The sequence below is a fragment of the Crotalus tigris genome, unplaced genomic scaffold (genome assembly GCF_016545835.1).
Source record: "Crotalus tigris isolate CLP2741 ecotype Arizona unplaced genomic scaffold, ASM1654583v1 scf7180000020347.5012614909:4044961, whole genome shotgun sequence".
Taxonomy (NCBI): Eukaryota; Metazoa; Chordata; class Lepidosauria; order Squamata; family Viperidae; genus Crotalus; species Crotalus tigris.
Genome location: NW_024097978.1, coordinates 2,447,251 through 2,569,146, shown reverse-complemented (window position 1 = coordinate 2,569,146; position 121,896 = coordinate 2,447,251). Strand labels below are relative to the sequence as shown.

At 42.3% G+C, this 121,896-nt stretch overlaps 1 protein-coding gene across 5 annotated transcripts; it reads right to left on the bottom strand.

The window, feature by feature from the left end:
- Window positions 1-21,302: 21,302 nt before the first annotated feature.
- Window positions 21,303-70,108, bottom strand: SLC22A15 (solute carrier family 22 member 15). Of its 5 annotated transcripts, none has more exons than XM_039366520.1 (13): window positions 69,680-70,108; window positions 64,210-64,422; window positions 62,827-63,150; window positions 61,541-61,673; window positions 59,321-59,485; window positions 52,759-52,888; window positions 49,792-50,007; window positions 44,845-44,985; window positions 42,985-43,070; window positions 39,669-39,789; window positions 35,493-35,565; window positions 24,695-24,883; window positions 21,303-22,170 (listed from the first exon to the last, which is right to left on the bottom strand). In XM_039366520.1, exons 1-13 carry the CDS (start codon window positions 69,941-69,943, stop codon window positions 22,090-22,092), a joined length of 2,136 nt encoding a protein of 711 aa, XP_039222454.1. In that variant the 5' UTR covers window positions 69,944-70,108; the 3' UTR covers window positions 21,303-22,089. The 5 variants fall into 5 exon arrangements, 4 of the variants coding, with proteins under 4 accessions (XP_039222454.1, XP_039222457.1, XP_039222458.1 ...); XM_039366523.1 differs by having other exon boundaries at window positions 63,586-64,422; window positions 69,680-70,092; XR_005559555.1 differs by lacking the exon at window positions 35,493-35,565 and having other exon boundaries at window positions 69,680-70,093.
- Window positions 70,109-121,896: the final 51,788 nt, after the last annotated feature.

The window sequence follows — 121,896 nt, the reverse complement described above, 5'->3', positions numbered from 1 at the left end:
GTCACTTGCAACCTTCCCTGCCAGCTTCCCAAGAAAATCAATGGGGAAGCTTGCAGGGAAGATATGGGGTAAGACTCTTGTACTCACACAATATCAACTTTAGAATGAGCATGGCTGCAGCCATTTTTTCCTTCTCATTCCTAATTGCCACATAGCACAGAGGGAGGGAGGGTTTGCCAGGTGTTGCACTAGACTTTCTCTCTGTTGCTTCTCTTATGGGAACCAAGGTCATCGGCTGCTCCCGAGACTGCAGGCTGGGCATTTCATGAAAAGCTCACCAACAAGCTGAATGGGGAAATGTACTTGCTTGCATAGTTTTAGGGGTGGGATTTCTTAACTTTGTATTGGGGAATTGCTATGCATCTCTTCAGACTTGGTTTCACTTTTGAAGTACCGATACGCTGTATCAATAAACATGTTCTTTGAGGAATTTGCAAGCCTCGGAGTTCTGCTTTATTTGTCTCTGTCGATCAGAACCATGACACACAGACTACACTAGCCCCTCTGTGCACATGTTGCACTGGCCATTAGTACATCGCCATGCACCCTTGCACATCCTTCCTTAGTTGTACCTTCCTTTCACCCTTGGATATTCTCCTCAACCCTCTCCATGCATGCCTTGTACCCTTGCCCATGCACCCTCTACCACCTGGCAGCAGCCACTTATCTTCCTGCGGCCTGTTTGTAAGCCATCTGGGGCTTGCAACTTCCTGCTGGCTTCCTCACTGACTTGGTTGTGGGAAACTGTCAGGAAGTGCCTTCATCTAATGGGATTCAGTTAACCTTGACATGGACACTGGGATTGCAGGGATTACCATCGCTAAGCGATGCAGTCATACTTTATGACCACATTGCTTAGTGATGGAAATTTTGGTCCCAATTGTTTTCATAAGTAGAGGACTGCCTGTAATGGCTACAAAGCTGAAAGAAGAGCTGAGTAGAAAATTGTATGTGGTGGGGTTCCTTCTTATAAGGGTGTAATGAAGGCACATCTTCCTTCTCCCTCCTGTGAAAAGAGATACACTAGGACTTTTGGAATGAGAATCCACACATCTGGGCTCTGGAATAACCCATAGCCGTAGTCTTTTCTTCTGGAGGCTCCTGAAACTTTGCTCCACTCTGCAGTGTATGACCAAGCAATACAGAAGAGGAAAGTAGAGTCTTAGCTTTCTTTCCTTTTTTTGGCAATATGAGAAAAGATGGCAAGCTGCAGGACCCTAATTCTGCAGGACCCTAATTCTGAACAGAGCAAGTGTATGTGTGTGTTTGTGTGCGTGCAATAGATATGGTTCTTGTCTTCCTGTGATGTGACTTAGAGAGGCCCTTAGTTAGCCAAGGATGGCCACAATTCTCATTATCATAGGTATTTGAAGACAATTATTTGGGTATCCTGGTGCCCTCATTAGGCCTATCCTAAATCATTGGGAGGGTCTGTACTTCAAAATCTAGCTGATTGCCTAACTTTGCTGGGCCTTTGGCAGTTTGGGGCCTGCTTCCTATTTGTGTAGACTCCCCCAAAGCTAAAACCCAGTTTTCAGGACGCTCTCCTGGCCATCTGACAGCAGCATCAGGAGCTGCAGAAAGCTCAAACAAGCTGCAGCTCAAGAAAGAGTTTCCACATAGGTGCTGTCTGCACCTGGACAAGTCAGGACCTGAAGTCAATGAGGCAGTGGCAGAGTAGGAAGGAGCTGGAGGAACATCAGGCAGTCGTATTCACTGGGCTGTGGGTGCCATACCAAGACGTCAAGTTTAATTCTGCGGATAGTTTTTGCTTAGTCTATATAATTTTGGGTCTTTTTGCTTTTCTGGGTTGTCTTATTTTCTTTTTGATTTATGTATTAATTGCTTAGTTCTTTTTCATAAACTATTCTAAAATATGATTGGAAGGTGTGATAATAATACTTGAGCTAAATAAGTCAGCTCATTCCCAACTGGAACCCAGAGAACTTCTCTCTTACTGGTGCAGCAGGAGGAAGCTCAAGAGACTAACCTGCACTGAGAATTGTGCCTGGATGCCTAGCAATGGCCAGTGAAAGATGCACAAAATATACACAAGGATTCATTAACATTTGAAAAGGAAGCCTGAACACTGATTAAGTAGATGTGATATGGAAACAGATTGTGGACACCTCAAGAACAATATATACGATAAGGCCCAAGACAAAGATTGTTGGGAGAAAATACAAACCTTCCTGACAGGTAGCTGCCACCTCAGAAGAAAGGCAAGGATCATGCTCACAAGGGAAGGATTATATCTAACGATTTAGGTTCTATGATTGAAAACTGCTCAACAAACTGGATAGGAGACATAGGAAAGAAACAAGCATTCTTAAAAACAGCTACTACTATGGTATCCAAATATTAGCAGATGTGACATTTAATTGTAACTTAGTAGCTGGTGCATTGGGTTAACAAGTTCAAATGTACTGCTAAAGAGAACAGATTCTGGGGACAGCAGGAAGAAACAAAAAGGGGATACATTACTGTATTGTTATTTTTAGTTTATTTGGGGTCATCCATAGAACATTATTTGTATCAAAAATGACAGTGAATTATTTGTTTGCTATGTTTTTGTCTAAGACTAATCTTCCCCAGTGATTCGAGTTCCCTATGCAGCTGCAAATGACCACTTGGGGCTTTGCCTGTATTATTTGCTGCACAAGTGGAATAAAGAAGCTATTACACATGATTGAAACCAGAAATATTTCCAATAATGGAAAGCCTGCCACCTTCTGGTAGAACCGAGAAACAATACTTTGTGAATCCACAGAGTTTTAAGTGATTTGGAGAATAGGTCAACCCCGTTCTCTGTGACAGACTCTAAAATTGTGGAAAATGGCTATCCTGTCACCCCAGTCCTTCTCTTTGTTAGACTAGACATACTTATTTCCCTCAATTGTTTGTCATATGGTTTAGCCTCCAGGCATTATCATCTTTGTGGTTTTTCTCTGCTATCTTTCTAGGGTCTCATCATCTTTTTTGTATTGCAAGATAATAGCTCTCTGGAGGGTGTAGTTATTTACGTGAGAAAAGATCTATCGGCTAAATTAATTGATGCTGATTTACAAGGAAGATATGTTATTATTGATTTAGTACTACATGGCAAGAAATTTCTTATTATTGGACTATATGCCCCTAATCAACAACAAAAACAGTTTTACAAGTTGTTACACCAGAAATTAACTCAATTGGATTATAAATCTGTTATTATGATGGATAATTGGAATGGAGTTTTAGATTCAAGCAAGGACAGGAAAGGATATTCTAAATCCTCCAATCATGCTAAATTACCTAAAGTTTTTTTTCGATTTGAAGGATGATTTGGAACTTAGAGACATTTGGTGAGAACGGAATACGGAGGACAGAGACTTTACTTTTTTTTCAGACAGACATCAATCGTTTTCTAGAATTGACTTTTTTCTAATTACTACTGATCTTTTTTCTAGGGTTAAGAATGTTAAGATTTTTCCTAGGATATTGTCGGATCATAGTCCTGTATGGTTGGAGTTATCTGCTGAAGAAGGGAATAGAAGATCTTGGAGGCTGAATGAGAATTTATTTAGATATGAGGGGATCTCACAGAAATGTAGAGAATATTTGAAGGAATTTTTTGTTTTGAACATGCATAAGGGTACTTCGACGGCAATGGTTTGGGATGCTAGTAAAGCCTATATGAGAGGAGTTCTGATTCATATGAATAATGCGCATAGGTGTAAACAGGTGCAAAAACGTAAAGAATTGGAAGAAGAGATTAAATTGAAAGAGAAGGCTTTTATTTTGAACCCATTGGATAATAGGTTAAAGGTTTCTATAAATATGCTTAAGGAGCAATTCAATATGTTATTGGCTGATCAGATTGCAACTAACTTACATTATATGAAGCATAATACATTTTGTAATGTAAATAAGCCTGGTAGGTGGTTGGCTTATCAATTACAGAAGAAACAGAAGTCAAGGATTATAGAGAAAATAGATTATAAAGGTAAAGAGGTTTATCAACAAAATTTGATTAAAAGGAGTTTTTTAGATTTTTATACAAAGTTATATGCTAGTGAAAATATACAAGCTTTAGATATAGATACGTACCTACAAGCAGCACATTTTCCTAGACCAGTGGTTCTCAACCTGTGGGTCGGGACCCCATTTGGGGTCGAACGACCATTTCATGGGGGTCGCCAAACAACGCAGTCCACCATTTTTTCCCCCTTTTCCTTAGCTGTGCTACTCCCTTTTATTCTACTGGCTTTTGAAAGCCAATAGAATAGACTCTCTTGAATAGAGTCTAATTCTATTGGCTTTCAAAAGCCAATAGGAATTGTCCAGGCTGTCTCTGCCCTGTTGAGCCCGCCAAAATCCCATTCTGCAAACGGTGCTGCACCAGTTGAGTAGTCCTCAACTTACGACTGGTTGAGTAGTCCTCGACTTATGACCGGTTGGGGGTCATGGCATTAAAAAGGTTGAGAACCACTGTCCTAGACTTTCAAATGAACAATGAAATGAGATGAATTGTTTAATTACTTCTGAGGAAATTATTTGGGCAATTAAACAGTTAAAAGTGGGTAAGGCTCCTGGTACAGATGGATTAACAGCAATTTATTATAAAATGCTATCTGAAGAAATAATAGAACCATTAAAGGAACTTTTTAATAGTATTTTGTCGGGAGCAGAGGTACCTCCATCTTGGAGAAAGGCTTTTATATCGTTGATCCCAAAGAAGGATCAAGATCTTACTAAGCCTAAGAATTATAGACCTATATCTCTTTTGAACACAGATTATAAGATTTTCTCGAAAATACTGGCAAATAGATTAATGTATGTTTCGAAACAAGTGATTCACAGTGATCAATCTGGATTTATAACTGGAAGATATATGAAATATAATGTAAGACAAATTGTTAATTTAATTGAGTATTTGGATAAGAATAATCAGATTCCTGCAGCTTTAATATTTTTAGATGCTGAAAAAGCTTTCGATCAGTTAAATTGGCAATTTTTATTGAGAGTTGTAGAGAAAATGAATTTTGGGGATAATTTTTTATATGCTCTCAAGGCTATATATCAACAACAATCGGCCCAAATTATAATTAATGGGGGTTTAAGAGAGGCATTTCAAATTGAAAAGGGTACAAGCCCATTATCCCCATTATTTGTTTTAACAATGGAAATTTTATTAATTAAAATTTGTGAATCAACTATAATAAAGGGAATAAAAATAAATAAGAATGATTATAGGTTGAGAGCTTTTGCTGATGATCTGGTGGTGACATTATCTCAACCGACTCAGTCGGTTATGGATTTAGTAGAAATTATAACCCAGTAAGGGAAAGTTTCTGGTTTTAAGGTAAATAATAATAAGACTAAAGTATTATCGAAAAATATGACTATGAAAGAAAAGGAAGTATTAGCTAAGTTGACAGGTTTTGAAATAGTGAAAAAGGTTAAATATTTCAGAATATATATTACAGCTTCTAACGTAAAATTGTATAAAAATAATTATGAGACATTATGGGTAAAAGTGCAAAAGGACTTAAATGATTGGAAAAAACTACAATTATCTTTGTTGGGGAGAATTTCAGCGATTAAAATGAACGTTCTACCAAAGTTTCTTTTTCTGTTTCAAATGATACCTATTTTGAGAAAAAAGATGCCAACTTAGATGAATGGCAGAAGGGTATTAACAAATTTATTTTGGGGGGGGGGGAACCAAGAGTTAAGTTTAAGATTATACAAGATGTACGGGAAAGAGGAGGATTTAAGGCGCCTAATCTGAAATTATATTATGATGTGGTGGCTTTAACATTGATTAGTGATTGGCTTAACTTAACAAATAAAGATATACTTTCTCTTGAGGGATGGGATTTATTATATGGATGGCACGCATACTTAATTTATAATAAAAAAGTGGATCAGGTTTTTAAATCCTGTATCTTAAGAATTGCCTTATTGCGTGTCTGGAAGAAGTATTATCATAGGTTAAACTATAAAATACCAATTTGGGGGATTCCTGGACACGCGACAGAGGGCGTATCTAAGGGCGTGAACTTGGATAGGATTTCTTATAAGGAATTACTTAGATTGGTAGGGAAGGATTGGCAATTAAAATCTTTAGATGAGTTAACACAAGAAAATATTGTATACTCTTGGTTTCAGTACAATCAATTGTTGGTCACGTGGAGTTTAGATCAAAAGGTTGGTATTACTTTAGGGGATGAGAATTTGATAAAACAGATTAAAGATCAAAATCGAGCCCATATAAAGAGAATTTATAATGTTTTAATAGAATTGGATTATGAAATGGACTTAGTTAAAGATTGTATGGTAAAATGGGCTCAAAATATTCAAGAACCGATTTTATTGGATACATGGGAGGTAATTTGGGTTAGAAATGTAAAATTTACTCAGGCTCAAAACTTAAGAGAAAATGTTTATAAAATGTTTTATAGGTGGCATTTGGACCCCCAAAAGCTGTCCTGTATGTATCCTAATTTACAGCCTAAGTGCTGGAGATGTGGTTGTTTGGATGCAACCTATTTTCATATTTGGTGGACTTGTAGAAATATGAAAGCTTTTTGAATTAAGATTTGGTGGAACATTCAAAATATTTTTAAAAGAAGGATAAAGTTTACACCACAATTATTTTTGTTAGGTGTTATTGTAGATTATGATGCTAAAGAAACTAATTTGATGTTGAATCTTATAACAGCTGCAAGGTTATTGGTTGGGCAATATTGAAAGAAAGATTCTTTGCCTACTATAGAAGAATGGATGCTTTAGGTATCAAATTTAGCAGAAATGGCAAAAATTTCTGCTTATTTAAAGGATTATTCACAAGAAAGATATATTTCGGTTTGGAGAAGATGGATAGATTATATTCAGAATAAATATGGGACTAAAAAGTATTATCTAGTTTTTGAGTAAATTTTGATTTTTATTAATAGTGGTTTATACTGTTATCTTTGTTTCTAATTTGTTTGTATTTACTTCGAAAGGGAGTTAAAGTATGTTATGGATTTGGTTATTTGTATAGTTGGGTAATTTTATTTAGAATTTGATTGTTTATTTGTAACCCTGTAATCAGATCTGGGAAGTGAGGGAGGGGGGAGGGTTTTTGGGATATATATTGTATAAAACTTGTATAAAACTTTTTAATAAAAAAATAGCTCTCTAGTTCTATGTAATAAATGATAATTGGGAAAATTAAAATTAAAATATCCATTTTCATATAAAAAATTTAGCAGAATATAGTTCTAATAAAGAGATGCAAGATCAAAATCTTGCAAACATGTTTCCCATTGAAATGACAAGATCTAAAATAAAAAGGCAATTATATGTACTGATCTTTATTTACCTACCTTTGAACTGAAGTGCCGGCCAATTGTTAAGTCAGATCAATAATTAAATAGTAGAACTATGCTAAGGTGACCAACTTTTTTACAACAAAAAGGAGGACACGAATAAATTTAAGAAAAAAATATCGTAAATAAAAGAAACGTATTTATTGCAACAATAATACAGAATACACTACAATATGATAAATGCATAATAAAAAACATTTGTAACAATAACATTTTATATTGTAATTATGCTTACATGCCTATTAATTATTTAAATGAGTACTTTTCCATTGAATGAATATTTTTTGTCAATGTATCATCTTCTAACAATATATTGGAAATATCTGAACAAGAAATATCCTTCATATTGAATTTTACGGCAAGTGCTGCAGCTAGAGTATCAATATTCAATCTTGATTTCTCACTTGTCCAAAAATCTACACGGCTGGACTGCGCGGGGGTGGGCGGCGGAGGTAGGTGTTGTGAGCCAGGCGCTCCAGGATGGCCATGTAGATGCGCAGGATGAGGTGGTGGCAGCGCAGGTCAGCACTGCGTAGACCACCAGCTGGCGCAGCCCATGGAAGGTCAACTGCTGCCCTGCCGTGGAGAGCCGGCCTTACGGCTCGCAAAGCACCAACCGCGCCAGCTCCGGCCCTGCAGCCGCTCCCCAGCACTACCGCCCCCCCTGCCCATCCCCATAGAGCTGGCCCCGCAGCTTGCAAAGCACCAGCCGTGCCGGCTCTGGCCCTGCAGCCGCCCCCCAGCTGCTGGGGGGCGGCGGCTGCAGGGCAGGAGCCGGCGCGGCTGATGCTTTGCAAGCCGCGGGGCCGGCTCTACGGGGATGCGCAGGGTGGATGGTGGTGCTGGGGCAGCACCACCGTCCACCCTGCGCATCCCGGTAGAGCCGCCCCCGCGGCTTGCAAAGCACCAACTGCGCCGGCTCTGGCCCTGCAGCCGCCCCCAGCTGCTGGGGGGGGGGCGGCTGCAGGGCAGGAGCCGGCGTGGCTGGTGCTTTGCAAGCCGCAGGGCCGGCTCTATGGGGATGTGCAGGGTGGATGGTGGTGCTGGGGCAGCACCACATCCACCCTGCGCATCCCGGTAGAGCCGGCCCCGCGGCTTGCAAAGCACCAGCCGCGCCGGCTCCGGCCCTGCAGCCACCCCCCCAGCACCACCGCCCCCCCCCAGTCGCCCCCAGCACCACCGCCCCCCCTGCCCATCTGCATAGAGCCGGCCCCGCGGCTTGCAAAGCACCAGCCGTGCCTGCTCTGGTCCTGCAGCCACCCCCCCCCAGCCGCCCCCCAGCACCACCGCCTACCCTGTGTATCCCTGCGTAGAACCGAACAGGGAAGATCAAGTGAAACTTACCGCTCCAGTCTCCTCCAGCTATCTTTGGAACTAAGAAGTAGGAGATCGTGTAGTTGGGTAGCAGTGAGGGGTGCAAGTTCCTGCAACTTGCACATGCAAAGTTTGCCGCCCGGGTGTTTTGGCATGCTCAGCAGCAATTCCTATTGGCTTTCGAAAGCCAATAGGGGGCGTAGATGCAAAAGTTGAAAAAAAAAAAAAAAGGTCCCGGAACGCCTTCTGAGCGTTCTATGAGGAAACAAAAGCCCTGCAGATTAGTCGTCAAAAAGAGGACATTTAGGAGGACATTTTCGAGAGAGGACAGAACTCCCAAAAGGAGGACTGTCCTCCCAAAAGGAGGACGGTATATGGAAAAGGAGGACATTTAGGAGGACACTTTTCAAGGGAGGACAGAACTCAAAAAAGGAGGACTGTCCTTCCAAAAGGAGGACGGTTGGTCACCTTAACTATGCAGCTCTACAGCATTATGCAATCATATCTCCAGCCATTCTTTTTGGCTAACATCAGTTAAGAGGCACTGCTTGCCCCAAGGGCTTTTTGGAAAAACGTGTTTCTAGCAGCCTTCTGAAATCAGGACAGAGAAGGGAACCGCCTACCTTGATGCAGGATAGGTGGGGGATCATTCCTGAGTTGAGAAGTTGCAACTGAGAAGGCCTGTCCCTTTTAACATGAAGGTGAGGGGAAGAGAGCTGGCAGCTACAGCAGGCAGGTATCAGGGGACAGATTCTTCTCAGGACAAATGGCTCCAAAGTAGCACCGTCCTTAACTAGTAAGGAAGAAAGCTTCAAAAATAGATTTCCAAGGACAGAACAGCTCAAATAAGAAGGCTTATTGTAGAAAAACTACGGGCTGCAACTAAGGAATCTAGCTATGAATCAAATGTAGGCCTTATATACAATGAACTCAACATTTAAAAACTATTTTAGCTCCTTCTCCTTCCTGACCATTCAACTATGAGTTTTAGTCCTGCCTTAGGCATGAAAGCCAGTTGAGTGACTTTGGGCCAATCACTCTTTCAGACCACCCCACCTCACAGAGCTGTTGTTGTGAAAAACTAGAAGGAGTGAGGAGTAAGGAGTTTTATGTATGTATGCCACCTTGAGTTATTTATAAAAATGATAAACGTAGGATAAAAACAAACATACTATTTGTCAGTGGTGCGGCTGAATAACCCATAACTGTAGATTGAATCTAGCCCCTAATGGCCTCATGCAGGGACTTCCCTTCACTTGCCAGGAACTCTCTCCCTGCCTACCACTGCCCACCAAAAGAGCTGAACTCCACTATTCACAGTGCAGCACCGAACTTATCTCCTCCTCAGAATAACAGAATTGGAAGTGACCTTGGAGGTCTTCTAGTCCAACCCCCTGCTCAGACAGGAAACCCTATACCGGGGTCTTCAAACTTGGCCCTTTTATGACTTGTGGACTTCAATTCCCAGAATTCCTCAGCCAGCTTTGCTTTGAGGAATTCTGGGAGTTGAAGTCTACAAGTCATAAAAGGACCAAGTTTGAAGACCCCTGCCCTGTACCATTTCAGACAAATGGCTGTCCAATCTCTTCTTAAGAACTTCCAGTGTTGAAGCATTCACTCTTATTTGTGGAAACCCCTGAGATACTGGAACACTGTTATCATGTCAACCCCAGTTCTTTTTTTCATTAAGCTAGACATACCTAATTCTAGCACTGTTCTTTATAGGTTTTAGCCTTCAGTCCCCTAATCATTTTTGTTGCTCTTCTCTGCCCTCTTTCTAGAGTCTCAACATATTTTTTACATCGTGGAGATCAAAACTGGATGCAGTATTCTGTGGGGAAAAAAGCATGCGCAGCAAACTGCCATGCTTTCCCCCCCACAAACCTCATAACCTTTTGATACCCTTTTTCCTAATGAAGCAGCCAGAAGGTCACCCCTTTTTGACTTAATACCTTACCTACCTAAATAAATAATATGCTTAAGTTCCCTCTTAACTCTTCCTGCCTCTGTTAGTTCTTTCTCCTTCTGATCTATCTGTATTTGTCTTTACCTGGTCTCTGAACAGGTAATATGTTACTAGAAAATAGTTGCTTATATGAAGGAATTTTCCAATAAAGAAACTTTATGTCAGCATCTAAAGGTTAAACTTATGAATGTAAAATGTCAGCATTTAATGTAAAAGCCTATGTATGTAAAAAGTATATAAGAAGCAATAAACTCAGAGTTTGTCAAGCTGTGTCCTGCAGCTTCAAACCTCTGCTCAAGAAATGCCTGAGTCTTTTTCTTAGCATCATTACAGTATTCCAAGTGTGGTTTTACCAAGGCATTGTAAAGTGGTATTAACACTTCACGTGATCTTGATTCTATCCCTTTGTTAATGCACCCTAGAACTGTATTGGCTTTTTTGGCAATTGCAGCACACTGCTGGCTCATATTTAAGTGATTGTCTACTAAGACTCCCTCTCACAGTTACTACTACTGAGTCAGGTACCACTATACCTGTGGTGGCGAACCTATGGCATGCGTGCCACAGATGGCACACAGAGCCATCCCTATGGGCATGTGCACAATCGCCCTGGAGGGAGGCGGGGCCAGACTGCTCCCTTCCGCCTCTCCATATGTGCCTGCGCTCTCAGCTCTTTTTCTCTCTGCACTGAGAGCCAGGGAGCAACTGCAAGAGCTGGGCAGATCCGGGCTGGATGGTGGAGGCAGCTGCCAGCACAAGTCCAGGTAAGCCTCTGGAGCAATTTTTGCGGCGCCCCAGTGGCCCGATCCGGGCTCCAGAGGCCTGGGAAAGGCCTCTGCTGCCTGGACTGGCCATGGGGAGGGCATGAAATCCCCCACCCGCTGTGCGGATCGCCCTGCCACTGCCACCTTTCCCCAATAGCCACATAGATCATGCTGCCACTGCTGTTTTCCCCGCCACATGGATCGTATGCTGCCGCCCCCACCCACTGTGCGAATTGCACTGCCACTGCTGCCATTCTTCCCACCTGCTGTGCAGATCGCGCTGCCACCATTCCCCCCCACCCGCCACATTTTCCAGGCCTCTGGCGCCTGGATTGGGCTGCTGGTGCACTGTAAAATTGCCCCGGGGCCATGGATGCGAGCTCCAGAGGCTTCAAAAATGCTTCTGCCGCCCGGATCGGCCATGGGGGGGGGGAGCAAAATCACTCTGCAGCCCTAGATCCAGGCAGCAGAAGCATTTTACAGGCCTCCAGCACCCGGATCGGGCCGCTGGAGCACTGTAAAATTGCCCTGCAGCCATGGATGCTAACTCCAGAGGCTTTGAAAATGCTTCTGCCGCCCGGATCGGCAGAGAGAAAGAGAGATTGAGCCAGCAGGGAAGCAGAAGTTGGGGAAAGGAAAACGTTGCAGAGTAAGCAAACTTACAAAAAGGCTATCTCTCACTCTGTTCACACACGCACACTTCCCCCACCCCCTTCAATATCATCTCTTCCCCCATCCCCTTCAATATAGTCTCTTCTCTCCCCTTCAGCAGGACCCAGGCAATGCCTATCGCAGCTCTAGTTGAATCTCTGCGTGAAGACTGCACGAGGCTGCCTGCTCCCCTCAATCAGCTGGAGCTGCTCGTGCTGATCCTGGGCTCTCAGCAGGATCCAGGGAACATGCAGTTCCAGCTGACTTTCCCACAAGCCTGTGCAGCGCTGCTGCCGCTTCACCTCATCCACTTTTCCACTTTTTTAAAACATTTTTTTACAGTGCTGTTCAACCCATCGTATGCGTACCACCGGTTGAAAAGTGGGCCATCCTGTCCGGCACCTGATGATAAATAAGTGGGATTTGGGTTGCAGTTTGGGCACTCGGTCTCTAAAAGGTTCGTCATCACTGACATATATGTTTAGTGCTTGACATAGCCAATTTTTTTGACTAGTGCTTTTAATAGGATTTCTTGGCCACTCAAAATAACAATATTGAGTCATGGTACCTTTACTCTTATTCAAGGTGTATTTTCCAGATGATTCCATCCCATCCTGCTAGCATTTAAAACAATACTTTATCATATTTTTACCTTGAGTATATAGTTTATCTTGCCAACCTTTGCCCTAAGGGACTTTTCAGGGGATGCCTTATCCCCTTACTGGTCTTATTGACCATGACTGATTTTTCCCTGCCTATGAGACCCCCGACACACATAGTCAATCTATTTCTTTCTTCGTATGTACAGGATCCCAGATTGAGCCCAATACTTTTATATTCTATGCTCCTGCCTTCCCAGGTCTCACAAACATATCACTCCTACATGCCCAGGTGGGTCCACCCACACAGTACGAATTACCCACACTCAGGGTCCTTGACCGCCCAGGTAAGTTCTGCCCACACAGTACGGTTGCTTACCTGGGCCTGTGCACAGAGTTCTTCCAGTCAAAATATCTCCTCGCTTAATCCAGTTGGCAGTTCCTTTAAAGTTGTTTTGCTCCAACGGGTTAATTTGGGTAGACCTCAGGTGCTCCCATGTGGCTCAGATCTCCAGGCTGCTGAAATCAGCAGGGCATGCCTCCTGAATTCTGACCAGAGCCAGCCAAGGAATTCCTGAGATTTACAGCTTTCCCTATATGGGCCACAAAATTGTGAGGAATAAAAATTTCGACTCCAAGGGTGTTAGAAAACAAAATAAGTTTTATTAAAGCTTTTGCAGAAGCTGGTGTACTGTTCTATATGCAAATAAAGGGCCACACTGAATGAATTTCAGCATTGACTTTTATACCCTATCCTGCGCATATGCCATATCCTTCCAATTGAAACCCAGTTGAAAGATTTGAATTGGACACATGCTTTTCGACCACCTAGCAACCATTACAATTACCAAACCTCCAATTATTAGATCAAAAGCCCCTTTTGTTCCTGTCTTATCTCCCCTCCCTTTTCTGTGGCATGATTTGTAACATCCTGCTAACGAAGAGTGTAGTTTATCTATAAGGTGAACTGTTACCCAAACTGGATAATTGCAATTATAAAGGATTTATGTTTTTGGTTCATAGTTATACTTTAAAATACTAACTCTAGACAGTTTTTATAAAAAATAAACCTTATATAAATTGAATAATATGTTATGCATAAGCTATATGCCAGGGGTAGGCAACCTCGGCTCTTTTATGACTCACGGCTGAGTTATTATTGTTATGACTAACTGGACTCTCGTCCACCTTCCCCCTCCCAGCATCAACTAACTCTAAAAGCAAAAGAGTAAAATGGCTGCATTTCCATCTGTTGTCAAAGCAAGAACATCCGATGTTAGCAGCATTGACACAACTATTTTAACATGGCTTAAAGAATGGATAATGCCTAGAGATAAAAGACTACTGTACCTAGAGGGGCATGACCTGCAAATCGGTTGGCATGCCTTTCTGTGGTATGGAAAGAATAAAATACATAGATACTTTGAAAACCATCTTATAAGAAATGCACTTCTTTCAGAATGGGAAAGAACAAAAGAAAAAATTACATCGATACCCGAATGGCTTTCAACAGTGGAAGCTTTTGCTTACCTAAATTTAATTAACTACGATAAAGTTGTGACTTATAAAGATATTTTGGACAATGAAGGAAAATTGAAAGACAGACAAGAGTTACAAGAACAAGGTACTGATTTAGCATGGTGGCCATATCTGCGATTTTATAAAGAACAGAAGACTTTGATCAGATACTGTTAAAATAGATGAAAAGTTGATTAAGAAACTCTACAGATTTCTGTTAAACTTAAAGATGGCGGAAGAACAAGTAAAAGAAACAATGATAAAATGGGCAAAGAATTTTGGATATGATATAGAATTAGAAGATTGGCAAAAGTTATGGGAAAGAAATATTAAATTAACTAAAGCAGTGCCATATAAAGAAAACTTATATAAAATGTTTTACAGATGGCACATGACACCAGTGAGATTAGCAAAAATGTTTAAAAATACTTCAAACAACTGTTGGAAATGTAAACAGAGACCAGGTACTTATTATCATCTCTGGTGGACATGCCCGAAAGCAAAAAGATTTTGGGTTAAAATACATTTATGCTTGGAGAAAATGACTAAAAAACAAATAGACTCTAAACCAGAATTATCTGTTAGGAATAGTAGGAGCTAATTATGAGAAATATTGTAGATATCTAACACTACACATATTAACGGCAGCAAGAATAGTATTTGTCCAACACTGGAAAAATGAACTGATGAAGTATTAATTAAGAAAATTCTAGAGTGTGCAGAAATGGATAGATTGACTTTGAAGACAAAGGAGAAAGAAGACTCAGTGTACTTTAGAACATGGGAATTTTTTTTTTATTAAATTTTAAAAATTTTACAAAAACAAAACAACCCATCCCCAAACCTCCCCAACCCTCCCATTCCCTCCCTCGACCTTCCCAGAGCTGAACATAGGCTTAATTGAAATTTCTTCAAAAAATCTTAAAGAAAAATATAAACCAGGAATAAATCTAAATACTAAATACATTAATTAAACAAACTATAAGATAATTAACCATAATATATATATAAAAAAACATAAATACCAAGAGAGTAATACTTGAAAGAAAAAAGAATAAAGAAAAAGAAAAAGGAAAAAGATAATAGAAAGTATAATAAAAATAAAAGATAAAAATAAAAAAGGAAATAAAATCTATAAGATGTTTTAAATTTTAAATATAAGTTATTGAAAAACCAAATAATATTTTTTAATATCCAACTTATGTTGTATAAAATCTATCCATTTTTCCATACCGCAAAATACTTCTCCAGCGATTGATCCTTCAAGAAAGCCGAAATCTTTGCCATTTCCGCCAAATAAGAAACTTTAAAAAACCACTCTTGCAAAGTAGGCAAAGATTCCTTCTTCCAATATTGCCCTACTAACAACCTTGCGGCTGTAATTAAATTTAACATCAATGTGGTCTCTTTAGTATCACAATCAGTAACAATACCTAACAAAAACAATTGTGGGGTAAATTTTACCCTCCTTCTAAAAATTCTTTGAATATTCCACCATATCTTAATCCAAAAGGCTTTTATATTTTTACACGACCACCAAATATGATAGTAAGTAGCATCCAAGCAACCACATCTCCAACATTTGGGCTGTAAGTCAGGATACATACGAGACATTTTTTGTGGATCAAGGTGCCATCTATAAAACATTTTATAAAAATTCTCCCTTAAGTTCTGGGCTTGTGTAAATTTGACATTCCTCACCCAAATAATTTCCCAGGTATCTAGTAGAACTGGTTCACCAAAATTTTGTGCCCATTTAATCATACATTCTTTAATTAATTCTGCCTCTGAATCCAATTCTACTAGCACCCCATAAATTCTCTTGATATGAGTTCGTCTTTGGTCTTTTACTTGTTTAAGAAAATTTTTAATCTTCTCTAAGTAAACCCACATTATGATCTAACTTCCATCTATCCACTATTTGTCTATACTGAAACCATGAATATATAATATTTTCTTGTGCTAGATCTTCCAAAGATTTTAACTGCCAATTTTTACCATCCCATCTAAGTAGTTGTGCGTAAGAAACACCATCCATCTTGACTCCTCTCCTTATCCCCTCTATCGCATGCCAAGGTATAGCCCATAATGGGATTTTAAAATCACTTCTATAATATTTCCTCCAAACCCGAAATAAAGCAATCCTTATGAGATTTAAAAACCCTGTCAACTTTTTTATTAAAAATTAAATAGGCATGCCATCCAAAAAGTAAAACATGGGAAATTTTTTATCAATGGCTAGAAAAAATGAGTCAGAGAGAAATTATGTAATTTTGAATTTATATTAATAAGAAGGCTATTGAGTGATGAATTAACATATTGTTTATAATTAACTACCGTATATGCCGGCGTACAAGGCGACCCGGCGTATAAGACAACCCCCGTCTTTATCGCCAAGCCGCATTCCTAGAACGTCGTCTTATACACCGGAAACTACCAGTATTTCCGGCGTATAAGACGACTCGGCGTATAAGACGACCCCCGTCTTTGGCGCCGATTTCAGCCTTATACCCCGGCATTTATGGTATATCAATTATTGTTAGTTAAATACATGTACCCAGACATCATGCTGTTTGCTAAATATTGAAAATGTTATTTGGAAAAACCCCAACCCCAACCCCGGAACACAGGGGAACTACCAGAGGACTGGAAAAGAGCTGATGTAGTTCCCATCCTCAAAAAAGGAAAAAAAATGGATCAAGGAAATTACAGACCTATCAGCCTGACCTCAATACCTGGGAAGATCCTGGAAAAGATAATCAAACAACGAATCAACGAACACCTAGAGGCCAACAAAGTCATTACTAAAAGCCAACATGGGTTTGTCAAAAATAGATCATGCCAGACAAATCTTATTGCATTCTTTGACCAAGTGACAAAATTAGTGGATCAGAGGAATGCTGTGGACATAATTTACTTGGACTTCAGTAAGGCATTTGATAAAGTAGATCACAACCTACTACTTGATAAGATAGAAAAATGTGGCGTAGACAGAATCACCATCAGATGGATCCGTAGCTGGCTGACCGGCCGTACTCAGCGAGTGGTCCTCAATGGAACTGCATCTATATGGAGGGAAGTGTGTAGTGGGGTGCCCCAGGGCTCTGTTCTAGGCCCAGTACTCTTCAACAACTTCATCAACGATTTGAATGAAGGGATAGATGAGGAACTCATCAAATTTGCAGACAACATCAAGCTGGCAGGAATAGCCAACACTCCAGAAGACAGGCTTAAGATACAGAAGGATCTGGACAGACTTGAACACTGGGCACTAACTAACAAAATGAAATTCAATGGTGAAAAAAAGCAAGGTTCTACATTTAGGAAAGAAAAACCAAATGCACAAGTACAGCATAGGTGGCACCATGCTCAATAGTAGTAACTGTGAGAGGGACCTTGGAGTCCTAGTAGACAATCACCTAAATATGAGCCAGCAGTGTGCTGCAGCTGCCAAAAGGCCAACACAGTGCTAGGCTGCATTAACAGAGGGATAGAATCAAGATCACGTGAAGTATTAATACCACTCTTCAATGCCTTGGTAAGGCCACACTTGGAATACTGCATCCAGTTTTGGTCACCACGATGTAAAAAAGATGTTGAGACTCTAGAAAGAGTACAGAGAAGAGCAACAAAGATGATTAGGGGACTGGAGGCTAAAACATATAAGGAACGGTTGCGAGAAGTGGGTATGTCTAGTTTAACGAAGAGAAGGACAAGGGGGGACATGATAGCAGTATTCCAATATCTCAGGGGCTGCCATAAAGAAGAGGAATTAAGCTATTTTCCAAAGCACCTGAAGGCAGGACAAGAAGCAATGGGTGGAAACTAATCAAGGAGAGAAGCAACCTAGAACTAAGGAGAAACTTCCTGACAGTGAAAACAATTAATCAGTGGAACAGCCTGCCTCCAGAAGCAGTAAATGCTCCAACACTGGAAGTTTTTAAGAAGAGACTGGACAGCCATTTGTCCGAAATGGTGTAGGGTTTCCTGCTTGAGCAGGGGGTTGGACTAGATGACCTCCAAGATCCCTTCCAACTTTACTACTATTACTATTACTTAATCCCGATCCTACCTTACCCCTAACCCTATAAAAACTAATAAAATCTATACAAAAAGAGATAATTTTCTTAGATACTGTTTCTGATTGCCAGGCATTCCCTTGTTCCATCCAATCTTCCCCATATCATTGTAAAATATTCTGTTTCTATTCAGCCCTTTGCCTCTGTACCTGTGTGCCTATTTTTACCTACTTTCAAATTAGTCCATGGCCTTTGTTTCTTGTCTCTCATTTCTGTCTCTTGTTATATTGACAGTAAATGCCACGACATTTCAGCCTTGTCTGTCACTTTTCTTTCTCAACAGTAAATATAAAACTGAATTGTCTCTTGTTAATTGCCAATTGCTGCCCTAAAGAAGCATACAAACATGCACATTATACAGAAAAGGAAGGCAATTGATTGGCCCCTTTATCAGTTGAGAAAGAGGGTGATTTGCAAAATGTTGCATCGTGATGACAGGAACATAGGAGACACTACATCTTTGCAAGACCAAAATTATTATACACTATTAGCAGGATTCTGACTGCTATTGATGCGATAAGAAACTGTCTGGGCATAACAGGCATAGCAGAGGGCATAGTATCTGTACTTTGGTTCAAGTCTATTAGCTTGATATGCCATCTTTCTCCCAAATGCTGTACATGATACCTCTCAGATTATAACCTGAAAGGAGTACTTTTCCCCATATGTACTTACCTGCACCTTAAGATCTTCTAATGACGCTTTCCACCAAAGGAGGCCACTACAAGACAGAGTGTTTTTTCTCTGTGGGCATCCCATTTATGCAATGCTCGTCCCAACTGGTGCTCACAGTAGCACAATTTTGTATTTTATTTGATTTTGTTGTGTATGTTTCCAGGCATATTTTTAAGCATGTCTTATTGTAAACCATCCATAAAACTTCATTTTTTAAAATAATTTAAAACTTTTAAAAATTATATGATTACAAATCAATTTGAATAAGGGTGAGGGTTCAAACTCAGATTGGCTTGGAAATTAGGAGCATCCTCTCTTTGTTTTTTTATACAACATGGGATACATTGGATTTATTTATTTTTAAGCAAAACAAATACAAATCAGCAGTAACTTGCCCATCACTAGTGATTAAATATTTTTGAACATGGAATCCTATACTTTTAAGGCCAGATTTCTGTAACCAGAAATCTAATAACATTTAGATTTGAGCAAATCAGCCCAATTCAATTACAACAACTTTAGGTTTGATTTAAAAAAATGTTCACTCTTAGCATATAAGGGGGAAACATCAAAATGCCTGCAGCTGCTTCAATTTTAGCAGTTTCCCATACCTTTTTAGCAACAAGGAGAATAGACTCTTGGAAAATTCTAAGCCTGCAATTTCAATTGAATTCAGTGGTTTCCATACTACATTTCTGAAGTATTCCTTTCTGTATCCTTTTTAAAGCAAAAATAGTGGGATGACGACAACATAGGGCAGGATTATCTTTGCCAAATAGTCCAGCAAAGAGACTAAATTACATTGAACGAATGGATGACAACTGATAAAAATAATGATACAATATTCTGCCTTTGATCACTGGATTTCTGGAGCCCTAAGAGAGTTGGTAGAGCTGATTAGTTGGTATAGCAAACTTAGGGAGGAGCCCTCAGTAATGGCAGGACTTGATTGGGCCAATATTATACCTTGATGACAAAGAGAGATTATAGAGTAAGTGGTCACAGAGAAGGAAGCTGGTATTATATATAGACTTCTCATTTTCTATTCATAAATACAGCCATTTAGGCTGTTACCTCTTTGTATCAACTTGTCACCATTTCACTTACTGATGAAACTTAAACTTTGTTCATACAGAATTTTAAAAGGAGATTTGACTCAAGAGTCAATTCCTGACTGATTTGCCTTGCTTGCACTGGACACCCAGTGGTGTTTCCAGAACCAGCACAGAAATGTAATAATGCATTAGCATATCAGAGTATAAAATTAAGCTTATAACTAGGTGCTCAGAAAACTGGGAGGTGACGAAATGAATGAAGTCCAAACAATGTTAATATTTCCATCTCAGAGCAGGTCTAAGGGGGAGAAAGTTTAAGAAAATGACCTATGAAGTGGGCCAGTTAATATAACAGCACTCTGTTATTACACCATTACACCATTCAGCCTCTCATTGGGCAACTTTGCAAATTGTTTTAACAACCCTAGAAGCAGCAGAAAATATATCAAATCTGCAAAATGAATGCAGATGTGAATTGGGTTAAATGAATGCTTTTAATTAAAGCTTTGGCCAATCAGAACAAGGGGTAAAAACAGAAGTAACTGCACAGAGTTTCAAGTGGTATGTCCATTTGTGTAGAAAGACAGCTCTGAATAGATGGGGTAGCTAAAAACAGGATTTAAGGGGAGGAAAGTTCAGTAAAAGTGAGATAGCGGAAGTTATAGTTTTATTCCTCTGAACCTGAATTCACATAGTGTTCTGTACTGATGAGGCTGGCTCTACCAGACATATCCACAGCAAGCCAAGAATTTGTCAAAATAGTGATATGTGTGCCTTGATGTCATGATGCAAACTTCACCCATTATTTACTTGCAAAGAGAGTTTGTGTTGTAATATCATACCACACATTTTGTCATTTGTTCCTCATAGGCCCATGGTGGTGAACCTATGGCACGTGTGCTACAGATGGCACGCAGAACCCTCTCTGTGGGCATGTGCGCCATTGCCCCAGTCCTAGGCCTTCAGCTGGGTTTTATAAAACCTTTTCACTTTAGGCCTCTGTCGCTGTGTGCAAAAAAAAAAAGGTTCAATCAATCAATCAATTTCAATTTCTCTCGCAAAGTTGGAATTGATTGATTAACTTTTTAGTCCCACCCAGTCTACCATTACCACCGCAGCCCCGCCCACCCAATTGGCCACACCCACCCAATGAGCTATGCCCACTTGGCACCCGACGATACATAAGTGGGTTTTGGGTTGCAGTTTGGGCACTCGGTCCCTAAAAGGTTCGCTGTTACTGTCATAGGCCCTACTCAAGTGTGGTTCTTATTTCACCTTCATCCTTATTCAGCCTCTCCAAAGGAATACACTATATTACTCAGCCCATTTACGAAGTTAATGGTACCATCAAGTATATTTCATAAAGTATGTAAACTGAGGTAAAGTTTCTACATAAATCATTGATTTCAAGGATATATTCCACTATATTCTCATAAAGATTTCTATAGTCCTCTGATATTACACAAATACAAAAGTGCCAGATGTGGAAATACAATAGGTTGAAAAAAATCAAGGAGGATCTTTGGCAATAATTAAAAGTATATCTGAAAAATGTCATAGATCATGTTTGGTTCCCTTTTAACATCAATCATTTCAATTTACAAACTTCTCTTCTTTGCAACATTACCACACACTATAAAACCTGAACATTTATTACCAATTCTATATTATATACAGCATTAGATTTCACTGTAACATCTTGAATATCTGAAACCATTTTTTTCTATTCAATAGCTAATAATAGCTTTCCATGGTCAAATTTTCAGTACAGTAAAATAAAACCAAAGGGCAACAAACATGAAATTCACTTAACAAAAACAAAGTGCAAAGAAAATTCAAATATATACTGAAGATTTGGCTACATAACAGATGGATTGTCATTCAAAACTAAGAGTTCACTTGCATATTTCTTACTGTCCTAAATCAGTCAGCTCCATGTGTCAAGGGAGCCTCCTGGTGGCCGTAGTCTTCTATCACAATATGATAACTGAATTATATATTTTTTAAAAAAGCACAGTATCACATTGCTACTGTCACAATTGCATCTGCCATTTAAGTAAGATTTACCCAGCTTTTTCTCCATAAAGAGAGCATAATATTAGACAGGGATCCCTCACTTGATCATCTGAGTCTCTTCACTGGCATCATAGAATTCTTCATTGTCACTTTCAGTCCTGGATGAATCTTGATCAGACTAAAACAAAAGTAAGAGTTTGATCACAGGAATATTTCTTCAGCATGCTTTGGGTAAAATATTTAATAGGATCAATCTTGAGACTGCAATAACATTTTACCAATGTATGGATGGAAGACAGAAGTCTTTAGCAGGTTTACCTTCTCTTATTGTTTTTAGCATTCCAAATGCAATGGACATATTAAGAATAATTTACAAAGATTTTAAGGATTTAAAAAGTATTGAAATAGCATATATGAAAATACAGTAACTACTAGTGGAAATTATACGTGTATTCCAATAAATGTGTATTTTTTAATTTTATTATTCATAAAGAAAGCCGAGAGCCGAAGAATTAATGCTTCGAAATTGTGTTGGAGAAGACTGTTGAGAGTCCCTTGGACTGCAAGAAGATCAAATCAGCCAATCCTAAAGGAAAACAATCTTGATTGTTCCTTGGAAAGACAGATATTGAAGCGGAAGCTCAAATGCTTTGGCCACCAATTGAGAAGAGAGGAGTCACAGGAAAAGACCCTGATGTTAGGAAAGATTGAAGGCAAAAGGAGAAGAGTACGGCAGAGAATGAGATGAGTAGATAGTCTCATTGACCCAGTGGGCATGAGTTTGGGCAGACTCAGGGACACAGTGGAGGATGGGGGGGGGGTCTGGCATGCTGTGGTCAATTGGGTTGTGAAGAGTCAGACGTGACTTAGCGAATGAACAACAAAATACAATTTGTGCCCCAGTGAGTCATAGTTTCAGAGATACCGTATTTCCTTACCTAGACAGAAAAACAAAATCACTGTGAGCAGGCAAAAAAGTAATGGGAGAGGCATGACTTTCAACTTCCTGCAGACTTCCCCATTCAGTTTCCTTGTGGGAAGCTGGCAGGGAGCATCAGAAATCTTCCTTCCTTCCTTCCTTCCTTCCTTCCTTCCTTCCTTCCTTCCTTCCTTCCTTCCTTCCTTCCTTCCTTCCTCCCTCCCTCCTTCCCTCCCCTCCCCCTCAAATGCCTGCCAGCTTCCCCATTTCCAGCATGAAAATGAGTGGGCAGCCAGCAGGAATTGCAAGACCAAGGCTAATAGAACAGATTCTGTTGTGATGCCTCTTCTTCCATCTTCACAATTCTCATCATAGACACTAATTATGCCTGTTTGACTGTGATTTAAAATACCGTATGAAGCAACCTCTATAGAGTATAAATCACATTTTATACTTTATGCCAGAAGATGGAAACTATGGCTTTGAGATATAGAAGAACAATAATTCCCTAGCTAACATAACCAAAAATACTGGATATTGGGAGATGTAATTCAACAATATTTCAACTTCAACCCGATTAGTATGCTATATGAAACCTACCAACTATGGCTTATTCAGAAGCCACTCAAAACATGGTTTAGCACAATGAATGAATTTGGGGATTGATTGAAAATCAACTAGAAATTTCCATGCTAAGTAATAGAACTTGAATCATTCAGTTTTCAACACTGTACAAGACAATAGTTCTATTTTTGTTATTCTGTTTCATGTATTTTCAATGGTCAGTCAGAAGATAGGGTAAGGGTAGTAACTACTAACTAAGATATTATTTCTTTGACCAAAGAACTATGTATCGTAAAATGATTTAAATAATAACACTGTTGGGGATCTTCTTATGTATTTCTTTATGTGAATTTAGTTTGGGGGGTGGGGTGGGGGAGTTAAAGAAGAATGTTCACAACATTTCTAAGAGGAAAAAAAGCAATTATGTAAAACAGTGATTGGAAAATGCCATCAGTTGACACAATTATAAATAGATTTAGAAAATGATTATGTCCAACTCTTGAAATGTAATCAAAGAGACTCATCTTTCTGATGAATGGGAAGCTTTTCTGAATATTAAGAAAGTTTTCCTATATTTGCCTGTGGAAATGTAAATACATACAATAAAACCTCAATTTAATGAATCAACATTTAACAGATTTTAAATGCAAGAGACTAAACTGAAATAACACACAAGTCAGTTCCATGTAAAAATAGTTTGGTGGAGGCAGTTAAAATTTGCAATTAAATTCTATGTTAATCATTTGTGTTATATATTTTATATGTATAATTATATTAATAATTACTACTGCCTTGAATGGCATTATCTGAAATTTAATAGGTACTTGGGAATAGCAGATACTATTCCCCCAACTGGTTCATTAAATTGTTACTTTCTAATTAAGATTTTCCTAAAGAAGAAAGGGTTGAAAACAGATTAGATTGATTTACCAATTTGGTTCCTAGGGATAATCAAGTTAAGGCCCAAACCTTACTTATCCAAAGCTCTTTCCAGGCCATTTTAGTGAATTTGGTGATCTGGTTCACCTACCTTATCCACCTTCCTCCCCTCTTCTCCTTTTCCTTCAGTCTTGCCCTATCATATGTCAATGAACATTTTTTAGAAGTAGAGAAGTCTATAACTCCTTGTTTTTATTTCTTGAAACCCATCATGACAAGCTAACATGACATTAATTTAGAAAAGTTTTCCTAACCAACTTGATAATTGTGAATAAAATACCTGTGAATCTTCTAAGATCTTCAGTGACATGGCTTCACCCTCAAGCCTTCGATATGAGCAAACCGGTATATCAGATAATGTCTCCAACAGTGGGCTGTTTAGGGTTTCTGGCAGTAAGAGACTCAGAAGACCAGATAATACACTTGCCACTCCAAACACAATGTATGGCAGACACCAATATATAACTTTCTGTTTAAAAAAAAAAAAAGGATTATTTGGGGTGGCAATTATACTTTGGCATAATTAAATAATTTTAAAATGCTGCAAATTGCGTAAATTCAGTACCCCTTAACTGATCCCAAAGTATGTATTTTCAATATGTATGTTTATTCAATATATATTATATTCAATAATTTTAGTATGTAAGGAACTAAAAGAAAATTAAGTGTCAGAATCCAATTATATTTCATCTCTAGTTATCAACTATAGAAAACCCCATTTCTGCCTTCTCTGGATTCTGTCATACAATGAAGGGAAGGGGGAGAACAAAGGGGCTTTATGGCACTCACTTCCTTCAGTACACTTCAAAGGGACTGGATGTGGATATCACCAAAAGGACTAACCATAACAATGGGGCTATTACCTTTCATGTACTTCTTTCTGAAGTCTCCCTCCAGCCAGCAGTAAGGAAAAGGGGGTGGGAGTGTAATGCCTGAGACTGTCGCTGGAAGAAGGGGGTGGTTGGGTGGGGCTACTGGGGAACCCTTAAAATCTTGAATGGGAGAGCTTGAACCCCAAGTCCTATCTAGAACGCCTGCAACCATTTTCTCTTAATAAAGGATGCCTGTTGGAAGAACTATTCCAAGAGTTCTGTCTTCTTAAGATGCAAAGTGGGGTGGGTCCTTACATTAGACAGGATTTGCAAAAAAAAATTTTGCAAAAAAAATTACCATGTCAGACAATGGAGAAAGAAAGGGGGAAAACTCCCCGGAAAGAGAGCCGATGCCCCGACTGGAATGTCGGGATCCGAGAGGTCAGATTCCTCAGGGGAAGAAGTGGTGGAGGCACGAGACCACAAGCCTCGTTGGTCAATGGGCGTTGGAAAAAAAGGCGAGTGGGAAAAGAAATCAAGAAAGGTAACTCTGAGATGGGGGCCCAAGCAACCAGAATGGAAGCAGGAAATGGAGAAATCCCTGCACGCAAGTGAAGCCTTCAATGGAGAAAGCTGGGCACCATACTAGGACTGGATCCTAGAGAAAGCTATTGACCTGATGAAGAGAACTCTCAGCTCCCTAGGAGAGGAGAATCCTGAGCCCTATGGCCGCCCCAGCTCCTGGAGCCGCAAAGGGAGAGACACCGAGGGGGAAGTGGAACCTGCAACCCCGGGGACATCTGCTGATCCAGTAGTCCCCACCCCCTACCAAACCACAGATGGTGATCTGGACGGAAGACACTACTACTAACAACGGAGGCACCGATCCATTCCAAGATGTCCGCCATTGGAGGTGAAATTCAAAGGGGAGCCAACACGCTTGGGGTTTTTCCTAACCCAAGTCCTCAGCTACATGGAGGAATACAGGCGGAACATCCCCAGCGACAAAGCCCGCATCCGGATCATGCAATCTGCCCTGGATGGACCGGCTGCAGATTGGGTGGTGAACTTGCACGACTCCAATGCCCCAGAGCTCAACGACTTCAACTGTTTCATGTCCTCTCTGAGAAGGCGATTTGAAGACCCTCTGGCTGATCGCCAAGCCCGCGAAAGGATAAAAATGATGAGGCAAGGCAAACGCCCGGTGGCTGAATATACGCAAGAATTCCGGGCCATTGCCAGCAAATTGAACTGGCCAGAAGACAGCCATTTCAAAGACGGACTAAATTATGACCTATATGACGCTTGCCTGCCCCGAGGGGACCCACACCAACTTGAGGAATGGTACGTCTTGACAGAGGAAGCAGAGATCGACATATTAAAGAGACACTGCCGAGGAAAACAATGGAGCCTGAGTTGACACACGAACCAGTGAAACCATTGGCTACAGCCAAGAAGCAAATGGGGTGTTTCCAGTGCAGAACAGAAGGGCATCGAGCTGTAGAATGCTGCTCCAAAGCCCCCCAGCACAACCCAGACAGATCCCTGATCAGCAAATCCGGAAAGTCTTCAGCTAAGCCAAAAGAAAATGCCATGATAGAAATTGTGGAACCCCCCCCCCCACCTCTGCTCATCAGAGGGAAAAAACTCCAGCCTATACCGCAGGGCCGGTGGATGCCTCAGATGACAGCTCGGAAGGCGAACCCCTGGTAAGTGGACACATCGCACCCATCCTCAAGACAGTGACTATATTAATTCCCCCGATGCCCGAAGCCATGAAGGTGAAAGCCTTAATAGACTTTGGCTGCACCTGCTGCCTCATTAGCCCGACACTAGTGGGGAATCTGGGCATTCTGTTGAGGAGACTGGAACAACCAATCTCATTTGGCCAGTTAGATGGATCCATAGCAGGGGGGATGCCAGCTACCCTAGCCACTTTACCAATACACCTCTCCCTGGGCAAACATGAGGAGGACCTAATGTTTGTGATGACCCCAGGCATGGAATGCCCAATGATCCTAGGGATGGAATGGTTAAAAAAATGGAACACCTGGGTGATTTGGAGGATGACAGTAATCAAATTCCAGAAGGGGGACCCTATGGACTTAAAATCCCAAGGGGCGCTACCAGAATCAAGAATAGAAAAAGCATCCATGGGAGAGGAAAAGGGACCACCAGAAATACCAGAGGAATACAGAGACCTTTATCTATCTATCTATCTATCTATCTATCTATCTATCTATCTATCTATCTATCTTTCTATCTATCTATCTATCTATCTATCTATCTATCTATCTATCTATCTATCTATCTATCTATCTCTCTATCTATTTTTAAAATTTATATGCCGCCCAATCCCTAGGGACTCAGGGCGGCGTACAAAATTAAAATAATAAATATAACAATAAAACAGTAAAATAAGTGCATTCATACAGCATGCCCCAATCATATCCCGCCCCCCCCCCCGGGGACATCAACCCCAGGCCTGCCGGAACAGGAGAGTTTTAATAGCTTTCTTAAAGGCCGGCAAGGTGGGAACAGTTTGAATCTCGGGGGGAAGTTGATTCCACCAGGTCGCAGCCACCACAGAAAAGGCCCTTCCCCGAGGGCCCACCAGCCGACATTGTCTGGCCGACGGGACCTGATGGAGGCCCAGTCTGTGGGACCTCACCGGTCTCTGGGAACTATGCGGCGGTATGCAGTCCTGTAAGTAACCTGGTCCTAAGCCATGAAGGGCTTTAAAGGTGATAACCAACACCTTGAATTGCGTCCGGAGACCCACAGGAAGCCAGTGCAGCTCGCGGAGGATAGGTGACACGTGGGTGTACCTTGGTGCACCCACAATCGCTCTCGCGGCTGCATTCTGAACCAACTGCAGCCTCCGAACGTTCTTCAAGGGTAGCCCCATGTAGAGCGCATTACAGTAATCCAGTCTTGAGGTGACAAGGGCATGAGTGACCGTGAGTAGAGCCTCCTGGTCCAAATAAGGCTGCAACTGGTGCACCAGGCGAACCTGGGCAAAGGTCCCCCTGGCCACAGCCGATAGATGTTGTTCCAAATTTAGCTGTGAGTCCAGGAGGACACCCAAGTTGCGTGCCTGCACTGAGGGAGGTAAATTTACCCCCCCCCAGGACTAATGATGGACCATCAGGATGACCCTTGGGGAGCAAGACCCAGAGCCACTCGGTCTTGTCAGGGTTGAGTCTAAGCCTGTTCACCCCCATCCAGACCCTCACATCTTCCAGGCAACTGCACATCACATCGACTGCTTCACTGAAAGGACACGGGGTGGAGATATACAATTGGGTATCATCCGTATATTGATGATACCTCACCCCGTGTCCCCGAATGATCTCACCCAGCAGTTTCATGTAGATGTTAAAAAGGAGGGGGGACAGGACCGAGCCCTGAGGCACCCCATGATCGAGGTGCCTAGGGGTCGATCTCTGTCCGCCCGCCAGCACCGACTGCGACCTGTCAGAGAGGTAGGAGAACCACCGCAATACGGTGCCGCCCACCCCCACCTCTCCGAGACGATGCAGAAGGATACCATGGTCGATGGTATCGAAAGCCGCTGAGAGGTCAAGAAGCACCAAGATAGAGGAATGACCCCTATCCCGGGCTCGCCAGAGGTCATCGGTCAGTGCGACCAAAACAGTCTCAGTGCTGTAGCCGGGCTTGAAACCAGATTGAAAAGGGTCCAAGTTTTCAGTGAGGAGAGGGCGGATGAGCTCCCCCCCACCGACTCACAGACTGTGCCATTGAATTCAAGCCTGGGGCAAAACTCCCGAAGCCCAGATTATACTCCATGAGCCCAAAGGAGAAGGAGGAAATGGAAAGATTCATAAAAAAGAAACCTAGAGAGGGGTTTCATTGAGCCAGCCAAGCCTAAAGTGGCTGCCCCAGTCCTCTTTAGAGAGAAGAAGGATGGCTCTTTACGCTTATGCGTGGATTATAGAGCTCTGAATACAATCAGTGAAAGCAACCTATACCCTTTGCCCCTCATGAAAGACATGCTGTCACACCTCTTGAAAGGGAATTTTTTTTTTCTAAACTAGACCTAAGGGAAGCTTACTATCGCGTGAGAATTAAGGAAGGGGACGAATGGAAGACCGCATTTAACTGCCCCATGGGGTGCTATCAATTCAAAGTCTTGCCATTTGGATTACAAGGGGGCCCTGCAGTCTTTAAGCAATTAATCAATGACGTTCTAAGGGAGTACCTGTTTAAGGGGGTCCTTGTTTACTTGGATGACATTCTTATCTTCACCGAAACAAAAGAGGAACATGTCGACCTTGTCAGAGCGGTTTTAAAGAAGCTGCGAGCCGCCCACCTATATGCCAAACTCTCAAAATGCGAATTCCACCAGGAAAGGATAGACTACCTAGGTTATCGCATATCCCCCCAGGGCATTGAAATGGACCCAGAGAAGGTCAGAGCAGTATTAGATTGGGCACCACCCCGCACAAGAAAGCAACTGCAAAGTTTCCTGGGCTTCGCAAACTTTTACCGCCAATTCATCCCCTCATTTGCCCAGATAGCCTTGCCCCTCACTAACTTACTAAAAACGAAGGGAGCATCCTCAGTAAAACCTAGCCAGCCACTAACATGGACAATGGAGTGCCAAGCAGCGTTTGAGAGACTAAAGAGACTTTTTTCTGCCAAACCAGTACTAAGGCACCCAGACATGGATAAGCCCTTCGTAATACAGGCGGATGCAAGTGATGTGGCAATGGGGGCTGTTCTATTACAAGAAAACGATGATGGGGTATTGCAACCCTGTGCACATACATCCAAGGAACTCACAGAAGCAGAACAGCGCTGGTCCGTATGGGAGAAAGAGGTATATGGGATACGTTGGGCATTACTCATGTGGCGACAGTTCCTGGAAGGCAACAAAATCCCCTTCCAGGTGTGGACTGATCACAAAAATTTGGAAGTCCTGAAAGTGCCCAGGAAGCTCAATCCCAAACAAGCCCGCTGGTCCCAGCATCTTCACCAGTTCCAATTTAAGCTCAAACATTTACCAGGGAGAAAGAACTTCTTGCATGCCTCAATATAACAGCATGCGAGCCACAGACTCTAAACCAATGATGGCAGAGTCACAACTGGCAGCACCAGTAAACCACAAGAACCCAAGCTAAATTAAAACCACAACTGGACAGCCAAACTGGAATTGAATTCTGGAAAAGTTTGGAAACAGATGAATGGTTCCAGAAAAACAAAAATGTGTGCACAATGAGAGACGGGTTGCCTTGGGTAGGGGAAAAGTTATATATACCAAGAACCCAAAGAGTCACATTCGTGCAACTTTGCCATGACACAAAATCAGCAGGGCATTTTGGATTTGTAAAAACTTTACACTTAATTAAACGGCAATTTTGGTGGCCATCCATAAAAAAGGACATAGAAAGCTACGTAGCCAGCTGCCCAAAATGTGCTACTGCAAAGAGGTTGCAAGGGAAATCTCCAGGAATATTACAAACAGTGGCAAATCCCTCAGCCCCCTGGAGGGAAATAGCCATGGATTTTATAGTGGAATTGCCAGAAAGCAATAATACTGTTGTCTGGACAGTCACGGACTTGTTTTCCAAACAGGTGCATTTTATCCCTTGCCAAAAGATTCCCACCGCAAAAGCCTTAGCGAAACTTTTCATCCAGCACATTTACAGATTGCACGGGGCACCCCAACGCATCATCTCTGATAGGGGAGTGCAATTTATGTCTGCATTTTGGAAGGAATTTTTATCTCTTTAGGAACCACTCAGGGACTGACATCTAGCCACCACCCACAGGGGAATGGGAGGGCTGAAAAAATGAACTCAGTACTTGAGCAATATCTAAGATATTTTCTTAATTTCCAACAGACCGGGTGGGCGGTCTTACTCCCTTTTGCAGATGTTGCCTACAATAATGCAGTCCACTCCAGCACAGATTACACTCCTTTTCAAATAGCCACCGGTCAAAGTTTCAACCTCATGCCAGAATTAACCCCAAACGAACCAACGATCCCATCACTGAAAGAATGGATGGAAAAACTACAAAACACCTGGCCAATAGTTAGAAAAGCACTAGATGAAGCTAGGCAGGCATACAAAGCACAAGCCGATTAAAAAAAGGGTTGAGCCTATACCATTCATTATAGAAGAAATGGTGTACTTATCTACAAAATATCTAAAGTCCTTACAGCCCTGTAAAAAACTTGGACCAAAATATATAGGGCCTTTTCCAATTAAAAGAATCATAAACCCAGTAACAGTAGAATTAGAATTACCCAAAAATCTCAGGCAAATACACCCAATTTTTCATTGCAGCTTGCTGAAAAGAGAGCGTCAGTCACCTTTACAGCCAAAAATCCCCCCCCCACCTCCAATCATGGTGGAGGGCGAACAACACTTCAAAACAAAGGAAATCCTTGACTCTAGGAGATATCATGGAGCGACTCAGTACCTAGTTGCCTGGAAACACCTCCCTGCCTCACAAAACGAGTGGGTCCATAAACGTCATGTCAGAGCCCCGAAGCTATTAAAGAAGTTTCACACAGAATATCCTAACAAGCCTGACTAACTTTTATACCTATTTTATTTTCTTTCAGGTGGATGAAATTATTTTAAGGGGCAGGATGTCAGAATCCAATTATATTTCATCTCTAGTTATCAATTATAAAAAACCCCATTTCTGCCTTCTATGGATTCTGCCATACGATGAAGGGAAGGGGGTGAACAAAGGGGCTTTATGGCACTCACTTCCTTCGGTACACTTCAAAGGAACTGATTGTGTGTATTGCCAAAAGAGCTAACCATAAGAATGGAGCTGTTACCTTTCATGTACTCCTTTCTGAAGTCTCCCTCCAGCCGGCAGTAAGGAAAAGGGGGTGGGAGTGTAATGCCTGAGACTGTCGCTGGAAGAAGGGGTGATTGGGTGGGGCTACTGGGGAACCCTTTAAAACCTTGAATAGGAGAGCTTGAACTCCAAGTCCTGTCTAGAACGCCTGCAACCATTTTTTCTTAATAAAGGATGCCTGTTGGAAGAACTATTCCAAGAGTTCTGTCGTCTTAAGATGCAAAGTGGGGTGGGTCCTTACATTAAGAAATTATCAGTCCACTAATGGGAGAAGATGGCAAAAAGGTAATGGGCAGCAAGGAAAAAGCACAACTGCTTAATTCCTTCTTTACTTTTATGGAAAAACAGCCCAATCTATCAACAACAACAGAGTCAGAGACAGAACAGGAATGCAGGTCAAAATAGGTAAGAAATTGGAAGAGAACACCTATCTACTCTAAAAAAGTCCAAATCACCAGGACCAGATGGTTTATATCCCAGAGTTCTGAAGGAGCTGGTAGATGGGATCTTGGAACCACTGAACCAAATCTTTCAAAGATCCCAGAGCACTGTGGAAGTAACAAGCCTGGAAAAGAGCTGAAACTGATTCCAATCTTCAAGAATGGGAAAAAAAGTGAATCTAGGAAATGATCAATACCTGGAAAAATCCTGAAAGAGATAAGCAATAGATTTGTGAGCACCTACAAAATGAACAAGACGATCACTAGAAGCATGGGTTTGTTAAAAAGATATCATGCCAAACAAACTTTACTGCCTTTTTTTGATAAAGTGACTCTTCTTAAAAACCTCGAGTGATGAAGCACCCACAACGTCTGAAGGCAAGCTGTCTGAAGGCAACTATAACTACATGGAGGAAGCATGCAGTGAGGTGCCTCAAAGTTCTGTCTTAGGCCCAGTGTTCTTCAACATTTTCATAAATGATCTAGATAAGGGCATAGAAGGGGCACCTATCAAATTTGCAGATGACACCAAGGTGGGGGGAACTGCCAACACTTTAGAAGATGCAACAAGATGCAGTTCAATGGTGAGAAAAGTAAGGTCTTGCACTTAGGCAAGAAAACCAGATACACAGATACAGAATAGGGAGTACTTGGCTCAATAATAGTACCTGTGAGAGGGATCTAGGTAATCCTTAAACAATGCTGAGACCCTAAGAAAGAATGAAGAAAAGAGGAACAGATACAGTATTATAAGGGGTCTGGAGGCTAGACCATATGATGAATGATTAAGGGAACTAGGTATCTCTAATGAAAAGAAGGGTGACATGATAGACATGATAGTACAGATCTTCCTGTACTAGAGGGGCGGTCACAGAAAAGAAGGGGTCAACTTATTCTCCAAAATACCTGAAGGCAGGACAAGAAGTAATGCATGGAAGCTCATTAAAGAGAGATCTAAACTAGAACTAAGGAGAATCTTCCTGATAGTGAGAACAATTAACCAGTGGAACAGCTTGCCTCCTGGAGTTGTGGGTATTCCATCACTGGAGTTTTTCAACAAAAGATTGGACAACTATTTGCCAGGATGATAAGGTCAACTGCCTTGGGCAAGGGGTTGGACTAAAAGATTTCTAAGGTTCCGTCTGGCCTGTGATTCTGTGAAAATTATGCAAGCACAGATAAATATACAAAGCTATACTAGACAGAGAAGAAGTGGAAACATATAGTGGCTGATGAAAACTAGATTGAAATTAGCATTTTGACTCTAGGAAATGATCTAAGTCCTTTGGTAACCTTCCCATCCTTATTTTATTCTATCGTGGTTGTCTCTCTCTCTGTGTGTGTATTTCTGACTGGAAAAGCATCAGCTGGATAAACTGTAGAAGTCACAGCTGTCTTCTTTTTCAGATCCCATCTGTTTCGGTAATGGTGATAAACATAATAAAAAGCTTGACTTTTTAATAAAATCAGTGCTTTCATTCTGACAGAGAATTTGCCTCTATCATTTACCCAGGTATGTGTTTAGACCACAAAGAAGATAGGAAGTTTACTACTTTCTATTTGAGTAAATACTCTAGAGAGTATTTTCGCTGGAATAAAGTAGATGGTGCAGCATAATGAATAGCTTTTCCTATTCATTAGCAGGAGGATACAAGGGGAATTGTGGTGAAGGGCTAAGTGCCGACCCAATGTGCAAGAGTGTCCCAGTTACAACCTGTGTTTATAATCAGATCCTCTATGTCCAAATTGATGCAGCAATCACACCAAGAATGGTTAAGAATGTTTTTCACCTCCATCATTCAAGCAATCTGAGCTTAGAGCATCTTAATATGTCAGACAAGTTACCCTGAAAAATGAATGCAATGTAAGGACCCACCCCACTTTGCATCTTAAGAAGACAGAACTCTTGGAATAATTCTTCCAACAGGAATCCTTTAAGAGAAAATGGTTGCAGGTGTTCTAGACAGGACTTGGGGTTCAAGCTCTCCCATTCGAGGTTTTAAGGGGTTCCCCAGTAGTCCCACCCAATCACCCCCCTCTTCCAGTGACAGTTCAGGCATCACAATCCCACCCCCTTTTCTCCTTTCTTCCATCTGGATGGAGACTTCCGATAAACTACATGAAAGGTAAATAGCCTCCTTTGTTATGATGAGGCCTTTTGGTGCTAACCACATTCAAACTCTTTGAAGTTGCAATACACACATTCAGCTCCTTAGAAGTAAACTGAAGGAAGTGAGGGCCATAAAGCCCCTTTGTTCTCCCCCTTCTCTCCCTCTTATGGCAGAATCCAGAGAAGGCAGAATTGGGGTTTTCTATATTTGATAACTAAAGATGAAATATAATTGGATTCTGACATGCACTGGAAATAACCATGCTGATCCCTCTGTGAGAAAAGGCAAGAACTTTGTCCTAAAGGATAATACTGCAACCTACTGCTTCATTAGATGTTGCTTTCATATTCTAGTTACTGGCTCCCTCCTGGGTCAGAAGAATAAAGAAAGAAACGCTATTTCCAAACTCTGTGGAAGGGAGTTTCTTTCTGAAACTCCGCAGTACTATTGCAATGAAAACAGAGGCCAGCAATCAAATGATAGGAGGCAGACTTGCAATGGGCAAATTGTAGTCCAAAAGTTCCAGTAGACCGAAGCCTCTAATAGACAATGTAGCTTGTCTTCCATTTTCCCATGGAAAACACCACTTTCTTGCAATATCACCTTGAATTGTCTTTAAATGTCTCAGCAGTGGGCTGGCAATGAGAGTCCATTTAGAGGGCATGTTCTAAGCAAGTGGGGTTACCTCTCTGAGGCAGGACAAGCTGATTGTGTGGATGCAGCCCTTATCACAAAATTTGCCTCTAAAATACAATACCATAACAGCACCGTTTCTATTGCAAAGAAACAATTTAAATAAATCTACACATTTTTGCTAATCCCATTTGGAGGTATAATGAGCATGAAGGGAATAGAAAATAGTTCAATCATACCAGAGATGGGACAAAAGGAGCAATAATTCCACCAACTCGAGAAAACATAGAACAGGTTCCCATTCCAACATTCCTTTAGGGAAGTAAAACACAATGATATTCATGTGAAAGTCTTTTCCAAATTAGGATTGGAGTTATACTTCTAAATTCCAAGAGATCTAAGAATTGTTAGAAGTTTAAAATAATTGTAATATAATTTTTTATATTTTAAAATTATATATTTTAATTATAATTATTTTAAACATTTATGATAATTGTACCATTGGAAATCCCAGAGCTAAACAAAGCTTTGAAAGCCATTGAGAGAAAGGGAAAAAAATATTCAACCAACAATAATGTCAACAACATTTCAATTCAATTCAGAATAGAACTGGAAGGGACCTTGGAGGTCTTCTAGTCCAACCCCCTGCTCAAGGAGGAAACCCTACACCAGGGGTCCCCAACCTGTGGGCCGTGGCCCGGTAGTGGGTTGTGGCCTGCTGGCTACTGGGCCACGGGACAGGCTGGCCAGTGCACGGGCGTGTGCATGCACATACACATACACACACACACCACTTCTGGTAGCGCCACGGCCGTGGGGCTGAAAACAGGAAGCCACACCATGGGATGCGAAAATGAGACACCGCCACACTGTGGGGTGCGAAAATGTGATGTTGCCACGCCTTGGGGCACAAAAATGGGATGCCGCTGCGCTGCGGGGCGCAGAAATGGGGTGCTGTGCCACGCAAGAACAGGGCAGGGCTAGCGTGTATCACACAAGCACTCGCCCCGCCCCATTTGTGTCATGTGTGTCCTCGTGGCCCTGCTTGTGCACACGCGTGTAAAATGCCTCCCCCTCCCTCTGCCCTACATCATTTCAGACAAGTGGCTGTCCAGTCTTTTCTTAAAAACCTCCAGTACTGAAGCACCCATGACTTCTGAAGGCAAGCTGTTCCACTGGTTAATTGTCCTCACTGTTAGGAAGTTTCTCCTTAGTTCCAGGTTGCTTCTCTCCTTGATTTGTTTACGTCCATTGTTTCTTGTCCTGCCCTCTGGTGCTTTGGAGAATAAGTTGACCCCCTCTTCTTTCTGGTAGCCCCTCAAATACTGGATTGCTGCTATCATATCACCCCTAGTCCTTCTTTTCTATAGACTAGCCAAACCCAAATCCTGCAACTGTTCTCAATATGTTTTAGTATCCTGGCCTTTAATCATCTTAGTTGCTCTTTTTCCAAAGTCTCAACATCTTTTTTGTAATGTGGTGACCACAACTGGATGCAGTATTCTAGGTGTGGTCTTACTAAGGTTTTATAAAGTGATACTAATACATCATATGATTTTGATTTTATAACTCTGTTTATACAAACAAGGATTGTATTAGCTTTTTTTGGCTGCCCGCTGCACACTGCTAACTCATATTTAAGTGATCTTCTACTAGGACTGTTTTTGAGCAAGGTTTCACCTAATCTGTACTTGTACCTTTGGTTTTTCTTGCCTAAGTGTAAAATCTTGCTTTTTCCCATATTAAATTTCATGTTGTTGGGTAAGGCCCATTGTTCAACTTTGTCAAGATCTTTTTGGATCCTGAGCTTGTCTTCTGGGTGGCTATTCCTGCCAGTTTAGTGTCACCTGCAAATTGGATGAGTTACCCTTCTATTCCTTCATATAAGTAATTTATGAAGTTATTGAAGAGTACTGGGCCTATTTAATTTTATTTACATTTAATTCTAAGCAAGATTGTTTTGGCCTTGTATAAATTCAGATAAAAAAATAAGCAACCAAGCTTGAAAACTTGAAACATTTTTTCTAGTCTGAAAATTTATTTTATTCCTTGACCCAACGTTACTTCAATTTAGCCTTCAAACACTCTGATTGTTAATACCTACTAAATATTTTAAACAGATTATTAGATACTAAAATTTTTTTCATGAAATGGTCAGATTTTCAGTTTTCTACATAAAGATAGAGGTTTCAAATTTCCTCATTGCCAGCTGGTTCACAGAGCTTGTATTTTGACCTCTATTTCTTCATGAACGTGAACTGTTAGCACAATAAATTATTACTTAACTACTTGGCGGGGACTTAGTTCCCTTTTTAGTTAGAAGTCAGTTTTTTTCTTGCAGGTTTTTTCCAGGCTTTAAGATCTGGAAAATGATAAGGAAACTTAAATTTGATCCTAATTTTCATGAAAAAATGACATTTTGGAATAGTGCCAGGCTGAAAATTGCTGATAGATCCTGCCTCTGGTATTCTTGGATAAAGAATGGAATTAACACACTATCTACGATTACTCTTTTTGTACCAAAAACTATTTCAATTGTCCAAACCTAGTGAATAGTAACATATTCCATTTAAAACATATTCTGACTTCTCAGTTTGTGCCTGATACGTCAACAATTAGTTAGAATATCGAACAAAATCTTGGAGATCCCCAAGTTTACGGTTAATTTTTGGGTACAACTGAAAAGCAGTACATATTAAAGATAGTTATGGAAAACCTGCAAGAAACTTGAAGCAAAAAGCAAAAATATCTTGTTTTAATAAACTAAATAGCTAGAATTTTGATTAATGTTAAATTAATATCTTATCATTGTGCAATGCAATTAATTCAACAATAGATTTATTGGAGACTTTATGGAGGGAACATGAAGTCCCATGTTTTGGGCTACAATTGTACTGTTTTGGTTTATTCAGCAAATTGTTAATATGGTGTTGGGAAGAAAAATAGTGCTTTAAACTGTGCATATGCTGGCAAATTATGTATCAAAAAATGGGTGTCTCAGAAAGATGAAGATCTATAGCTAAAGGTACTGTCTTAGCTTGGTGAGAGACAGTTACACCTGATTTAAAGTCTTGGTTTGAAGATGTATTTATTCTGTAGAAATGAATTAGTTTTTTATTAATGCAAGAAAGGTCTCATCAGTATCACTGCATATGATAAAGATTTTATTTGCTGTTTAAGAACATAAAGTATTTTGTTTTATATATACCTATTTCACTGTCTTTTTTGTTTTCTTTTCACTATTTTTATAGTTGATTAATAACTTTTATTTCCACATTAATTTTTTTAAAGAGATATTCAATCCAACTCTAAATTCAAATCCCTCCAAAACCAACACATTCCTTTTTATTTGATTTATAGAGCTGCCCAATTCTCAAGATGGCTAAAAATGGTTATATTAAAAAAAGAACCCCCAAAAATTGAAGCACAATAAATGTTCAAAATAAAATAAATGAGCCTGACCATACAGTAGCATATTTCATTCAAAGCCTTTTAATTCTAGATGGGCTCATCCCACAAACTGGCCAACTGGAAATGCTCTAATATTAATATTTTTACTAGCTGAAATATTTATTATACTATGAATATTTTAAAAATAGACCATGTTCAAAAGAAATGCTTCTGAACTCCCATTATATAACAATATTCCGCCATTAATTTTAGCATATATTGGTAACCTTATTAAAACAGGCACATATTTTCTTTTAGGCTTGCATAGAAGTGGTTGCTTTAATTTGCAGCCAAGAAGAACTTGCACTCAAGCAAGTTCCAAAACATTTGTTCCAAATCATTTCTGAAACATGCAAAGCCCTAATCTCTTATTTTGTCTGCTAAATGTATAACAGAATAACAGTGACATTCTTAATTATGTTGACTATGTTTTGTTTCAATATTTTCATTGTCTGCATTTGGACCAAGTGTTAAACAGCTACTGAAGTGTTTTTATATCAACTCTGAAAACCCTGCATTAATACAAAAGCTATACATCCAGTTTTTAAAGATAACATTTTCTATATGATCTACATGCTTTGTCTAAACAAGGCTTTTTAGTTTAGGTTTGCATATTTTATTCAGGAGCTCAAGGCAGCATGCATTCCACTTCCTCCTATTTTTCTCCACAACAAGAATTCTGCTAGATAGGTAGGCTTAAGAGAGAATGACTGACAAAATGCCAATGAGCTTTTCTGACTAAGGTCAGATTCGAACCTGGCTCTCCTTGCCTCTAGTCCAACCGGTTAAACATTATATTTTAGATAGAGCTCAAATTCTAATGAGCAAGAACTCTGATCTTGCTGATTTGCTGCCCCTCTGCTGAATGAGAGAATCTAAGAATGGTGTTCTACCGCCACAAAAACAGAATGGATAAGTGATGACATAGAGTTGCATTAAGTCACTACAAACTGAACTTGTCTTACCTGATAACGGTAGGATAGAGTTCTGATGTGTAGATATATACAATGTTAAAGGCTGAACTGATAGTCAGTTTTCCAAGTAAAGACAAAGAACGGCTGTTCACAATCACAAACACTCCTGCAGCTGTTGGAGCAAAGAAGGATAACTTTTAGAATTCTCTTTATCCCAAAATTGGTTTATTTATCTATCGAACATAGGTACTGCCCTTCATCTCTCCAGGCAGTTTCTACGCAAAGTACTCCCACTGCAGGTCCCCAATCTCTGCTGAGAAAGTATTTATGTGGTAGGCTACCACTGAAAGACAGAACTAAATAAAATCATATGACCTTATTAAAAAAATTGTTTATCAAGAAAAATGTTTTATAATATTTAAACTTTGTAATAATCCACTTTTTTTATAACAGCATGTTTTTAAAATATACGCTGCAAGGGAACAATGAAGATCCCATATAGCAAGATCAAATTTCAGTAATCAGAAGGGGAAATGGTCTTTTTCTATTATAGCAGTGGTTCTCAACCTGTGGGTCGGGACCCCATTTGGGGTCGACCGACCATTTCACGGGGGTCGCCAAACAACGCAGTCCACTATTTTTTCCCCCTTTTCCTTAGCTGTGCTACTCCCTTTTATTCTATTGGCTTTTGAAAGCCAATAGAATAGACTCTCTTGAATAGAGTCTAATTCTATTGGCTTTCAAAAGCCAATAGGAATTGTCCAGGCTGTCTCTGCCCTGCTGAGCCCGCCAAAAGTCCCATTCTGCAAACGGTGCTGCACCAGTTGAGTAGTCCTCGACTTACGACCGGTTGAGTAGTCCTCGACTTACGACCAGTTGGGGGTCGCGGCATTAAAAAGGTTGAGAACCACTGTATTATAGGAATAGCAAATGTTTTTCACTCTGAGAAACAAACTCAGATTTGGATATCATTAGAGCATGTTTTCATTTACAAGCTTAACTTATTGTAGTAATAATACTATCACTCCCATTTGCCTCCCCCTTTGTTATTTCTACATGAAAATGACAGCCATTTTAATTACAGCCTTATATCCATTCAAAAGCAAAAGACAAAATAAAAGTTTTGGCTATGCACTAAATTATTCAAAGTAAATGAAACCTAAGAAAACTGGTTCACTATATTCTGCCAAGCTTACAGAAAGCAGAGAAGCACTCCTGAAACAGAAGTCTGTAAGATTCAAACAGTGAACCATACAAAGCTCCCAGAAACCACATAAGAGTCACCATCATGAGCATCAGCCCCTTAAATCTGAATTCTTGAGTTTAGTACTGAATTCAGTAGGGTAAATCAGATGTTATATAGACGTATTAGCTGGTTCTCAGGGTGGGAGAGGAGGCAGGAGAACTGGGGGTTCTTTCAAATCCTCAACTCTCTCATCTTCATAAGACCATGTTGTCAACATTGCAAACAAATTTGGCTGAAGCCATTTCCACTTGTTTTTGGTTGCCACAGAGTTGGGAGGGGGGATGAGTATTTTTCAGCTTAGTCAAACAATAAATTGTTCTGTGGGAACCACAAAATGCTGCTTGCATTTTGGTGGGCTAAAGCTTCCGTTAGACAGCCTGCTAAAGTAGTTAATTGGGGTATGTGATTTATGACATATTACTGGGGTAGGAAGTTCAACTTTGCAATTTTGTAACCTTTGGGAGGGAACTTCAGTCTTGGTTTCACTTTTGATTGTGCCGATACTATGTAGCCAAATAAAGATGTTCTTTGGGGAAATCTTTTGCCTGGGAGTTCTGCTTTTACTGGTCTCATCTATCGGAACCCTGACACATGTATCTAGATCACGAGTGTCAAACTCAATGCATCATGTGACGTGTTGTGACATATTGTGACTTTTTTTGCATTGCCAGAGCTGAGGTGGGCGCAGCCTCAGCATGATCAACCGACCTGCGGGCCAGCGGTTTGACACCCCTGATCTAGATGCTTTGAAAGAGTTGCTTCCCACCCTTAACTGGCCATTTTTCTGAGCACCATCAGCTGATTTACAGATTGGAAAAATGACAGAAGGAGGGAAGGAGCCTAAAGAGCAAATAAATTAGGCAGGTGGTATCCTTTACCCAGCTGTATGATGCAAGAATCTCCCTCCCACTGCAATGTACATCCTCCCCTAATACATCTGTCAACAATATTTAACATCTGGAGGCATGTCACACATTGTACTAGGAGGCAGATATTCTGCATTATGTAAATCATGGTATGCTTGTTAAACTATTTTTGAATTGGAATGGGATAACTTGCCATGGCCCCCTCACCACTGCCAGCTCACCACAGCCAACGCACCATAAGATAACTCCACATGACTAATTCACTGCGGGGACAACTTGTAGTGAGCAGCTGGAGGGAGAGCCGGGCAAGCAGGCAAGCGAGTATGTGGGCAGAGCGCACCAGGTTAGATGGTGGGGGCACCCTGGGCTTCCTGTTTTCATATCCCCTGCCGCTACTCTGTGTATGAAAACGGGAAGCCCCCTGCTGCCCGCTCCGATTGCGCTCTGTGCTTATAATATACATAATATACATAAACATAAAATATCAGAAAAAGTTAATTAGCTAGTCCTTGACTTATGATCAGCAACTATTCAAATTTATGACAGTGCTGAACAAAGGATATTTGCAATGATTATGGCCACGTGATCACCATTTGCAACCTTCCGAATGACTTCCAAGCAAAGTCAATGTGGAAGTTGGCAGGGAAAGCAGCAAATCATTCCCATAAGTTGCTTCCATCACTTTTCCTCCAGAGAAGCCCCACTACAGAGTACAAGATCTCATACCCCCGTGTACCCCCTTGCCTCCTTGACTTCTCTGAGACCATGTGCTGCCCTTGCTGGCCTGTGTGTCTTCTTAGCAGCACCAACCATGCAACACCTATAGCCCCAACCATCCCTCCGCCGTACTCCTTACATGGTACTCCCACCTCTTCCCATTTAATGACCTGTACAGTTCTAGGGTGATGAGAGCAATGGGGAGTGTGGAATTGTTATTATTAAGCAATGCAATCATATGACATCACACTTTACAACCCCATTGCGTAACAGCAGCCATCCTGGTAGTCCCCATCGTAAACCCAGGACTACCTGTCCATCTTGTTAGATTAGTCTAGGCTGACAGCCTCCCAACTCTGGCAAGGTTAGGAAGTATTTTCCTGGAGAAAAGGAATTATAAATGCTGCCTGTCCTATGTTTCCAGGCTATTATGAGGTTCATGGTTCAGGGATAACCAGAACACTTTTACAGAGGTATATGGTGGGACCAGCTCCACATTTGATTATCTCTAATTTCTATAATTAATAAATCTTTTTACCTTTCTGTTGTGGAAGGAACATGACAAGAAGAGAGGCCAGTCCCCCTAGAAACAAAAATGCAGCAAGTGTCCGTTTGCGGCCAAACCTAATAATCAGAAGGAAGCGGGGGGGGGGGGGGAAGGCAACATGAGGAGAAATTAACAAATGTATTTGATTTTTATCCTGTCTTTTTTGTAAAAGAACCTCTGGATGGTGTACATGTTTATTTAATATCTATCCCATCTTTATTTATCCCATCTTTAGTTTGTACAACTTAAAGTGGTATATAGAGTGCTGCCACCTCCTATTGCCCCAGAAGAACCCAGTGAGAATGACTGGCCCAAAGCCATTTGGCAAGCTTCTGTGGCTGAGAGTGATGGCCTTGCTCCTGTTCCAACATCTTAACTACTATCCAATAGTAACTCTCATAAATATATACCCTAGGCAGCTATAGCTCTAAGAAGGTCTAGTGGTATATATTCATGTAGTATCTTTCTCTTGCTTTTTAAATGGCAGCTGTTCTCAAAACAAGCCCAAAAACATGAATGAGATGCACCTCAAAAATAGCTGAAAACAACTGAAGTCTCCCTGGATTTAAATTTTAATATTCTTTATAAATACCAAAGTTCAGAATAATACTGATAAACTAATAAAATTGTTGATAAATTAGTACATTTTACTAACTTAGGTTTCAGTTAGCAACTCAGATACTCTTCTAAAATGAGGTAATATATTCAGAAAGATTTCACACCAACTTTACATCCACGTGACTGCAATCCTGCTGGATCTTTTATATTTTACTATCTTTCAGCCACACATGTTACACCATGCTGTCTAAAGCAGTATTATATCATGATGCCATGAGATGAGGAATTTGAGGACCTATTGCTCTTGGCATACCTGTGCTGATTTCTACCAATCACCACAGTGAATTGCAGAAATGTTCCAGATAATAATGCATTTGCAGTTCTCACAATGATTCTTCATTTTCTTGTAAAATAAAATGTATTTTACAGACCTTTCTATTTTACCGTGTATAGAAATATCATTAAAATAGGATAGGAACTCTTTTATAGTCTTTTGCATTGATTAGGCTTTAAAACTGGAATACCAGTTCATTAATTTTCCCTGTCCTTTTATTCCCGTTGCCAAAAGTTACAAAGTACAATTAAATGATGAAGAAAATATGGGTCTAGAATTTTGCACTATTCAAGATTTTTATTTTTTTGATAAGCATGTGCATATATTCATACACAAGCACATACAGTACAGGTAGTCCTTAACTTACAATCATTCATTTAGTGACTGTTCAAAATTACAACAGCACTGAAAAAGTGACTTATGACCATTTTTCACACTTACAAGCATCACAGCATCCCCATGATCATATAATCAAAATTCGGACACTTGGCAATTGGCTCATATTTATGACAGTTGAAATGTCCCAGTGTCATACCATCACCTCTTGTGACCTTCTGACAAGCAAAGTCAATGGGGAAACCACTTAACAACAAACTCACTTAATAACTATCTTATAGAAATTTTAGGCCCAACTACAGTCGTAAGTTGAGGACTACTTGTACTGAACTGGAGAATGTGTGTTTTCCTGCTCATTTCTTTTCAAAAAGGAAAGCCATGCCACTATTTGGTGATGGAATCTTCAGTTGGTGCAATCTCCAAAAAGGGATAGAGGGGAAGTACAGTCAATGGAATGTACTCGGCCCATCTCATTATAAATAAAAATCTTTCTTTCATGCTAAATGCATAAACTGAATGTATAGAGATGCTTACATATGATCCCATGGACTCACGTTCTTGATCTGTCCTAAAGCAAATGCCTGCATAATCTGACATATATGTAACATCTATTGAAAACTCACCATTTCTGGCTTATCATATAGACACAGAGTGGATATGCAGGAATCTCTATTAGACCAGAAAGAGCCAAATTAACATAGATACTGCCACCCAGATCACCCACGTTGAGAGTAAGACCATAATAAACCAAGCTGCATACAAACCTAGAGGTGACAAAAAGACATTTTAATCACAACACACTTCAATATCTTCTGTATAAAATAACTATAAACTTGAAAGAAATGTGTTATGCCTGATACAAGCCAAAGGACTAATAATAATAATAATAATAATAATAATAATAATAATAATAATAATAATAATAATAATAAATAACTGACTACAAGCAGCGGCATGACAAAGTAGAAACAATGGTGCATTGGAAGATCTGCAAAAAATATCATTTGCCTGTAAGCAAAAACTGGTGGGATCATAAAATAGAGAAAGTCATAGAAAATGATAAAATTAAACTGCTTTGGGACTTCAGAATTCAAACAGACAAGCATCTGCAACATAACACTCCAGACTTAACAATTGTCGATAAGAAGGACAAAAAAGTCTGGATAGTGGACGTGGCAGTGCCTGGAGACAGCAGAATAGACAAGAAAGAACTGGAGAAGATAACAAAATATAAAGACATTCAAATAGAAATAGAAAGACTGTGGCAAAAGCAAGCAAGGGTAGTACCAATAGTAATAGGCTCCTTGGATGCAATCCCAAAACAACTGGAGCACCACTTGAACACCATTGGCATTGACAAATTCGCTATTAGTCAATTGCAAAAGGTGGCCTTATTAGGAACTGCTTCCATCCTGTGACAATATCTGTAATACCATCAAACATCCACATCTGCCTATCCCAGGTCCTGGGTAAGGACTCGATCGGTAGACAAAATGCCAAATCCAGTCTGAACATCTGGCTGACTGTGCGATGATCCATAATAACAACAACTACTACTACTACTACTACTACTACTACTACTACTACTACTACTACTACTACTACTTTATTGTCACCTTGAAAGTACACCAATCGGCATACATCAAAATGAAATTTCCTTGCCTACAGCTCTCAAAGGGCCACCACCTCCGATATACACTCCTTGTTCGTGGCCAGCTCAAGTTACAGATCTTCCATTTTAGTCTCTAGGGAGCGAACGATGGCAAACAGGACAGATGGAAATGGAGCTCCATGTGGATTATCCCTCAAATTAGCTTGTATTCCTGCACGACAACCTCGCCTCCTTTCCTTTTTCTAATCTTGTCTCTTCCACCTTTTCCTTAAAGAGGCCTCACTCCTTTTCGCCCCTGGAGAATGCTGCCGCCGCCACCAACTCCTCCAAAAGCCTCTCTCCCATCCTCTGGGCCTGCCGACAGCCTCATCCAGTTCCAGTTCCTTCGCTCCATAAGCCCTGCGACCTCTCCTCCTCTGCCTCCTTTGGAAACAGCCCTGATTTGCAATAGAATCTCTTGCTGGGCCAGCAGTCAGATCTTGCTGCCAGCAAAACAATTTCAAACAACACCAATGACTTTTAACGGTCTCACCAACAGTTCCAAAACAGCTAAAAACTCGCCATGCCAACAAAGATTGTCAGTCGTTATGTTGTATGTTACCTTAGTTCCACCACATTGCTCAAACACATTAAAACCTTCCTGATCATGTGGCCTATATCCCTTAATATCCCTCTTGTAACTTTTCACCTTCGAGAGCCAATGCAGCCGCAGCCGATCCAGGCGCCGCCATCTTAGAACTCATACTAGACATATTGTAATATAATAAGTAACGGCTTACATGTCATCAGATTTAGCAATTCTAACAGTTTCTAGAGTTAACATATAACCACTAATATAAAGTAGCAAGTATAATGTTGACCATTTTCTACAATTTCCAGAACCAACAACTGGAGCCACAGTGGCACAATGGGTAGAATACAGTATTGCAGGTTGATTCTGCCCACTGCCAGGAGTTTGACTCTGTCCAGTTCAAGGTCGCCTCACCCTTCCATCCTTCTCAGGTTGGTAAAATGAGGACCCAGTTTGTTGCGGGCAATATGCTGACGTTGTAAACTGCCCAGAGAGTGGGACAGTATATAAGTCTAAATGCTACTGCTATAATCAAGGGTGCCAATTTAATCTTGAAGGGAAGCATGTTCCATCATATGGAGACTACTACAAACATTGCTTGAAAACCCCAGTCCTATCCAGCTCAGCTGTTCCCACAGAGACCATTAAAAGATATTGGTAGATCTGCAATATATGAACAGGGGGTACTTGTCAAGCACTGGAAAATCAGGAGATTCAGGCAGTTCAAATGAACATAAAGATTTATTGAAAGCTTAAGCTCTCTACAAGAATCTGAGTTACTAATGGTCAAGGGAAATTCGCGGGCATTAAGAATAGAAAGGAATTCATAAGTCCTTGTGGGCACGCAGGGACTTATGACTGATGACATGTTTGACACCTCCCTTTGCCTCAGCCTGGTCATCTCCTACAGTACCATCGCTATGAAGAAGAGCAGTCCGTAAGTAACTTAGTGTCAAATCATATACTGAAATATAGCTTTAAAAACTACCGGTACTGCTTCTCCAATTTTACACAGATATAATCAGTGCATGAAGTAATATAATAGGGTTATTATGTTCTGGAATGCTAATTCAAGGCATAGTCTTTGTGGAAGGGATGCAATGATAAAGCTCACAGGCCATGATCCTTGGGTGACACCTCATAAACAGTAGACAGAGGAAAGTTAACAGTCCTGCAAAGTATGCACAACTTACATATAACAAATTTTCTTTGGCATTTTTTTTATCTTCTTTGGAAAAAGGTACTCTCTGGATAGGTACCAGAATCAGTACCTTACCTCACTTGGCATGATTTTGAGAAGAAAATTATTTCCCTTACATTATCTCTTCCTTACATCATCTGATAGATATTTTTAATGCTTGAGAGACTAGCTGGAACAGCATTTTTTCTATGAAGAAGTTTGTTCCAATAAAACATGTAATATATTTTTCAAGTTTTGTTTCACTGAAAACAGAATAGCTTTTCAATTTTCTTTATACAATAATGTGACTTCTTTTGTCAATTGTTTAAGGCACTTGTTTTTAACTAAGCTCCTGGTTTCTTTTGGTGTATTTTCTGATGATTGCTTCAAATTATAGCATATATTTAGCTTTTTTATATTTTAATGTTTGTTTTAGTTTTTTATTCATAAATAAAAATCACATGCAAATTATCTCAGGAATCTTCAGCTCACAGCCCTCATAACATATTATATTTCCAAAATCACAAGCCCCAAAATATGTGCTATGAATACTAAAGTTTCAGATTTTAAGAGTGAATTACATTCAGAAGTGCACTTGGCAGATAATAAAGACAAAATAAGTAATTTTGGTTTCATTTATAGATCATCTAGTCATTAAATTTACCAGGTAAAGTTTGATAGAGTGTTTTAACAAATGAATTATGGGATTGTTAAGTAGACGCACAATGTAATATCAGGAGAGGCAAGGGGCATAGCTGCCCGACTCTGGAGCTTTCTGCAGCATGGCATAGAGTGTGTTCTCTATGTTCTCTAACTTCATCCCTAAGTAATCCAGCTGCATCTTGAGACAGCCATTTTCAGAGCAGCCACAATTCCATGAGTCTGGAGTTTTGGAAATCTCCGAGATCACCCACTACGGGTGATCAGGAATGGAGAGGAGGGTGTGGGGCCAAGTGTGGTGGGAAGCAAGCTCAAGGCCTGACTTGTGCCTAACCTTTGAACAATACTAATAAGAATTGTCAAGAGTCGGACATGACTGAATGGACACCATCATCATCGTCTTTTTCTTCATCATCATCAAGTATATGTAGATAAATGTCACTTTATTCTGTTTTCTTTTAATATACTTCTAGGTTGGATTTTTGGCTTTATGTCTTAGTTTTAGACAAATAATATTCCGGGGTTTTTTTGGTCCTTGAGAGTTAGTGGTAACAATAGCAACAATTATATTCTCTACTATTCTTTTGGGTTGTGTTTTGGGTTTGGTCCTCCTATTTTGCTTTTAACAGTTTGGAACTATTTTGTTCTATACTGATCTTTGAACAAAATAAAGTTTGGCTAACTAACTACAATATTAGGTACTAATATTAGGTGGTTAGGTACTAATGCTAGCATTATGGTTACCTGTTAGCAACGGCAAGGTAAAATGGCAGAAAGTAACTGTTTCACAGTATTTTATATAACTTTTCAGAATTTCAGTGTATGCGTGTAGCATAACATACCATCATATTTGTCATTTTCAATTCATCAGAGCCTTCTCTGTCAATATTTGAAATGGCTCTGTGTTGCGGCACTAAGAACTACATCTTATGCACACTCAAATCAATTTGACTTTATATACCTACCCTATCTTGAACATGTATGTTAAGGATTGGCTCTGGGGGTAGATTTAAGTTTAGGAATAGAAATGTAAAGGTTTTAGGAGGCAAATCCTTATCTCCATCTCCACTCAAAGCATAACATGACCCCAAAATCATACTGATGAAATTCAGTAACAAAAATGATCAAATTTAGCAGTAATTTCCAGCTGATTAGAAGGGGATGAGGTATTGTAATTAAGAATTAAAAAGAACTGATATGTTTGAAAAGTTTACCAATCTTATACATAACAAGAAATAGCAAATTAGGATGAATTACAATTTAATTAGCCTTCTTACACTTCAATGTTTTTCATGGCAACATGGCTAAAACAAAAATATGTTCACAATAAATTATCATCTTTAGTATTGTCTACATTGTATTCCAAATCCACTCAGTTTTGCCACAACCCTTTTCTTAAATAAATGATTTCAAACTAAGAACTTCAGAGACAATAAAAAACAATAAATTACAACAGCCCCCAAAGCACTACATAACTATTTTATGGCATATTTCAATAACAGAAAGCAGCACTTCCAAGATAAATTTTCAAAAAGTAGCATATATACCAGATGAATAGCATGACCAGAGTACGTCCCAAAAGGATCTTATATCGGAACAGATCCATAATACTACAAGACTGCTTACAGATCCATGCAGTTGGAAGTTTAAGTGAAAAAGTGCACTTGGGCTTGTAGTTTCTCTTTGCAATGAGGTAGAGAGAATCTTCAGCTTCATGGAGTCGACCTTGTGAATATAACCAACGAGGTGATTCAGGAATGAATCTAGAAGAAAATAACCATTCATTAAGAGCATTAGGGATATTATACTACTAAAAACTTCATGCTGGTGCACATATTATGCATGTTATGGTTCCGATAGATGAAACCATTTAAAACAGTGATTCTCAACCTTTCTAATGCCGTGACCCCATAATACAGTTCCCCATGTTGTGGTGACCCCCAAGTGGGTGTGGCCACCAATAAGAGGGAGTAGGACAGCTAGGGAAAAGGGAAAAAAATGGCAGACAGCATGGTTTGGTGACCCCCGTGAAATGGTCATTTGACCCCAAATGGGGTCCCGACTCACAGGTTGAGAACCACTGATTTAAAAGAACTTCAAGGCAAAGATTTCTTCCTTAAAGATACATTTTATTTAGGAAAACAAAGTACTGGCACTTACATAGGTAAACCCAAGACTGAAATCCCCTCCCTCAGGCTACAAAGTAACAGGTTGCAATTCCCACCCCAAATTGCTGTCATAAATCACATTCACCAATTATTTCAAAACACGGGCTCTCCTCCCAGCTTTTCAGCCTGCCAAAACTCTTATCAGGACTGACCTTGATTCTCACACAGAAGTATTGTTATGGCTGAGAAACTTAACATCCCCCCTCCCCCTCCTTCATCTAAAATCTCTACACTAAATTGTGGCAACAAAGACAAAATGAAAAATGGCTTCAGTTCAGTTTGTCCCAAGGTTGACAATGCACATATATTAAGCTAAAAATAAGCATGATCTTATGAATAAATGAGAACAAGTTTGCAAATATGTAGCACTTGAACTCCAACATGCAACTGTTTTAAAACATTTAAAGAGATATGTTTAACATGGAAATCCAAATTTTGAAAATTTCAGGCAATATGAAAGCAAGAAGACAGAAACATTGAATATTGTCACAGCTTGCTCAAATATAATCAAAACCATGGATGTAGCACAATCTTCAGGGGAGTATTCAGATCTGCCTGATGGGAGATCAGTTTTATTAGTAGCTCTATTAATAGTTGTAAATTTTAGTCATAAAATTTATTTTGTTCACTGTAAGCCATCTATAATTGTGAGAAAGGGCGGCATACAAATGTTGATGCTCAGTTCAAAAAACGTATTTCAACAATATAGATAGAAATGGTTGTTCATAAATTTAACTATTCTTAATCAGAACTGTCCCTTTTTCTTTATTTCATTTCCATATCTAAGCAATTTGAAGTTCAGACAGATTAAAGATTAAACAACAAGTATATGAAATACAATTCTCCCAATAAAGTTTCCATTCTGATATCAGGGGCTTTTATAAATTTAAACTTGGAATAAGAAGAAATTAATTTCTTTCTTCTGAATGCAAATTGCTTAAATAAACTACTAGTTTTAATTCAAAAGTTTACATTTTATCCTTTCATTACTTTAAGCATGAAAGAGGAATGTGGGCTGATGCTTTCAAACAAGCATAAGTTTTTCTTTGGACTGAGCTTTGAAAAACAAACAAACAGAACAAATATTTTGAGGTTTTCGGAGTAATTTAGCATAGTGAGAAAAAGCTAAACTCAGCTTTTGGTGACTTCACTGACACATCCATAAAATTTTCTTGGCAGCAATATACAAGCAGTTCACTACAGCCTTTTTCTCGGAAGTTATTTTCCTTAAACTTCCAAAGCTGTCTTAGATTCAGGTATTTCCAGTCTCCCATCCAAGTACTAAACAGGCTTGAACCTGTTTAGAATCTTTGGGGGCAGGCAACACACAAACAGAGACTAACACACACGCCTTCCTTCAGTTATTGCAAGACGTGTTTGAGATGTATTTGTGTGTGCGCACATGCTTCAAAGGAAGCCTTTCTCCTTCCCTTCTTTAAAGTCCTCCCCCCACTTAAGATTTTGGTGAATTTTTATCTTTCTTTTGAAATCCCAGGCAACCGCAGATAGGTAAGACCTAGACCCAGGCAGTGGAGTGGGGGACAGGCAAAGGCTGGGACAAGCACTGCCACAGTAGGAAAGCCACTTGCTGGGAGATGAGGTTGCTGTTTAATTGTGGTTGCTCAGAAAATGGCATCTGCTTCTGGGACAAAGCCAAGTGGCCCAGGGATACTGGGGGGTGGAGTGGCATGATCAGTAGTAGAGATGGATCGGAAGCAGGCACGAGGCCTATGGGGGATAGAGGGGAGAGTGGATAGGTGGCACTGCAAAAACCGTGTGGTTGGTTAAGGGCAAATGACTTTGGGGGTGCTTCAGCTTCCACAACTTTGAAATGGGGTATGTAGTTTGCGGGGAGTCTGTTGTAACTTTGAATGGTAGTTAAGTGACCTCCATTCTGCATTATATCTTAAGGCTTCAGACTCCTACTACAGGTTATCTACAGCTGATATCTTATAAAATCTGGAGACAGAAACTAACTTGCATGAACCAAACTTGATATAACAACAACAAAAAAAGAGTAGTTTCAACACAAGAAGCTGTGAAGACAGGCTCGCCCTAGTCAGTGTCAAAAGTAGCAGTGTTGCAAATGGTACAGATAATCACCTCTTGACTCTTGTTTCTAGATTCAAGACAGTACACTTTAGGTATAACAGTGGAAACTACTTAAAAGGAGAATATTAAGTCAAAGAAATTTAGAAGATAAATACCAAGAGAAGAGCCAAAATTATTTTCAAGTATAGAGAAATTAGGATGGAAGAGGCTGAAAGGAAGACAAACAGCTATTTTTTTTATTCAGTAACAAATGCTATCCATATTTTAGCAAAATAATGTAGGTATATAACTTACAGACAAAGGAGAAAGACTAGAGCTCCCTCCAGGTTAACCACCACTGCTAATAATCTCCAGGAGCGAATGAGATATCCTAACAAAGCATATTGTGCAATTCCCACAGCAAAGAAGAGGCAACCGAGTGATCCTATTATAATGCAGATAGGCAAAAAGTGTTATTGATGATTTTGTAGTGACTTCTAAAGTGATGATTTAATACACAGGCAGAGAAGACTATGTGAACAAATATGCAGAGATAAAGAACATTCAAAACTCTGAAAAATGGTAGATGCCATCCAAAAAGGCTGTTATAGGCATATTCCAACATTCAAAATGCTTGTCATAGACACTAACATATTGTCAGGGTAGGGAGAATTATCAAGGTGACCAACCGTCTTCCTTTAGGGAGAACAGTCCTCCTTTTTTAAGTTCTGTCCTCCCTCAAAAAGTGTCCTCCAACATGTCCTCCTTTTCGATATTTGAAGACTAATCTGCAGGACTTTTTTTTTTTCTCATAGAATGCTCAGAATGGCATTCCGACACTTTTTTTTGATGGGTTTTTTTCAACTTTTGCATGAGCTGTGCTACTCCCCCTATTGGCTTTCGAAAGCCAATAGGAATTGCTGCTGAGCGCGCCAAATTGCTCCTGAGCGTGACCGGCAAACTTTGCACATGCAAGTTGTCTGCAGCGAAGGCGAATTGGCAGGAACTTTGCACCCATGCCTGCTACCCAACTACACCATCTCCTAGTTAGTACCGAAGATACTTGGAGGAGATTGGAGCGGCGACGCCACGTTAAGTTTCTCTTGACCTTTGGCCCTGATAGGGCAATAATGGCTGCAGGCACAAGAGGCAGGGGCAGCGGGGCTGCTGCGGGCGGGAGTGTGAGGGGCGGGGGTGGCTGGCTGCCCCCTCCCGTGCTGTGGGAGCCCCCGCTCTACACAGGACTATGCAGGGTGGGCGGTGGTGCTGGCAGGGCGGCTGCAGGTGGGGTGTGTTGATGGTGGGCTTCCTCCCCAGGCCGGAACCAGCATGGCTAGTGCTTTGGAAGCCGCAGGGACCACTCTGCATTTATCATATTATAGTGTATTCTGTATTATTGTTGCAATGAATAAAATGTTTCTTTTATGTACGATATTTTTTTTCTTCAATTTATTTGTGTCCTCCTTTTCACTGTAAAAAAGTTGGTCACCTTAGAATTATTCACCATAATATAAACCAAAGCAGTTGAGATCTAATACAAAGTTTCTTTCTTAAAATCCCAAACTAGTGAACACTGGGCTTCTAGCCAACTAGACCAAGACTGTAAACTGGATTATAGGAGACAGCAAAGCTGCATCAACAGTAGACTACTGTACTGACTAGACATTTGGACTAGACATTTGGATAGACAGGGAAAGCCTCTAGCTTTTATATTAGCAATAATCACCCAAATCCAGTATTTGAGATTAGCACCTTCATCTTCCTTTCACCCTGATCTACATTCCTTCACTATGATAAAAGTAACCCTTTTTCACTTCCTGTCCCGATATTTTTTCACTTTGTTATCTGGCTTCTGTTCCCTTTCTCAGGGTCACTTTAAGTTCAAAGGACAACCTGAAGGGCATCAAGAAGGGTATCCTGAACGCCAACAATTCACAGCATCATAGGGCTGGAAGGGACCTCAGAGGTCTTCTAGTCCAGCCTCCTGCTCAGTGCAGTAGCCTTATACCATCCCAGCCAAATGGTAATCCAGTCTATTTTTGAAAACCTTCAGTAATGGAAAAACTACAATCCCAGGAGGCAAGCTATTCCACTCATGAATTGCTTTCATTGTCAGAAAATTTCTCCTTACTTCTAGGTTGGATTTTTCTTTAACAAGTTTCCACTCAGTACTTCTTGTCCTGTCCTCTGGTGCCCCAGAGAATAATTTAATCCCCTCTTCTTTGTGACAACCCTGCAAGTATTGGAAGACAGCTATCATGTCCCCCTTGCACCAATCTTTCTCTTCAATAGACATACCTAGCTCCCTCAACTGTTTATCATACAATTTAGCCACCAGACCCTTTGTCATTTGTTGCTCTTCTCTGCACACTTTCCCAGGTGGAAACATTTTGTTTTGTATCATGGTGACCAGAACTGGATGCAGTATTTCAAGTGTGGTCCCACCAGTGCAATGTAGAGTGATACTATCACTTCTCAATGTCTTGAAAGTATCCCTCTTTTGATGCAGCCTAGGATTGCATTGGCTTTTTTGGCACCCACAACACACTGCTAGCTCATACTTAAGTGATTGTCTATTAGGACATCTAGATCCCTCTCACAGTCACTTATATTGAGCCAGGTGCCACCTATTTCAGACCTGGGATTTTTAACAGGGCCTATAATAATTCACCGCAGCCAACTTGTCACAGCTAACTCACCACGGACAACTCACTGTAGGATAACTCACCATGGGACAATTCGCTTCAGGACAAGAGTTACACCGATATCAAAGAAATGGTAGAATAGAATTAAAGAAAGGATGCAAAAGGAGGGACAGAATGAAATATGAATGACAAAAATTTAAATAATTTTTTATTTAAATAGTTAAATTGAATTGTTGAATTGTCCTGTGGCGAGTTGTCCCACGGTGCAAGCTGGCCATGGTGAGTTGGCTGAAGTGAATTGGCCATGGCGAGTTGGCCGTGACAAGTTGGCTGTGGCAAGTTGTCCCATTCTGTTTTGTGTCTCCCGGGCCACATACAGCTCTTTGGCTGTCCCTGTCCAGACTGCATACTATAAGTCAATTGAAAATTAGAAATCAAATGTAAATAAGTATACACCATGCACACAATACAACTACATTGCTTTTATTTTGGAGACTATTTTTTTTCAATTTACATATGTACATGACTGTGTGCGCCTACGCACACATAGCCCTATTTGTTCAGCCCTCCACAACAGTCCCAATTTCTCATGTAGCCTCTTGGGAAAATTAATTGGCTACCTCTGGCCTATTCTATACCTATGTATTTGGTTTTTCCTGCCTAAGTGCAGGACCTTACTTTTCTCACCACTGAACTGCATCTTACTGGATGGGGCCCAATGTTCAAGTCTATCAATGTCCTTTTGGGTCTTGAGCCTATCTTCTAAAGTATTGGCTATTCCCCCCAGCTTGGTATCACTCTCTTAATTCTATGCAATTACTGACACAGGAAACATGACTTAGAATAAAAATCAGAGCTTAATTCAGAAAACCTATTTTTGCACCCCACAATAGACAAACTTAAAAAACAATTTGCCAGGAAAGTGACCTTGATTCAAAAAGGAGGTGTGATTTCCAAAGCAGAACAGTTTTCCTTTGAATTACCTTTAGCTCCAATAGAATTTTCAATCCATAGAAGGTACACCAGTCAAGTCAGTTTCAAATCTCTCTTTACTGTGTTGGTAAATTAAAGTAATTCAACTCTCTCCCAAATCTCTAATTTTGAGAGAGATGTTTCATCCCCAACCCGTCTGTATACAGTACGCAAGCAACTTAGTCAGAAAACTTTTCTTCTTCAATCTCTCTGTATCTAAATTCCTCATGGCTCCAACTCCATTCTTACCCACATTTTCAATCCCACCACTTTCCTGTCATGATCCTGACCTCCTGTTCCTCATCCATTCCTTACATGCTTTTGGCCCAATTCACTCTATTTTCTGTCTTTTCCATATCTGTTTCAACAGAGATAGAAACAAACAAGCACTGATCCTCTTTTTTCCCCTCACCAAGCAACAAAACACTTGTTATTCAATCAGAATGGAAGCAGCTAGCTGCACTGAGGGCCCACCTATCAGGAAGGGGAACAATATTGTACAAATATTTTTGGTAATTTTTTAAAATTTAAAATTTGAATTTTCAAAATTCAAAAATTCAAGCAACTTATTATGTAGATATTAGTATCTTAGTAGCAAATTATTATGTAAATTATAGTATTCACAAATATGTTGGCATAGGCAACCAGAATGAACTAATTAAATAAGATAAACATATGATTATAAAATTTGCTTTTGTACTCAAGAATTAAGAAAAAAATGCCATTATCAGATAGAAATGAGTGGGTACAATTACAATTTTATACCAAATGATGCCTGACATATTCTGAACATTCAAATCTCTCTTCAGAAATAAGAATTAGGAGGGAACACATAGGATTTAAGATAAATCTATTAGAAAAGTAAATGTATATATTATAGCTTTTTTGCAGACTTCATGTAACATCATTAACATATTTTATTTTTAAAAAATTAAATTATTTTAATTTAAAATAGTCAAAGAACTACATTATAAAATATATTTAGGAGAAACATAAATGTAGTCACTTCTAAGTATTTATTACTGTATACTGGACAATCACTTGTCTGAGATGGTATAGGTCAGGGGTAGGCAACCTTGGCTATGCTGGCTCAGGAATTCTGGGAGTTGAAGTCTACAAGTCATAAAAGAGCCAAGGTTACCTACCCCTGGTATAGGTTCTCCAGCTTGAGTGGGGGGCTGGACTAAAAGATGTCCAAGGTCTCTTCCAGCTCTATTCTATTCTTCTATTCTTCTAGTATACAGTATATTCTTAGTAGATACTCCAGCTTCAGGACTATGTTTCAAAATGTTCTCAAGATAAAATTTTGCCACACTAAAATTAGACTGCCATATTAAGGGCAAAAAGGTGGACTTCTACATAACGAGAATTTAAAAAATGGAAAAAAACAAAGAAGACCCATTTCTCAAGAAATAAATAAAACACAATCTCAAAATAAATAAAATAAAAACCTTATCTGATTTTTCCAAATCCATTGCCATAAACATTTATTATGAACTGAGGTCATATGGGATCCTTCAAAAAAGCAGGGCTCAGGCTACTAGGATCAAAATACTAGGAGACGGGAGGAAGAAAGAAAATGCAAGACAATTAAGAAAAGAGCTGGAGCAGATAGCTTAAAGCGAAGATCAAATATTAAGATCAAAAAGAGAATAAAGACAGGTGTGAAAAATGCAATAGGAACAGCAGTGGATACAAGTTAAGACAGAAGCAGAAACAAGTCCAAGAGATGGGAAGGAACATGCACATTCAGAGGAAATAAAAACAGAAAGGTCCACAATCACAGAACTTTACTACATTTAGTTTAAACCAAATATGCCATTCCCAAATATCACTTTGGCAAATCTGCTATAGTGATGGGTAGAATCGTATTTATTACATGCAGATGTTACATGTGGTCCTTGTATAATGACTACAGGTTCAATAATTGTTCAAATTTATGACAGCAAACACAGCACGCCACAATTATGTGATTGCAATTTGCAATCTTCCCTATTGGCTTACCACAAGCAAAGCCAATAGGGAAGCTGGGATCACATGAAATCCTTGCTTAATGACCCACATGCACCTCATTTAATGACCATAACTAGAGCTGCCAAAATGGCTCTTACTAAATGGCACAATTAGGCGGACAATATACATCTCACAGGGCAATACCACCTTGACATAGTGAGGGAGCTCTCTAATGAAAGTAATGGTGGCAGAAATATAAGCTTCTAGAAGGATCGCCCTCATTGGCAAGAGAATAAAGGATTTGGGCAACAAGAACAATACAGCAAGACTCTGTAGACACAGAGTGTTCAGCAGGAAAGGAAATGGAAAGAGCTCTCAATCAAGAACTTCAAGAAATAGAGTAAAATATGGAAAATGAAATACATTTTTAAGATCAGAAAAATCAATGAAAAAACTTACAACTAAGGTATGAATATAAGATCACACATCTATAACAAAGGCAAACAGAAAGACTATATTGAAACCTTTTACAAGCAGGATTAAAGAATAATAAGACCATCTGAAGAGAAAATCTATTCAAAAACAAACTCCACTAGATAGTAAGGGGACAAGTCAGCTATTTGTGGACTGAGAGAAGCCAAAGCTAATTATATCTCGCCCAGGTCCTTCCTGGGCCCAGCAATACAATACCAAACAATTTGCATCCAGTCTCCAACTTTCCTTTTTGGGGAAGATTGCTGAGAAAGTGGTATATTTGCAGACCTAAGGTTTCTGGAGAAAGGGAATTATTGGGAACCACTGCAGTCAGATATCACATCAAGATAAGAACTAAGATGGCATGGGACACCTTCATGGATAACCTCTGGAAGACCCTGAGTGGGGGAATGTAACCATTCCGGGCATCCTGATACCTCAGTGGCTTTCAATAGCATTGACCATGGTAGTTGGATCAATGCAGGGGGCAGGGAGCAGGGGATCATGGTTCTCCAGTGGTTCTTTTTTTGGAGGTGGATTCGTCAGTGTAGGAGGAGGACAAAGTTCCAGTCATAGGCCTCTGCTTTGGAGAGTACCACAGGCTCAAACTCTATCCCAGCTCTTATTTAACATTTATATGAAGGTTCTGGGTGAGGATATTCATCAGCACAGAATCAAACATCATGATTAAACATTATGAAATTAACATTATACATGCATAGACAAACTACTTTCTAATTTTTTAATATGTGAAGTAGCTTTTAAGTACTACTGAATTATCTTGAGTATTTGCTAAAGAGTAAATCTGAAAGATCTAACCATTAAATCTGTACCTGCCAATGCCCAAAAAGCAGTTCCCAAACATTCATTCAACAGGACAAAAGCAACCAGTGACATTCCACCATTCATTACTCCTACCAAGAAACGAGAGACTGCAAAAAACTCATACGTAGGAGAAAATCCATTAGCAACAGCAAATAGAATGTCAAGGCCAAAACCTAGAAGAGAAAGAAAAAAAAATCCTTTAGAATTATTCGATAGTGTTTAATGCTGGTTTTATTGGGTTTTTCCCCCAAAATCAAGCACACTTATAAAACAAAATCCTTTGGTATTTCATTAAAATGCACTGAGTTACTCAAAAATAGTAGGCACTATTTACTAATCTCAGTTCTGAATGAAAGTATATTGTTTCAGATTAACTTTTAAGAAAATTCACAAGACACATTTTGTGGAAAAAGAAGAATTTACCACAATTGGGATTGTAATATCTGTTGCTAATGCAGTTGTAAAATGTGAAATCACGTGACCACATCACATAGCAACAGCAATCCCAGCACTCCTTGTTGTTGTTGTTAAACAAATTCTACTAGTTATTAGGTGAGGACCCATCCCAATCAAAGTCATCTCGGGCTAGGTTCCTCCCAGACAAAAGCCTTGTTTTTTCTAAGGTAAGAGACCGATTCCCCTTCAACAGTCTCCAACTGTCTATTGCCCCCATCTCTGTCCTTTTGGACGCCCTGCACCCTGCTATGCAGGATGACAACAGCTATAGAACCATGCTGGTGGAGTTGAGATGGCTGCTTACAGTGTGGGGCTTCAGGCAGCATTTCTCAGTGGCAGTGGTGGCAATGGGATTGTAATAGAGGTCTGGGGGCAGCTGGACAAGACTGGTAAAGGACCCAGGTCTCGACTTCAGGCCCAACCCTACCACTGATGCCAAGGAGTGCCACTGTGCAAGGTGACCAAAAAGGTGTAGATGTGAAGATAAGCAGGTGGGGAAAGTTGTAGCACTTCTGCAGTTATAAGTGTGGACAGGCTGCCAAGTGGCTGAATGTTGATCATCTGAACAATGGAGTGCTGCAAAGTCATAGTTTCAGGGACCAATCATAAATCTCTTTGTTCAGAGTCACCATACTTTTGAATGGTCATAAACCAAGGATTATCTGTAGTGATTTCCATTTCTACATATTGGAAATCACCTCATTTGATCTGATCTGGGTACTCTTGAGTAACAATATTTATAAAATCACAGGGCTGGAAGGGATGTTGGAGATCTTCAACTTCAACCCATTGCAGGAAATCTTATATCATCCTAAATAAATGGCTGTTCAATCTTTTCTTGAAGACTTCCAGGGATGGTGCATCCACTCTGGGAGACAAGATGTTCCATTGGTTAATTGTTCTGTAAGGATGTTTCTCCTTAGTCGCAGATTGGATCTCTCTTTAACAAGCTTCCATCTGTTGCTTCTTGTTCTGCCCTCAGGCACTTTGGAGAATAAGTCGACCCCCCACTTCTCTGTGACAGCTCCTCATGTACAGGAAAATAGCTGTCATGTCACCCCTAATTCTTCTCTTCACTAGGCTGGACATACCTATTTGTCTTAACCATTCCTTGTACAATTTATCCTGCAGATCCCCTATTATCATAGTTGCTCTTCTTTGCATTCTTTTTAAGGTCTCAGCATCTTTTTTATAGTATGGTGACCAGAACTGGACATAGTATTCCAAGTGTGGCTATACTAGTACAGCATAGAGAAATACTATCATGTCTCGTGATCTTCATGCTATTCCTCTGTTGATGCAGCCTGGGACTGCATTTGCTTTTTTGGTAGCCGTAGAACACTGCTGGTTCATACTAAAGTGTGGTCCACTAGGATACCTCATTTCTAGATGTAGGTATTTCTAGGTACATTACTCAGTAGGATATTCCCATGCGGCTTTCTAGTTCTGAGGCAGCAACTGTTTTTCTGTGATGGTTCGAGAAATTAGTTATCATCCATTGGAGGGAATAGTCAACCAAAGGAACTCTCAATTGCTATACATTGTTTCTTCCACAAACACACATATCAGAGAAAAGTCCCTTCCCTTCCATCTGCAAGAAGGTACCTTAAGGACTGGAATAAAGAATAGTAAATCCCTCAACAAGGGGATCTCCTTTGAAAAAAGCAGATTAAATTTGGCTACCTGAGGATTTACTCAGCTTTCTTGGTCATATTTTCCAAATATTAAACAGAGAAGACTAACATTTTCTATTAAATTCTAACACAACTTACCTATGAGAAAGACTTTTTTCCTCCCAAAATGATCTGATAGTTGTCCAAAAGTAATTACTCCAACAAACACACCACCAAAGAAACATGAACTGGCAACACTGATCTTATATGAAGTATTGCCAATTAAAAGCCACTATGGACAGAAAAGAGAATGTTAGGCAGAATCTAATGGAACTTATCAGAAGTACTATATCTTTCAACAAGAGGAAAACTAAACCATATTCAAAACTAATCTTCCATCTTTCAGCTATTCTATTTGGCAGATGGGTATCTAAAAACAATAGAAAAGAGCAGGTTGACATTCCTGATGCAAACTGAAAAGGATTTGAATTGTTTATCACATCAAGTTTCATTCAATATCCTCACTTGCATTCTTATGCTCAACCACAGAGTCAATAAGACAGCAATATCCTTTTAAACACTGACCTTCAAACTCTATAGGGTCAGATTCAAATGAAGCTCCAGGGCTGGGGAAAATCCTAAAAGTTCTTCTTAAAGTTTCAGAAAGAATGCTTAATACATGTTTAAAATTGTATTGGCTATCAGATCCCCTGGAAAATAAGCTAACCACTGCCATTACAACTATTGAAATTACAGGCAGGGCTATCTAGAATATGGCTACACAACGCCTAACACAAATTGATTTCCAAAGAGATCTGAGTAGACTTGGAGACTGACAAGAACAGTAATGCCAACCATTCCACTCAAACTGTCTCCCCCCACTCCTTGCTAAGGCCAGGTTATCAGCTCATGAAGCTTGGATAGGAGAGAGGCAGCCATGACAAGTAGTCACTGAAATAACTTAACTCTTTCAATCTTTCTAGAAAAAGAGATTGACAAAAAACATGATTGCCTTTTAGGTTGAGGGTTAACTTTCCTAGATTTTAGGGCAGTCTTTTCAATTTTTTAGAATTGACTATAAATAATCAGATAATCCAGGAAACCATCAAGTTAAATGAACAAACTCTCCATAAAAGAGAATAGGAGTTGATGTTTTTCAGTGAACCTTTACAATTGCATTTATTTATGTTTTCCTATACTTTCTATTTGTCAAGGCCTTTTCAAGCTAAATTCATTCATCAAAAACTATTCATTTGCTATCGAACTACTTTTATGTACTTCTGCAAAATAATAACAATTCAACTTTGCTGTTCAAAGCTGTTCAGTAGAAATCTTGGAGTACTATGATTCTTATATCAATGAGGGAATACTATTTCTGCTCTGATACCAAGAGACTGACATCCAACTTAATGGCTGACTTTTAGAGTGAATCTAGGACAACTCACTGCGGCCAGTTCACCACCACCAGATCGCTGCCAAGACAGCACAGGACAATTCCACACAGCTAACTTGCCATGGGGACAACTTGCTGTGGATGGGTGAGTGAGCAAGAGAGCGCAGACTGGTGGTTGGGGGCATCCCACTTTCATATCTCCTGCTGCTGCTGCTGCGCTGAGCTCCAGGCCAAAAAGGCCGAGGATGGCAGTGGTGGGCAGAGCAGGCTGTGGAGAGGCAGTAGCTGGGGGCTTCCCATTTTCACTTGCAGCAGACATAGGATATGCTGGAGATTCTACATTTGCAAGAGAACGTTCCTGACAGCTGTTATCTGGCTTGAACAATAATTAGTGAAACAGATGTTATAACTATAACAGAAGCAATATATATTTACTGGAAATGCATTACAGGGATAGGCAAAATCTAGTACCTAGCAACATCCTATCAGAAAGAGTGTCTAAGAGCATTCTGTGTTGGGGGGGTACAAAGGCAGAAGGAAATTATTTGAAATTAGCATCATTTAGATAGGCAGAACAGGCAGAGGTGTAAACAAAGAGGAGGCACAGAATAAATTTTTAAAAATGTATATCTTGCTGCTCCACTGTGGTCAAATCATCAGTGCTAAGAGTCAGTGTCTTTGGAGTCACACCTCCAATGAGAGTTGGCAAGTGATTAAGCAGAAAGAACAAATTGGAATCTGGCACTGGAGATCAAGGGGAAGGCATTTTTTTCATATTTCTTATTTTCTTTCGACTCAGATTATTACTCACCCAGAGAGGCAACTTTTGGGAGCTCATAACTATAGAATGCAAACAGGAAAGATCTGCATGGAAGTGTGCTTATAAAAGACAGCAAGGAAGGGTCCAAGTAACATGAATTAGGAAAACATCATGACTGTCAAAATGTGTATGACATTGGTCTTCTTGCCTGAGGAACACGCAAACAGCATTTGGTGCAAATGAATGTTGATTTTTTATTGGAGGAGAAAACAAAGGGATTTGAGAAAACAATTGCTACATTGAAATGCATCAAGGAAGGCAAGAGGTTCCTGAACATGACAACTGAAACTCTCCAGAAGGGACAGTGAAGACAATAGGAAAAGTTCTTTTTGGCTTAGACAATGTATGGCTAAGGATTTTCCTCTCCTCACTGGTGATGATGATTACTGGAAAATAAAGGCTTTTTCAGATGGTCTTTCTTCCACCCTTCACTAAGTTTCTATCAACAACTCAGTCACTACTATGAGACATTTTAGTTGCCTCTGAAACAAGGTTCATATTACTGTTTTTGTTTTTATTTTGTCCAAAAGCTTAACATTGGTGCTTATGACTTCCAGGTTCTAATACTAAAGTTATAATATTCAGCCTTTCCACAGAAATTATTATGCTTCATACCTCAGAGGCTATTGAAGTAAAATTGCTGTTAAAATGTACGTATTTATGAAGGTCACTCCAATTGGCTGTTAGAAGCCACTTTCTAAAGTTGTTTTCTTCAATAGTTGTGTCATTACTATGGCTATGATTAGCTAGTATTCCTTCAAGATCCCAGTGATAAGGTGGTATTGCTCCTACTAGTGCAATGAGGACCGCTTCACTGGCTACATAGAGCTGAAACAAGAAAAAAACAGCATCAAGATCAGTGCCAGATAAACAGACAACATTCAAAGAATTCAGATATTGGAGACCCAGTTTGGTTTAGTGGTTAAAGCACCAGGCTTGAAAGGGGAAGACTATGAAAGCCAGCTGGGTGACTTTGGACCAATCACTCTCTCTCAGCCCAACCCCATCTCACAGTGTTGTTGTTGTGGGGAAATAGGAGGAGGATGGTGTGCTGGATATGTTCACTACCTTGAGTTATCTGTAAACATAATAAAGGTAGGATACAAGCAGCATGGTGGCCTAGTGCTAAAGATGCTCACCTCCCACTTGGAAGGTTGAGAGTTCAAGCCTAGGTAGCGGCAGATGTTTTTCACTTAGGGTGCAAAGAAAAAAAATATCTGCTACAAACTTCACATGGCGTCAGGAAGGGCATCCGGCAAGTAAACGCTCAGATCCATCCAGTTATCCCGATTCTACCCGAAATTACAGGATTGCAGGTTTGTAAAAAGTGAGTTTTAATAAAGACAGGATACTAAGTAACTAAATAAATTCCACATAACAAATTGCTTAAAAGCCAAAAGAGTAACCTTTTTTTTACCTCTTGGATTATACTGGACTTCAAATACTAGCAAATTGAATTCTTTGAATACTTCAGTCACAACTTGTCCACACTAAGATATGACTGAGTCTTTGCCTGCCTATAAAATCGTTATAAAATCTGACCAAACAAGGAAGCCTCTCTTTAATTATAGCTTCTCAGCTTGAGTGAAATAGAAAAAACTGATAATTCAGACTTCTATAAAAAAATATACAGTGAATTGATAGATGCAATGTATAGCTGAAAAATCTTTATTCAATAAACACGCTATGTTAACCAACAAATGACTCATATATTTTAAACCATCTACATCTCAAACATCCTTCAATGATTTGCACACAAAATATGAATATTAATATTTTCAGTCATGTCCTTTGCCATTAGAAAGATGCAGTCCAAACAGATGTTTCCAACTATTATATCTATACCTGATACTCAGATCAAACGATCCTCCTAGGTAGGACATCTTCCCTAACAAATTAGGTCTGATAAATTAAAAGAAAAATAGTAAAATATATACTTCTAGAATCCCATAGCATTTACTTGGGCCAAGAGGCCAAACCAAACCCAAACTAAAATCATAGCTAGAACAAACCGTCTTATTGAAAATCCTTGGCTCCCATCCTCAGTTCTGAACTGAAAATCCAAAAGGTAGTGGACTTGGTAATGAGTCTGGCAGTTGCCAACAAATTTGCCAGCTTCAAAGTAGAAAAGCTGATCACCTGCCTTAAGACATAAAATCTACATTTCACCCCAATTTGTAAACTCGTGTAGCCTGCCTAAAGTCTTCTCGCAGTTTATAGATAACAGGGCTAGGCATCTCAGGCTGCTGGAATTGGGTATGTCTAGTTTAATGAAGAGAAGGACAAGGGGGGACATGCTAGCAGTATTCCAATATCTCAGGGACTGCCACAAAGAAGGAGTCAAGCTATTTTCCAAAGCGCCTGAAGGCAGGACAAGAAGCAACGGGTGGAAACTAATCAAGGAGAGAAGCAACCTAGAACTAAGGAGAAACTTCCTGACAGTTAGAACAATTAACCAGTGGAACAACCTGCCTCCAAAGTGGTGAATGCTCCAACACTGGAAGTTTTTAAGAAGAGACTGGACAGCCATTTGTCTGAAATGGTATAGGGTTTCCTGCCTGAGCAGGGGGTTGGACTAGATAACTTCCAAGGTCCCTTCCAACTTTATTATTATTATCAATCATCGCACAGTCAGCCAGATGTTCAGACTGGATTTGGCATTTTGTCTACCTATCGAGTCCTTACCCAGGACCTGGGATAGGCAGATGTGGATGTTTGATGGTATTACAGGTATCGTCGCAGGATGGAAGCAGTTCCTAATAAGGCCGCCTTTTGCAATTGACTAATAGCAAATTTGTCAATGCCAATGGTGTTCAAGTGGTGCTCCAGTTGTTTTGGGATTGCACCCAAGGAGCCTATGACTATTGGTACTACCCTTGCTTGCTTTTGCCACAGTCTTTCTATTTCTATTTGTAGGTCTTTGTATTTTGTTATCTTCTCCAGTTCTTTCTCTTCTATTCTGCTGTCTCCAGGCACTGCCACGTCCACTATCCAGACTTTTTTGTCTTTCTTATCGACAATTGTTAAGTCTGGGGTGTTATGTTGCAGGTGCTTGTCTGTTTGAATTCTGAAGTCCCAGAGCAGTTTAATTTTATCATTTTCTATGACTTTCTCTATTTTATGATCCCACCAGTTTTTGCTTACAGGCAAATGATATTTTTTGCAGATCTTCCAATGCACCATTGTTGCTACTTTGTCATGCCGCTGCTTGTAATCAGTCTGTGCAATCTTCTTGCAACAGCTTACCAAGTGGTCCACTGTTTCTTCAGCTTCTTTGCATAGGCGGCACTTACTGTCTGTTGCTGTCTTCTCAATTTTGACTTTGTATGCATTTGTCCTTAAGGCTTGGTCTTGTGCAGCCAGAATTAGTCCCTCGGTCTCTTTCTTCAATTTTCCTGCTCTTAGCCATTGCCAGGTTTTATTATTATCTGCTTTCCCAGCTATTTTTTTAATGTATTGGCCATGTAGTGCTTTGTCTTCCCATGCCTCTATTTTGTTCTTCATTTGGTCTTTCTTGTAGGCCAGTTTGGTCTCTCCAGTAGTTAGTAAGCCTTCCTGATATACTAATTTCAGTGCATCTTCATCATTGTTCTTCAGATATTCTTCCAAAGCCATTTTTTCTTCTTCAACCATCTGATGTACTTGTAGCATTCCACGCCCACCTATTTGCCTTGGTAGATAAAGTCTATCAATGTCACTGCGTGGATGAAGGGCATGATTCATTGTCATTATTTTTCTGGTCTGCCTATCCATTGCTTTTAGTTCTGCTTGAGTCCAGTCCACTATTCCAGCTGTGTACCTAATGACTGGGATTGCCCAGGTGTTGATTGCCTTTATGGTATTTCCTCCATTGAGTTTGGACTTTAAGATCTTCTTCACTCTCTTGATGTATTCACCTCTAATCTTTTTCTTGACTTCAGTGTGCTTGATGTTGTCAGCTTGAAGGATACCCAAGTATTTGTAGTACTCTTCCTCATCCAGACTCTTAATGTTATTTTCGTGGGGCATCTTGATTCCTTCAGTTTTCACTATTTTTCCTTGTTTGATAGTAAGTGTGGCACATTTGTCCAAGCCAAACTCCATTACAATATCTTGGCTATATATACGGACAGTGTTGAGCAGCGATTCTATTTCAGATGATGTTTTTCCATACAGCTTCAGATCATCCATGTAAAGGAGATGGGATAGTCTAGCAGATGTTTTTGATGTTTGATAGCCATGTCCTGAGTTATTCAGTATTGTTGACAGAGGAAACAGTGCAATAACAAATAGTAATGGTGATAATGAATCTCCTTGAAATATTCCTCTCTTGATATTAACCTCTCCCAGCTTCTCACCATTGATCTGCAACTGTGTCTTCCATTGTGCCATCGATTTTTGCACAAATTTTCTGATGTTTCTACTTACTCCTGTTATTTCTAGGCACTTGATTATCCAATCATGTGGCAGAGAGTCAAATGCCTTTTTGTAGTCAATCCATGCCACATTCAGGTTGGTCTTCCTTCTCTTGCAGTTTTCCAAGATCATTTTGTCTATTAGGAGTTGATCTTTTGTTCCTCTGCTATTGGGGCGGTTTCCTTTCTGCTCAGGTGGAAAGAGATTGTTTTCAACTAGATGCTGTTGTACTGCATCAGCTACCACACCAGTTAGTAATTTGAAAGTTGTTGGTAAGCAGGTAATTGGCCTGTAGTTACCTGGTGTTGCCCCTTTTGCTGGATTTTTCATTATTAGGTAGGTTTTCCCAGTTGTTAGCCACTTTTCAATTTCTCCTCCTTGTAGTATATTGTTGAACTGCTTGGCAATGAGTGGGTGTATAACAGTTAGATGTTTCAACCAAAACCCATGCAGTTCATCTTCACCTGGTGCTGACCAATTTTTGATTTTCTTTGCTCTTTTTTCTACCATTTTTGTTGTTATTACTAGTTCTTTCATTTCAACTTCTGTTTTATTTGCATCCACCTCTTTTAACCAAGCTGCATCCTTGTTGTATTTCTTTGGGTTATCCCATATCTGCTTCCAGAATTGCACTGTTTCTTCCTTGTCAGGTACTGACTGATTCCTTGCAGTTTCTCCATTGATGGATTGGTAGAAACGTTTCTGATTGGATTGAAATTGGAGGTTCTGCCTATAGTTTGCAATTCGAGCTTCATATCTACTGATTTTCCTGGCTATAGCTGTTATTTGTTGCTTTATTATTTCCAGTGCTTCCTTGATCTTCCTTGTTTCTAAGTGGTATTTCTTGATTAGGTATTCTTTGGTCTTCTTGTTCTTCAGCTTCTTTTCTTTCATCTGTTCTAGCTTGCTTGCATGTGATCTTAACTTGCTGATCTTATTTTCTAGTCTAACCTTCCATTTTTGTGGTGCACTGTTTGTTTGTTTTTCTTTTTTGTTGATTTTACATCCCAGGTATTCTGTTATAACTGCAGCTGTGCTGTACATTAATTGGTTTGTTTCTTGCAGTGAATTGGTGCTTATACTTGCTATTGCAGTATTTGCATCTTTTAATGCTTGTGCTAGCTGTTTCTTTGGAACAAGCTTCAATGCAGGCAGCCTTATTCTGTTGTTTTTGTGCTGTTCTAGATGCTCAATTATTCTTTGTTTCAATTCTTTTATTTCTTTAGTTAGAGGGTTTTGTTCTTCCTGAGGAAGAGGTGCCTGGTTTCCAAATGAGAACAGTTGTATATCTCTACTGGATTCTTTCACTGCCAACTCCCCCTGGTTTGCCTCTACATTCTGAATGTATTATTATTATTATTATTATTATTATTATTATTATTATTATTATTATTATTATTATTATTATTATTATTATTATTATTATTTACTTAAAATAGACAGCATGCCTTTTAACCACCATCTTGCTCTCTTAATCGCCCCTTAAAATTCCCTACATATGTTCAGCCGACACAAGAGGGCGGGAACCTCACACCAACCAGGACATCATAAAACGCTCTTTCCCGAAGTAAATCGCCCTGCGCGGCGAACCGCGACCTGCCCAGGACTAAAGCGGCTCTTCCCTGATGGGTCATGCGAGCACCCCACTCCTCGCGACAAGAGATGCCCCCCCCCCAGGAGTCTCTCTCACCTGGAGCAGCGCGGCCAGCAAGACGCAAAGCCACACCTGGAAGGGGCCCATCTGGCCCACCAGAGAGAAGGCCTCTTCCACCTCCATGGCGAGAATAGCAAGGTGGCGGTCTTCCTCCTCCTCCCGGGTCGCGCATCCCCTTCCCCAGAATTCTCTTTTCCGGAACCGAGTGAGGCAGCGTCCACAGAATCCGCATCCGAGAAGCAGAGAGCAGAAGTAGACATGCGCAGAAAGGAATTCCGACTTCCGCTCTAGGAAAACCATTCAGCTAGGTAAGAGATTTCCGGGTTATGTCAGACGTCGCCTTTGTCCTGCCGGGTAAGGTGCTCACTTGGGAAAGTGCAGCTGCGGTTGGGCGTTAGGGGTCGCTCGTCTCCACTCCTTCTGTCAGGCACCGAAGTTCAGATTCTTCTTAAAACTGCACCTTCTCTGTGTAAGAAATAAGGTTCAGGATGCAAAGTGCTTTGAAAACTAAGCAAATAAAGTAGACCTAGAAGCCCGTGAAACCATGCAACACGGTTAATTAGGTAGGGCACTGAGGCCTGGAGAAAGAATTCAGATTCCTCTCCTGACATTTATCGCACAAGTTTCTTCCACCCAATTAAAGTGATTGCATAAATGCAGCCATACTTCATTATGCGGGAGTAGGATTGAAACTAGCCCATTGTTAGATTCGTATTATTTGGAAGAAATGACAAGAGTACATTCTGTTCAGGCATTTTAATGGTTTAATTCCAATTTAGAGATTTGGTTCTTGTTAAGATGATTGAATCAAATATCTGAATTCAGAAAGGAGATGAGCCCTCTTGATATATACTAAGGCTCTCAGTTGCTAATGGAAAAGTGTAGGCCAACATAATGAAGAGTCAGCACTGCTTTGTCTGTGGAAGAGCCCCTCCACAGCACCTGGTTCTGCTTCAGACATCACCACTGTGGGAGAAGCAGGCAATTATTTTGTGGGGTGCCGCAGGACTTGGTATTCGCTCCCTTTTTAACAAATAAAATTAATGGACCAGTGAAATGCTGTGGACATAAATATACTTGGATTTCAGTTAGGCATTTAACAAAGTAGACCACAACCTACTTCTTGGTAATCTAGAAAAGTAGGATAGGATAGACAGCATTACCACCAGATGGATTCATAGCTGGTTGATAAACCACACTTGATGTGTAGTTCTTCATGGAACTACATCTATATGGAGGGAAGTATGCACTGTACCCCAAGGTTCCATTTTAGGCCCAGTACTCTTCAACATCTTCATAATTGATTTAGATGAGGGAACTCATCAAATTTGCAGACAACAACAAGCTGGTAGAAATAGCCAATACCCTAGATGATAGGCTCAGGATCCAAATGGATCTCAACAGACTTGAACACTGGGTCCTATGTAACAAAATGAAATTCAATGCAGAGAAAAGTAAGGTTTTACACTGAGGTAGGAAAAACCAAATGTACAAGTACAGATTAGGTGAAACTTGGCTCAATAGCAGTAACTATGAGAGGGTCACTGGACAGTCACCTAAATATGAGCCAGTAGTGTGCTGCTGCAGCTGAAAAAGCAAGTATAATCCTAGACTGCATTAACAGGAATAGAATCAAAATCATGTGAAGTGTTAGTACCGTTTTATAAGGCTTTGGTAAGACCACAATACTGCATCCAATTTTGGTCACAATACAAAAGGTTGAGACTCTGAAAAGAGTGCAGAGAAGAGCAACCAAGATGATTAAGGGGCTGGAGGATAAAACATACGAAGAATGATGGCAGGAATTAGGTATGTGTAGTCTAGTGAAAAGGAGTAGGGATGATATGTAGCAAAGTTCCAATATTTGAGGGGCTGCCACAAAGAAGTGGGGGTCAACTAATTTTGCACAGCACCAGAAGGCAAGACAAGAAGCAATGGATAGAAACTAATTCAAGAGGCTAGCAACCTAGAACTAAGGAGAAATTTTCTGACAGTGAGAACAATAAACTAGTGAAATGTTTTGCCTTCAGAAGTTATGGAGGGTCCAAAAAGAGACTGGAGAGCCACTTGTCTGAAATGGTATAGAGCAGTGATGGCGAACCTTTTAGAGACCGAATGTCCAAACTGCAACCCAAAACCCACTTATGTATCGTCGGGTGTGGGGTGGGCATGGCCCATTGGGTGGGTGTGGCCCATTGGGTGGGCATGGCTGCAGTGGTAACGGCAGATTGGATGGGACTAAAAAGTTCAATCAATTCCAACTTTGCGAGATCTTTTTTTTCCCCGCAAGAAGTTGAAATTGACTGATTGATTGAACCCTCTTTTTTTGGCACACAGCGGAGGCCTAAAGTGAAAAAGTTTTATAAAACCCAGCTGAAGGCCTAGGACTGGGGTGACAGCGCGCGTGCCCAGAGAGAGGGCTCTGTGTGCCACCTGTGGCACACGTGCAATAGGTTTGCCACCACGGGTATAGGGTCTCCTGCTTGAGCAGAGGGTTAGACTTGAAGACCTCCAAAGTCCCTTCCAACTCTGTTATTCTGTTAAGGATCTACATGAAGATATTATGTTATGAAGCCGTTAGGTGAGATCATCTGTCACATGAGTTGAGGTCCCCAGAAGGTCCAAAAATGCTCTCCAGAACTCTGATGTGAATTGCAACCCCCGTCTGAAATTATGCGTTGTGGAGCCCCATGTAATTGGTAGATATGTTGCACATCTTTGCTAGAGTCTTGGCCGTGGGAATCTTGATGCATGGAATGAAATGCACCTGTTTGGAGAACAGGTCAGTCACCACCCAAATGACTGTCTGATCACGATAAAATCCATGGAAATCTCCTGCCAAGGTGCTGATGGGCTTGCTACTGCCTGCAATAGTCCATGTTCTACCCTGTCTTCGTTTTGCCACTGCACAGATGAGGCAACTAGCAACATAGTTTTCAATGTCCTTCTTTATGGATGGCCATCAAAACTGTCTTTTTACCAGATGGAGTGTTTTTACAAATGCAAAATGTCTAATCATTTTTGAGTCATGACATAGTTGCATAAATTTTAGTCTCTGAGCTTTGGGCACATATAGTTCCCCCCACCCACCCAAGGCAGTCCATCATCTATCGAGTAGAGGTTTTTATGGCTCAGGAACCATTCATCTGTTTTCAGAGCCTGTCTGAACTCCACTCCTGCTTCTCTATACAGGGGTTTCGATTTCTTTGCTTGCAAGTGTGTGGTTACTGAAGCCGCTAATTTCTTAGATGGCATGAGGGGATTCACCACTTCTGTTTTGGTACTGTTATACTGTGCCAACCTTGACAAAGCATCTGCTAAGAATTTTTTCCCCCAGGCAGGTATTTGATAATAAAGTTAAACTGGTGGAAGTGTTGAGACCACCTAGCTTGTTTTGGTGACAGTTTTTTGGTTTTTTTTTTAAGGCTTCAAGGTTCTTGTGGTCAGTCTATACCTAGAAGGAGATTTTACTTTCTTCCAGGAAATGCCTCCATGTGAGGAGGGCCCAGTGTACTGCATAGGCTTCCTTCTCCCATACTGCCCACCTCTGTTCTGTCTCTGTGAGTTTTCTGGATGTATAAGCACAGGGCTACAGTTGGCCCCCTTGATTTTTTTGGAACAGTACTGCACCTGCCACTACATCGCTAGCATGTGCTTGTATGACAAAAGGCTTCTCTGTGTCTGTTTCAGGACTGCAAGAAGTCTTTTCAGCTTTTCGAATGTGGCTTGACATTCCATAGTCCATTTTAATGGTTGGCTGGGTTTTGGTTTGCCCCCCCCCCTCTCATTTTTAGCAAGTTTGTAATGGGAAGCGCGATTTGTGCAAAAGAAGGGATGAACTGATGGTAGAAATTAGTGAACTCCAGGAAACTTTACAACTGTTTCCTTGTGTGTGGCGGTGCCCATTCCAGTACTGCCCTGACTTTTTCTGGATCCATTTCTATCCCATTATGAGATATGTGGTACCCTAAGTCATTTTTTTCTTTATGGAATTCACACTTTGACAGCTTGGCGTAAAGTCGAGCAGCCCACAATTTATTCAGTACCGCCCTGACCAGCTTTATGTGTTCCTCCCTTGTTTTGGTGAAAATTAAGATGTCATCCAGGTACACAAGAACCCCCTTGTAGAGGTGCTCCTGGAGGATCTCATTAATTAGTTGCATGAAGACTGCTGGCACTCCCTGCAGTCTGAATGGGAGCATCCTAAACTGGAAGCAGCCCATGGGGCAGTTAAATGCTGTCTTCTATTAATCTTTAATCTTTAATCTTCTTTAATCCTAACTTGGTAATATGCTTCCCTTATGTCTAATTTTGAGAATATTTTCCCTTTTGCTAAATGGACCAGCATATCCTTCATTAGTGGCAGGGGGTAGATATTGTTTCGCTCACTGCATTTAAAGACCTGTAATCCACACAGAGGCGAAGAGACCCATCTTTCTTTTCCTGAAATAAAACCGGAGCCGCTGTTTTTGGTCTTGCTGGCTGTATGAAACCTTGCACTATATTTTTTTCTGTGAACTTCTGCAGTTCTTCTAGTTCTTGGGTCATCGAGTACATTTTGGGCTTAGGTAATTTGGCCCCCAGTAGAATTTCAATGGCACAGTCTGTGGGCCGATGGGGCAGTTTGTCAGACAGCTCTTCACTAAACACCTCAGCTAAATCCCGATATTCCTCGGGTATTGCTTCCAACCCGCAATCTTTTGCCATTGCTACTATATTGGGGTTTCCTTTTCTCTTTGTTGTTCGGCCTCCACCCCGGGTGGTGTGCTTTTGCTTTGGGAATCTCAACTCTCCAGTCTTCCAGTCCATCCTTGGATTCCACTTCCTCAACCATGTCATCCTCAAGATTAGGGGCCACTCCATGCCTAGAGTCACAATAAAAGTCAAAGTCTCTTTGTGATCCCCATCGTGAATTGGATTGGCTGGGTGGCGAGTGTGGCTGGGATCCCCCCTGCAATGGACCCATCTAATTGGCCAAATGATATTGGCTTCCTCAGCCTCCTCACTGGGATTTCTAGGTTCCCCACCAAGGTTGGGCTTATGAGGCAATGGGTGCAACCCGAGTCCACTAGAACATTCAGGGTTACCTAGCTCAGCATCCCTGGACTCAACAGTTCTATGATTCTGGTGAGGGGCATGGTGGGTCCACTTACCAGGGGTTCAAATTCAGAGTCGCTGTCAGAGGATTCAGGTGGTTTTCCAGCTGGAGCCGGAGTTCCTTCCCCAGGGATTCCAGGGGTTTGGTCCTTGACGATCTCAAGCACTCTTAATGGCAGTCTTTTTGGGTCGCTGTGGGGTCTTCCCAGGTTGCCTCCCACTGGTTTGGTCGGGTTTTCAAATGGGAGTTTTTGAATGGTACTCTGCAGCTCAGGCCCCTCCTTGCTGCACTTGAAACAAGCCGTTGAGTGTGGTGTCGCGGAGAGTGATTTTACCTCATCCCATTTCCCCCCCGAGGGGGAGCATCTCCAGGTTCACCCCAGGTGTAGCTGCCTTCGAGCTTGGTCAATTTTGGCTTCTTCAACTAGGATACACCAGTCATGGAGCCGGTCTGGATCTCCCCTAGGGATGCAGGCATGGTACAGGTTGTTGTTCAACCCATCCTTGAAATGGCCCACTAGGACATCTTCCGACCAGTTAAGTCAGTTGCCAGATCTCTAAATTCTTTCATATATGTGGCTACCAGGCGACAACCTTGCCTCACTGTTTTGATGCATTCTTTAGCCTTCCGGTTGGCTAAAAGGTGCTCGAACCTCCTCAGAACAGCCATGAAGTGGTTGAAGTTTCGCAGCTCAGGGGCATCAGCGCTATGCAGAGTCACCATCCACCGAGCTGCTGCTTCCTCCAGGGCCATGGTTATGATTCTCACCCATCCATTGTCACTGGAGATATATAGGCCATATTCCTCTATGTAGCTCAGGACATGGACTAGGAAAAACCCAGCTGCTGAGGCATCCCATCGTACTTCACTCCCAAGGGCAGGAATTTTCGGCCAGGTCAGTGGGTTCTCCTGGCCCGGTGTTGTCTCCCCCAGCTGGGATGGCTTGTGCTGGAGTGGTCGCTACTGTCATAGCTTCCACAGCTTCTGGTGTGCTGGTAGAGGGGCCTGGGTTTGCCAACTCACTCTCCTGGCATTCCTCTTCCGCCATCCCTGTGGGCACCAAGCCCCGAAACGGGTCTTCCTCCTCCTGTTTTAGGGACTTGAAAGTTTCCACCATCATGTTAATGGCTCGCTTGAGGAAACGGTCGGATTGGGCTGGTCTTTTGTCATCTTCCTCGCTGAGGGTGAGTGACCTCTCCATCTCTTGCTTCCATCCTGGCTGGTGGCTGCCACGCTTAAGGGTTACCTTCCTGGCTTTCACCTCCCAGTCTTCTTTCTTTCCAATGCCTATCGACCACCTTGGTTTCTCCCGACTTTCTCTGATCATGGCTTCGTCAGATGAACTAGAGGAATCCGAGCTGCTCCCACTCAGGCCAACCTGGGGGGGGTGCGCTTCCCTGCCAAGGTTGCCTTCTCCTCTCTCACCACTGTGGTTCAACATCTTTTGCACAGTTCCCACGGTAGGGGTTTTCCCTCCGGGTTGACCACTTTGCAGATCCTACATAATGTAAGGACCCGCCTCAATCAGTCTTCCCAAGAAAGCAGAACTCTTGAAACAGCATCATTTCAAATGGAACTTTTATTGGGAGATGTTGACAGCAAGAATAGAAGGCAGGATATGAGGGTTTCCCACATGAATCAAGTAGTCAAAAGTGTCCATAGTAACCCCACCCCAACTATCCATCTGGATGGTTCAAATAGGCCAATCCGCAGGTGTGAAATCACTATGGGAACAGAGCGAAAAGGTGTCACTTCCAAGGCTGTTAGGTATCTGTGCCATTCCTTCCATGCCCAGAGACAAGGCAGATGGCCAGAAACACATTCCATTCTCACCCCATTAGAGAAACATCAAAGAGGATAGAGCAAGAGCCAGAGCAAAGGAAATACACATCAGCACCCCAAGCATCCCCCTCCCTCCAAGGAGAGTGGCAGAACCCAAAAGGAATAAAAAAATCCCATGCTCAAAGAAAGATAAGGTTCTGACACACAGCTTGCATAATGTGGCAGTTCTTAGGCCCCTACAGTGGCACCACTACTGTGTGAGCTGCACTGGTTGCCTGTTTGCTTCTGAGAGCAATTCATTGGTTATCACCTTTAAAGCCCTGCATGCCATGGGTCCAGGCTACTTAAGGAATTGTCTCATTCCAATGGGATTGACCCACCCATCCACACCGGCAGAGGAGGCATATTATGGATTCCATCAGCCAAGGGAATTTGGCTGGTGGGATCCAGGAGAAGAGCCTTCCCTGCTTTGGCTCCTGCCCTCTGAAACATCCTTCCCCCTGAGGTGAGATTGGCTCCCACCCACCTTAAAACCTGGCTCTGCCAGAGGGCTTGGGGCCCAGTGGGGGAGCTTCACACTGGAGGGGGTGTACTAATTAAAATCTAATTCTCCCTCCCCCATGTATTTGGGTCCCTCCTTTACCATCTTGATTTTATCTGCTGTGTTATTTTATAATTGATGATTTTGATGTTTTTGTAAGCTGCCCAGAGTTGTTGTACATGAGATGGTATCAAATAAATTTCATAATAAATAATAAAATGTTATTAAAATCAAGTTTCTTTGGAGCATCCCTTGCCTGGCAGGATTTCATGCCTATCTGACCACTCCACTCCTAACTGCTTTATCTCTATTTAAAGCACGGGGTTTTGGTTTTTTTATTAGGAGGGCATAACTACACACAAGAAGGTGAAACATAGGGTTCAGATTGTGGAAGAGCGCTATTTAATGTGGCTATGTATATTTGTATTTCTAATAAGAAGCACAGCAATATGATTACCTAATTGGAATTCTCCAAAATAACCAACCAAGCCTTATTGTGGGTGGAGATTAGTGTTCCTACAGTGACAGGAAGAGAATGTTCTTTTAAACTTTGAATTGTCATCCCACTACACCTGCAGCCTTTCTTAGTTGAAGCATCCTCAAATGAAAATGGGATAAGGAAGAATGAGTATTGTAGCAGCAATAGTGACAGTCTGATGGAACACATAGTCCAATCACATTCCTCTCCCCAAAAGCAGACCAGAATGGTTCCTCCCAGAACTCCTCAAGCATTCTCCCCAAGCCCAATACACAACCAGCCCTAAACTACCATAAGCCTGATCCGTTCTGCTATATTGGCAAAGAAGAAAATATTATTAGAAAGAAAAGTCCCATGGCAAGAGACAAAAGAGCACTTTAATCAAGTCACCAAGAGCCCTTGAAATAAATGCTGTTGTAATCCTCAACTTACCACAGTTCATTTAGTGACCATTCAAAGTTACAACGGCACTGAAAAAAGTGATGACCATTTTTCTATAAAACCTTTATAGAATGCCCATGATCATGTGATCAAAATTCAGATGCTTGGCAACTGCTTCATATTTATGACCGTTGCTCTGTCCCAAGGTCATGTGACCACCTTTTGTGACCTGACAAGCAAATCAATGGAGAAATCAGATTCACTTAACAACCGAATTATTAACTTATCAGCTGCAGTGATTCATTTAACAACTGAGGCAAGAAAGGTTGTAAAATGAAGCAAAACTCACTTAATAAATGTCTCACTTAACAACAGAAATTTTGGGCTCAATTGTAATCATCAGTCGAGAACTGCCTGTATTTCATTCCATGCTTTAATCAAACTTCTCAAAACACACATGTTTTGTTTCAAACTTGGAACACTCAGAGAAGCTTGTGCTTAAACCAGTTTACCTATATACCTCATATTGGGGTACTTGGAAAAAGCAGAATATTTTCTCTGAAGAGTAACTCCGCATATCAGCTATGGGTTGAGAATCAGTCTCTGATTTCTTATGAGCACAGAACAGACATCAGTTGAGTTTTGTGCACTCAATAAACCTGCATGCTTCAGTAATATTAACATGCTCCATTCCTGTCTCTGTCATAAATTTGCTGTAGGATATAAATTCAGTGCCTGACATTCTAAAAGGATTTGGCATTTCAAACTGCTTCACTGAGCTTAGCACCTGAGGCTCTGTGAAAGCAAGAGTTTTAGAGAGTACACTTCCAATGCCTTTAATGGTAGCATTTATTAGATGGAATTGTGTTGATGAGGCAAAAGAAGCTATGAGAGACATGAAAAAAACAGAGGTGTGAAGGGATACAGCTGAGCTCCCTTAAGGTTGGTAACTAATGTGCTCAACTTGGTGTTTGGATAACTGGAAGGCTAAAATAGGAAACAAATTCTCAGAGTGGCAAAAGAAAATGATTAATACTCACAATGCAACTATTCATGTACTGTGGCAGCTCAGAAGACAAAAAAAAACAAAACCCTGTAGGTATAAATGTAGTGCAACTATATAATAAGGTGACCAACTTTTTTACAGTGAAAAGGAGGACACAAATAAATTGAAGAAAAAAAATATCGTACATGAAAGAAACATTTTATTCGTTGCAACAATAATACAGAATACACTATAATATGATAAATGCAGTGGTCTCTGCGGCTCCCAAAGCACCAGCCGTGCCAGTTCTGGCCTGGGGGGGGGAAGCCCACCATCAACACACCCCACCTGCAGCCGCCCCGCCAGGACCACCACCCACCCTGCATAGTCCTGTGTAGAGCGGGCCCCGCGGCTCCCACACTCCCGCCCGCAGCAGCCCCGCTGCCCCTGCCTCTTGTGCCCGCAGCCATTATTGCCCTAGCAGGGCCGAAGATCAAGAGAAATTTACCGTGGCGTCGCCGCTCCAGTCTCCTCCAAGTATCTTCGGTACTAACTAGGAGATGGTGTAATTGGGTAGCAGGCACGGGTGCAAAATTCCTGCCAATTTGCCTTCGCTGCAGACAATTTGCATGTGCAAAGTTTGCCGGTCGCGCTCAGAAGCAATTTGGCGTGCTCAGCAGCAATTCCTATTGGCTTTCAAAAGCCAATAGGGGGAGTAGCACAGCTCATGCAAAAGTTGAAAAAAAAAAACATCAAAAAAAGGTGCCGGAATGCCATTCTGAGCATTCTATGAGAAAAAAAAAGTCCTGCAGATTAGTCTTCAAATATCGAAAAGGACATGTAGGAGGACATTTTTTGAGGGAGGACAGAACTTAAAAAAGGAGGACTGTCCTCCCTAAAGGAGGATGGTTGGTCACCTTATATATAATGAAAGAATATCACCATCTTTGCTGGCATACTAGTAATGCTGGGTGTTTGATGTGTATGTACCCAATGTCAGTTGCATTGAAATCTAGTCCTGAGCATGGCAGAGATATTGAATGAAGCCCCTGATAATCATTTTGGAAGTCTTTTGAATTAGGAAACACAACTGGACCAAATCAGATGAGTCCCAGGGAAAAGAGATGTCATTGGAAGAAAAAGTAGCACAGGAGCCATGATCAATGGCTTTTCCCAGTCAATTCTGATTCGATAGTCATCTCCTCAAAGGACATCCCACAATGAATGGAGGAGAGAACACTTAACTCAAGGATCCTTGAGATATGGGTCAAGACATTGCTCAGTTTGTTGTGGAACTCAATAAGGATAGTTGTTATAATGCAAAGTTTGAATATCCCTGTGATAGATTAAACTTCAAGTATTAATAGGGGAATATTTAGAATCATAGGGCTGGAAGGAACCTTGGAGGTCTTCTAGTCCAACCTCATGCCCAAGATAGCAGTCTTTATATCATCTTGGACAAGTGAATGTTCAATATTTTCTTGAATCCCACCAGCAATGGAGCACCCACAACTGGGAGGCAAACTGGACTTCTGCAAGCAAAATGATTAATGTTCTGACCCATACCTTGAGGATTCTTGAGTGTCAAGAATAGCATAAACCTAAGACAACCCTATCCCATTAAAATTTTTTGAAATAGTTACCCCTAAATTTAATCATAAACTTCAGTGGTCTAATCCTAATCCTAAATATATCCCAAAAGCAATACAAAGAAATCCCCTAAACTAAAATACCAAAGTCACTCCCAATTTAGTTTTAACCCTAACCCTAATATCTTAAAACTAGCCATTGATTTATCAGACTCTTTGACTGCTTTTAAAAATGGAAATGTGATTCTTTTCAAAGCATAATTCTCATAGAAATTTATTTAGCAAAATGTGTTTAGATGAATGGGATGGGGTTTAAAGAGTTCCAACAGTAAAACTATTATATTATCGCTGTCTAATGTAAGCTAGTTTTCTAACAGTCATGTTATGATCTTATGGATTATGGTTTGTCTTCATGTATGTTTAACCCCAGTGTTAACCATACTTTATGACTTAAAGTATTATGTGAGCTAGCCAATTATGCCTTATTTAATAATTGTTAAAAAAACTATGACTAAGGGTAATGTTCGGTTCATTTTCCTACTTTGTATTAGCAATTGGGAGATTAAGGTGTAAAGCAGCAGTCCCCAACCTTTGTGGCTTGGCCTGGTGGGGAGGAGAGAAGGTAACTGGGCATTGTGAGTGGTGGGCCAGTGTGCACATATGTGTGCACAGCTCAACCTGCATGAGTGGCAGGCTTTTGTGCATGCACATGCGCATGCAGCTCAACTTGTGCAAGTTGAGCTGCGTGCACGTGTGCACCTGCACCAGCCCACTGCTTGCAGAAGTTGAGCTGCAAACGTGTGCATGTGCCACTTATGTGGCCCAGTTGTGAATAGGCCACAACCTGGTAGTGGGCCATGGCCTGGGGATTGGGGACCCCTGCTGTAAAGGATATTCATATAGGCCAAGTGATTCAGTAACATAATAGTATTATGACTGATACATCCCACAATCTAATAATGGTTCTAGTAATTTTGTTCCTTGAAAGCCAGTATGGGTAGCAGTTAAAGGGTTGGAAGAGATAAACCTTATTCAAATCTGACATGTGTAAAGGAAACATACTTAGTGACTTGGGGCTACTCACCTTTTCAGACCACTCTACTTCATAGGGAAGAAGAGGAAGATAAAGAATTATAAATGCTACTCTAAGCTCCTGTACAAAAGATAGGATTTGCATTGCTTCTTGAAAATCTTATAAATATTATTAATAAATAACAAAATGGTATGATCTCAGATTATCCCTCATTATTTTCATTTTTGTATTGTCAGTCTGGTACAGAAAATTTATCCAAGCTGGCAAGTACCATGTATGAAAGTTCCTGAGAAAAGTTGGATGAGTGAGATGCCTGGGGAAACAATGGTGGACTTTCAACAAAGCAGAGCTGATGATCGCAATGAACCAGAAGACAACAAATAGAGTAGCACCTCAACATTCCAGATAAAAGGGCAGACATGGGATTGCCCATAAGCACTCCATATGGAAGCTCTCTCTGAGGAGAACATAAAAGCAGTGGTCTCCTACAAGTTTTAGAGCTCTGGGATCCAAGAGAAAGTCATCTTTGCTCAAGCCACCTTTACTTCAAACAGACACTGGGTTCATTCACTTCATTCCTTAATCACTTCTAGAAATTGCTTATCTATTTTTTGATATTAGCAACTTTCAGAATGACAAATTAGAATAGAATAGAGCTGGAAGGGACCTTGGAAGTCTTCTAGTCCAGCCCCCTGCTCAAGCAGGAGATCCTATACCATCTCAGACAAGTGACTGTCTAGCCTCTTTTTAAAAATCTCCAGTGATGGAGTGCCCACAATTTCTGGGGGCAAGCTATTCCACTGGTTAGTTGTCCTCACTGTCAGGAAGTTTCTCCTTAATTTAATTCCAGGTTGCTTCTCTCTTTGATCAGTTTCCAACCATTATTTCTCGTCCTTCCCTCTGGTACTCTGGTGAACAACATGACCCCCTCTTCTTGTGGCAGCCCATCAAATACTGGAATACTGCTATCATGTCTGTAACCAGTATGCTGAACAGAAATAAAGAGTTCCTGAGAACTACAACTGCTCCTCGTGTCATTGCCATTTCGCGAAGGACTTCACTGGCGACGAGGGTGGGATTGCCTTACATCGACTGAAGACAGGTGTAAGCTTACCCAAGAGTCCTGAGCGGTAGGAACGGCGTTGACTCGGCAGCTACCCGCCAATCTAGCGAGCATCAGGGGTAGGCTGGCTGATAGACCCTTCCTTTTTCTACAAAAATGGCAAACGTTGGAAGACTTTCAGAATTCGACGTCTCGCATCCGGAAAGATGGGAGTCCTACGTAACCAGGGTGGAAAACTATCTTAAAGTCAATCAAGTAAGAGAAGATAGTTTAAAAGCCGCCACCCTGCTGTGCGTTTGTGGTCAAGACGCATTTGAAATCGCTGAAAACATAGCAGCACCTGTACCTCTAGAATCTGTTAACTACACAGATCTCAAAAAACTACTAAAGGAACACTTCCAGCCCAAGTTGTCCGTCATCGCTTGGTGCCACACCTTCGAACAGAGGGATCAGCGACCCGGAGAATCAGCCAAAGAATACATTGCTGCGCTGAGAAAAGCCGCTAAACACTGCGAGTTCAAGGATCTAGAAGAATGGCTGAGAGACAGATTTGTATGTGGACTGAGGCATAGAGAATTACAGCAGAGACTTTTTGCTAAAGAAGACTTATCATTCCAAGATGCCTTGAGAGAGGTTACTGCAGAAGAGGCAGCAGGTGGCGCCATCAAGAACATGAGGCCGATCAGAAGCACTCCAGAAGCTGTGTCCGTGCACCAGGAAGGAGTCCAAAGGAACCCAGAGGAGGATCCTGATGATGAAGTAGACCGTCTCTACCCCACGAAAGAAGGGAAACAGAAAGAAAGCTCTTCGGCTCTCCCCAAGTGCCTCAGTTGTGGAGGTCGCCACAAGAGGACCGACTGTAGATTCCGCTCCGCTATCTGTAGGGCATGCGGAAAACAGGGACACATTGCAGCTGTGTGTCTGGGCCGCCAGAAGGTACAACCTCGGGAAGAATTGCGCCTGAAAGGTACCAGGGTCCCCAGCCAAAACGGTGGGTTTCTGCGCTTCGCGAAGAAGCATTTATAGGACAGGCACACACAAGCCCATCAAGAAAAAGCTGTCACTTAAAGTGAAGCTACAAGGGGTTCCATTGGCTATGGAACTGGATACGGGGTCTGCACTTTCAATCATTTCCATGCACACGTTTAGGAAGATTTGTTCTGGCAGCGGATTTCAGGCCAAGCTGAAGCCTTCCGACATTATGTTAACAGACTTTCAAAACTCCAGAGTGTGTGTTAAGGGGGAGGCCACCCTTAACGTACAGTATAAGGATTTTGAAGGTCCATTAGATGTATTGATAGTGGGGAGTGAGCGAACGAGTCTCATAGGACTCGATTGATTTGAGGCCTTGGGAATACACGTCACAGGGCTCAATAGCTTGCAAACAATTGACCTACAAGAAGTCTGCAAAGAATTTGCATATGTTTTCAGCCCCCAGCTGGGCACGTACAAAGGACCCCCTGTGTCACTGAAGTTAGACCCCACTGTCACCCCTATTAGAATTAAAGCAAGAAGGGTCCCTTTTGCTTTGAAGGGTAAAATTGACACCAAGTTGGACAAATTGATTCAGCAAGGAGTTTTAGAACCTGTCGACTCCAGTCCTTGGGCGACCCCCATTGTCACGCCTCTTAAGGCAAATGGGGACATTCGCATCTGTGCAGATTACAAATGCACTCTGAATAAGGCATTGCAGCAACATGCCTATCCTGTTCCTGTGGTCAGTCATATCCTGGCCTCCCTCAAGGGGGGGCGCGATTTTGCAAAGCTTGACCTAGCTCAAGCGTATCAACAGCTGCCTGTTGATGCTGCTGCTGCTGTAGCTCAAACCATTGTGACCCACAGGGGGGCATTCAAGGTAAAGAGGTTACAATTTGGAGTAAATGTCGCTCCTGGAATTTTCCAAAGCATAATGGAAAACACACTACGGGGTATACCAGGGGTTTGCCCCTATTTTGATGATGTCTTAATTGCAGGAGACTCTACACACAACTTAGCTGAGAGATTAAGGGCTGTCCTGCTGAGGTTCAGGAAAACGGGCCTCAAACTTAAGAAGGACAAATATAAAATTGGGGTGCCTTCTACAGATTTTCTGGGATTCAAAATTGATGCTACCGGGATTCACCCTGCTGAATCCAAATTGAAAGCTATTATGCATGCTCCTAGGCCAAAGTCCAAGGCCGAACTACAGGCCTTTCTGGGCCTTCTGAACTTCTACAACTCCTTCCTTCCAAACAAGGCTAGTGTAGCCGAGCCTCTTCATAGGCTCTTGGACAAACAGGCAGTGTGGCAGTGGTCACAAAAACACGAAGCAAGTTTCAATGAGGTTAAGGCCTTACTCACTTCTAACAGTGTGCTTGCACATTTCAATGAATCCCTTCCTGTGTACATCGCTTGTGATGCTTCTCCTTATGGGGTGGGAGCCGTACTAAGCCACCTCAGATCAGATGGAACTCAGGTTCCTGTTGCATATTACTCCAGAACCTTGTCTTCTGCAGAGCGAAATTATGCTCAAATTGACAGGGAGGCTTTAGCTGTTGTTGCTGGAATCAAAAAATTCCATGATTTCCTATATGGCAGGCATTTCACGGTCTTCACTGACCATAAGCCTTTGTTGGGGCTGTTTACCACACATAAACAAACTCCCCAAATCATCTCCCCCAGAATGCTGAGATGGTCTATCTTTCTGTCTGCCTATGATTTTTCCTTACTTCACAAACCTGGGAAACAAATGGGCCATGCTGACGGCCTCAGTAGATTACCCCTGCTGGTAATAGAAGCTGACCCTGCACCAACAATCAATATCCTCTCCATTCAGGCCATGCCTGAGTCCCCTTTAGATGCCAGGGATGTGGCTGCTGAATCAGCCACAGATCTCACACTTGCGCGTGTCCTTTCTTGGGTTTTATCTGGATGGCCAGAGAGCTGTCCAGGCACTGAGTTTCAGAGTTTCTGGTCCAAAAGGAACGAGTTATCCACCTTCCAGGGATGTCTGCTTTGGGGGAGCAGAGTTGTCATTCCTGCCTCAATGAGGACTAGGGTCTTAGGTTCCCTCCACGAGGGTCATCCTGGCATTGTACGTATGAAGGCTCTTGCGCGCAGCCATTTGTGGTGGCCTGGGTTAGACAGAGACATTGAAGCTAAGGTGCATGCATGCCACCTTTGTCAACGCTCGCGCCCTGAAATGCCCCAAGCTCCTGTACATAGATGGGAGGAAACACAGTCTCCATGGTCTAGGGTGCACATTGACTACGCTGGGCCCTTTCAGGGTCAATTCTTCTTGGTCCTAGTTGATAGCCATTCAAAATGGCTTGAGGTTGTACCTGTCTCTTCCACCACCACTGCAAAGACTATTCAAGTACTGAGGGGGATTTTTGCTGCACACGGGCTTCCAGATGTCCTCGTATCTGACAATGGCCCTCAATTCACTTCTTCCGAATTCCAAGCTTTCTTACAGGCCAACATGATTCGTCATGCCACCTCTGCACCTTTCCACCCGTCCACCAACGGTATGGCTGAACGCATGGTTCGCATCACCAAGGACGCCTTGAAGAAAATTACCTATGGAGACTGGCATCACAGGTTGGCTGACTTCCTCCTTTCTTATCGCACTACACCTTCCACTTCTACCGGGAGGAGCCCAGCTGAACTTCATTGGGGGCGCAAACTGACTACCAAGCTTGACCGGTTGCACCGAGACAGACTACCTTCCACAATCACACACCCCAGGGCACCTAGACAACTGCTTGTGGGTGCCCCGGTTTGGACTCGTAACTACGGGCCTGGTCATTCATGGGTCCCTGCCACTGTATCCAGGGTCACAGGTCCTTTGTCCTACGAGGTGTCCCTGGACAACGGTTGTGTCCTGCGACGACACATCGACCAGCTCCGCACTAGACGGGACCTTCCCACTGAGACTCCTGGGTCTTTTCCAGGGGGGGAGGGGAACCCCTTTGGGCAAAGGGAAGAGTGCGGGCTGCCGCCTATCAGTAACGAGGGAGCCACAGACAGCTCATTCCGAGATTCCGCGAGTGCTCCAAACAGGAATCCATGGAGCCCAAATAGAACTCAGGCACCAGTGCCTACTCCAGCCAGGGAGTCACCCCGGGGGCATAATCACTACTCACCCGCATCACTCAGTACTCCAGTCAGGGAGGATATCCGGGAGCATCCAAACAACCCACACCCTGCAAGAGAGCTGGCACACATTCCGTCTAGTTGGCCCGACACTACCCCTGTCCCTAGAAGGGGGCAAGCACACAGGGAGGTGGTCGAGGAACCAAATCCCGACTACAACACCTCTGACATCACTCAGGGGACAACTGAGTTTTGGGACAGCACTGAAACCCCAACAAGCCCAGGTACAGAACGGGAACAAGGGGAAAGACAACCTCTTGACAGGTCTAGGACAGACCTGGGAGGTTCTACAGAATTGCCCAACAGTGACAGTCACTTAAGAGGGCCAGAGAGCCTGCAGCCAGGCAGGACAACCAGGTCAAACAGAGAAAGAAGCCCTGGCCTGACGAGCCCGGTGGGCAAGCAAGCAGGCCAGGCATTGGAGCACAGTCCTTGGGAATCACCAGGGTGTAGCAAGGGGGACAAGCATACATCACCCCTCAGTCAAGGGGTACTTGGCAGGTACCCAGAAGTCAGGAGGTCACAGAGAGCCAGAAGATCTCCTAAGTATTTAGAAGATTTTGTAACTCTACTGGCAAAACAGAGTTAACAGAGAGTATTCCTGTACACATAGGAAAACAGAACACTGGGAACAATAGAAGCAGAGGGGATAACTGGTACAAAGTAGTATGGGCACCACGCTTGTATTGGGTTGTATATTATTATTGTATGATCATAGTCTTAGCCGGGGGGGGAAGGGGTGTTATGTCCTGAGCCTGTGGAAGCAGGCTCGAGGCATTGCAACGGTCCTGGGCAGGTGCAAGCTGCCCGGGACCAGACTGGTTGTCGCCAGCACTCGCGCGCATGCGTGGGTGCTAGCGCGCCAAATGTTGCAGTTTGGCCCGGGAATCGCCTATAAAAGAGGCAGGGAGATTTGGGCGTTGTCAGTGTCTTGTAACCAGTATGCTGAACAGAAATAAATAGTTCCTGAGAACTACAACTGCTTCTCGTGTCATTGCCATTTCGCGAAGGACTTAACAATGTCTCCCCTATTTCTTCTTTTTGTTAGACTAGCCAAACCCAAGTCCTGCAGATGTTCTTCATATATTTTAGTCTCCAGGCCTTTGATCATCTTAGTTGCTCTTCTCTGAATTTTTTCCCAAACTCTCAACATCTTTTTTGTGATATGTTGGTGTGGTCTTACTAGGGTTTTATAAAGCGATACTAATACCTCATGTGATCTTGATTCTATGCCTCTGTTTATACAACCCAGGATTGTATTAGCTTTTTTGGCTGCTGCTGCACACTGCTGGTTCAAGGTTAAGTGATCGTCCACTAGGACTCCAGGGTCCCTCTCACAGTTACTGTTTTTAAGCCTGGTCTTGTTCAATCTGTACTTGTACCTTTGATTTTTCCTACTTAAATGTAAAACTTTGCTTTTCTCCACATTGAAACTCATTTTGTTGGATAGGGCCCATTGTTCAAGTTTGTCAAGATCTTTTTGGATCCTGATTTGTCTTCTGGGGTGTTGGCTACTCCTGCCAGTTTGGTGTCATCTGCAAATTTGATGAGTTCCCCTTCAATTCCCTCATCTGAGTCATTGATGAAGATATTGAAGAGTACTGGGCCTAAGACGGAACCTTATGGTACCCCACTGCTTATTTCCCTCCATGTGGATGTAGTACTATTGAGGACTACTTGTTGAGTATGGTTTGTCAGCCAGCTTCAGATCCATCTGGTGGTGATGTTGTCTATTCCACCTTTTTCTAGCTTACCAAGGAGTAGGTTGTGGTCTACTTTATCAAATGCCTTACTGAAATTTAAGTATACTATGTCCGCAGTATTTCACTGGTCTATTAGTTTAGTCAAGTTTTATCACCCCAGGCGATTCTCCATCAATGCCCAGTGAAGGAAGCTTCATATAAGGATAAAAATTTAAAATAAAATTATTCTGAAGTAAAGAGCAAGAACATTTATTTTGGAAAGTTATAAACAGTTTAAGAGGCCAGGTAAATTAGGAATAAAATTTTGAAATTAATTATAAGAATCATTTCTGCTGATTTTTTTAAAAAATTGTTATTAAAATATAGATGAAGATTTTAAATCTAAGTGTGAGAAATTTCCCATGAGAAAATGTTGTGTATTAGAGAAAAACATGATAAGAAAGACTTTGAAGGCAGGATACTATAGCAACCAGACAGAACTAAAATTATAATTAAAGGAGAAAATACAGACTAGAAAAAGTATTTTAACTTTGGAAGAATTCAAGGATATTTAGGAACAAAGCACTTAAAAATTATCTTAATATCATCTGCTATCATAAAATGGGTTTAAAAGAGGACATAGAAGAGGATACAACTGAGAATCAGATTGTTTTGGATTTAGATTTAAAAGGATGAATCACAAGAATGATATGGAAAAGGATGATACATTGGATTTACAAATGAAACCAGCTATTTATTAATAACTAAAAGGAATACACAAATAATAAATCAGAAGAGTGACTTGGGCAACTTTCTTATTTTGCACTCATGAAGGTGTTCCTGAGAAAAGACCAAGAGAAAATTAAATCAGCTTTTGGGACACATTTTAAAGGGAATACACACCAAGATTTTTAAAATCAAAAAGAAGGAATATAAATTTGGCTTATTTGATCTAGGTTAAATATATATGACATTTTCTCTAATAGTTCTTAATGGATTTTTCTTGATCAGGACTGAATTATAAGGCTTTAAAGATTTGTCTATAGATAAAATATGGGAAAAAGCGATGTTTTTAATTGTATTTTCCGAGAAGATAATAAGTTGGGTTGTTGTTTTTTTTTACTATGGTTAAAATATAAATGTTATTTCTGATATAAGTTAAGCTTGTGAAAGAATTTCGGGGAGGAATCAAAGAGAAAATGATAAGAAATCAAACTATTTGAAAGAACTAAAGATTGATTTTTAAATATATTATTGTTTCTAGTATCTTAATGAATTTTTTAAAATTAGGTCTGAATGAGAGGACTTCAATAGTTTGCTCTCTCTCCCTCTCCCTCTAGGTGAAGAGAGAGAGAGAGAGAGAGAGAGAGAGAGAGAGAGAGAGAGAGAGAGAGAGAGAGGCAGACGGCGCTGAACGGGTGGGGAGGAGGAGCAGGATGGGAGGCAGCAGCTCCGGTGGCGGCAGCGGTGGCACGTCAGCGGCCACTGCAGCATCATCGGGGGTCCCCACCGCCCCTGGCCCGGCCGCCGTGTCCTCAGCCGAACAGGCAGGGAGGGGGAGCAGGATGGGAGGCAGCAGCTCTGGCAGTGGCCACTGAGGCATTGTTGGGGTCCCCGCCACCCCCAGTCCAGCCGCTGCCCCTGCCGCATCCTCAGCCACTTCGCCATCGCAAGAGGAGGGCGCCAAGGCCGGGTGCACCAGGGGTGACTGCGCTGGAAACGGGGAGTGCCACTGCGGGGACAAGGGGGGGGGGTCCCGATCGCCGCTGGCCCCACCGCCCTCGCAGCCCAAGGTCTCCTTCTCCTGCAGCACTGAGGGTGGCGGCGGCAGCTCCCTGAAAGCAACCGAGGAAGGCGCCACCAATGGGGCCGAGGTGGGGCCAGGCGGCAGAGAGCCCTGCAGCAGCCAGGTGAGCTTCATGCCTGACTGCCACCCCACCTGGCCTGGGGAGACACATGGCCAGCTCGGCTTCCCAGGGAGTGATGCCCCCACCAGCCGCCGCCCCAACCATGACTGCTGCCCGGCCCAGCCTGGGGAGACATGTGGCCAGTTCGGCTTCCCAGGGTGCGATGCCCCCGCTGGCCGCTGCACCAGCCATGACTGCTGCCTGGCCCGGGGAGACATGTGGCTGGCTCGGCTGTCCAGGGAGCGGCCCAGGGACGCCCAGGAAGCGATGCCCCAGCCGAGACTGCCGCCTGGAACAAGTAAGCCGGGAGGGGGTGTGCACCTGCCCCGCGGCTGCTTCGCAGCAGTGCTCCATGGACTCAGAGCCCCCTCCCTCCCCCACCATTGACCCTCTGTCTCTGACTCTGCTGCTGCTTGGCCAACGGTCACGCCGGCTGGGCATCGGAGGGGCTGCTCTCCCTTGGGGCTGCAGTTTGCAGGAGGGCTGGCCCGCTCAGCAAAGGCTCAGGCGGGCTGCTCCCAGCGGGGATCTTGGTGCTTCCCCGCACGGCTCCCCAGCCATGTGTGCCTCAGACGGGGCCAGCCCAGGAAAGGGACTTCCTGGCCACCCTTCTCCCAGGGGGTGGGCCACCCAGGTGCAGGGCCAATCAGGAGCCCTGCGAGGGGGCAAATCCACATGAAAGAGAGAGAAAAAAAGTGCAAGTGCCTCTCTCTCTCTCCTTGTCTCTCTCTGAAAATGGCAGGGGAGGCTCCAGAGCTGCAGGGAATGGCTCAAAGAGCCGCATGCGGCTCCGGAGCCGCAGGTTGCCGACCCGTGTCCTAGAAGAACAAATTGGCCCATTGGTCATCTATACCTTCCTCTGACAACATAAAATAGAGATACACCAACAGGCTGATACTGACTATGCAATGCTCTTTTTTCCAGTAGTAGCAGACAGTGGAGGATGGCAGGTGAGATCTGTAAACAGAAATGAGGTGAGAACAGCCTGTTCATAGGTGGACAACACCTGTGCCACCCTTAATTCTGATCACACAACTTTAAACATCTTTGCTTAATTTCTCCTAATTCTAAATATCCTAATAATTACATCCATCAAGTTGGAATCTTAATCAGATGTAAAGTATTGAGGGGGGTATTTCCCCCCATTTCCGCTACAAGAATTTGTTTTTGTTGCTTGCCCATCAGCTTTCTGACTGAGACAGCCAGACTTCTCTTCTGCAATGGCTTCATGTTGTCAGCTAATTACAATAGCTTCAAGGCTCAAGCAGACATGATCCCATGTATATAATACGTAGAGTTCTGCAGGTTCTTAATTTGAATTCTGGAACATGTAAAATTGTATGTTGCTTTGTAAAAACAGCTATTGTTTTTACAAAGTTTGTCAATAATAAATTTATTTTTCTTTTCAAAATGTTAATCAGCTGGCAAAGTATGTGAAGACAGATGCATGAGGTAAAAAAAGGAAGAGGAACTAAATCCCCAGTACTCCAGGCCAGATATGGACAGATGGAAAGTTAGGGAAAAAAGGATTTTTTCAGAAGTATAGCAGCCATGTAGAGAAAGTGTTTTAGAGGCATTTGGCCTCCTACCAATAAGTGCCAAGCAGGTGCTAGTTATGGAAATTGATAGGAACTTCTGCAGGAACTCAGAACCAACTTTTTAGGAAAGGAGATGAGATATGCTAGAAGGAAAGGCTGTAAAACAAAACTCAGAAATTATTGTTGAGTTGGAAGGGAGATCTTGCAACTTGAATAGAAAAGAGGCAAATACTGCAGTGAACGTGGAGAAACTCTATGAAGATTTGCTATGATAGAGAATATCACATTTAGGACCACTATGTCCTCAACTTGGTCTCCAGTAAATCAGTGAAATCAGACTGTGGTGAGGGAGCACTTCGTTGAACATAAACTAGATCTTGTTATCTAGTTCTAAAAACAAATAACAGACAAGACAGAGCAGTGGGACTGGATTGTGCACTTTAAAACTGCATTTTGGGTTGCTTGAAAGCTCAAAATTCAATTTTTTTAAAGCCTCCATCTAAAAATCTAATAGAAAAATGTTAGCATCTCTCTGTCATGCTACGTTTTTTATGTAGAAATCATTAATTTGTGTTCAGTTATATGAAGATATAGAGTACCTTCCCAATGGAGTTTTGGTACATTTATTCTCTTTCTTCTATGGTACTTAAAATAGCACTTATTGTTTGTGTTTTAGTACAGTTTATTTCTACAAATTCTGAAACTTTATTTATACTCCTGCCAGTATTTGATTTGGCTCCTTTATATGATGAATGATTCTTACAAATGAGACAAGGTAGCCAACTATTTAAACTCTTAAAATATTGGGAGCCACCTTTTATGATAAAAAGGTACCCAAGATTAAAAACAGAAATGTTAAACTATATGATACATTTCAGGGAGGGCTGGGACAGAGGAGAGCATATCTTCAAAAGGATACTACTTGATTGACTAAAGCAGGGGTAGGCAACCCAAAACACTCAAAGAGCCACTTGGACCCGTTTCCCACCAAAAACAAAACACCGGGAGCCGCAAAATCCTTTTGATATCTAAAATGAAGATAACACTGCATATATTCTTTTTTACCTTTATTATAGGTGTGTGTGTGTTTGTGTGTGTGTGTGTGTATATATATATGTGTGTGTGTGTGTGTGTATGTATGTATACACACACACACACATACATACACATACACATACAGGTAAAAAAAGGATATATGCAGTGTTATCTTCATTTTAGATGTCAAAAGGGTCTCTCTCTCTCTCTCTGTCTCTCTCTCTCTCTCTCCCTCCCTCTCTATCTGCCCTTGGTCTGCCTGCCACTCCTCTTCCCCCACTCTCTTTCTCTCTCTCTCTTTCCTCTCTCTCTCTCTCTCCCTCCCTCTCTCTCTCTCTTTCTCTCTCTCTCCTATCTGCTGCTCACCTGGCAAGCTTCAAGCTGTTGTCCAACAAGTTCAGGGTAAGCAACCTCCTCTCTTTTATGACTCATGGACTTCAACTCCCAGAATTCCTGAGTCAGCCTAGCTGGGCTATCTAGCTCTCTCCTGCCCTTCCTGCTTCCTGCTTCCTGCAGAGACGCAGCAAAGGGAGGAGCTCCGCCCAGAAAGCTTTTCAGCTCCTCGGAGAACAGTGAGTGCAATCTTTTACACACACACACACACACACACACACACACACACACACACACACACACAGAGAGAGAGAGGGAGAGGGAGAGGGAGAGAGAGAGAGAGAGAGAGAGAAGGAAGCAGGGAAGCGCAATTGCCTCTCTCTGTCTCTGTCTCTCTCTGCAAAGGCAGAGGAGGCTGGGAGCCACAGGGGAAGGCTCAAAGAGCCGCATGCGGCTCCGGAGCCGCAGGTTGCCGACCTGTGGACTAAAGCCATTGCAGGCTAAATGTGGTGCACAGTGGTGGACAATCAGCATATACTGTATGCATTTGGATGCAAAACTAACATCTTGTTTGATTTCTACTTTGCTTGACTTTGTAACAGGGAAGTTGTCAGCTTCCCACCCTATCTCCAGCACCTCTGAGGCAAAGTTGTAATAGAGTTCTGCCATCTAGGAAGCCCTTTTCAATTCTGATATTTCATTGTTTTGTATAAATGGACAATTACATTACCGATAGTACTCTAACTGGAAATTTCTGTGATCACCATTCTCCATCAGACACCACTATGGCATTTTGTAGATTGTTCCATCATTATTATGATTTTTTACAAGAATAATAATAATAACAACACTGTATAATGTTCCATTCTGGATACTTATTCCACTTTCTCTTATCACTCATCTTTCTGAATTTACAGGATTAAATTTCATGGTTCCGATAGATAAGGCCAATTAAAACAGAACTCTGAAGCTTGAGTTTTCCTCTAAGAACATGTTTATTGGATACAAAGTATTGGCATGGTCAAAACTGAAACCAAGACTAAAATCACCTCCCAAAAGCAACAGTAATACAAAGTTACAGTTCCTACCCCACTGGCTATCCAATCAACTATGTTCCCCAATAACAATTCAGGTGGGCTTTCCAACACTAGAATTATCCTCTCCAACTGAGGGAAACAGAATTGGCCTTGGTTCCCGTGGGACATAAAACTATTTAGTCTAATAGAAAACATCCCATTTCTCTCCCCCCCCCCATCTTGTGGCAATCGGAAGCGAGGAAAATGGCTTCAGCCAGGTCTGTTGTGAGGTTGATATAATTTTTTTTTATATTTTTGCAAATCTTTGGGCTTTATCAAGATCTCCTTTTTGCACATGGAGGTGCCATATTGTCTACTTAATAGCATTTACCTTTGAACAATTAAAATTAAAGATACACACTTATGAACTAGGATGAGTTTGGGAAGGGATATAACATATCTCCAATTATGCAGTATAACACTTACCAATGTATTGTTACCAGTATATCATAATTTCCATTAAGCAAACATTTAGCCCCAACATAATCAGTACAGGTCTCAAACTTCATCAGTTGTTTTTTCCTTAGAATTTATAGTTGAAAGTATCAAAAGCAGGTGCAGTAACAGTCATAACAAACTGGATTCTAGAAAATATTCAGATAAGCAACCCTTGTGTTAATTAGCAAGACAGAGGGACTGATTAATATGCAAATGAGGAGCTTATTCATATTAATCATGAATTTAAAGGGTTTTTAACAAGTTTACAAAACAGGTTTTAGTATCACTAAATATCAGCCCATATAGCATGTAGAGTAGCCAGTAGCTGGAAAATATGTGTTTCCTAATAGAGGAGAAGGAAATGGATTCTGAGGAAAAGAAAAAATCATTTTTCAACAGAAACTGGAACTGACAGAAAGCAATTTTATTTTTTTGGCAAGAGATACAGAATCCAATTAAATTAAAAGTAATTCAGTAAGACAGACAACATAAAGCTGCAAGAATCACAGTCTTAAGTATACTTAGAGATATATAAAGACATTTCCATTGTTGCAACAGTTCGAAAAAAACATTTGGACACACACTTTCTTGCCATCTCCATCTGTCTGTCTACTTACCAGAATGAAAAATGATGCTGATGAACCCATACAGGGAATTCATGTTCTGCAGAGCCTCTTGGTCTGGCTGGCCAGCCTTGAATGCTGACTTTCCATCACATATTAGCTAAATAGTGAGACTCTCATTAGTGCATTAGCCTAGAGAAGACTTTCCAAATGTGACTAGTAATTTGAATGGTTCACACATTGTGCATAGCAAGTTTTATTTCATTTATTTATCAAAGTTATTTATTCATCAAATTTATATGCTGCTCATCTCATAGTTCAAGGCGACTCTGAGCAGCTTACAACATAATAAAACAAATGGATGTAAAAATAATTATAAGTGTAAAAACATTAAAATTACAAAAGATTAAAACAAAAAACCCGTGGGTTTAGAGTGGAGAGGTGGTGGTGGCTTCTCGATTACTACGCTAGCCATCTCCAGCCAACAGCTTCTCCTTCGGGGTCCCATGCCAACCTGCATAGCCAAGTTTAAAGCATTTTCTGAAGGCCAGAAGGTTGGGGGCCGACCTCACCTTCTGCAGTAAGGTGTTCCAAAGGGGGCCTTTGCCCTTTTAACTCTGCTTTATCAGGTAAATTGTCTGATTCACATATACGGTAGAGATGATAATGGCTTGGTTTGCATATCTGCAGTAAAGCTGCTTGTGATGTGTGAACCCAGCACTGTGCTGCCTTTCATTAAACGAGCACATTGTTTCATGCATTGCACTAGATCAGGTTGCAGCACTTTCAGAGGGAATTTACGTATACAACTAAAAAGCAACAGAATCTTGTTGCTTTCATATAGCACTTATATTAGTCATAAATCACAAATGAACTATTCTTGTCTCTGAAAAATAATTCTTGGCATTTGAGGGTTGCCATATTATAAATATTTGGTAAATAAATAGGAATTAAGGATAATTCTTTTGTTTAATCCTGTTTTTTTATTATAAAGCAATAACAATTCAATTTAAAAAAGAAAAGAAAAACTCAGAGAAAATTTGGTGATGGACTATTTAATTTTTGTTAAATACCTCTTTATGGTTTTTTAAAAATAAATCTGGAACTGGGGGAAGAGGATGGAAAACTCCCTTCACCTCTATCAGAAAGTATTATTTGCTGCAGATAGTGTACTACTGGGATTAAATAGGTTACTAAACTTGCAAAGCTGGAAAATGGAAATGAATCAACAGCACCTGCTCTCTTTCTCTGCTGGCAGGACAGGTTTCTCTCACCTGACTAGAAAGAGAGACATATTTTATCCCACTGAAATCAAACTTCTAGGTGAGCCACCTCCAACTTGCCACATTCAGGCTCAGTGCAGTGATGGGGGAAAAGCTGATAAATGCAGGAAGCAATATAAAAGCTATAAAATTATCAGATGTATTTTAGTTTACTGAGTAGATTAACTCTTCTGATATTATAGAATCAATAAACTAAGGACTCAGCATATACAGTAGTCCCTTTAGCTTGACAGAAAATGGCCTTTTCATCTTTTCTTGCTTAGGTTTTCATTCTCCTAATGCTGTGGTGGCGAACCTATGGCACGCGTGTTACAGGTGGCACGCAGAGCCCTCTCTGTGGGCACGTGTGCTGTCACCCTAGTCCTAGGCCTTCAGCTGGGTTTTATAAAACCTTTTCGCCTTAGACCTCCGATGCCGTGTGCAAAAAAAAAAAAAAAAGGTTCAATCAATCAATTTCAACTTCTCCCGGGGAAAAAAAAAGATCTGGCAAAGTTGAAATTGATTGATTGAACTTTTTAGTCCTACCCAGTCTGCCATTACCACTGCAGCCACGCTCACCCAATGGGCCACACCTATCTGGCACCCAATGATACATAAGTGGGTTTTGGGTTGCAGTTTGGGCACTTGGTCTTTAAAAGGTTTGCCATCACTGTCTTAATGCGTATATATTTCTGACCTGGTGACAGTCTAGGGCAGTGGTTCTCAACCTTCCTAATGCCGCAACCCTTTAATACAGTTCCTTATGTTGTGGTGACTGCCAACCCCCCATCCAGCTGGCCAGGGGGGTATCAAAAACTTGACCAAAAAAAGAGGAAAAAATGGGAAAGTATAGGTAGTCCTCGGCTTACAACAATTCGCTTAGTGACTGTTTGAAGTTACAACAGCACCGAAAAAGCGAATTATGATCATTTTTCACACTTATGATTGTTGCAGCATCCCCAGGGTCATGTGATTTACATTCGGATGCTTGACAATTGATTCATACTTATGATGTTTACAGTGTCCCAGAGTCACGTGATCAATGGCCAGGGGGCATGGCCAGCTGATCACTCAGGTTGCAGAGTGCCTGTGGGGGGGAATCTGTGGGTTTCTGGGATGGGACTGGGGTGGGTGCCTGCCTTCCTTCTCTCCCTTCTCTCCCCTTGTGCCTTCCTTCTTTTCTTCCTTTCCTTCACCTCCCTTAGTCTCTTCCGCCTTCCCTCCCTCTTTCCCATTGTCCCTTCCTTCTTTCCTTCCTTTCCTTCACCTCCTTCTTAGTCTCTTCCTCCTTCCCTCCCTCTCTCCCATTGTCCCTTCCTTCTTTCCTTCCTTTCCTTCACCTCCCTTAGTCTCTTCCTCCTTCCCTCCCTCTTTCCCATTGTCCCTTCCTTTTTCTTCCTTTCCTTCACCTCCTTCTTAGTCTCTTCCTCCTTCCCTCCCTCTCTCCCTGTCAAGCCCCGGCGGGCTCGACATGAACGGGTGGAGGAGTCGAGGACGGCGGGGTGGCAAAGGAGACCGGCAGCCATCGCCAGACCTCCCAGCGACAAGCGCAAGTTCGGGGGTCGCCTGCTGACGGGCGCAGGAGTTGGGTGCTGCGGTGGCCTCCCCTTCGCTGACCTGCATGCACAAGAAGGAGTCAATCCAGTTGCTGCACAATGAGTCTCTGGGGAGGGCGTGGCCTGGCTCTGCGCCTGCGCTCTTTATGAGCCCCCTGCAGGACACATTTGGTAGAATTCATGCAGACTGCCGCCAAGCAGCATATTTTCCACAAACAAGTGAGGTGGAGCGGAGGGGGGGGGGAGAAGGCGGTTGACAAGCCTTGCCTAAGACCATCGGAAATATGTATTTTCCGATGGTCTTAGGCGACCCCTGTGAAAGAGTTGTGCGACCCTGAAAAGGGTCGCGACCCACAGGTTGAGAACCGCTGGTCTAGGGACTGGTGAAGGATGTAAAGTCATCCAAGCACCTTGCAAAGTATGATCATATTTGGTGTTGATTTAACAGTTAAAAATGTATCAGTTCTTATTTCCCAGTCAGCAGTGAGTGAATTTGTTGTTATTTTTTTGCGTCTAATGAGGGTGGATAGATGGATGCCTGGACAAGCAAAGAAAGTCAATCCTTGGGGGTTATCTAAGGAATAAAAACTATCATGGTTTTAAAAAGTAAAGAAGCTGAAGTAGAAAATTCAGAAACTGGCATTTTTTAATCTTCATGCAAGGTATTGCCACAAACTATCCTAAAAATGTTAACCTTCACTGATTCATAACTCATATTTTTTTTTCTTCATATCCAGAGGAAGAGAATCCAGAAGCTCCTTCGCTTCCTTTGTTAATGTCTTTATGAATGCAATTAGCTCTTCATTCACGCTCCTTTGTTCTTGATCCTATTATGAAGTAGCTTACACTAGTTTGCTTCTCCCAGGAGAAGCTGGCATCAAACATCATTTTATCTGCTTCTGTGGCTGAGCACTGACAAACTCAACTTGCTAGAGGCAGAAGGAGTCTTGGCAATGCGTTCCCCTCCAGAATGACATGGACAAATGGTTTCAGGTTGACCTACCTACACCTGTAATGGAACTAGAAGGCAGAGAATGTAAGGTACTGATTACAGCCCAATTTGGACAAAACCACTATTAATGGCATATAAATCATGTTTGTGTTCTCTCTCTCTCTCTCTCTCTCTCTCTCCCTCTCTCCCTCTCCCTCTCCCTCCCTCTCTCTCTCTATATATATTTTCAGACAAATCATATTTTCTTGCAGATCTTCTAATGCAGGGCTTTTCAACCGGTGGTACTCATATCACCGGTGATACTTTGGCACCTGGCCACATGACCATCCTAGATAAGTGGTAGTGAGGGAGGAGAACGAGCTAAGGCAACAGCAGTGCCACACAATCCTGAGGGAGAGACAGCTGGAGCTGCAGGGCTGTCAGGGCTTGGTAGAAGGCATGCACAGCTACACCTGATCGGCGCTTCTGCAGGGCTAGGGAGGCTGGGCAGAAGCCCTAGGATCAGCGCTTCTTCAGGGCTATGGGGGCTGGGAAGAAGCCTCAGGATCGGCCCGCACAGCTACAACTGATCAGTGCTTCTGCAGGGCTATGGGGATTGGGCAAAAGCCCCAGGATAGTGCTTCTTTAGATCTATGGGGCTGGGCAGAAGCCCCAGGATCGGCACTTCTTCAGGGCTTTGGGGGTTGGGCAGAAGCCCCAGGATCGGTGCTTCTGCAGGGCTTTGGGGGCTTGGCAGCAGTCCCAGGATCAGTGCTTCTGCAGAGCTATGGGGGGCTGGGCAGAAGTCCCAGGATTGGCACTTCTGCAGGGTTATGGGGGCTGGGCAGAAATCCTAGGATCAGTGCTTCTTTATGGCTTTGGGGACTGGGCAGAAATTTCAGGATCAGAGCTTCTTTAGGGCTATGGGGGCTGGGCAGAAGCTCCAGGATCGGTGTTTCTTCATGGCTCTGAGGGCTGGGAAGAAGCCCCAGGATCGGTGCTTCTTTAGGGCTTTGGGGGCTGGGTAGAAGTCCCAGGATCGGCACTTCTTCAGGGCTTTGAGGGCTGGGCAGAAGCCCCAGCATCGGCGCTTCTGCAGGGCTATGGGGGCTGGACAGAAGCCCCAGGATCAGTATTTCTACACAGCTTTGGGGGCTGGGCAGAAGCCCCAGGGTCGGCACTTCTACAGGATTTGGGGGGCTGGGCAGAAGCCCCAGGATTGGCACGCCACCGAAGAAATTACAACCAGTAATATTTTCCTTTTTTTTTACACTTTGTAACATTTTATTAGATTATAGAATAAAATAGAAAAATACAAAAGCAAATAGTAAGACACAGTGGGGAGGGGAAAGGGGATAAAAGGAGAGAAGGAAAAAAGAAAAGAAAAAGCATTGACTTCCAACCACCTTTGTTGCAGTAGAAAGGAGCATTAACATTGAACCTCAACTTTTTACCTTTCTATAATAGTATAAACTAGCCATTTCTATAACAACAAATGAATCTAATCAGTAAAACTCAAAATCCCCTCCCCCCCTTTTTTTTAAGTCATCAAGTTTTTGACACCTTGGTAAGCACTGGTGGTACTTGAATATTTTCATGTGCTGAAAGTGGTACAATCTGTGAAAAGGTTGAAAAGCCCTGTTCTAATGCACAATTGTTGTTACTTGGTCATGCTGTTGTTTGTAATCAGTCTGTGCAATCTTCTTGCAACTGCTTCTTGTAGAGGAGGCACTTGCTATCTGTTGCTGTCTTCTCGATTATGGTTCTGTGTGCATTTGTTTTTAAAGTTTGGTCTTGAGCAGCCAGAATAAGCTTCTCTGTTCTTTCAGTTTTCCTGTTCTTAACCATTGCCATGTCTTGTTATTATCAGATTTGCCTGCTGTTTCTTTTATTTCTAACCCGGTAATATTTTATTTATTTTATTTATTTTTATTTTATTTTTAAAATTTATAAGCTGCCCCACTCCCGGAGGACTCTGGGCAGCTAACACTAAAAAAACACATAAAACATAACAAAACAAACAGTACAAGAAGAGTCATCCAGGGGTCAGATTTCATAAACCCCAGGCCTGCCGGAAAAGCCAAGTCTTAAGGAGCTTACGGAAAAACAACAGAGTGGGAGCGGTCCTAATCTCCGGGGGGAGCTGGTTCCAAAATGTGGGCGCCATCACAGGAAAAAACCCTCCTCCGCGGCCCCGCCAAATGGCACTGCTTGGCCGACGGGACCTGAAGGAGGCCCAGCCTGTGGGATCTAACCGGACGAAGGGAACTATGAGGTAGTAGGCGGTCTCGCAAATAGCCTGGCCCTGAGCCATATAGGGCTTTAAAGGTAATGACCAACACCTTGAATTGGACCCGGAGACCAATAGGCAACCAGTGCAGCTCACGGAGGATAGGTGTAATGTGGGTGTATCGAGGAACACCCACTATCACTCGCGCGGCTGCATTCTGGACCAACTGTAGTCTCCGAATACTTTTCAAGGTAGCCCCATGTAGAGTGCGTTGCAGTAGTCCAGACGTGAGGTGACAAGGGCATGAGTGACTGTAAGGAGAGCCTCCCGGTCCAGGTAGGGTCGCAACTGGTGCAACAGACGTACTTGTGCAAAGGTCCTCCCAGCCACAGCCGTCAAATAATGTTCCAAATTCAGCTGTGGATCAAGGAGGACACCCAAGTTGCGAACCCGCTCCGAAGGGGGTATATTTTCCCCCGCAAGAGTCAACACTGGACAGTCGACATGATCCTTGGGAGGCAACATCCAGAGCCACTCGGTCTTGTCAGGATTGAGCCTGAGTCTGTTGACCCCCATCCAGACCCTCACGGCTTCGAGGCAACGGCCTATCACATTGGCTGCTTCACTGAGAGAGCTTGGGGAGGAGATATATAACTGGGTATCATCAGCATACTGATGAAACCTCACCCCATGCTGTCTGATGATCTCACCCAGCGGCCTCATATAAATGTTAAATAGGAGGGGGGAGAGGACTGACCCCTGCGGCACACCGCATTCAAGGGGCCTCGGGGTTGACCTCTGCCCTCCCACCAATACTGATTGCGACCGGCCAGAGAGGTAGGAGGAGAACCACCGTAAAACGGTGCCTCCCACTCCCACCCCTTCAAGTCGTCGCAAAAGGATACCATGATCGATGGTATCAAAAGCCGCTGAGAGGTCAAGTAGCACCAAGACAGAGGAGTAACCCCTGTCTTGGGCCCGCCAGAGATCATCCATCAGCGTGACCAAAGCGGTTTCTATGCTGAAGCCGGGCCTGAAGCCAGATTGAAAAGGGTCTAGATAATCTGTTTCATCCAGAGACCGTCGGAGCTGGAGCACCACCACTCTCTCTACAACCTTCCCCACAAAGGGGAGATTGGAGACTGGACGGAAGTTATTTAAGTCAGCCGGGTCCAGGGTAGGCTTCTTGAGAAGGGGCCTCACAACCGCCTCCTTCAAGGATTGCGGGAAGGACCCCTCCCTCAACGAAGCGTTGATCAACACCTGGAGCCAGCCTCGTGTCACCTCCTTGGCAGCCGAGACCAACCAGGAAGGACACGGGTCCAATAAACAAGTGGAGGCACTCATAGCTCCCATCGCTCTGTCAACATCCTCAGCGGTCACAGACTCAAATTCATCCCATAAAGCTGAGCTAAGACCTACCCCAGTCATCTCAGAAGGCCCTGCCCAATCGGAGTCTAGGTCTGTCCGAATCCGAGCGATTTTGTCTGACAAGAATTGCACAAATTCCTCCGCTCTACCCTGTAAGGGCTCCCTGGCTTCCCAAACGTTAAGTAGGGAATGGGTCATCCTAAACAGGGCAGCGGGGTGAGATTCTGCGGACGCAATAAGTGCGGAAAAATGTGAACATTTTGCCGCTAGTATCACCACTAAATAAGTCCTAATATAGGCTCTTAGAAATGTCCGGTCGGATTCGGAGTTACTAGCCCTCCAGCGTCACTCTAGATGTCTCTTCTGACGCTTCATCTCCCGTAGCTCCTCGGTAAACCAAGGTGCCCTCCGGGATCCACAATCATGGAGAGGTCGCAAAAGCGCGATCCGGTCTAACGCCCCTGATGCCGCCTTATTCCAAGCAGCGACCAAGGGCTCAGCCGGTTCGTGGAGGAGGGAATCAGGAAAATCCCAAAGCGCTATTTGGAACCCCTCCGGGTCCATTAAACGCCTGGGGTGGAACCACCTAATCGGTTCTGCCTCCCTATGGTGGGGGAGTAGGACTGAGAAATCTAACCTCAACAGGAAGTGATCCGACCATGACAAGGGAGAAGTAACTATACCCCTTAAATCGAAATCATGTCTCCACTGCCCCGAGAGGAATACCAAGTCGAGTGTGTGTCCTCCCCTATGGATCGGACCCTGAATTATCTGGGTCAGGTCCATGGTTGTCATGGAAGCCATGAACTCCTGAGCCACACCAGAGGATTCGCCGAGTGACGGCAGATTGAAATCCCCCAGCACCATAAGCCTGGGGAATTCCACTGCCAACCTGGCTACCCCCTCCAGCAGCTCAGGCAGGGCTGTTGTCACATAGCTGGGAGGCAGGTATGTCAACAACAAGCCCGACTGAACCCTTGAATCCAACCTCAAGAGAAGGGACTCACACCCAACAACCTCTGGGGCTGGGATCCTGCGAGGTCTCAAGGATTCTCGGACAAGAATCGCCACTCCCCCACCCTTTCCCTGGAGTCGCGGTTGGTGCATTATCTGAAACCTGACTGGGCACATCTCTGAGAGAGGAACACCTCCCTCTTGGCCCAGCCAGGTCTCAGTAATACATGCCAGGTCGGCCTCCTCATCTAGTATCAAGTCCCGGATGAGGGAGGCTTTATTAATAACCGACCTGGCATTAAGAAGCAACAACCTGAGGCCAGGGTCCTGAACGCCCCCCTCTCCAGGTATTGGAGAAGAGTCCAAGGGGTCGGAACAGGTAATCGCTTTAATGCAGCGAGTCCTTGTTCCCCGAAGATGGCCCACCCCTTGGCTCCCGCCATATCTACCTCTCCCTATGATAACCGGGATGTTCCGGCCCACCTCCACCCCTGAAAACTCCCCACCCACCCCGCAGGTCTCCCTCCCACCATCCCCCCCTCCCGGCAGGCCACATCTCACATTCAAATCAAGCCGGGAAGTACATCCGCCCCCCCTCCCCTTCTGTTTACACACTCAGCAGAGGGGGCACCAGTTCTTGTTCCTGGCTGCATCACTCATACCCATACACACCCTAATACAATAAAACTAAAAAGAAAATTAAAAAACAATCATACAGTCAACATACACTAGCTAAGAGATTCTGGGAATCGAAGTCCAAAATATTTTGCCTTGCCATATCTCTTTTTTGGTCTTTCTTTCTTCATTTGGTTTCTCTAGAACAGCAGTTCTCAACCTGTGGGTCGCGACCCCATTTGGGGTTGAACGACCGTTTCACAGGGGTCGCCTAAGACCATCGGAAAACACACCGCTCCGCATCTGTCTCTGCACGGCCTCCTCCGCCATTTGCAGAGAGAGAGAGAGAGAGAGGCACTTTCGCTTCCCTTCTCTCTCTCTCTCTCTCTCTCTCTCTCTCTCTCTCTCTCTCTCTCTCAGGCAGACTTACCTCCTGCAGGGCTCCTGATTGGCCCTGTGCCTGGGTACCCCACCCCCTGGGAGAAGCGCACCAGGGCCTCATGGCCTTGGAGCCGCCCGGGGAAGCCCCAGGATCCCTGTTGGGAGCGGCCCGCTGGAGGCTCCGCTGAGCAGGCCAGCCCTCCTGCAAGCCGCGGCCCAAGGGAGACCAGCCCCTGCGATCCCCAGCCACCCTGACCATTGGCCCCGCTGGCCAGGAAGGCGCACCGGAGTCCAGGCTGCCGGGAAAGAAGAAGGAGATTCAGCAAAGGTAGGAGAGGAGAGCCACCTCCTGGGGCCCAGCGCTGGCGGCGGCTTCCTTGCCATCCTCTTCCTCCTCCCCTTCTTCCTCCTACTGCCCCCAAGGCGGCTCGGGCGGGCGCCAGGGCAAGAGGGGTGCCTGGGGGAAGCAGCCAGGCTGGACGAGGGGCTGGCAGGCCGCATGGCACCAGCCCCCACTGCAGCTCTATTGGATGGGCGGAGGGCGAGGCCGGGCAGCGGGGGGGGGTGGCGGGGACAGCGGCAGCGGTTTTCTCGCCCTTCTCTCCTTCCTCTTGCTGCCCCCAAGGTGGCTCAGGTGGGCACCGGGAGGAAGAGGGGTGCCTGGGGGGAGCAGCCAGGCTGGACGAGCAGCTGACGGGCCACACAGCACCAGACCCCACCGCTGTTCCTGCCGCCCCTGTGCTGCCCGGCCTGCTCCGTCCATCAATGGAGCTGCGGTGGGGGCTGGTGCCGTGCGGCCTGCCAGCCCCTCCGCCAGCCCGGCTGCTCCCCCCAGGCACCCCTCTTCCTCCCGGCTCCCACCTGAGCCGCTTTGGAGGCAGCAGGAGGAAGGAGAGGAGAAGGCCGAGAAAACCGCTGCCGGCTGAGCTGAGCTGCGGCGCCAAGCCGGTCTCCATGCCTCCTCGTTGCCCCGCCGCACTCCGCCCCAGCTGCCCTCCGCACTGTGCAGGAGTCTGCCCAGCCCGCCTCCCTCATCGTCAAAGGCCACCTCGGCCCTCTGGCGCCTGGCCGTGGGGCTGCTGGGCAGGAGCAGCTCCTTCCCGGCTTGCCGGGCTCCGGGCCTTGGAAGTGGCCAGGGGGCGGGGAAGAGGGCGAGGTGGCAGCAATGCCCGCATGTGCGTCGGAGGCCAGCCAGCCGGCCCAGGAGGGAGAAGTGGCGCCTTCCAAGCGGGAGCTGGCGCTCTGGCCGCACCCCTTTCACGTGCGATGGGCTGCGTGGCGTGGAAAGGGGCTCCTGCGATCCTGCCGCTGCGATGGCTGGAGGGACAGGCAGGTCCTGGGGGGCGGCTGGGAGAGGGCAATAGGTGCCGGGATGAGGGTGGGGGGCTCCAGGTTGGCGGGTGTGAGAGGGCGGCCGGCAGCTCCATACGCGACCTCTGAGGCCCCGGAGGTGCTGCCGCTTGTGCGTCCTTGGCAGCACCTCCCGCCTTCAATCTTCTTCCTTCTCCATCTCCTTCCTTTCCCCTTCAATCTTCCTTCCTTCCTTCCTTCTATCTCCATCCTTTCCCCTTCAATCTCTCTCTCTCTCCTTCCTTCCTTCTTTCCTTCCCCCTTCAATCTCCTTCCTTCTCCATCTCCTTCCTTTCCCCTTCACTCTTCCCTCCTTCCATCTCCATCCCTTCCCCTTCAACCTCTCTCTCCTTCCTTCCTTCCTTCCCCCTTCAATCTCCTTCCTTCTCCATCTCATTCCTTTCCCCTTCAATCTTCCTTCCTTCCATCTCCATCTCCATCCCTTCCCCTTCAATCTCTCCCTTCCTTCCTTCCTTCCTTCCTTCCTTCCTTCCTTCCTTCCTTCCTTCCTTCCTTCCTTCTTTCTTTCTTTCCTTCCCCCTTCAATCTCCTTCCTTTCCATCTCCTTCCTTTCCCCTTCAATCTTCCTTCCTTCCATCTCCATTCCTTCCCCTTCAATCTCTCCCTTCCTTCCTTCCTTCCTTCCTTCCTTCCTTCCTTCCTTCCTTCCTTCCTTCCTTCCTTCCTTTTTTCTTTCCTTCCCCCTTCAATCTCCTTCCTTCTACATCTCCTTCCTTTCCCCTTCAATCTTCCTTCCTTCCTTCCATCTCCATCCCTTCCCCTTCCATCTCTCTCTCCTTCCTTCCTTCTTTCCTTCCCCCTTCAATCTCCTTCCTTCTCCATCTCCTTCCTTCCCCCTTCAATCTTCCTTCCTTCCCCTTCCCTCCCTCCCAACATTTTTGAGCAAGGAAGAGTAAGCTTCTCCATCGAGCATTGCTATATTGTTTTTGTGATTAATCACTATGCTTTAATTATGTTCAATTCGTAACAATGAAAATAACCCTGCATATCAGATATTTACATTACGATTCATAACAGTAGCAAAATTACAGTTATGAAATAGCAACGAAAATCATTTTATGGTTGGGGGTCACCACAACATGAGGAACTGTATTAAGGGGTCACGGCATTAGAAAGGTTGAGAACCATTGCTCTAGAACCTAGTAAGCCTTCGCGGTACAAGCTTCAGTGCATCTTCTTCATTATCCTTCAGATATTCTTCCAATGTCCTTTTTTTTTTCTTCAAACTGTCTGGTGTGCTTGCAACATTTCAGCCCGCCTATTTTCTCTGTCAACATCACTGTGTGAATGAAGAGCATGATTCATTGTCATTATTTTTCTGATCTTCCTATCCAGGACCTTTGGTTCTACTTGAGTCCAGTCCACTATTCCAACTGTATATCTAATGACTCAAATTGCCCAGGTGTTAATTGCTTTGATAGTATTTCTTCCACTGAGTTTGGACTTTAAGATCTTCTTCTTCTTGGTGTATTCACTTCTAACCTTTTTAGTGACTTCAGTGTGCAGATGTTTTTGATGTTTCATAGACATGGCCAAAGTTATTCAGTATTGTTGACAAAGAAATCCTCACAATGACAAATAGTAGTAGTGATAGTGAGCCTCTTGAAGCTTTCTTTTTTTGATATTAACCTCTCCCGGTCTGTTGCCATTTATCAGCAATCGTGTCTACTGTTATGACATAGAATTTTGCACAGGGCTGCTAATGTTTCTACTGACTTGTTATTTCTGTGCACTTGATTATCTGATCATGTGGCAGGCAGTCAAATGCCTTCTTGTAATCAATCTATACTACATTCAAGTTAGTCTTCCTTCTCTTGCAGTTTTCCAAAATCATCTTGTCAATTAGGAGGTAATCTTTTGTTCCACTGCTGTTTGGGCATTTTTTGTTTCTGCTCAGATGGAATGAGTTTGTTTTCAACTAGATGTTGTTGGACTGCATTAGCTACCACACCAATTAGCAATCTGAAAGTTGTTGGTAAGCAGATAATTGGTCTATAGTTGCCTAGTGCTGACCCTTTTGCTGGTCTCTCATTATCGGGTAGGTTTTGCCAAATGCTATTCAATCTTCAATTTCATCTCCTTGCCGTATGTTGTTAAATTGCTTGGCAATGATTGGGCACAAACCAGTCACATGTTTCAACCAAAATCATGAAATTAACCTATAGCTAGTGCTAACCAATTCTTGAACTTTCTTGTTCTTTTCTCCACCATTTCTGCTGTTATTACAGGTTCTTTTATTCAGCTTCTTTTTTATTCTTATCCACCTCTTTTAACCAAACTGTATTCTTGTTGTATTTCTTGGGTTGTTCCATATCTGTGCCCAGAACTGCACTGTTTTTTCTTTTTTGTCAATTATTGACTGGTTCACTGCAGTCTCTCCATTGATGGATTGGTAGAAATCTCACTGGACTGAAATTGAAGATTCTGCCTATAGTTTGTAACTCAAGCTTCATGTCTGCTAAACTTCTTGCTATAGTTGTTATCTGCTGCTTTATTATTTTCAACACTTCCTTAATCTTCCTTGTTCCAGATGATATTTCTTGATCAGGTATTCTTTGATCTTCTTGTTCTTGGGCTTCTTTTTTTTCAGCTGTTCTAGCTTGTTTGCATCTGATCTTAGCCTGTTGATCTTATTTTCCAGCCTCAACTTCCATTTTGGTGATGCAGATATTTAGTTTTTGATTTTGCATCTCAGGTATTCAGTTACAGCTGCAGCTGTGCTATATATTAGTTGATTATTTCTTGCAATGAGCTGGTGCTTATATTTGATATTACAGTATTGGCATCTTTTAATGCTTGTGCTAGCTGTTTCTTTGGAGCAAGCTTCAATGCAGGCAACCTTATTCTATTGTTTTTGTGCTGTTTAGATACTCAGGTACTCTTTGTTGCAATTCTTCAACTTTTTTAGTTAGAGAGCTTTGCTTTTTCTGATGAGGAGGCAGATGAGAGAGCACCTGATTTTGGAATGAAAACAATAGATAAACTATGCTGGCTTCCTCTACTGTCAACTCCCCCTAGTTTGCCACTACAATCTGCCAACACTTTGATTTCTTTGTCCTGTGTAGACCTTTGCAATTCTTTCAATTCTGCTTCTGTGATTATTACTATTATTAGTATTAGTATTGTTCATCACACAGTCAGCCAGATGCTCAGACTGGGTTTGGCATTTTTGTCTACCTATCAAGTCCTTATCAGGAACCTGGGATAGGCAGATCTGGATGTTTGATGGTGTTACAGACATTGTCACAGGGTGGAAACTGTTCCTAGTAAGGCTGCCTTTTACAATTGACTGATGGCGAATTTGTCAATGGCAATGGTGTTCAAGTGATGCTCCAGTTGTTTTGGAATGGCACCCAAGGCGTCCATTGATATTGCTACTATCGTTGCTTACTTTTGCCACAGTCATTCTATTTCTATTTGTCTTTGGTCTTTGAATTTTGTTATCATCTCCTGCTCTTTCTCTTCTCTTCTGCTCCAATCATCATTTCTTCTGTCATTCCATCTCCTTTTTAAAAAATAAATTTTATTGAAAGTTTAAAAAGAAGATAAGAACTAATACAAAGTATAACAGGAGAAAGAAAGGAAAGGACAAAAATGCAAGAAGAAAAGATAGAAGCTTCCAATTGCTTTTGCAGCAAATGCAAGTATGATTAAAAAATGATGGTTACAAAAAAACAACCCAGGCAAAGTGCCTGAACCAGGTGGACTATCAAATTTGTATTATAAGTGCTCTGAGGATGAATTTTTACAACCTTTACAAAACAGGATGAATTCTGTTCTACAGGAAGGAAGGATGCCAGAGATCCAGAAAGAGGCTAATATAACATTAATAACTAAAGAGGTACAAGATTTGAGTTCAGCAAAAAATTGATTAATATCCTCATTGATTAATATCCTCATTGATTAATAATTATAAGTTTAAAATGATTTTAGCTGAAAATATTTGAAGTGGAGAAAATAGGTTCTATACATATTTTAGACTGCTGAAATTAGGACTCATAAATTCACTTCTACAATGCCATCATTTCTGTTCTACTGAATTGACTAAAATCCCTTCATTTCCCCCTTCCCCCACTATTTTACAGAAATGGGAAATTTCTTTGAAAACTGGAAATTTACATAGAAAGGGGGGACAGATCCATATTTTGTCTGGAAGTTAGGAGTTGGAATGATGGATGAAGCAAGAGTTCCCTTCAGGACAAACTGGTTATAAGCTCTGCAGAATTCCGCCATTGCAAGAAGGTTTTGCCTTGGCTGAATTAGAAATAAAGTGGTTCAGTCAGTGAATTCAGATTTGGTCAGAGGATCATAGTGATCTTGGAGCTGCTTTTATGTGGCTGCAGTCCTCATGTGCACTTCTCTAGTGCTACCATGCTTCAGCAATCAAGAATCCTGTTGGGCTTTTAACCCTGCCTTTGATTTCTCTTTCAACTCAGTTGCAACACTGGACAGTTTTAAAGTAGAGAAAAGAGTTTTGTGATTTTTGTTGTATATAACTTTTAAAGGCAGAATAAGGCTATTGCGTTCAATGTTTCCTCCAGAACTGCTCATTTGCTTGATTAAATATCCAGTTAAATGTCAATTGAAAAAAAAAACATCAAGTGGGTTTGAGGGTGGAATGTGGCCATTCTGAAATTTCCTCTACTGATTAGGAGAGGCGTTCCCACACTCCTCAGATGATCCATCCTTTCATGAAATTTCAGATTGTCCATCAAAATCTGAAAATACTTTAATAAATGCTACTTTAACTAATAGTATTATGAATAACAGCTATAACCACAGCAATAGTAGTCCCATTGACCTTTGGGGAACCATAGATTACTTGGTCACTTGAAAGATAACTGATAAAAACCAGAACTTGGGTTTGGAACTGGGAACTCAGAAAAGGTGCACATTGGAAAAGTCTTACTCAGCTTAACGATGATGCTTAGCACATACAACCTAGAATCAAAGGGTTGGAGGGGAACTCAGAGGTCTTCCAGTCCAACTCCCTGCTCAAGGCAGGAGCCTTACACCGCCCCAGTCAAACACTTGTCCACTCTATTCTTGAACAGACTTTAACAGTCTATTTTTATTGAATAGTTTTTAAAAGTTGACTTAAAAAGTCAAACATCTCAAGCAAGACCTCTTAACTTATATCTAATGCCCCTGCTCCTTTTACTATTCCAGTAGTGATGTGGGCTTTTCTGATCTTACATTCCTACTCTTGCAAATTCTTACTTCTGCTCAAACTTTCCTAAGCAGTATTGGCAGATACTGGCAGACATTGGCAGATTGTTACAGTGCTGCAGTGTTGGGGCACACAGCATTCTTCTGTTGGGGAAGCTGGAAACGGTGGGGTTAGGAAATCCATTCTTGCATGTGTTCTTCTTTTCTGTCCTGGGAACAGTTTAAGTGTTCCCTTCTAGGGCTGATACTTTCCTTCTAGTCATATCTGGATTATATGAATATCTCCTTTTCTAGAGTGATGCAAAATGTTACTGTGAATCTAAACCTTTCACAAAATCTCCGAAGTGATCGGAAACAGATTCTTTTCTCAACACACTGTGTGCCTTCTGCTTTTTGGAAGACAAACCTAAGGATATCAAGAAAAGCATTATTTTATGATGTAGGCTCATAGCTATGTATCTATGTTTTGAAGCTTTAAAGGAATTGAAAATGTGTAAAATGTGATGGAGGTTTGCTTTCTCTGTCTTTCTCTTAGGAATCATCTGACAGCCCCAGGCATGGAGCATGTGTCTTTCTCTCAACTATTCTGTCATGCTGGTAGTCATAGCGACCATGACTATCGATTAGATACCATCTGATCTCAACCTCATAAAAAACACACATGCAGGCACACACACACACACATACACACAAGAGGCAGCAGATGGCAGCCAGGCCAGTAGGTCTGTCTCCAGAGACAGAGTGGGGGAGAGAAGCAGGGATCATGAGGCAAGGTTGGGGAGAGGAGAGAAAGAAGAAAGAAGGGATGAACAGATAAACAAAGACAAGGAAAGTCTGTGTTGGAATATTAGGCAAAGCCTAAGCCTTAGATGGATGAAAGCAGAAGAGAGATATTGTACCTCCTGGTAAACTCAGAAAGAGCAGTGTTATGATAAGGACAATCATAGTTTTGCTCTTTTTGAAGCAATCAGGAACACAGTTTCAATACTTAACCAATATGCATAATCTTCAGTTAAGGAGCAACATTCTTTAAAAAGTAATAGAAATGGCGAGAACATATATTCATTATATTTTGAGGATTTTTTTTTAAATGAAACAATCACTATTTAGGTAAAGTGTTAATTTTTATCTGCACCCTTAGTTTTAATTTTAAGGCCAATGATACATCTTTAAAGCTAGCAACAAATGCATGACATTACAAAGAATAATTACAAATCACCAATAAGAAATTCCATTTTTATATAAATAATAGATTTGGGGCCCCTAATTGGGATCCTAATGGTAGGAGGTAGGATAAATGTTAGTCCACCCCCCTATTATCCTGAGTCAGATGGAAGGAGAGGTGAATCTCTCTACTTGGCTTTTCTTCTGTTTGTTTCTTTTCTGTTTTAAATATGCATTGCTCTATTTTCATAATAGTTGAGAATTAAAAAAAAGTATAGCATCATATAAGAATACATGTGCATCTTTATTTCAGTTTTTCTTAATGTATACTTTTTAAAAACCTTTTCCCTAATTCAGTTTTGTACATAATTTTCATTAATTATGGGCATTTTTGTGTAGAAAAATCTTTTGGTAAGAAATTGAAAAAGTTGGCCTATGTGGTTCAAAAATGTCAATTTATTTCTCTTCATATTCAGATGAAAACAATTTCTCCCTCAATTCTAATGGTATGAATGGTCTTGTGATTATGTTGCTATTGTTAATTCAGGATGAAAACAAATCCCTCTACGTATCAGAAGCATATGGTGTTTAGAAAGCCTACAACTTACCAAAAATTGTTAGCTGGATAGAATTCAGATGAAAGACTGTTTCTGAACGTCAGATAATACTGATGAGGAATTAAAGTAGTCCAATGTTATATGTCTCCTAGCGTTATATTGGGACACATATTCTGCCAAAATAAGCTCCTCTAACTTCCTGACAACTTTCTTTTCCAAATGGGAACTGGGTGTGGAAGCCAATGTGAATATACCAAAATAAATAAATAAACAAATAATAAATAAATAAATAAATATCTGAAAACATTTTAGGATACATAAAAGAGAGAAACCATAAAGGAATGACCATCTAACAAGAAAAAAGGTAGACAATTGCCACAGATGGTAATGGAGGTGATGACATGAAAGAGGAAGCTTCTTCAACTTACATACTTTAATAGATAAAAGGAAAAATATCAATATACCAGCTGCTCAATGAAGACAAACTGTTAAGGGGTAAGCAAAGAAAAGGTTACTTAATTTTTATATTGGATCAGACTTCTATGACAAGGAAAAATGTGGAAATTGTGAAGAGCACAATAAAGCAGCAGGATTAAAACTTGGGACTGATAGAAACACAAAAAGGAAATGGTTGCAATTTAAATGAGTTTAAATCTCCAGGACAAAATGAAATGCATCCTAGGGCACTGAAAGTCCTAGCTGATGGCAAAATCTGAGCAATATAAAGAGTTCTTCTTGATCAGATACTGTTAAAAACAGACGAAAAGTTGATCAAGAAACTCTATAGATTTCTGTTAAATTTAAAGATGGAGAAAGAACAAGTGTTCTGGCCCATATAGCTCTATGGCCCATATAGCTCTATGGCCCAGCTCTATGTTGGAAGGTCTGGCAGTTATTGGGTTAAACGCTAGGTATATGGATGGGTCAGTGGGAGGAGTTCCAAAGGTCTTTGGGAGACTTCCTGGACACAAGCCACATGGGAATCTCTTTGTCTGTAAGAAGCATGGGCCATGGAAGGTCTCCCTATAAGCATAAAGATGGTATAAAGAGCAATATCTTCTTACCTAAAGGAAAGATCTAAAAGATGAACAAACATGTATTCCCAGCAGCACCAATCTCAACGTGAACGCAAGTAATCTTTCTCATTAAAATATATTTGTTTATTATAAGATCGTTTCTTTTGAGTTAACTATCTGACTGGATTTGAAATATAACACTTTTAAATTTGGGTCAGAATAGTAAGAAGATATTCTCATAATTTGTGCTATCTTTTGAAAGCAAATAGTAAATTGGCAAAGATTAATTCTTCTCTCAAAGCTGCAACAGTTTGAAGAAAGAGAATCAAATTGGTTAGCCTTTTCTCTACATTAACCTTCAAGGAAGTAAAGATTCTCTTGATGCTTGTAAAAGCCTGCAAAGCAAAGCCAGCGTGTCTGTGTAAAAGACAGCTTTCAAGGAGTGATTCAGAAGTTTTGTTATGCTAATTCGCTTGCTAGCTAACCTTCAAAGTGAAAAGTGCCTTGTATCTGATTCAAAATTACTTTGGACCTGTTCTCAAATTAATGTTTATAGCGGGGAGAAAGAAAAACAAAATCTACACTTTGTTCCTTGCATGAAAAGTTTGAATTCTAACACCAAAAGGAGCTTGGGCTTTTCCCCCTCCCCTCTTTGCCAGTGAATCACGCAGCCTGAAACAAAGAACTGTTTAATGACTGCCTCTAAAGTTCAGACAAAAGCAAGGTTTATTGCCTTTCAATAAACTCATCTGTTGCCATAGTGATAGCCCTAGGTATGCTCGGAATTTCAGCCAATGTTATAAGGAGGAATCATCGCAGAAGCACCCCCTGGTGGTCATGCAATTTTTTTTCCTAGCTGAGTCACAACAGCCACAATTAATTCAGCACACAACAGAGCAAATATGTTAGTTAAAGTGCAAGCTACTTAAAGTTATCCCAAGCTACCAACACCCCCAGAGGGCACAGAGTGATCTTACCAGAAGCATTCACTCACTCACCCAAGCTGAGCACTAAGCTGTTCCAGCTTGAGGGAACTTAGGCAGAAGAAATCAAAGCCAAGTCTCTTTGCTTATTATCACAGCTGATGACCCGGAGTTCCAGCCTGCAACTGACCAGGTGGGAGTTTGTACCTCTACATTCTCTCAGTGGCTCACTAGCAGTAACGTGGTAATAGGAAGAATTTGGCTAGCCTTTTTAACACCCCCCTAGAGGGCACAGAGTGAACTTACCAAAAGGACTCACTCACTCACTCAAGCTGAAGGCTAAGCTGTCCCAGCTTGAGAGACAGGAAGCAAGAGCCAATTGCCTTCGCCTATTATCACAGCTGATGACCCGGAGTTCCAGCCTGCAACTGACCAGGTGGGAGTTTGTACCTCTACATTCTCTCAGTGGCTCACTAGCAGTAACGTGGCAATAGGAAGAATTTGGCTAGCCTTTCTCCAGACGCCCCCTAGTGGTTAAAGGAAGCTCTACACGCAAGCCTTTAACCGCACCCAGAGAAGCCCCTCTAGTGGACAAAGGGTGAACCACGAAGCCAGAGCACCCTGGTAGCTGACCCACAGCAAGTGACCCCTAGTGGTGAAGGGGTGAACTGCACTGAAGTACCCACAAACACAGGAGAACGCACCCAGTGGCATCTCCACCCACAGACAGCACCTCAGAAGCTGATCTACAAGTAGCGACCCCTAGTGGTCAAAGAGAGAAGTTCTTCAAATTCTCTTCAAAATAGCTGAGAAGGACACTGAACCTATCCTAGCCATAGCTGAGCATCCTACTAGTCTAGCAGAAGGGGTTCAACCTATCAGCCTAGTTGAGATACATCAACCAGCCCACAGACGCCATGCATTCACATCTGATGAAGAAATGGCACATCATCCACAGATGCCATGAACGAAGCTGGGAGAGATTATACAAACTCTACCATGAACAGAAGGAGGAACTCTCCCTAGAACGGGCACACGCAGTGGAAGGAGATAAGGAAGACGCCTACGTCCAATGGATGGACTCTGAACGGCAACTCAAGGACATTCAAGAACAATTAAGAGACTCAAGAATCGATAGCAAGATGGACAACCTCAAGGTACTAAACAAGGAACGCAAGAAGTTTCTAGAGAGCTCACAGGGTTCCCCACAGCCCAAGCCTCGCCAGGAAAGCAGACTGGTCAACAGGGCCGAGTCCAAAGTCTCCCGCTATTCATATGCACCATCCCAATGGTCGCACGCAGATCCATCCCACGTGTCTGAAACAGCCTCATCTTTTCGCCACATATCCAAGACACATTCCAGCATGTCCCAACAACCGCACGTCACAGGACCCTCACGCCATTCAAAGGCATCTTCTCGCCAAAGCCATGCATCTCGAGCCTCAGGAGCAGAGAGCATCGCCGCCGGTCTCAGGGAAGCACGGATCAATACCGCAATGGCTAACGTTGCTGCACAAGTAGCAGTAGACGATAAGCTACATAGAGAAGACTTGGCCAAAGCTCAGGCCAACTTTGAGATTTTCCAGCGACAACAGAAAGCAAAAGAGGCAGCCGCAATAGAAGCGATCCTGCAGAGAGAGTTAGAAGATGCCATGTCAATGCCCAATTTTGAAAGTCTAGGAAGGGAAAGTTCTCACAGCCGTGTACAGGCCTATGTGGACAACCAAAGCGCATTCCAGAATGCACAGATGAGAGCACCACAGCCAGCCACAAGCCCCCCAAGACCGAGTAGACGAACAGAGGAATCTCAACGACCTATTTCGCTGGTCAACCGCAGAGTTGATGTCACGACACCTAGGTTACGAGATCCTCCCGCCGTTGCTGCCACATTGAACCTGATGGAATTACCAGCAATGGCAACAACTGCACAGCGGGGAGTGCCACAAGATCTTTCCACCGTTATTACCCCATTGAACCCCATAAAACCACACCTACAACACTGCACGCTTGTGACAACCAAACCTGTTTTGGTAGCAGCAGTGTTTCAACCGCGCCTAGAACAACACTGCATGCTTGTGACAACCAAACCTGTTTTGGTAGCAACAGTGTTCCAACCGCGCCTAGAACAACACTGCATGCTTGTGACAACCAAACCTGTTTTGGTAGCAACAGTGCTCCAACCGCACCTAGAGCATCACACGTTTGTAACAACCAAACCTGTTTTGGAAGCAACCGTGTTCCAGACAAGCAAGACTTACTACAATTTAGCTTTGTCCATAAAGGACAAACAAGACAAACAATGCCCCCAAGACTGGGAGTCATGGAGCGTACTCCCAAAATGTCTCCAAAGCATGCAAATGCAGCACACGTATGTCTCTAGCTCACCTGCCCCAGTGCAGAAGAAAGAGTTGTACGCTTCCTTAGATGTGTCTACAAAGGTGTCTGCAGCCTTAAGATACGTCTCACTCTACAGCGGGGAGAGCCACACTTACGTTATCTTGTTTGTGACCATAAGATGCATCAGAGTCTACAGCGGGGAGTGCTGCAGTCTTGGTGTCTTCTTTGGAAAAGCAAGACTAACAATGCAACAAGGCCACACCGTACCAAGGTTACAGCTATATGGCACCACTTTGGCTGTAAAACTGACCAACTTGACAGCAAAGACGTTGTGCCTTGAACTACAGTCCACCACCTTCTACGCAGACAGCAAGGTGATGTCAAGCTACATCTGCAAACAAAGTGGACATTTCTACATCCATGTAAGCAACAGAGAGAAAAGGATTGAAACATCCTTAAACCCTGAACAATGGCAACATGTGCCAACAAATAAGAACTTTGTTAACCAAGTAAAGTGGCCCAACCTTGCCACGCAGATAACAGAACTGATCTGGCTAGAAAGTCTTCAGCTCTTGGCCTGTCCAAATAGACAGATGCTACATAGACCAAAACGTTATGCACTTCCAGCTTCAGATCAAAGTGCCAACCTTCAACCTCAGACACCCGGTAAACGTCAACCAATCCGCTTCAAAACCCTGTCTAAGCGCAGACAACTGAAGTTAGGCATAGTTTTGATCATCTTGATCACTTGTCTCAGCACCCCAAGAATTAGCCTTGTAGAAGCCTGCAAAGACTTACTGCCTTTCATGGACTCCATGTCATTAAATACACTGACACCCACACATGAAGTCCTCACCCTGACGACAACAGTAGCAGCCCTCTTCAGTACTCCACCGGTGGCTCCAGACCCTTCGGTTCTTGAGTATCCTGAATCTTCTGCTCAAGCTGCTGTTCCTGACCCTTCAGTTCCAGCTGTTGTTCCTGATTCTTCAGCTCCGGCTGTTCCTGAGTTTCCAGATATTCCTGATCCTGAGTTTCCAGCTCCGGCTGTTCCTGAGTTTCCAGATGTTCCTAATCCTGAGTTTCCAGCTCTAGCTGTTCCTGAGTTTCCTGATGTTCCTGATCTTGATTCTTCAGCCCCAGCTGTTCCTGAGTTTCCAGATCCAGCTGTTTATGTCTTTCCAGGTTTTTCAGTTCCTGAGTATCCTGTGAATCCAGTTCCCCTCATTCCTGAGAAGCTTGGGTTCCAGTTTTTTCTCTTCCAGATTTGGTTCCAGCTTCCTTCACAGGAAGAAGAAGACCTTGTCTCACTGGGAGACAAGACTGCATACCAGAACTATTGGCCCAAGGGACTTGCGCACTGGGCCCACCCACTTGATGAACTAGTTTACCCAGCTGAGATCCAGATCGTGAAGCCACGTGAGTCAGGTTGTGACTTAAAGACACTTGTACCAGGCTGATCACCGATTTGGTCCATCGCTGATGAAGACTGAACCAGAAGATTAAACCTCAAATTATGTATTGTCTTATGCATTGTTTGATGTAACACTTGTCTTTTTCATAATTGTGCATGTTTTATGTTTACCTTATAGTTATGCATGTTTGATACCAAGTTTTTACCTATTTAGTCACAAGTTAACCACAATGAGTATTGCATGCCTTGATGCTACGTTTTTACTATTTTAGTAGTAGAAATATAAATTTCCAAGCGGGGAGTGTTCTGGCCCATATAGCTCTATGGCCCAGCTCTATGTTGGAAGGTATGGCAGTTATTGGGTTAAACGCTAGGTATGTGGATGGGTCAGTGGGAGGAGTTCCAAAGGTCTTTGGGAGACTTCCTGGACACAAGCCACATGGGAATTTCTTTGTCTGTAAGAAGCATGGGCCATGGAAGTTCTCCCTATAAGCATAAAGATGGTATAAAGAGCAATATCTTCTTACCTAAAGGAAAGATCTAAAAGATGAACAAACATGTATTCCCAGCAACACCAATCTCAACGTGAACGCAAGTAATCTTTCTCATTAAAATATATTTGTTTATTATAAGATCGTTTCTTTTGAGTTAACTATCTGACTGGATTTGAAATATAACACTTTTAAATTTGGGTCAGAATCTCCAGGACAAAATGAAATGCATCCTAGGGCACTGAAAGTCCTAGCTGATGGCAAAATCTGAGCAATATAAAGAGTTCTTCTTGATCAGATACTGTTAAAAACAGACGAAAAGTTGATCAAGAAACTCTATAGATTTCTGTTAAATTTAAAGATGGAGAAAGAACATGTAAAAGAAACAATGATAATATTAAGGTGACCAACTTTTTTACAACAAAAAGGAGGACACGAATAAATTTAAGAAAAAAATATCATAAATAAAAGAAACGTATTTATTGCAACAATAATACAGAATACACTATAATATGATAAATGCATAAGAAAAAACATTTGTAACAATAACATTTTATATTGTAATTATGCTTACATGCCTATTAATTATTTAAATGAGTACTTTTCCATTGAATGAATATTTTTTGTCAATGTATCATCTTCTAACAATATATTGGAAATATCTGAACAAGAAATATCCTTCATATTGAATTTTACGGCAAGTGCTGCAGCTAGAGTATCAATATTCAATCTTGATTTCTCACTTGTCCAAAAATCTACACGGCTGGACTGCGCGGGGGTGGGTGGCGGAGGCAGGTGTTGTGAGCCAGGCGCTCCAGGATGGCCACGTAGATGCGCAGGGTGAGGTGGTGGCAGCGCAGGTCAGCACTGCGTAGACCACCAGCTGGCGCAGCCCATGGAAGGTCAACTGCCCGCCCACAGCCGCCCCACCAGCACTGCTGCCCTGCCGTGGAGAGCCGGCCCTACGGCTCGCAAAGCACCAGCCGCGCCAGCTCCGGCCCTGCAGCCGCTCCCCAGCACCACCGCCCCCCCTGCCCATCCCCACAGAGCCGGCCCCATGGCTTGCAAAGCACCAGCCATGCCGGCTCTGGCCCTGCAGCTGCCCCCAGCTGCTGGGGGGGCGGCTGCAGGGCAGGAGCCGGCGCAGCTGGTGCTTTGCAAGCCACGGGGCCGGCTCTACGGGGATGCGCAGGGTGGATGGTGGTGCTGGGGGCGACTGGGGGGAGCAGTGGTGCTGGGGGGGTGGCTGCAGGGCCGGAGCCAGCGCGGCTGATGCTTTGCAAGCTGCAGGGCTGGCTCTACCGGGATGCGCAGGGTGGATGGTGGTGCTGCCCCAGCACCACCATCCACCCTGCGCATCCCCGTAGAGCCGGCCCCGCGGCTTGCAAAGCACCAACTGCGCTGGCTCTGGCCCTGCAGCCGCCCCCCAGCTGCTGGGGCGGCTGCAGGACAGGAGCCGGCGTGGCTGGTGCTTTGCAAGCCGCAGGGCTGGCTCTACGGGGATGCGCAGGGTGGATGGTGGTGCTGGGGCAGCACCACCATCCACCCTGCGCATCCCGGTAGAGCCAGCCCTGCGGCTTGCAAAGCATCAGCCGCGCTGGCTCCGGCCCTGCAGCCACCCCCCCAGCACCACTGCTCCCCCCAGTCGCCCCCAGCACCACCGCCCCCCCAGTCGCCCCCAGCACCACCGCCCCCCCTGCTCATCCCCGTAGAGCCGGCCCCGCGGCTTGCAAAGCACCAGCCGTGCCGGCTCTGGTCCTACAGCCACCCCCCCCCAGCCGCCCCCAGCACCACCGCCTACCCTGTGTATCCCTGCGTAGAACCGAACAGGGAAGATCAAGTGAAACTTACCGCTCCAGTCTCCTCCAGCTATCTTTGGAAGTAAGAAGTAGGAGATTGTGTAGTTGGGTAGCAGTGAGGGGTGCAAGTTCCTGCAACTTGCACGTGCAAAGTTTGCCGCCCGGGTGTTTTGGCATGCTCAGCAGCAATTCCTATTGGCTTTCGAAAGCCAATAGGGGGAGTAGATGCAAAAGTTGAAAAAAAAATTAAAAAAAAGGTCCTGGAACGCCTTCTGAGCGTTCTATGAGGAAACAAAAGCCCTGCAGATTAGTCGTCAAAAAGAGGACATTTAGGAGGACATTTTCGAGAGAGGACAGAACTCACAAAAGGAGGACTGTCCTCCCAAAAGGAGGACAGTATATGGAAAAGGAGGACATTTAGGAGGACACTTTTCAAGGGAGGACAGAACTCAAAAAAGGAGGACTGTCCTTCCAAAAGAAGGACTGTCCTTCCACCTTAATAATATGGGCAAAGAACTTTGGATATAATATAGAATTAGAAAATTGGCAAAAGTTATGGGAAAGAAATATCAAATTAACTAAAGCAGTGCCATATAAAGAAAACTTATATAAAATGTTTTACAGATGGCATATGACACCAGTGAGATTAGCAAAAATGTTTAAAAATACTTCAAACAACTGTTGGAATTGCAAACAAAGACCAGGTACTTATTATCACATCTGGTGGACATGCCCTAAAGCAAAAAGATTTTGGGTTAAAATACATTTATGGTTGAAGAAGATGACTAAAAAACAAATAGACTTTAAACTAGAATTATTTCTGTTAGGAATAATAAGAGCCAACTATGAGAAAGATTGTAGATATCTAATACTATATATACTAACAGCAGCAAGAATTGTATTTGCCCAACATTGGAAAAGTGAAAACTTACCAACTGAAGAAGTACTAATTAAGAAAACTCCAGAGTGTGCAGAAATGGATAGATTGACTTTAAAGATTAAAGAGAAAGAAGACTCAGTGTACTTTAGAACATGGGATAATTTCTATCAATGGCT

Bases quoted from the DNA above. Each gene is read 5' to 3' on its own strand.
- SLC22A15 (XM_039366520.1), bottom strand. From the start codon at position 69,943: ATGGTTTTCCTAGAGCGGAAGTCGGAATTCCTTTCTGCGCATGTCTAC. The intron at 24,884-35,492 runs GTATGATTGAAC...TTTTTTAAACAG, and splicing joins CTCCTTTTGTCCCATCTCTG to AAAGTTATATATTGGTGTCT. The intron at 22,171-24,694 runs GTATTTTATTCA...CTTTTGTTTTAG, and splicing joins AGATCTTAGAAGATTCACAG to TCTGATCAAGATTCATCCAG.